Source organism: Budorcas taxicolor, chromosome 20 (genome assembly GCF_023091745.1).
Source record: "Budorcas taxicolor isolate Tak-1 chromosome 20, Takin1.1, whole genome shotgun sequence".
Lineage (NCBI taxonomy): Eukaryota > Metazoa > Chordata > Mammalia > Artiodactyla > Bovidae > Budorcas > Budorcas taxicolor.
Window position 1 is genome coordinate 46,577,034 of NC_068929.1, and position 144,179 is coordinate 46,721,212.

Sequence of the window (144,179 nt, forward strand, 5' to 3'; positions counted from 1 at the left end):
CCTTATGCCACTTTTTTATATAGCTCAGGGTTAGCAAATTATGGTACACAGGCCAAATTTGTAAATAAAGTTGTATTATAACACAGCCACAGCCATTCATTTATGTATTTTCTGTGACCTCTTTCTCCTACATGATTATTTCTTTAGAGATCCTATGGGCAACAAAGTTGAGAATATTTGCTATCTGGTGTCTACCAAAAAGTTTACTGATCTTTTGTCAAGTTGAGATTGCTTACAAGGCAATACTTAAATCTTTGTGATGTCTTAACAAACAATTTATAAACATGCTGTGTTAAGTCACTTTAGTCATGTCCACTATTTGTGACCCCATGAACTATAGCCTGCCAGGCTCCTCTGTCCATAGAATTCCCCAAGCAAGACTACTAGATTGGGTTGCCAGACCCAGGAGATCTTCCCGATCCAGGTATCAAACTTGCATCTCTTTGCTTTCTGCATTGGTAGGCAGGTTCTTTACTGCTGTGTCATCTGGGAAGCCCCTCCAATATAAGTGTTTCTCAACCTGAATCCTGGATTTTATCTTTGCCCTGATGTTATTCCCCATTTTTATTTTTTCTTTGGCTGGATGGAAAGACCTAGAATAAAAATTGTTATTATGTTCTAGCACAACAAACTCCTTTATATTTTGCCTAAAGTCAAACATTTCATACCTTACCTGTTTCTTTATATTCCTAATGATCATACACAGCTAAAATTCTTCTTGGAAATCACCTTTATTGTTGTTATTGTTCAGTCACTAAGGCATGTCCAACTCTTTGAGACCCCATGGACTGCAGCACACCAGACTCCTCTGCCCTTCACTATTTCCCAGATATTGCTCAAACTCATGTCCATTGAGTCAGTGATGCTATCTAACCGTCTCATCCTTTGCTGGCCCCTTTTCATTTTGCCTTCAATCTTTCCCAGCAACAGGGTCTTTTCCAATGAATTGGCTCTCCACTTCAGGTGTCCAAATTTAGAGCTTCAGCATCAGACCTTTCAAAGTATATTCAGGATTGATTTCCTTTAGGATTGACTTTCTTGCTCTCCTTGCAGTCCAAGGGACTCTCAAGAGTCTTCTCCAGCACTACAATTTAAAACAATTATTCAGTGAAGAACAACAATAACACTCAAACAATTCAATCAATTCTTTGGTGCTCAGCCTTCTTTGTGATCCAACTCTCACATCTATACATGACTACAGGAGAAACCATAGCTTTGACTATATTGATCTTTGTCAGCAAAATGATGTCTCTGCTTTTAAATGCACTATCTAGGTTTGTCATAGCTTTCCAAGGAACAACTGTCTTTTACCTTCATGAGCATCATCACTATTCACTGTGATTTTGGAAACAAGGAAAGAAAATCTGTCACTGCTTCCAATTTTTCCCCTTCTATTTGCCTTCAAGTGATGGGATTGGATGCCATGATCTTAGTTTTCCGAATGATGTGTTTTAAGCCAGCTTTTTCACTCTCCTCTTTCACTTTCATCAAGAGGCTCTTTAGTTCTTCTTCACTTTCTGCCATAAGGGTGGTGTCAGCTGCATATCTGAAGTTATTGATATTTTTCCTGGCAATCTTGATTCCAGCGTGTGATTCATCCAACCTGGCATTTCACGTGATGTACTCTGCATAGAAGTTAAATAAGCAGGATGACAATATGCGCCTTGATGCACCCCTTTCCCCATTTGGAACCAGTCCATTGTCCCATGTCTGGTTCTAACTGTTGCTTCTTGACCTGCATACAGGTTTCACATACAGGTTAATCTTCTCAGATACAAAATATCTGAAGTAAATTTTCTGTTTTCCATGTCACTGCAGGTCACAGTTCTGATAAACTTTCTGTTACAAGTATCATCTTTTTTTTTAATTTCATGTAAGGTTTTTCTCAGTGTTATTCCTGTTCCCAGTAACACTTTTCTTGAAAACTTTCTACCCTCTATTCTCAGCCCATTCACAAAGTTGATGTGCTACCTCATAAATTCATCTAGGTCTAGTACCTGTTTTTGGAGTAAATTTGAAAAATAAAGTCCTGCTTTTTCTTTTTTGCCAATATTAAAAAAAAAATCATTTCCTGAGACAAGTTAAAAATCCACACTTATCAAAAAATATTGATTTCACAGAGGCTTAAATATATATACACACATGTAGATGTATATATATATATATATATATATGATATTTTGAATCTTTTTCCTATTGTCCTTATTTATTATTGTGTGTTCTAAAATTATTTTTAGATACTCATTTCAGAATTATACCTATTTTTTAAAAATATAATCCTTTGAATTGATTTGTTAAATTTTGTGTATGGAGGAGCTAATTCAACTATTTCAGCTTTTACATTTATTAATTCTATTTTTCCCCTTCTATATATAGTGTTTTACCTTTATATTTTTTTCCTGGGAGTTCTAATTTAAATTAGCAATTAATTTATTTTTATTTTTTTGTTTTTACAAAAATGAACAGGTTTTATTTTTTTCACCTGCTTCATTCAGGATCATAATACTGGATTTTAAGTATTGCTGAATAATATTTTAAGTGAATCACTGCTTAGTATTTCCAGAAGAATAAGTAGTAATGTTTCACCAGTATGTCTGTCCATGATAATTAAATACATACTGCACTAAAAGACAGTTTTTAAATTTACACTTTATTATTTGATTGATGCTGCTTTAGACAGACTCACTGGTTATGGTTTGGATAGTGCTTTGATCTCACTGACATTTGATCACTGAGAGCCTCAGGGACAATGCCATTTCTGTCAAAATGAACATGATTTCAAGTTGTTATAGTTTTTCCTTGTTTAAATTTTTTATATAAGTAAAAAAAGAAAATACATATGTTAAAGCTTTAAAATTAAACGTTTTGGTTATTTGATATGGCAGAATGTATAGCTAAGATTAAGACTACATTTGTTAATTAAGGATAATTATAAAATTTTTTTAAAGACTTTTGTTAATTGTGCTAACCTTTTTACCCTATGGGAACGTATATTTCTATTTTGAAATGTATCAACTCTGCATGCATCATAAGTGTTACTATGATCTATATTTATTTTGCTCAACATGATTTCATGTCAATATCACAATCCTCGGTTGTGTAAATTTGTGTAAATCTTGCTTCTTCGAGCATAAACTTTGTTCTGGTTCACTTCAGCAGAGTCCTATTGAACTGCATATCTGTGTGATAAAGGGTCTTAAGGGCACAAAGCTTCAGTGTTTCCTAACATTGATGCCTTCCACTCTGACTCGCTACTTGATTCCACTATCATGGATGTGCACTGTGTGCTCTGTATGTGACCTTTACCATTCTAAAACCTATGGATATATCACTGAGTGGAGAAAAAGACACAACAAACAGAGAAAGTCCTCCTGTGTCATTGGAGGAGGGCTTCCCTGGTGGCTCAGCTGATAAAGAATCTGCCTGCAATGCAGGAAACCTTGGTTTGATTCCTGGGTTGGGATGTCCCCCTGGATAAAGGATAGGCTACCCACTCTAGTGTTCTTGGGCTTCCCTGGTGGCTCAGCTGGTAAAGAATCTGCCTGCAATGCAGGAAACCTTGGTTTGATTCCTGGGTTGGGATGTCCCCCTGGATAAAGGATAGGCTGCCCACTCCAGTATTCTTGGGCTTCCCCTGTGGCTCAGATAGTAAAAAGAATCTGCCTGCAATGCAGGAGACTTGAGTTCAATCCCTGGGTTGGGAAGATCGCCTGAAGGAAGGCATGGCAACCCATTCCAGTATTCTTGCCTGGAGAATCCCATGGACGGAGGAGCCTGGCAGGGTCATCATGAGAGGAACCAAGCCAGTGAATGTATCAGTCTCTAACATTTTGCCAGGGGCAAACCTGTGAAGAAAAATAAATCAGGGAGAAATTTCTGCTTCCAGAAATGATATAAAACATATTTCTAACTAGCTGTCCTGCTGAGATTAACTAGAAGAGCAGAAAATAGTTATTAAATAAATATATATGTATGAAATACTAAGGGAGTACGTATTGTGACACCAACATCCCAAGGAGAATGGAGGTGCAGCAAGTGATCCTAAACTGAGTATGGCTTTTTTCATCAAGGTGCTTGATAACTCAAAACCGGATTCTTGAAACAGAAAAGAATGAACTGAGTTTTCAGCAAAATCATGGAGATGGAAACTGAAAAACATTATTTATGTTTCATTAAAGATGATGGACCTTGATGTTCACACCATGTTTTCAACTAGAATCATAAAAGACCACAAAAAGAGGAATAGATTATTGAGGAATTGGCTAATCCTGAAAAACACTGGGGACAAGTTCAATTTATTACAATCTGTATATAGAATTACTCTCCATTGCCATCTGCTTTATAGAAGAAAACAATATGTTGTCTTTGAAGAGGAAATATATTGGGAATTTTTTCACCTATGTAATGTAAAATACAAACATACCACTGAAAAAAAGACAAGAACTGACCAAAAGGCAAATGTAGGAATAGACAAATACATAGTATATCCAGATATGGCAGGCCATTAAAATAAATATAATTAAATTACCAACTAATTAATGGATGGGAGTTTCAGGAAATAATTTAGCAGTATAAGAAAATCTGATGGAACATACAGAAATGAAAGCAATGATTATCAAAATTAAAAGCTATCTGAGTGATAAGGAATTAAGTAGAAGTGGAAGATACATATGCTGAAATGCAGAAAGACAATGTGAGGGAAACATGAAAAAGTATAAGAGACCTTTGAATCAAACTAGAAAGTTTCAACATGTTTGTAATCAGACTGCATAAGGAAAGGACAATGAAAATAGATTAAAAGTAACATAAAAACATAATAGCTGGGAGTTTTCTTAATTGTTTAGAACCCCAGCCAGGAAAAGAAAAGAAAAAAAAAAAAGGACACAGAGAAAGTGCAAGAGATCTAGGTGTATTACAACAAGTCTTCTATGAACCATAGGGCAAAGAAAACTATGGAAGAAGTCAAAGAAAACAAACATATTATTTTCAAAAGATTAAACCTAAAATAAGCAGCTAATTTATTAAGAGGAGTATATACAAGCCAGAAAATGCATTATATTGCAAAGTACTTCAAAGAAAAAGCTGCCAAATTAGAATTCTACACCTATAGGATATATTTATTTTGGGAGTAGTTACAAAATAACATAATATTTGATGTAAGAAGTGCAAGATGAAAGAATGATAAGCAGGTATGCAGATCTAAACATATTGCCATCTACATAAAATGAGGCAATAGCATGTTATGACATATTAAATATATGGAAGAAAAAGTAATTAGAATTATACTTTCTTAAGATCCTTCATTATCTAAGAAGTGATAAATATATACTAACAGAATGAACAGCTAAAAATCTAATGGAAAATGAAATTAAAACACTTAATGAATCCTAGATAAAATTTCTTTAAATGAGACGGAAAAGAAAAAAACAATAGGAGTGAAGTAAAATAAAGCAAATGCTAGGTTTACCCTAATTCCAATTATCAGTAAATAGTAGAATAAAGAATATAGTTTAAAATGCAAATTTTTAAAAATGGAATTTAAAAATTGAATCTATGGTATTTACAATATTCATATGAGATATAAGAATATGTAAAAGTTGATGATGAATGAGAAAAAGAAAGATGCCATGAAAACACTAGCAAAAGAAAATTTTAGTTATACTAAAATACCAGACAAAGTAAGTTAAGGTAATAATCATTACTTTTTTTTCTTTGAATCATTACTTTAAAGAAAGGTATTCTAAGATAATATAGAGGCTAATTTGCCAGAGATATACATGAATTTACATATGATAATATAGTTTTAAATATATGTAGCAGAAATCTCCAAAGCAAAATGAGAAATAAATCTCAGCAGGATATTTTAATTAGTTTTTCTGATAGGATAGCATAAAATTTGTAAATATATAAATAATTTGAAAAATGTAATAAAACAGTATTTACTTGTAACATAAATAAGAATTAAACTCAACAATTGCAGAGTACACATTCTTTTTAAATGCCCATGATATACTGACAAAATTTATCCATATGATGTGCTGTCAAGCAAGTGTCAATGAATTTCAAAGTACTGATAAAATACAGAATATAAAGTATATTTTCTGACCACAGTAAAATTAAGTTAGAGACTGATAAAGAAAAAAGAAGCACAGAAATCATATATATTTAGAAATTAAACAATAAATTTGTAACATTATTGGTCAAAGTAAAAGTCACAATGGAACTTTTTACATAAATAGAAAACAATATATTACAAATCAAAATGAAGGATATCATTGAAATAGGTGAAGGAGGAATGTAGAGCTGAAAATATATTTTATATATAAAGAAAGGTCAAAATCACAGTTATAAGCATCTGTTTTAGTGAGTTAGGAAATAAACTGAAAACTATAAGCAGGGAAATAATAAAGATAATCACTGGAATAGAAAACAAATTTATAATCAAAGAAAAAGAAATAAAAGCATTGATTCTTTTAAAAGAGTAATGCAATTCTAAATTTGTTCAGTTCAGTTCAGTTCAGTTCAGTCGCTCTCTTTGCGACCCCATAAATTGCAGCACGCCAGGCCTCCCTGTTCATCACCATCTCCCGGAGTTCACTCAGACTCACGTCCATAGAGTCCATGATGCCATCCAGCCATCTCATCCTCGGTCGTCCCCTTCTCCCCCTGCACCCAATCCCTCCCAGCATCAGAGTCTTTTCCAATGAGTCAACTCTTCACATGAGGTGGCTCAAGTACTGGAGTTTCAGCTTTAGCATCATTCCTTCCAAAGAAATCCCAGGGCTGATCTCCTTCAGAATGGACTGGTTGGATCTCCTTGCAGTCCAAAGGACTCTCAAGAGTCTTCTCCAACACCACAGTTCAAAAGCATCAATTCTTCGGCGCTCAGCCTTCTTCACAGTCCAACTCTAACATCCATACATGACCACTGGAAAAACCATAGCCTTGACTAGACGGACCTTAGTCGGCAAAGTAATGTCTCTGCTTTTGAATATGCTATCTAGATTCGTCATAACTTTTCTTCCAAGGAGTAAGTGTCTTTTAATTTCATGGCTGCAATCACCATCTGCAGTGATTTTGGAGCCCCCAAAAATAAGGTCTGACACTGTTTCTACTTTTTCCCCATCTATTTCCCATGAAGCAGTGGGACCAGATGCCATGATCTTCGTTTTCTAAATGTTGAGCTTGAAGCCAACTTTTTCACTCTCCACTTTCACTTTCATCAAGAGGCTTCTTAGTTCCTCTTCACTTTCTGCCATAAGGGTGGTGTCATCTGCATATCTGAGGTTATTGATATTTCTCCCGGCAATCTGGATTCTAGCTTGTGTTTCTTCCAGTCTAGTGTTTCTCATGATGTACTCTGCATAGAAGTTAAATAAGCAGGGTGACAATACACAGCCTTGATGTACTCCTTTTCCTAGTTGGAACCAGTCTGTTGTTGCATGTTCAGTTCTAACTGTTGCTTCCTGACCTGCATACAGATTTCTCAAGAGGCAGGTTAGGTGGTCTGGTATTCCCATCTCTTTCAGAATTTTCCACAGTTGATTGTGATCCACACAGTCAAAGGCTTTGGCATAGTCAATAAAGCAGGAATAGATGTTTTTCTGGAACTCTCTTGCTTTTTCCATGATCCAGTGGATGTTGGCAATTTGATCTCTGGTTCCTTTGCCTTTTCTAAAACCAGCTTGAACATCAGGGAGTTCACGGTTCACGTATTGCTGAAGTCTGGCTTGGAGAATTTTACATTACTATACTAGCTTGTGAGATGAGTGCAATTGTGTGGTAGTTTGAGCATTCTTTGGCATTGCCTTTCTTTGGGATTGGAATGAAAACTGACCTTTTCCAGTCCTGTGGCCACTGCTGAGTTTTCCAAATTTGCTGGCATATTGAGTGCAGCACTTTTGCAGCATCATCTTTCAGGATTTGAAATAGCTCCACTGGAATTCCATCACCGCCACTAGCTTTGTTCATAGTGATGCTTTCTAAGGCCCACTTGACTTCACTTTCCAAGATGTCTGGCTCTAGATTAGTGATCACACCATCTTGATTATCTGGGTCGTGAAGATCTTTTTTGTACAGTTCATCTGTGTATTCTTGCCATCTCTTCTTAATATCTTCTGCTTCTGTTAGGTCCATACCATTTCCGTCCTTTATCGAGCCCATCTTGCATGAAATGTTCCCTTGGTATCTCTAATTTTCTTGAAGAGATCTCTAGTCTTTCCCATTCTGTTGTTTTCCTCTGCTTCTTTGCATTGATCGCTGAAGAAGGCTTTCTTATCTCTCCATGCTATTCTTTGGAACTCTGCATTCAGATGCGTATATCTTTCCGTTTCTCCTTTGCTTCTTGCCTCTCTTCTTTTCACAGCTATTTGTAAGGCCTCCCCAGACAGCCATTTTGCTTTTTTGCATTGCTTTTCCATGGGGATGGTCTTGGCCCTTGTCTCCTGTACAATGTCACGAACCTCATTCCATCGTTCATCAGGCACTCTATCAGATTTAGGCCCTTAAATCTGTTTCTCAAAAAGAAAGCTTAAATAAACAAAAATCCTACCCCAAGAAGAAATAGAGGACATCATTACATCATAAAGTTCTTCCAGTATCACCAAATATACCCTGTTCTCATCATGTTAACTCCTTTAATTCAATTAATACTACATTTGACAATTGTGGAAGTTTTAAGACAGGGCTTCAACTTGTTTTACACTCATTCCATTAAGAGGTGTGAATTTTTGTCCTTTCACCATGAATTTCATGTATGGAGTAGGACAGAAGTGAAGCCACTTTACTTCCAAGAGCATGTCATAAACAACCCTACAGCTTCCTTCTTGTTTTCTTGGAACAGGCATACTTGGGGCCCTAAGTTATCATGTAAGAAGTCCAACTAACATAAATCTGCCATCCTATAAGGAAGGCAAACCCACATAGAAAGTCCATATATAGTTGTTCAGTTCAACATCTCAGCTGTGCCCAGCCCTAAAGAAACCCCATCCAAGGTGTTGATGAAGAAACCTCCCGATGATTTTAGCACCTGAACTCAGGAAGTCACCCTCAGCTATATCCCCTGTGCCTTGTTCCTGACCCACAGAGTTTGTGAGCTTAATGGAATGGTTGTAGTTTTACTCCTCTAAGTTTTGATGTAGTTTGATATGCAGTAGATATGTGGGACATCCAGCATCTCAGAATGGCCACTTTAATGTTCTCCTGCTTCCGTGCTGCCCTATCTTGGATTACTTCTCTGAATGGAAACCCAAGTCATATTTTAAAATGGAATATCTGATCACTTTTCTATGTCATTAAAAATCTTTTACTGGTTGTCCAATGATCTCAACAAAAGAGAATCAAATCTTCCTTATTCATAGAGCTTTCTCTGGTGTCAGCAATTGCATAACTTGAACACTAAGATCAGGTCAGCTTACCTTGCTACATGCTCTTATAAAACACATATTTTATCATTATACTTCCTATATTTATGGTTTTTCATGTATTTGTGAGATTATGTGATCAATGGTTATCCTTCATTAAGCCATAAATTGCTTGAGGGCAGGGATTATGACTAATTTCTACTATCATTTTAACATAGGCTCAGAAAAGGAAGATCTAAGATGCTAAGAGAGAGAAAGATGATAGGAAAAAAGGATGTAGACTCAAATTTAAAAAGGGGGACTTCTAAATAAATATTTGTTTGCTTAACTACAGGATCGCTTCTTTATTTGAGGTAAGAGGACTTAGAGTGGCATCTTGAGGGAATTTATGTGAGAAAATGGGGGGGGCAGATAATTAATGAAAAAGTAGAATATCCAAACCCATAAATGAAAAGCAAGGAAATACACACTTTGTTAAAAATTGTGCAGGATAAGGTTTAAGATGAAACTCATAATTTCTGAAAAAGGAGCTTTTGACAGTTGCTTCAAACTGACAAGTTTCAGAAGCGAGAATCATTTTGATACTGTCATTTATGTGGTAACACAATTAAAACTATGTGAAAAGAAGCACATATAGCAAAATATAATACTTAAACTTGGCAAATGGAAGGAGGCAGGCATAACAATTGAAACACTGCTTCCTGTGATTTTTTTTTTTTGTTTTCTGCAACTAACACTGCCTTGGTTTTAGAGGACAAAAACCAAGTCTATGGTACTGAAAAGACTTTTAATACTGAGCTTGTGAATTTATGAATTTAATGCTGATTCTCATCAGGATATTGGAGATTATGAGTTTGAACACGAGACAGTTTCAGATCAGTTCAGTTCGGTCGCTCAGTCGTGTCTGACTCTTTGTGACCCCATGAGACAGTTTAGTGTTGAGGAATAAATCTTGAAATTATAGAGAACTGATACTCAATATAAAAAAAAAAAGTTAGCATAAATGACAATGGAGTTAATAAGAAATTATATCACTAGCTCAAGACATATAAATAAAAATTGTATTTATTTATAAATTGGACATTTATCAAATAGAATCTTTTTGAAACAACTAAAATATAAAGATGCACATGATACAACTGGTAAGGACTAAATTTCCAAAATATACAAAAAGCTCACATTAGTTCAGTTCAGTTCAGTCACTCAGTCGTGTCCGACTCTTTGCGACCCCATGAATCGCAGCACGTCAGGCTTCCAGGTCCATCGCCAACTCCAGGAGTTCACTCAAACTCATGTCCATTGAGTCGGTGATGCCATCCAGCCATCTCATCCTCTGCGTTCCCTTCTCCTCCTGCCCCTAATCCCTCCCAGCATCAAAGTCTTTTCCAATGAGTCAACTCTGCATGAGGTGGCCAAAGTATTGGAGTTTCAGCTTTAGCATCATTCCCTCCAAAGAAATCCCAGGGTTGATCTCCTTTAGAATGGACTGGTTGGATCTCCTTGCAGTCCAAGAGACTTTCAAGAGTCTTCTCCAACACCACAGTTCAAAAGCATCAATTCTTCAGCGCTCAGCCTTGTTCACAGTCCAACTCTCACATTCATACATGACCACTGGAAAAACTGTAGCCTTGACTAGATGGACCTTTGTTGGCAAAGTAATGTCTCTGCTTTTTAATATGCTATCTAGGTTGGTCGTAACTTTCCTTCCAAGGAGTAAGTGTCTTTTAATTTCCTGGCTGCAAAATCTCATATAGCTCAATAAAAAAACAACAATCTAAACAAAAAAATGGACAGAAGACCTAAACAGACATTTCTCCCAGGAAGACATACAGATGGCCAATAGGCGCACGAAAAGATGCTCAACATCTCGAATTCTCAGAGAAATACAAGTCGAAATTGCAATGAGGTATCACCTGACACCTCTACGAACAGATGCTAAAGAGGGCATGGAGAAAGGGAACCCTTCTGCACTGTTGGGGGAATGTAGATTGGTACTGTCACTATGGAAAACAGTATGAGAATTCCTTAAAAAACTAAGAGGAGAATTGCCATATGATCCAGCAATCCCATTTCAGGGCATGTATCTAGACAAAACTATAATTCAAAAACATACATGCACCCTAGATTCATAGCAGCACTATATACTATAGCTAAGACATGGAAACAACCTTAAGCAATGAACAGAATCTTAATTGATTGGCTATAAAAAGAATGAAACAATGCCATTTGCGGCAACATGGATGGACCTAAAGATTATCATACTAAGTGAAGTAAGTTAGAGAAAGACAAATATACGATATCACTTATATGAGGAATCTAAAAAAATGATGCTAATTAACTTACGTACAAAACAGAAACAAATGCACAGACACAGGAAAAAATGGTTACCAAAGGGGAAATGGCGGGGTGGGTGGGGGGGGGGGCGGGTAAATTAAGAATTTGAGGTTAGCAAGTGCACACTATGATATAGAAAATAAACAACAAGGTCCTACAGTATAATACGGGGAAGTATATTCAATATCTTGTCATAAAAATAACAGAGAAGACTCTGAAAAATAATATATATATATATAACTATGTTTTATAGACATATATATATAAACTGAATCATTTTGCTCTACACCAGAGACTAACAGAACATTTTAAACCAACTCTACTTCAATGAAAAAAAGAATCTATGAAAATAATACAAAGTATTCATACTATTGAAGAATGGAATTTTTTAAAAATAAAGTGAATGTCCAGTGTGTAATAAAACGTCAGCCAGTTTCTCAAGAGATCAAACTTCTATAGCATTATTGCAGCTAATGTTACTTACTAACACTTAGTCATCTATGCGATTCTTGGCAAAAATAGGCAGGATCTGAGACAGTGACCACTTACACAGGTGCTGACTCTTCTCATGGTATCTATTTTGGAGGTGTTTGATCCCATTGTTCAGTTGTTCTTATTTTTACAATAATAAGGCAGGTCCTGATGAATCACACTGTGCTGTGCTGTGCTTAGTTGCTTACTCGTGTCCGACTCTTTGCAAGTTCATGGACTGCAGCCCTCCAGGTTCCTTGGTCCATGGGGAATCTCCAGGCAAGAACACTGCAGGGGGTTGCTATACCCTTCTCCAGGGGATCTTCCCCACCCAAGGATTGAACCCAGGTCTCCCACATTGCAGGCAGATTCTTTACCATCTGAGCCACCAGGGAAACCCAAGAATAAAGGAGTGGGTAGCCTATCCCTTCTCCAGGGGAACTTCCTGACCCAGGAATCGAACTGGAGTCTCCTGCATTGCAGGCAGATTCTTTACTAGCTGAATTCCCAGGGAAGCCTGAAATCACACGAAATTCATCAAAAGAATATGTGATGAGTGTGATGTCAATCACACTTGTCACACTCTGCTGCTATTGAGCATGCATCATGTCTTTGCTATTTTCTTTACTACAATGATTTCCTATCTACAGATGAATCACCTAACTTATCTGGCTGGTTTGCCAGGTAAATAAGAGTGTGAATCTAACGTGCCAGCTCTTTTCTTTTTTTCTCATTTAGACAAATAGTAAAAATTATTTCATGGAATGAGCTTTAACTATTGGGATAGAAATTTAGGTGATAGCTTACAAGTTTAGATGTTAACTTATAAGGAGATAGATGATAAAACTACTTACCATAGTCTTTGGTCTTTAGGAAAATAAAAGAAGAGAAGGATACCTAAGATTTGAAAAGTATGGCACTGAAATGATTTCATTCATAGAAGGAAATAAGTATTGTTTCTTCTTTCACTTTATCCTCATCATAGCACAGTGACATTAGTATTACTTCTAGTATTATTCTACTTCCAGTAATGGTAAGAGAAGCAGAAGTAATAGTAATTGTAGTAATGCTAGCAATTGCAATAGTAATCATATTAGGAGCTTTTATAGTATCAGTAGTAGTTTATGCTAGTGGTGGTAATGGTGTGATGGTGGAGGTAGTAATTTGTATTATTGTTGGATTTGACTTAGCTGGGAGCAGACTATACTGAAAAGGCTTGATTGAAGAAAGCATAATGAAGGATTATCTATAGATGCTGAAACAGCACAAATGGACCTTATAATACCAGAGAAAATAAAGAGAACAGTAGCAATGTAAGCAATATTGACCTTGGACCTAGAAAGGTGTCATGTGAGCTGAGTGAGGGTTGTAGCCGTAGATGATGAGCCATCTGTAGGAGCTGTGACTCAAGATATCTGTTATCATCTGCTTCCTGGAGGCAGCTGAGATATGCAGGTGATAAATATCTCAGACCTCTCCTCCTGCCCTCTGGTGTTGTGTGGTGATTTCCATGGGTAGCAGGAACAGGAAGCCAGAGAGCAAGATGCTCTGAGGAGACATTTCACAGAGAGCTCCCGGGGCATAAAACAGGGCAGAGAAGGGCAGCAAATGAATTTGGAGGAACAAATAGTTAATGGCCTGCTTAATGACAGGAACAACAATAACAAAAACAGTAATAGTTGTACTTACTTTGTACTTGTTATATACTAGATGCTGTCTGTTCAAAGTCATTTACATGCATTATCGGATAAGTAATAAGCACTATTATTCCTGATTTACATTCAGTAACAATTTAATAACCATGAGTTTATCATACCTCCATTTCATGTACAGAGTGGTGTGGATTGACTTGTATAAGAATTTAAACAAAAATAGAAGATTGGAAGTCTAAAAGTATGAACCTCTTGATTTTAAAAGAATTACTTGTCTTTGTATGAATTAAGGAAGATGTAAAAAGGAGACAGTGTTGACAAGCCTTTTACTTGGATAAAAGGCTGCAGAAGAAATCAAGGCAGGTGTGAAAATAAAATTAAATTGAATGGGAAAAGAAAGTAAAATACTTGTTAGAGACAACAAGTTCAGGCACAGCAGGTCTTTACTGGCTCAAGATTCTTTACTTTCCAATATAGAAGAAAAGAACACATACTCCAAACTGTTCCTCCAGCTGCCACTAAAGTGCTTAAAGATATTGGTAATCCAAAATTTTTTAAAGACTATAAGAAGACAGAGTCAATGCACACCGTTTTAGTAGAAAACCAGCAGAAAGTAGTAACAGTGCAGACTGCTTATTTTTTTAGAGCTGTGCACATTCATGATAGCCCTGGGAAAGACATGGCCTTCTGCACTTTCCTTTGAACCCAAGGATTTATTTTTTCTCTACTTTCTTTATCCTCTTTTCCCTTTGGTTTGAGCTGCTGCGGAAAGGAACTCTAGTGATCTGCAGTGGTAACCTTAAGTGGTACTTGTCAAATATGATTTGGTAGGTGAGAAGCCAGAAACAAAAACAGCGAAATTTACTAGAAAGAGCAGTGAACTACAGGGCAGGTGACCTAGACACCAAATAGAACCAATAACTAGCTCTGGGGTTTAAGAATAATCTTCTACTCTCACCATGCTATAAGAATCTTACCTTCAGGCAGTCCCCATCCTCGGAAGGATTTGTATTCCAAAAGTTCATTTTGTCAGTGTTCTTTCAAGAGCACAAACCACGTTTTCCCATGGCAACACTCTTCTCGAGGAACCACACAGTGTCTTATTTATGTGTATTTTTTCTTGTAGTTACCTGAGTGTATTGTGTGTGTTTTAGGAAATGCCTCTTATTTTGTGTTATGTTTGGTGATGGCAAACAAGTGTTAAACTAGCTAGACTGTAATCAACTTTAGCAGTATACACCCACTGACACGCACGTGTATGTGCACATATACAGATTAGGCTGTCTTTACCAACTTTGGATAAAGACAGACTCGAAATCATCATTAGCAAATCAATGGCACACTCTTGGAGACATTACCAAGTGCTTTTAATCATCATAAATATAACGTCCCTAAAGGCAAGGTGATGTGAAAACTTAAGGATTATGCTTACTGGGAATAGCAATAGAGATTTTTTTTTTATGAAAACATAAAATATAAAAGTTGCCTTTTTTTCCCAAGACCAAATGCAGTGAGAAATATCTAAAGTATTTTTTCACAGTGATGTCAATAACCAGGTGATTTACTAGATTTTTTTAGACACTCAGAAAGTCAGAAAATATAGAGCTAGCTTAGTATAAGCCACAATCCTTTCCACTTCCTTTCCCATGAGATTCCCCATCTGTGTACTAGCTTTGATCTGAAGTCACAAACAAAGACTATCTGTTTATTCAAGAGATCAAATGTTACTTTTGGTACAGACCCTGGGGAAACTCAGAAGAGGGACATAAGCTTTGGGAGTACATTGATTTTCAAAGTGTTGATCTGAATAATCCATGGCATATTTAGTTTCTTCGACTGTTAGAAGATATACACGAAGGTGATGAACTCACAGGGCTTTGTTCTCTGAGCATAAATCCCCTCCTTCCTGTTGCAGTCATCTTTATATTAACACAGAAAAGACTCTAAATGGAAAAGCCTGAGTTATACATCTTCTTGCCAATAATCTGGTAAATGTTTCTAGAGTTTTTCTGATTTTCTTGTTTTAGTTTTTTTTTTTTTCTTTTAACTAGATCCATAGACCTTATTTTGTATGTCATGCTTTGAGCTATTTTTTTCTCCAAAAATTCTTAATACAATGTACATCTTTTAAAATGAGCTTTATTTTTCAGGGAAGTTTCAGGTTTACAGAACAACTGAGCAGAAAGTTCCCATAAATCTCCCACTCTTTCCCAAATGAAGTTCCCCTGCTATTTAACATTTTGCTTTAGTGTGATACATTTATTACAATTGATGAAGCACTATTGATATATTAACATTATTATTAACTAAAGCCCAAAGTTTATGTGATGGTTCCCCAGGTGGTTAGTGGTAAAGAACCTACCTACCAATGCAGGAGATGTAAGAGATGCTGGTTCAATCCCTGGGTTGGTTAGATCCTCTGGAGGAGGGAATGGCTACTCATTCCAGTTTTCTTGCCTGGAGAATCCCATGGACAGAGGAGTCTGGTGGGCTATAGTCCATGGGTTCACAGAGTGTCGGACATGAATGAAGCGACTTAGTACTCATGCCTAGTTTATATGAAGGTTCACTCTTTTTATTTCTTTGACTTTTGACAAATTCATACTGCCATGTCTCCACCATTATAGTGTTATGGAATAGTTTTACTGCCCTATGAATCATCTGTGCTTCATCCCGTCCTCCTTTTCCTCAACCCCTGGCAACCACTTGTCTTTCTACTGTCTCTATAGTATTGTCTTTCTCAGAATGCCATATAGTTGAAATCAGACTGTAACATAATATTTCTAAACTTTCTTCTTTCACTTAGCAATACACCATTCATTTCTGTGTCTTTTTATATCTTCATAGCATTTTTCTTTTTATCTCTGCTGCTGCTAAGTCGCTTCAGTCATGTCCAATTCTGTGCGACCCCATAGACAGCAGCCCACCAGGCACCCCCATCCCTGGGATTCTCCAGGCAAGAACACTGGAGTGGGTTGCGATTTCCTTCTCCAATGCATGAAAGTGAAAAGTGAAAGTGAAGCCACTCAGTCCTGTCTGACTCTTAGCGACCCCATGGACTGCAGCCCACCAGGCTTCTCTGTCTATGGGTTTTTCCAGGCAAGAGTACAGGAGTGGGTTGCCATTGCCTTCTCTGTTCTATCTCTGAGTGATATTTTATTTACCTAGGATTACAGTTGCCAGCTTGTATTGTAAGTCTATGTTTAATTCTATAAGAAATGGCCAAACTGTCTTCTGAAGTGGCCATACCATTATGCATCCCCATCAGTACTGGGTGATATTTCCTGTTGCTGTACAACCTGGCTAGCATTTGATGTTATTATTGTTTTAGATTTTATCAGAAATGTATTATGAATTTTTTTTTCCTCCAGTCTGTGATTTGTCTTTCATTCTCTTGGTAGTATAACTTGCAGAATAAATTTTTTGTTTATTTTTTTTTTTAATTCTTATTCATTTATTTTTTGGCTGCTCTGGGTCTTTGCTGCTGCAGGTGGGCTTTCTCAAGTTACAGCAAGCGGGTCTACTCTCTGGTTACCGTGTGCGGGCTTCTTGTTGTGATGACTTCTCTTGTTGTCAAGTACAGGCTCTCTAGAGCACACAGGCTTTAGTAAATGTTGTGCATGAGGTCCATAATTGCAGACTCCAGATTGCAGGCTTAGTAATTGGAGTTTATGGGTTTATTTGCCCTATGGCATGTGGAATCTTCACAGACCAGGGATTAAACCCATGTCTCCTGCGCTGGCGGACAGACTTTTAACCACTACACCATCAGGGAAGTCCAAAAGTTTTTATTTTAATAAAGTTCAACTTAACCTTTTTCCTTCATGAGTCACCATTATGTATCCAAAAAATCATCACCTAACTCAAAGATACCTAGATTTCATAGCTTATCTTCTGAAAGTTTTATAGTTTTACTAACACATTCTGAGTTAAATTTTGGGAAAGATGTAAGGTCTGTGTCTAGGTTTGTTGTTGCTGTTATGTGGATGTCCAGTTGCTCTAGGACAGTTTGTTGAAAAGACTGTCATTTCCCCACTGAATTGCTTTTTCTCCTTTGACAAAGATCAGTTGAGTATATGTGTGTAGGTATATTTCTGGCCTCTCATCTCATTGATTTATTTGTCTACTCTTTTGCCAATTTCAAACAGTCTTGATTATTCTTTTCCCAATACTACACAGTAAGTTTTGAGACTGAGAAGTATGTCCTCAGATATTGTTCTTTTTCTTTAACATTGTTGAATCACTTGCATTTCTATATAAATCTTAGAATAAGTTTGCCAATATCCACAAAATAACTTTCTGGAATTTTGATTTGGAATTTTTTTGATTCTATAATTCAACATGAAAAGAATTGGCAACATAATAATGCTGAATCTTCTTATTCATGAACATGGACTATCTCTCAAATTATTTAGATTTTCTTGGCTTTTTTTAAATCAGAGCTTTCCTCCTATGGATTTGTACATGTTTTATTAGATTTATACCTAAATATTTTTAATTATTCAGTTATTTTATTTTTCTTTTGTGCCAATACAATGTACATTTCTATAGCCCTTGATCTTGATAAGATATTCATTAATTTAATCTTAATCAGTTCAGTTCAGTCCCTCAATCATGTCCCACTCTTTGAGACACCATTGGACTGTAGCATGCCAGGCCTCCCTGTCCATCATCAACCCTCAGAGTTTACACAAAATCATGTCAATTGAGTCAGTGATGCCATCCAACCATCTCATCCTCTGTTGTCCCCTTGCCCTCCCTCCGTCAGTCTTTCCCAGCTTCAAGGTGTTTTCAAAAGAGTCAGTTCTTTGCATCAGGTAGCCAAAGTATTGGAGTTTCAGCTTCAGCATCAGTCCTTCCAACGAATATTCAGGATTGATTTCCTTTAGGATGGACTGGTTGGATCTCTTTGCAGTCCAAGGGACTCTCAAGTGTCTTCTCCAATGCCACAGTACAAAAGCATCAATTCTTCAGCGCTCAGCTTTCTTTACAGTCCAACACTCACATCCATACATGACTACTGGAAAAATCATAACTTTGACCAGATGGACCTTTGTTGGAAAAGTAGTGTCTCTGCTATTTAATATGCTATCTAGATTGGTCATAACTTTTCTTTCAAGGAGCAAACATCTTTTAATTTCATGGCTACAGTCACCATCTGCAGTGATTTTGGAGCTCTCCCCACCAAAATAAAATCTGTCACTCTTTCTACTGCTTCCCCATCTATTTGCCATGAAATGATGGGACCAGATGCTATGATCTTAGTTTTCTGAATGTTGAGCTTTAAGTCAACTTTTCCACTCTCCACTTTCACTTTCATCAAGAGGCTCTGTAGTTTTTTGCTTTCTGCCATAAGGGTGGTGTCATCTGCATATCTGAGGTTATTGATATTTCTCTTGGCAATCTTGATTCCAGCTTGTGCTTCATCCAGCCCAGGGTTTCTCATGATGTACTCTGCATATAAGTTACATAAGCATGATGACAATATACAGCCTTGATGTACTCCTTTCCTGATTTGGAACCAGTCTGTTGTTTCATGTCCAGTTCTAACTGCTGCTTCCCGACCTGCATGCAGGTTTCTCAAGAGGCAGGTCAGGTGTTCTGGTATTCCCATCTCTTTAAGAATTTTTAACAGTTTTTTGCGATCCCCACAGTGAAAGGCTTTGGTATAGTCAATAAAGCAGAAGTCAATGTTTTTCTGGAACTCTCTCACTTTTTTGATGATCTAACGGATGTTGGCACTTTGATCTCTAGTTCCTCTGCCTTTGCTAAGTCTAGCTTGATCATCTGGAAATTCATGTTTCACATACTGTTGAAGCCTGGCTTGGAGAATTTTGAGCATTACTTTGCTAGTGAGTGAGATGAGTGCAATTGTGCGGTAGTTTGAACATTGTTTGGCATTGCATTTCTTTGGGATTGGAATGAAAACTGACCTTTTCCAGTCCTGTGGCCACTGCTGAGTTTTCCAAATTTGCTGGCATATTGAGTGCAGCCCTTTCACAGCATCATCTTTTAGGATTTGAAGGAGCTCAAGTGGAATTTCATCACTTCCACTAACTTTGTTCGTAGTGATACTTTCTAAGGCCGACTTGACTTAACATTCCAGGATGTCTGGCTCTAGATTAGTGAACACACCATCATGATTATCTGGATCAATAAGATCTTTTTTGTACAGTTCTTCTGTGTATTCTCACCATCTCTTCTTAATATCTTCTATTTCTGATAGGTCCATACCATTTCTGTCCTTTATTGTGTCCATCTTTGCATGAAATGTTCCCTTAGTATCTTGAATTTTCTTGAAGAGATCTCTAGTCTTTTCCATTTTATTTTTCCCCTCTATTTCTTTGCATTGATCACTGAGGAAGGCTTTCTTATCTCCCCTTGGTATTCTTGGGAACTCTGCATTCAAATGGGTATATCTTTCCTTTTCTCCTTTGCCTTCTGCCTCTCTTCTTTTCACAGCTATTTGTAAGGTCTCCTCAGAGAACCACTTTGCTTTTTTTGCATTTCTTTTCCTTGGGGATGGTCTTGAGCCCTGCCTCCTGTACAGTTTCATGAACCTCCATCCAAAGTTCTTCAAGCACTCTGTCTATCCCTTGAGTCTATTTCTCACTCCACTGTATAATTGTAATGGATTTGATTTAGGTCATACCTGAATGGTCAGTGGTTTTCCCTACTTTCTTTAATTTAAGTCTGAATTTGCCAATAAGGAGTTCATAATCTGAGCCACAGTCAGCTCCCAGTTTTGTTTTTGCTGACTGTATAGGGCTTTTCCGTCTTTGTCTGCCAAGATATTAATCTTAACAGCCTAAAAATTAAGAAGATTTTGCTTGTCTGCTTGTTTGTTACTATTGTAATTTATTTAAGGCCTGGACAGTTTCTTCTATTTCTTGAACCTACACTTTTATTAAATCTGTATCTGTTCAAATCTTGTGTTTATGATCATTCCTGCATGAAAAATTACATGTACTTTATGTTAATAGGTCAACATCAGCTTTGTTTTTTGACAGTTTAGGTTATTAAAGGTAGATTTTTTAATAAATTAGATTTTTAGGAAAGTATCAAACATTAGATACTTTTAAAGATTTTCATAAAATTTATCCTGAGTGTGGTGTTTGCTATAATTTGAACACCTCCCCCATATGTGATGCTTATTAAGATGTCTACAACCATAGATTTATATATTAAATTAAATTATCATAGAGATAGAAGAACCTAAAAACCAGTTGGTATTAAAGTGAATACAACTGAGAACTAGCAATGTGGAGTGATTTTTACACAGTCATAGAGAAAATTTGCTTCCCTGATAGCTCAGTTGGTAAAGAATCCACCTGCAATGCAGGAGACTCCAGTTCAGTTCCTGGATTGGGAAGATTCACTGTAGAAGGATTAGGCTAGCCACTCCAGTATTCTTGGGCTACCCTGGTGGCCCAGCTGGTAATGAATCTGCCTGTAATGTGGGAGACATGGGTTTGATCCCTGGGTTGGGAAGATCCCCTGGAGAAGGGAAAGACTCGTCACTCCAGTATTGTGGCCAGTCACAAAGAGTCAGACAAGACTGAGCAACTTTCAGTCAGTTAGTCATAGAGAAAATTATTCTACAGGATGCAAAAGAAATAAGTTTTCTTTACTGCTGAAACCTCTTTCTTTTTGCAACACAGTGGTATACTCAAAGTTTTCATGATTTCTTGTCCATATGATCAGAAAATAATTTTATGTGGTTCTAGAAATAATGGGAAATTTCTTTTTTTTTAATATGGGAAAAAAACCATGATGCTTTCCACATGACTTTTATAAAGACTTTTCATCCTCCAAGTGATTTGTCCCACAAAGGTCATGATTTTCACAAATCATTTAAAAATACAAGGACATAAATTTAGTATAGAGTAAATCATAAGCAGCCAGTATAATTATACACTCTTCATTTTAGTGTCTTTGGAAATCTCAAATGGTTTCTTTTCTTAACATATTTGACAATTCATGAGGACACTACCATATACTGAACTTAACTTGGAGGGCTTTCATTTATTCTGTACCATTTGCCTGAACTAAATTAATTCATGAGAGCAACTGATGAGATAAAAGGACTCAGAACATGTGCTTAAACCTAAATACTGTAGTCTTAGACTCACTTAGTGAATACAGAAGTACCTACTATTCTCATTTGAAAGAGGTCCTGGTTTAATTCTAGAGAGTTGACACACTAGAATATGCCGTGGATGCCTGTAACATTACTCCATTAGATCTGTTATCAGAAAATCGCTCTTTACATATCTGGCTGCACGCACGTTGCATACGTTGCCAGGTTTTTGGATGACTTCGTTAGCTGTTTTTGTTGTGTTTTGCAATGTTGTGCTAATGTAAATGCACTGCTTTGTCTGCCCAGCTCTGTATTTAAAGCTTTATTTGATCAGATTTTAAAGAAAAGGCTTGTGTAACATCACACGTGTTTCCTAAGTAAAGTGTTTGCGTTTGTCTCTGCATATTTTTTATCCCCTTCTTTTTTTGTATGGCATTGGCATGCTTTAGAGAAAGAACGGTCATAGTGTATTTGATTACGCAGTTAGACATAACAGTTTAGCACAATATGCTGCAATCAGAAGTATTCAGAAAAGCAATTTAGTTCGGATCTTGTCAAATTAAGTGTGTATTGAATATATAATTCACCCTCACCAAAAAAGTGCTATTCTGAGGCAGTAGTGAGCAAAAGACAACTATTATTTGTTATCATTTTCCTTTAAGGAATAGATTGGTAGAATCAGTTGAACTGCCATCAGGCTACTCTTTCAATAATCTATTTTGTGTGCATGAGCATATAGAAAGGTTTTATTTTGTGGGGAATACTATCAAAGTAAGATAAAATCACTTTGAAATAAAAACAAGTAGAAAAATAGAGATGAGGTATAAAAGACAAATGTGTGTGGAAGATGGAGGAATATTAAAGAAATAAAAAAAGAAAGACTGGACTGTCATTGAGAGGCAGATACCCTTATCATTTGCTTGTCAGGTGCTGTGATATAAACGGTAGCCATTCCAACATTTGACCTCACGATATCTGTGCTCTCAAAATTAGAGTTTATTTCCTTTGAGCTTCATACTGATGAAACCAACAAAACTTGCTCTGCAAACTTTATCTCTTGATGAAATCATCTGGCTATGGTCATAGGTGGCTTTTGATATTTGTGCAATATATTGTCTGCATGGTTGTCAACTGGATTCCTTTTTTCTTCTATTATTCTTCCTGTTATCATTTCTTAATAAAGATAAATGACACAGTATCTATTTGGTAACACATATCTGAAGTCATATCAAAGTTTCTTGGGAAAGAGGCAAATGACAATGTATTCAGAAATTTTCTTATTCAAATTAAGTCAGTTTTGGTGACTAATATTTCTACCAATGGTGTGGGGAACCAGGGACTCATACATAATGTAAAATGATCTGTAAAGTTTATTGAGGTCAATATTTACCAAAACTAAAAAATGTACCTACCATTTGATAAAATAATCATGTTAAATTTACTTAATGTATAATCAAATTAGTTTGTACTAGTTAACTTTTACTGATTTTTTGTGTAGATACTCATTATTAATGCTGCTGTAAGGCACTGCTGTATATAAAATAGATATAAAAACCTACTGTATAGCACAAAGAACTCTACTCAATATGTACATTCCGTGGATTGTTGTTGTTGTTCAGTCATCCAGTCATGTCCGACTGTTGCAACCCCATGGACTGCAGCACACCAGACCTCTCTGTCTCTCACCATCTCCCAAAGTTTGCCCAAGTTTCAGGCCCATTGTATTGGTGATGCCATCCAGCCATCTCATCCTCTGACAACCTCTTCTTCTGCCCTCAATCTTTATCAGCATCAGGGACTTTTCCTGAGTCAGCTGTTCACATCAGATGACCAAAATAATGGAGTTTCAGCTTCAGCATCAGTCCTTCCAAAGAGTATTCAAGGTTGATTTCCCTTAAGATTGGCTGGTTTGATCTCCTTGCAGTCCAAGGGACTCTCAGGAGTCTTCTCCAGCACCATAGTTTAAAGGCATCAGTTCTTTGGTGCTCTGCCTTCTTTAAGGTCCATCTCTCACAACTGTACATGACCACTGGACATTTGTCAGCAGAGTAATGTCTCTGCTTTTCAGCACATTGTCTAGTTTTCTCATCGCTTTCCTGCCAAGAAGCAAACGTCTATGATTTCATGGCTGTGGTCACCATCCGCAGTGATTTTAAAGCCCAAGAAGAGGAAATATGCCACTACTTCCACATTTTCCCTCTCTATTTGCCATGAAGTAGTGGGGCTAGATGCCATGATCTTGGTTTTTTCTAATATTTAGTTTTAAGCTGACTCTTTCAGTCTCTTCCTTCACCCTCATCAAGAGGCTCTTTAATTCCTCTTCACTTTCTGCCATTAGAGTGGTATCATCTGCATATCTGAGGTTGCTGATGTTTATCCCACCTATCTTGATTCCAGCTTGTAACTCATCCAGCCCAGGCATTTCTCATTTTGTCAGTGTGTAGATTAAGCAAACAGGGTGGCAGCAGACAGCCCTCTTGTACTCCTTCCTCAATCTTGAAGCAATCAGTTGTTCCATACAAGGCTCTACTGTTGCTTCTTGACCCACATACAGGTTTCTCAGGAGACAGGTAAGATGGTCTGCTATTCCCATCTCTTTTAGAGCTTTTCACAGTTTATTATGGTCCACACAGTCAAAGGTTTTGGCATAGCCAATGAAACAGATGTTTCTCTGGAATTCCCTAACTTTCTCTATGATCCAGTGAATGTTGGCATTTTGATCTCTGGTTCCTCTTCCTTTTCTAAATCTAGCTGGGACATCTGGAAGTTCTCGGATTGCATAGTGCTGAAGCTTAGCATGCAAGATTTTAAGCATGGTCTTACTAGCATGGGGGATGAGTGTAATTGTTCGATGGTTAGGACATTCTTTAGTATATATTCCATATATATATTTATTTATTTATGTGTGTGTGTATGTGTGTGTGTGTACAGACACACACCCTGAATTGCTGTACTATACACATGAAACTAACACCACATTGTAAATCAACTATGCATGCTATGACAAAGCTAGTGTGCTTGTTAGGTTGCCTCAGTCGTGTCTGACACTATGGACTATAGCCCTCCAGACTCCTCTGTCTATGGGATTCTCCAGGCAAGAATCCTGGAGTGGGTTGCCATGCCCTCCTCCAGGGGATCACCCTGACCCAGGGACTGAACCTGCATCTCTTACATCTCCTGTACTGGCAGGTGGGTTCTTTACCACTAGTGCCACTGGGGAAGATATACTTTAGCTGAATAATTGATTAAAATAATACTATATAAATGCAATTATATAGCCAAGAATACTACTTTAATGTAAAAAAATAATTGATACAGTAAAACCATCTAGTAAGTATGTGTTGGTTAAATAAATTATGGTTTATAATTATTTTACTTTCAGAATAAATGAAGATCAGTAAGAGCTATTAGAAAGAAAACTGTCTAAAATATATAATTCAATGAAAAACAAAGGTGACATTTTAGTATGAAGAGGTTGGTCATTTTTTTGTAGTTTTATGATATCTCTTTAGAGATTATGCTAATACTCAAATATGAATTTTAATTATATAATTCAGCTTTATTTTGTACCTTGACAGAAACTGTAATATATTAGGCTAATTTTAATCTCTATTTTCTTTCTATTATTGTGTAAGTTATAGATAGATAGAAAGACAGAAAATAAAGATACCAGTGTACCTGAGGAGGACTCTGAGCTATGCATGGAGTATGGCATAATTTCAATCTAACCTCAAGTTGTAGATACATAATTGTAGGAACTGGGAGTAATACTTATTCTTGAAGTTTGTCCAACCCTAGTGTAAGGTACATGTAAGTAAGGTTTTCCTTATTATTAGAAATCAAAATAGTCAGTGATTCAACATCAATATTATTTTGAAAGAGTAGACTAAAAGAATGGACCCATGTGGGTACACAGCAAATATTACACCACTAGAAATAAAAAAAATACCATTTATCATTTTATCCCAAGTTTTATTTAATGATATAAGAGATTCATCTTCCCTCCTAGACATGAAGATTCTCTAGGGCAGAACATATACCTAGTTATTTTGGAGCTGTTACATCAACTTGAACACTATTGACTTTCAATACATATTTGGAGAAAAAATGTTTTGATGATTGGAAACAATGCACTGTGCATTTGAAGGACAAATATCTCTCAGAATTAACAACTGTTTGTGTTTTAGAAACTCTTCCCTAATATAATTACATAACAAATCTACTTGTTCAACTACTTAAATTGTTTTGCTTTCATTGTTGAAGAGTCTCCATTTAATCCATTTACTATTTCCCCTCATCACAGGTGGTTCTTTGCATATTTGACCCTTTGATTTCAACTCAGCTCTACTGAATTTAAATATATGTCATTTTCATCATTTTCCCAAAGGCAAATGATGCTCTATATCTAACAGTATACAATTCATTACATAGCCTAAGGGAACCTCCACACGACTTCAGTCAGTTCTCTATATACACCTGCACACCCTGTTTTCTTGGAGGTAAATGGCATTCTGTGTTCTTCGATAGAACACGTATATTGACTGTTTATATGGATAATTTCATGCATCCCAGCACAAATTCTCTCAGCTCCCAACTGAATGACTGCAAGTAATAATGTGCCTTAAATTGTGCTGTTCTTTCTCACAGTAAGCCTCTCAGTGGTAACCAATTTTCTAAGACCAAGTTAGACTATTTTAGAAGCTGCATAAACTATTTTAGGTGACAAGGGGAACATTTGGTGCACTGAAGTAGTAATTTGCTAGTGGCCTAAAAGAGTTAATGAAGCTTTCAAAGGCATATGACAGACTTGAAAGGATTATTTACCAAAAAATTGTTTTACCATCAACTAAAAAAGACATATGGTCTGTTCAGAGGATGCAAATTTAAAAAAAATTCAGTGATTCAATGAGTAAGGTGAAACTTGGGAAGAAATGAAAACTTAGAAGACAAATTTATAAATACTTGAGGCATTTATACATATATTATATAATAGTTTATATAATATATGTATATCATACATAAGAAATCCACACAAATTCATTATTTATTTGAAAATGTAAGAGTTTATCAGAAATCATTTACAGTTAATGTAATTTTCAATTAAATTTACATTACAAATTTCAGGTATCATAGCCAACTGTCATTTTTAATATGGTATAGATATTACTTATCACTATATAATATAGAGCTAAATTATGACATATAGAAATATCTATGTAACACGTTGTTTTTTCTAAATAAATGGATTCATTTAGTTAGTAGCCAAGTTAATATTACAGTTGGTCCTGCTTTTCTGAGAGTCCCACATCTGTGGATTCAACCCACTTCAAAATATTACCAAAAAAAATCTAGCAAGTTCCAAAAAGCAAAACTTGAATTTCCATGCACTGGCAAGTTTTTATATAGCATTTACGTTGTATTAGGTTTCACACAAAATCTAGATTTTATTTAAAGTGTATAGGAGGACTGAGTAGGTCATATGCAAATACTATGCTATTTTAATAAAGGACTTGAGCATCCTTGGGCTCTGGTATACTTAGAGGGTCCTAGAACCAATCTCATTCAGATACTGAGAGAAGACTATATTTGCAAGTTGTCAAAAACAGTGATATACTATATGGAAATACTGTATCGAGTATGTCAAAAATATTATGCCTGTATAAGAGAAAGATAGAGTTCTTCCCACATACAGTGACTTCTCACAATATAGATCTGCTTCTTCATGCTTCCCTCAGATCTGTGCCTAGAGGTGGGATATGCATGGGTAAAATGCACAGACTTCACTTTTCATGGCCAGTGGGGTGGAATTTCCAGTAGGAAACTTGAGGAAAGGAGGAGAGTAAAGTCAAGGTATTTAATCTTGGTCCTCTCTTCCTGTATAATTGATTCTTTTCATGAAGTTGGCCCTTGCTATTCAGGGAACTCTCTTCCCCAAAGGTACCCTCTCCCTAAAGGGAACTCTGTCCACACAGCCCTGTCTCTATTTGGGTTTTAGTAAAAATGAGGTCCTTTCCTTACCTTTTCAGAGTAAATGCAGTAACTGCATTGACTTTAACCAGACCCTGGGAATAGCATTTCCATTTTAGCATATTGTTTGCTTGTACCTTTATTTATATTTATTTATTTTTTAGTTTTTATTTTGAAATGATTCAAAACCTTGAAATCTTTTTAAAAAATATTTGTAGTATATTTATTTATAAAAAGACTAGACAACTTATAAAACATTCAGATTTTGTTAAGGGTTTGACTATCAGCATGACTTTGAATATTGGAGGGCATTTCTTTTTATTTTATTTTTTTATAAATTTATTTATTTTAATTGGAGGTTAATTACTTTATAATATTGTGGTGGTTTTGCCATACATTGACTTGAATCCCGCACAGGTGTACATGTGTTCCCTATCCTGAACACCCCTCCCACCTCCCTCCCCATCCTGTCCCTCTGGGTCATCCCAGTGCACCAGCCCCCAGCACCCTGAACATGTATATTATCATAAGTGAAACAGAACGCCAGTCCAGGTTCCATGCGTGAGACAGGGTGCTCGGGGCTGGTGCGTCTACCTTTAAAATGTGCATGTGTGCTAAGTTGCTTCTAGTACTGTCCAACTCTTTGCGACCCCATGGACTGTAGCCCACCAGGCTCCTCTGCCCATGGCATTCTTCAGGCATGAACACTGGAGTGGGTTCCCATGTCCTTCTCCAGGGGATCTTCCCGACCCAGGGATCCATCCGTGTCTCTGCCTCCTGCACTGGCAGGTGGGTTCTTCACCTCTAGCGTCACCCTGGAAGTACTTTTAGAAAGTTTAAAAAATTGCTTTTTAATGGCTGAGTAATACTCCATTTGGAAAAGGCAATGGCACCCCACTCCAGTACTCTTGCCTGCAAAGTCCCATGGGCGGAGGAGCCTGATAGGCTGCAGTCCATGGGGTCGCGAAGAGTCAGACATGACTAAGCGACTTCCCCTTCTCTTTTCCCTTTCATGCACTGGCGAAGGAAAAGGCAACCCACTCCAGTGTTCTTGCCTGGAGAATCCCAGGGATAGGGGAGCCTGGTGGGCTACCGTCTATGGGGTTGCACAGAGTCGTACACGACTGAAGTGACTTAGCAGCAATACTCCATTGTGTATATGTACCACAGCTTTCTTATCCATTCATTTGCTGATGGACATCTAGGTTGCTTTATTTCTCCTTAAATAAGACACATTTGAATGTGCCATTTATTTCCTGCTAGGACTCTGACTGTTTGAATAATATGTATCTTAACCCTAGTGATGGGAGTAGTTACAGTGAAAATAATACAGCTCTCATAGAGAAAATAGAAAAACCAAGACTACCCAATGGAAACTTTAATAAGCTTAAAGTGGATTCACTAAGTAAAAAAAAAAAAAAAGGCAGCACACTAATAAGAAAGTTAATAAACTCTAACTAAACCGGTTTCAGTGATAAATAATAGACCTTGTGTTATTTTACATTTATAATCCTAAAGTAGTCCTTTCTTATTTTGTAATTTCTCCTATCCTCTTTTAACCAGATATTTACAATTTTGTTTCAGTTCCTAGAGAAAAATTAGGCAAACTTTTATTCAGCTGAAAACTTGGATTTTATCTCTTTTTCTTTTATCTGAAAATACCGAATCTTGCCTTTCACTCTTCTATACCCTGTAATTCAATCCATGCCCCAAGGAACGGTCAAGTTCTCTTACATTAGTTCCTAACAGGATATCAATGGAGAACTGTTCTAAGATCTAGTTTTTATTTACTGTTTCTCACCTCCTTTTTTTACCTGATCATCATTTGTACCACTATTATTCCCTGAAGTGTCTGTAAAATGAATTTATTGATATTCAGCCAACTTCACAGTATTTAGACTTCTTATGAGGACAACTTGAATTTTGGATGTGATAGGCAGAGTAACAACTCTGAAGGACAGAGTTAAAAATGCATAAATGCTATCTAAGAAGTATCATGGATATTCCCATTGAAACTAGGAGATAGTAGACTGATTCCTATTTTAAATTGTTTTAAGTTCAGTTAGATATGAGTCAGAAATAACATATATGAATATTTGAATGTAAGAAATATACAGGTGATATCTACCATTGAACCTGTATTTGGTTTGTCTTATATATTTTTTTCATCTTTCCTTTTATGCCTTCCTTTGTGTTAAACACGTATTTTTAAAGATATATTTTAGTGAACAGTTTCCAATATAATCCTTTATATTATGTCTTTAGAGATTTCTCTAAAGATTGAAAAATACATATTTAACATTTGAAGTTTGTATAAGCTAATATTGAAACTACAAAAAAAATGAGAATCGTGCATATAAACTTTTAATTTACTCACCTCTCCCCTTATTTTATGTTATGATTCTCATAGGCATAGCATTTGTAAACATTCCAAACTGCACAAAGCTATGGTGTTCCTTTGGCATTGAGCAGTTATATAACTCAAAAGAAATACTGAAAAATAGTTTGTTTTTATATTTATTCATGTATTATCATTTCTAGTGCACATTTGAACTTTCATCTGATACCATTTTCTTTTAGCCCAAAGAATTTCTTTTATTATTTCTTATAGTACTTCTCTGATAGAAACAAGTTCTCTTATTTTGCATGAAATATCTTTAATTTACCTTTATTATTGAAGGCCATTTTCACTGGATATATTAATAGGATTCCCTTTTAAAGAAGTAGGTGTCCAATATGCTACTGGAGATCAGTGGAGAAATAACTCCAGAAAGAATGAACGGATGGAGCCAAAGCAAAAACAATACCCAGTTATGGATGTGACTGGTGATAGAAGCAAGGTCTGATGCTGTAAAGAGCAATATTGAATAAGACGTGGAATGTTAGGTTCATGAATCAAGGCAAATTGGTAGTGGTCAAACAGGAGATGGGAAGAGTGAATGTCAACATTCTAAAAGTCAGTGAACTAAAATGGGCTGGAATGGGTGAATTTAACTCAATGACCATTATATCTACTACTGCGGGCAGGAATCCCTTAGAAGAAATGGAGTAGCCATCATGGTCAACAAAAGAGTCCGAAATGCAGTACTTGGATGCAATCTCAAAAACGACAGAATGATCTCTGTTCGTTTCCAAGGCAAACCATTCAATATCACAGTAATCCAAGTCTATGCCCCAACCAGTAATGCTGAAGAAGCTGAACGGTTCCATGAAGATCTACAAGACCTTTTAAAACTAACACCCAAAAAAGATGTTCTTTTCATTATAGGAGCCTGGAATGCAAAAGTAGGAAGTCAAGAAACACCTGGAGTAACAGGCAAATTTGGCCTTGAAATGCAGAATGAAGCAGGGCAAAGACTAATGGAGTTTTGCCAAGAGAATGCACTTGTCATAGCAAACACACTTTTCTAACAACACAAGAGAAGACTCTACACATGGACATCACCATATGGTCAACACCAAAATCAGATTGATTATATTCTTTGCAGCAAAAGATGGAGAGCTCTATACAGTCAGCAAAAACAAGACCGGGAGCAGACTGTGGCTCAGATCATAAACTACTTATTGCCAAATTCAGACTTAAATTGAAGAAAGTAGGGAAAACCACTAGACCGTTCAGGTACGACCTAAATCAAATCCCTTAAGATTATACAGTGGAAGTGAGAAATAGATTTTAGGGATTACACTTGATAGATAGAGTGCCTAATGAACTATGGACAGAGGTTTGTGACATTGTACAGGGGACAGGGGCCAAGACCATCCCCATGGAAAAGAAAGGCAAAAAAGCAAAATGGCTGTCTGGGGAGACCTTACAAATAGCTGTGAAAAGAAGAGAAGCAAAAAGCAAAGGAGAAAAGGAAAGATTTAAGCATCTGAATGCAGAGTTCCAAAGAATAGCAAGGAGAGATAAGAAAGCCTTCCTCAACGATCAATGCAAAGAAATAGAGGAAAACCACAGAATGGGAAAGACTAGAGATCACTTCAAGAAAATTAGAGATACCAAGGGAATATTTCATGAAAAGATGGGCTCGATAAAGGACAGAAATGGTATGGACCTTACAGAAGCAGAAGATATTAAGAAGAGGTGGCAAGAATACACAGAAGAACTGTACAAAATAGATCTTCATGATCAAGATAATCACGATGGCATGATCACTCACCTAGAGCCAGACATCCTGGAATATGAAGTCAAGTGAGCCTTAGAAAGCATCACTACAAACAAAGCTAGTGGAGGTGATGGAATTCCAGTTAAGCTATTTCAAATCCTGGAAGATTATGCTGTGAAAGTGCTGCACTCAATATGCCAGCAAACTTGGAAAACTCAGCAGTGGCCACAGAACTGGAAAAGGTCAGTTTTCATTCCAATCTCAAAGAAAGGCAATGCCAAAGAATGCTCAAACTACCACACAACCGCATTCATCTCACACACTAGTAAAGTAATGCTCAAAATTCTCCAAGCCAGGTTTCAGCAATACATGAACTGTAAACTTCCTGATGTTCAAGCTTGTTTTAGAAAAGGCAGAGGAACCAGAGATCAAATTGCCAACATCCGCTGGATCATGGAAAAAGCAAGAGAGTTCCAGAAAAAACATCTATTTCTGCCTTATTGACTATGCCAAAGCCTTTGACTGTGTGGATCACAATAAACTGTGGAAAATTCTGAAAGAGATGGGAATACCAGAAAACCTGACCTCCCTCTTAAGAAATCTATATGCAGGTCAGGAAGCAAGAGTTAAAACTGGACATGGAACAACACACTGGTTCCAAATCGGAAAAGGAGTACATGAAGGCTGTATACTGTCACCCTATTAATTTAACTTATATGCAGAGTACATCATGAGAAATGCTGGGCTGGATGAAACACAAGCTTGGAATAAAGATTGCCGGGAGAAATATCAATAACTTCAGATATTTAGATGACACCACCCTTATGTCAGAAAGTGAAGAGAAACTAAAAAGCCTCTTGATGAAAGTGAAAGAGGAGAGTGAAAAAGTTGGCTTAAAGCTCAACATTCAGAAAACGAAGATCATGGCACTTGGTCCCATCACTTCATGGGAAATAGATGGGGAAACAGTGGAAACAGTGTCAGACTTTATTTTTGGGGGCTCCAAAATCACTGCAGATGGTGATTGCAGCCATGAAATTAAAAGACACTTACTCCTTGGAAGAAAAGTTATGACCAACCTAGATAGTATATTCAAAAGCAGAGACATTACTTTGCCAACAAAGGTCCATCTAGTCAAGGCTATGGTTTTGCTTGTGGTCATGTATGGATGTGAGAGTTGGACTGTGAAGAAAGCTGAGCGCCAAAGAATTGATGCTTTTGAACTGTCTTGTTGGAGAAGACTCTTGAGAGTCCCCTGGACTGCAAGGAATTCCAATCAGTTCATTCTAAAGGAGATCAGTCCTAGGTGTTCTTTGGAAGGACTGATGCTGAAGCTGAAACTCCAATTCTTTGGTCACCTCATGCGAAGAGTTGACTCATTGGAAAAGTCTCTGTTGCTGGGAGGGATTGGAGGCAGGAGGAGAAGGGGACGACAGAGGATGAGATGGCTGGATGGCATCACCGACTCGATGGACATGAGTCTGAGTGAACTCCGGGAGTTGGTGCTGGACAGGGAGGCCTGGTGTGCTGCAATTCATGGGGTCACAAAGAGTCAGACATGACTGACTGACTGAACTGAACTGAAACATTTAGTTTATTGAAGTATATTTGATTCACAATGCTGTATTAATTTCTAATGCACAACCAAGTGATTGAGTTATACATATATATATATATATATATATGTACATGTACATGCATGATAATTTGCTTCAATTTTGTCTGACTCTTTGTGCCTCTATGGACCATAGCCTGCCAGGCTTCTCTGTCCATGGATTCTCTAGGCAAGGATACTGGAGTGGGTTGCCAGGCCCTCCTCCAGGGGATTTTCCAGAACCATGGATCAAACCCATGTCTCTTATGTCTCCTGCAATGTCAGGCATGTTCTTTACCACTTGTGCCACCTGTGAAGCCTATGTGTGTGTGTGTGTGTGTGTGTGTGTGTGTACATATAATTTTTCATATTCTTTTCTAATATGGTTTATCACAGGATAATGAATATAGTACCTGTGGTATACAGTAAGAACTTTTTTTTAATCTTTCAATTTCCTTTATTTTTTTATCATTATGTATTATTATTATTTTACTTTACAATATTGTATTGGTTCTGCCACATATCAACATGATCCACCATGGGGATACAAGTGTTCCCCATCCTGAAACCCCCTCCCACCTCCCTCCCCTTACTATCCCTCCGGGTCATCCCAGTACACCAGCCCCAAGCATCTTGTATTGAACCTGGACTGGCAATTCGTTTCTTATATGATATTATACATGTTTCAGTGCCATTCCCCCAAATCGTCCCACCCTCTCCCTCTCCCACAGAGTCCAAAAGACTGTTCTTATTTAACCATTCATATATAAGAGTTTGCATTTACTATCCCAAATTCCCAATTCATCCTTCTTTCTACTCCATCTTCCCCTTGGCAACCACAAGTCTGTTCTCTATATCTGTGAGTCTGTTTCTGTTTCGTAGATAAGTTGTGTCATATTTTAGATTCTGCATATAAGTGATATCATATGGTATTTGTCTATCTCTTTCTGATTTACTTCAGTTAGTATGGTATTATCTAGATCCATCTATGTTGCTCTAAATGTCATTATTTTAATTTTTTATGGCTGAGTTATGTTCTATCATATATATGCACAACATCTTCTGTTTTTATCAATCGATGTATATATGCTTTTTAAAAAAACTATTTTGTATTGGAGGATAGCTGATTTACAGTGTTGTGTTCTTTTCAGGTGTACAGCAAAACAATTTAGTTATACAAATACATATATCTATTTTTTTCAGATTGTTTTCCCATATATGTTATTACAGAGCATTGAATATGGTTCCTGTTCTATACAGCATGTCTTTGTTGACTATCTGTTTTATATACGGTAGTGTCTATCTGTTAATCCCAACCTTCTAATTTATCCCTCCCCCAACTTTCACCTTTGGTAACAATAAATTTGTTTTCCAAGTCTGTGAGTCTATTTTTATTTTATAAATAAGTTCATTTGTATCACTGTTTTAAATTCCACATATTAATAACATCATATGATATTTGTCTATTTCAACCTGACTTACTTCACGTGGTATGATAATCTAGATCCATCCGTTTTGCTGAAAATGGCATTATTTCATTATTTTTAGGGCTGAATAGCATTTCATTGTATATATGTGAATCACATCTTCTTTATCCATTCATCTGTAATGGATATTTAGGTTTCTTCCATGTCTTGGCTATTGTATATTGTGTTGCAATGAATATTGGGGTACATGTATCTTTTGAAATTATGTGTTTCTCCAAATAAAAACCCAAAGTGGAATTTCTGGGTCATATGGCAGTTCATAGTCATATGGCAGGCCATAGTGGCCATGCCAATTTACATTCCTACCTAGAGTGTAGGAGTGTTACCTTTTCTCAACACTCTTTCCAGCATCTGAGGCTTCTGCTTTATTGACTATGACAAAGACTTTGACTGTGTGGATCACAAAAAACTGTTGAAAATTCTTAAAAAGATGGGAATACCATACCATCTGACCTGCCTCCTGAGAAATCTGTATGCAAGTCAGGAAGCAACAGTTAGAACTGGACATGGAACAACAGACTGGTTCCAAATAGGAAAAGGAGTACATCAAGGCTGTATATTGTCACCTTGCTTATTTAACATGTTGAGAATACATCATGAGAAATGCTGGGCTGGATGAAGCACAAGCCGGAATCAAGAATGTCGGGGGAGATATCAATGACCTCAGATATGCAGGTGATACCACCCTCATGGAAGAAAGCAAAGAAGAACTGAAGAGCCTCTTGATGAAAGTGAAAGAGTGGAAAAGTTGGCTTAAAACTCAGCATTCAGAAAACTAAGATAATGGTATCTGGTCCCATCACTTCATGGCAAATAGATGGGGAAACAGTGGAAACAGTGACAGACTTCATTATTATTATTATTTTTGCCTCCATAATCAATGCAGATAATGACTGCAGCCATGAAATTAAAAGACTCTTGCTCCTTGGAAGAAAATTTATGACCAACCTAGACAGCATATTAAAAAGCATAGACATTATTTTGCCAACAAAGGCCCATCTAGTAAAAGCTATGGTTTTTCCAGTAGTCAAGTATGGAAGTGAGAGTTGGACTATAAAGAAAGTTGAGCACCAAAGAATTGATGTTTTTGAACTGTGTTGATGGAGAAGACTTTTGAGAGTCTCTTGGACTGCAAGGAGATCCAACCAGTCCATGCTAAAGGAGATCAGTCCTGAAAACTCATTGGAAGGACTGATGCTAAAGCTGAAAATCCAATACGTTGATGCAAAGAACTGACTCATTTGAAAAGACCCTGATGCTGGGAAAGCTTGAAGGCGGGATGAGAATGGGATGACAGAAGGAGACTGTTAGATGGCGTCACTGACTCAATGAACATGAGTTTGAGTAGGCTGAGGGAGTTCATGATGTACAAGGAAGCCCTGCATGCTGCAGTCTATGGGGTCACAAGAGTTGGACATGACTGAGTGACTAAACTGAACTCAACTGAAATGGTAGTTCTCCAAGAGTCTGTTTCCCCAGTATGTGGAACTTCTGTAATAAACGCACTGGCCTCCAAAGTCAAACTCCCTGGGGGTTCTCAGGCCTTTTGCTGTGTCCCCAGGTTGGGAAATCTGTTGTAGGTCCTAGAATTTCTTAACAGTGTGAGAATTTCCTTGCTTTAATTGTTCTGCAGTTTGTGGGTCATCTGCTGGGCAGCTCTATGGTAGGTAACACTGCCTGACCCAGGTCTGCTGCAACCAGAGGCCCTGTCCCAGCAGCAGGCCTCTGCTGACCCATGCCTCCACAGGAGACACTCAAATATTCAAAGGTAGGTCTGGCTTAGTCTCTATGGGGTTTCTGGGTCCTAGTGCACACAGGTTTTGGTTGAGCATCTCTGGCTGGTATGGGGTTTGATTCTAAATGCTATTTTGCCCCTCCTACCATCTTATTGGGGTTTCTCCTTTGCCCTTGGACATGGGGATCATTTTGGTGGGATCCAACATTCCCCTGGTTGTTCAGCAGTGAGTTATAATTTTGAAATTCTTGAAGGAGAAAATGAGTGCAGGTCCATCTACACTGCCATCTTGTTGTGAGGCCACAGGACTGGAAATGGTCAGTTTTCATTTCAATCCCAAAGAAGGCAATGCCAAAGAATGCTCAAACTACCACACAATTGCACTCATCTCACACATTTGCTCAGAATTCTCCAAATCAGGCCTCAATAGTACGTGAACCAAGCATTTCCAGATGTTCAAACTGGACATAGAAAAGGGAGAGGAACCAGAGATAAAATTGCCAACATCCACTGGATCACAGAAAAAGCAAGAGTTCCAGAAAAAAAAGTCTACTGCTGCTTTATTGACTATGCCAAAGACTTTGACTGTGTGGATCACAAAAACTGTGGAAAATTCTCCAAGAGATGGGAATACCAGACCACCTGACTCACCTCCTGAGAAAACTGTATGCAGATCAAAAAGCAACAGTTAAAAGTGGACATGGAACAACACACTGGTTCCAGATTAGGAAAGGAGTCTGTCAAGGCTGTATATCGTCGCCGTTTATTTAACTTATATGCAGAGCACTTCATGTGAAATGCCGGGCTGGAAGAAGCACAAGCTGAAATCCTGTATGTGAGACAGCAAAAGTGACACAGATGTATAGAACAGACTTTTGGACTCTGTGGGAGAGGGAGAGGGTGAGATGATTTGGGAGAATGGCATTGAAACATGTATACTATCATGTAAGGAACGAATCACTAGTCTAGGTTTGATACAGGATACAGGATGCTTGGGGCTGGTGCACTGGGATGACCCAGAGAGATGATATGGGGAGGGAGGTGGGAGGGGGGTTCATGATTGGGAACTCATGTACACCCATGGCAGATTCATGTCAATGTATGTCAAAACCAATACAGTATTGTTAAGTAAAATAAAAAATAACAACAACAAAAGAAAAAGGTTGCCAGGAAAAATATCAATAACTTCAGATACACAGATGTCACCATCCTTATGGCAGAAGGCAAAGAGGAATTGAAGAGCCTTTTGATTAAAGTGAAAGAGGAGAGTGAAAAAGTTGACTTAAAACTCAGCGTTCAAAAAACAAAGATCATGGTATCTAGTCCCATCACTTCATGGCAAATAGATGGGGAAACAATGGAAACAGTGACACCACACTTTATTTTCTTGGGCTCCAAACTCAATGAAGTTGGTGACTGCAGCCAAGAAATTAAAAGATGCTTGCATCTTCAAAAAAAAATCTATGATCAACCTAGACAGCATATTAAAAAGAAGAAACATTACTTTGCTGACAAAGGTCCATCCAGTCAAAGCTATGGTTTTTCCAGTAGTCATGTATGGATGTGAGAGTTGGACCATAACGGAAGTTGAGCACTGATCAATTGATGCTTTTGAGCTGTTTTGTTGGAGAAGACTGTTGAGAGACGTTTGGACTGGAAGGAGATCCAACCAGTCCATTGTGAAGGAAATCAGTCCTGAATAGTCATTAGAAGGACTGATGGTGAAGCTGAAGCTCCATTACTTTGGCCAACTAATGTGAAGAACTGACTCACTGGAAAGACCCTGATGCTGGGAAAGATTGAAGGCAGGAGGAGAAGGGGATGACAGAGGATGAGATGGTTGGATGATTAATTGACTCAATGGATATGAGTTTGAGCATGGTACAGGAAATGGTGATGGATAGGGAAGTCTATTATGCTGCAGTTCATGGGTTCACAAAGAGTTGGACACAACTGAGCACCTGAACTGAGCTGAACTGAATGGTAGCTCAGTTGGTAAAGAATCAGCCTGCAATGCTAGAAGACCTGGGTTTGATCTCTGGGTTGGGAAGATCCCCTGGAAAAGGGAAAGGCTATCCACTCCAGTATTCTGGCTTGGAAAATTCCATTGACTGTATAGTCCATGGGGTTGCGAAGAGTCAGACATGACTGAGTGACTTTCACTTTCCAGCATTTATTGTTTTTAGAATTTTTGATGATGGCCATTCTGACTAGAGTGTGGTGATACAACATTGTAGTTTTAATTTGCATTTCTCTAATATACAGTGCCTTTACATACTGTTCAGGGGGTTCTGAAGGCATGCCAAAGAAATGCAAATGGGCAAAATGGTTGTCTGAGGAGGCCTTACAAATAGCTGTGAAAAGAAAAGACACATGTCAATGTATGGCAAAACCAATACAGTATTGTAAAGTAAAATAAAGTAAAAATTAAAAAAAAAAGGCAAAGGAGTAATGGAAAGATGTACCCATTTGAATGCAGAGTTCCAAAGAATAGCAAGGAAAGATAAGAAAACCTTCCTTAGGGTCAATGCAAAGAAATAGAGGGAAACAATAGAATGTGAAAGACTAGAGATCTCTTCAGAAAATTAGAGATACCAAGCAAACATTTCATGCAAAGATGGGCAAAATAAAGGACAGGAATGGTATGAACCTAAAGGAAGCAGAAGATATTAAGACAAGGTGTCAGGAATACACAGAAGAATTATACAACACAGATCTTCATAACCCAGGTAACCATGATGGTGTGATCACTCACCTAGAGCCAGACATCCTGGAATACGAAGTCAAATGTGTCTTAGGAAGCATCACTATGAACAAAGCTAGTGGAGGTAATGAAATTCCAGTTGAGCTATTTCAAAACCTAAAAGATGATGCTATGAAAGTGCTATACTCAGTGTACCAGTAAGTTTGTAAAACTCAGTAGGACTGGAACAGGTCAGTTTTTATTCCAATCCCAAAGAAAGGCAATGCCAATGAATGCTAAAACTACCACACAATGCACTCATCTCACATGCTAGGAAAGTAATGCTCAAAATCTCGAAGCCAGGCTTCAACAGTACGTGAACTTCCACATGTTCAAGCTGGATTTAGAAAAGGCAGAGGAACCTGAGATCAAATTTCCAACATCCATTGGATCATCAAAAAAACAAGTTCAGTTCAATCGCTCAGTCGTGTCCAACTCTTTGCGACCCCATGAATCGCAGCACACCAGGCCTCCCTGTCCATCACCATCTCCCAGAGTCTACCCAAACCCATGCCCATCATGTTGGTAATGCCATCCAACCATCTCATGCTCTGTCATCCCCTTCTCCTCCTGCCCTCAATCTTTCCCAGCATCAGGGTCTTTTCAAATGAGTCAGATCTCCACATCAGGTGGCTAAAGTATTGGAGTTTCAGTCCTTCCAATGAACACCCAGGACTGATTTCCTTTAGGATTGACTGGCTGAAGCTCCTTGAAGTCCAAGGGACTCTCAAGAGTCTTCTCCAACACCACAGTCCAAAAGCATTTATTCTTCGGCACTCAGCTTTCTTTATAGTCCAACTCTCACATCCATACATGGCCACTGGAAAAACCATAGCCTTGACTAGACGGACCTTTGTTTGCAAAGTAATGTCTCTGCTGTTTAATACGCTGTCTAGGTTTGTCATAACTTTCCTTCCAATAACTAAGTGTCTTTTAATTTCATGGCTGCAATCACCATCTGATTTTGGAGCCCCCCAAAATAAAGTTAGCCATTGTTTCCACTGTTTCCCCATCTATTTCCCGTGAAGTGATGGGACCAGATGCCATAATCTTAGTTTTCTGAATGTTGAGCTTTAAGCCAACTTTTTCACTCTCCTCTTTCACTTTCAAGAGAGTTCCAGACAAACATCTACTTTTGTTTTATGATCACACCAAAGCCTTTGATTGTGTGGATCACCACAAACTCTGGAAAATTCTTAAAGAGATGGGAATACCAGAACACCTGACCTGCCTCCTGAGAAATCTGTATGCAAGTCAAGAAGCAACAGTTAGAACTGGACATGGAAAAACAAACTGGTTCCAAATCAGGAAAGGAGTGTATCAAAGCTGTTTTTTTTTTTTTTTTTTTTCCCACCTTGCTTATTTATGTTATATGCTGAGTACTTCTTGTTAAATGCTGAACTGGATGAAGCACAAGCTGGAATCAAGATTGCTGGGAGAAATATCAATCACCTCAGATATGCAGATGACACCACCCTTATGGCAGAAAGTGAAAAAGAACTAAAAAGCCTCTTGATGAAAGTGAAAGAGGAGAGTGAAAAAGTTGGCTTAAAGCTCAACATTCAGAAAACTAAGATCATGGCCTCTGGTCCCATCACTTCATGGAAAATAGATGGGTAAACAATGGAAGCAGTGACAGACTTTATTTTGGGGGGACTGTAAAATCACTGCCCATTATGACTTGCAGCCATGAAATTAAAAGACGCTCCTTGCAAGAAGCGTTATGACCAACCAGACAGCATATTAAAAAGCAGAGACATTATTTTGCCAACAATGGTCCATCTAGTCAAAGTTATGGTTTTTCTAGTAGTAATATATGGATGTGAGAGTTGGACTATAAAGAAAGCCGAGTGCTGAACAATTGATGCTTTTGAACTGTAGTGTTGGAGAACACTCTTAAGAGTCTCTTAGACTGCTTGGAGATCCAACCAGTCAATTCTGTAAGAAATCAGTCCTGAATATTCACTGGAAGGACTGATGTTTAAGCTGACATTTCAGTACTTTGGCCATCTGATGGGAAGAACTGACTCATTGGAAAAGTCCGTAATGCTGGGAAAGATTGAAGGTGGGAGGAGAAGGGGACAACAGAGGATGAGATGGTTAGATGGCATAACTGGCTAAATGGACATGAGTTTGAGTAAGCTCTGGGAGTTAGTGATGGACAGGGAAGCCTAGTGTGCTGCAGGCCATGGGGTCTCAGAGTCAGATACGAATGAGCAACTGAACTGTATATGCAGTGGTTTTGAGCATCCTTTCATGTACTTTTTGGCCATATGTACATCTTTGTAGAAATGTCTGTATAGATATTCTTCCCATTTTTTCTTTGGATTGCTTTTGATGTTGAGCTTCATGAGCTGTTTGTATATTCTGAAGGTTAATCCCTTGTTGGTTGCATTTTTTGCAAATATTTTCTCCCATTTTGTAGTATGTGTTTTCGTTTTGTGTATGATTCCCTTTGCTGTAAAAAAGCTTATAAGTTTGTTTAAGTTTCATGTGTTTATTTTTGCTCTTATTTGTATTGCCTTAGTAGACTGACCTAAGAAAACATTGGTATGATTAATGGACATACAATTCTTAATAGTATCCTTTTTCATTGATTCTGTGGATAGGACAAAGGTTATTTGTATTTTAGATCCACTAAATTTAATGTGTTGCTTTTCATTGCCTACTTTCAAGATTTTCTCTCATTTTAATTTTTGGTCAGTTTGGCTGTGATTTGCCTATATGTCATTTTCTCTTTATTTATCTACTTAGAGTTTGCTGGTTTTCTTGAATCTTTTACTTGAAATATTTCCCCAAGTGTAGGAGATTTTGGCCATATGTCTTTAAAAACTTTTCCAGGTCCATTTTGTTCTTTTCTTCTGGTCATTTATTCCTATCACACTATTATTAAGCCTTTGGTATTCATTGTCTCAAAGTAATTGACACTCAATTTTTTTCAGTTTTAAAAACCTTTCTTCTATTCCACCTACCTGACTATTTTTATTGATCAAATTTAATAACTCTCTATTATGTTAGGCACAATCTCTACTTAAGTCCATATATTTACTTTTTCACACAAGATATTGTGTTCTGTAAATTCCAATTAATTATTTTTATGGTTTTTATTAATACCTCTCTACTGTGATTCCCTTTGTAGTCATTAATTATGACAAGATTTAACATTTTTTTTTTCAGCTTTTATATGGTAGACACTTTAAAATACTTGCTAGTTCCACATATGGACTGGCTCCTGGTCAGTCTTCATTAATAATGTTCTCCCTGAATATGGGCCATGTTTTTATTCACAGGTATGAAATGTAAGATCATGGCATCTGGTCCCATTACTTCATGGGAAATAGATGGGGAAACAGTCGAAACAGTGTCAGACTTTATTTTGGGGGGCTCCAAAATCACTGCAGATGGTGATTGCAGTCATGAAATTAAAAGACACTTACTCCTTGGAAGGAAAGTTATGACTAACCTAGATAGCATATTCAAAAGCAGAGACATTACTTTGTTAACAAAGGTCCATCTAGTCAAGACAATGGTTTTTCCAGTGGTCATGTATGGGTGTGAGAGTTGGACTGTGAAGAAAGCTGAGCACCGAAGAATTGATGCTTTTGAACTGTGGTGTTAGAGAAGATTCTTGAGAGTCCCTTGGACTGCAAGGAGATCCAACTAGTCCATCTTAAAGGAGATCAGTCCTGGGTGTTCATTGGAAGGACTGATGCTGAGGCTGAAACTCCAATACTTGGCCACCTCATGCGAAGAGTTGACTCATTGGAAAAGACCCTGATGCTGAGAGGGATTGGGGGCAGGAGGAGAATGGGACGACAGAGGATAAGATGGCTGAATGGCATCACTGACTCGATGGACATGAGTTTGGGTGAACTCCAGGAGTTGGTGATGGACAGGGAGGCCTGGTGTACTGCGATTCATGGGGTTGCAAAGAGTCAGACACAACTGAGTGACTGAACTGAACTGAACTGATGAAATGTAAACTGCATTTTGAATTTGTAAACATATTATAGATTTTCTTTGGTTTCTCTTAAAAATCAGTATTTTCTTTTGTATAAATTTACCTTGTCTGGACTCAAACTACAAATCTGTGCCCTTCAGATGCATTAAGTTCAGTTCAGTCACTCAGTCATGTCCCAATCTTGGTGACCCCATGGACTGCAGCATGCCAGGCCTCCCTGTCCCTCATCAACTCCTGGAGTTTACTCAAACTCATGTCCATTGAGTTGGTGATACCATCCAACCATCTCATCCTCTGTCGTTCCCTTCTGCCTTCAACCTTTCCCAGCCTCAGGGTCTTTTCAAATGAGTCAGCTCTTTACATCAGGTGGGCAAAGTACTGGAGTTTCAGCTTCAATATCAGTCCTTCCAATGAACACTCAGGACTGATTTCCTTTAGGACGGATTGGCTGGATCTTCTTGCAGAAGGGTAGAAGCATTCAGTTATTTTAGCTACTGTGCTTATTGCATGCTCAGTGCATGCCTAGTTTAGGGGTCAGCTGGAATTTAGAAAGGATTTATATGCAGAGTGTCCTCTGTAACAAAATGATCTTTATGAAATATTCTGTTCTATTTGTATGCTACTGCTATAAAAATTACCACTAATTTTTGGCTTAAAACAATACAAATTTATTATCTTACAATTCTGTAGGTCAGAAGCAAATAGGGTAACCTACCATTGGGTAAAATCAAGATGTTTGCAGGGCTGAGTTCCTTTCCAGAATCTCTAGAGGAAACATCCAGTTTCTTGCTTTTTCCAATTTTTATAGGCAGCTCACATTCTTTCACCTCTGGTTCCCTTCCTTAATCTATAAAGTTATTACTATGCATCTTTCTGATCCTGATTTTATACTCATTTTTCTTTCTGACCATTGTCAGGAAAGGCTCTCCACTTTGAATGACTCATAGGTTTGAGCTCATTTTTACAATCCAAGATGTTCTTCCATCTCAAGGTTCTTAATCTTAGTCACATCTACAAAATCTTTTTGCTATGTAAGGTCGCATATACACAAATTTCAGGGAGTTGGATGAGGACCCTTTATTAAGGGATAATTGTTCTGACTACTATACTACATGATCCCACATGGATTCATGATATATAGAAACTCACTTATCAAGAGGTAGGGATCCTAATTGTTGTTGTTCAGTTGCCCTGTCGTGTCCAACTCTTTTCAACCCCATGGACTCTGGCATGCCAGGCTTCTCCTTAAATTCCCTCCCTTTAAAGCTGGGTACTCCTGTGACTCACATGGAAGTTGAAATAGTTTCATATGTTAACTTGACTAGGTTAAAGGATGCCCAGAGGTAGCTAATAAACATTATGTCTGGATCTATAAAGATGATTCTGAGAAGAGATTAGCATTTGAATCAGTAGACTGAGTAGAAAATTTTCCTCAGAAAAAAAAGAACAAGAAGACTCTTCTCACCAGTTCCAGTATCTGGATATCACTTGTCAATTCCCGATTCCTTGTTTTAATCTGATCATCATTTTTACTACTATTCTTCCCTAATATATATGTAAAGAAAATTAATTTATCTTTAACCAAATTTATCGGGATTCCAAAAAGTTATGTAGAATTAATTTATAAATCTTCATAAAGATAACTGGAATTTTTGGTATGATGTACCTAGTAACAACTCTAAACTATAAATGCAGTTTAAATTGAATAAGTAGTATCTGTAAAATATTATAGATATTCTCAAAGCTAAGAAACAGTAAATATCTGTCTAGTAGACTCAATAATAACTCTACACTTCCCCTAGCCCCCAGCCTCCAACAGTGATTGTTGTATTATCTGCTTCTATGAGTTTGTCTATTTTATATAACTCAAGAAAGTGGAATCATGCAATATTTGCCCTTCTGCAACTGACATTTCACTTACCCTCCAAGTTCACCTATGTTGTCGTAAGTGGCAGGATTCCCATATTTTTTAAAGGCTGCATGATATCTCCATTTTATGCATCAGTTCAGTTCAGTTCAGTCGCTCAGTCGTATCCGACTCTTTGCAACCCCATGAATCACAGCACGCCAGGCCTCTCTGTCCATCACTAACACCCAGAGTTCACTCAGATTCTCATCCATCGAGTCAGTGATGCCATCCAGCCATCTCATCCTCTCTCGTCCCCTTCTCCTCCTGCCCTCAATCCCTCCCAGCATCAAAGTCTTTTCCAATGAGTCAACTTTTCACATGAGGTGGCCAAAGTACTGGAGTTTCAGCTTTAGCATCATTCCTTCCAAAGAAATCCCAGGACTGATCTCCTTTAGAATGGACTGGTTGGATCTCCTTGCAGTCCAAGGGACTCTCAAGAGTCTTCTCCCAGAATACTGGAAATAAAAGCAAAAATAAACAAATGGGATCTAATTAAAGTTAAAAGCTTCTGCACAACAAAGGAAAATATAAGCAAGGTGAAAAGACAGCCTTCTGAATGGGAGAAAATAATAGCAAATGAAGCAACTGACAAACAACTAATCTCAAAAATATACAAGCAACTCATGCAGCTTAATTCCAGAAAAATAAATGACCCAATCAAAAAACGGGCCAAAGAACTAAATAGACATTTCTCCAAAGAAGACATACAGACGGCCAACAAACACATGAAAAGATGCTCAACATCACTCATTATTAGGGAAATGCAAATCAAAACCACAATGAGGTACCACTTCACACCAATCAGAATGGCTGCGATCCAAAAAGCTGCAAGCAATAAATGCTGGAGAGGGTGTGGAGAAAAAGGAACCCTCCTACACTGTTGGTGGGAATGCAAACTAGTACAGCCAGTTTGGAGAACAGTGTGGAGATGCCTTAAAAAATTGCAAATAGAACTACCTTATGACCCAGCAATCCCACTGCTGGGCATACACACCGAGGAAACCAGAATTGAAAGAGACACATGTACCCCAATGTTCATCGCAACACTGTTTATAATAGCCAGGACATGGAAACAACCTAGATGTCCATCAGCAGATGAATGGATAAGAAAGCTGTGGTACATATACACAATGGAGTATTACTCAGCCATTGAAAAGAATACATTTGAATCAGTTCTGATGAGATGGACGAAACTGGAGCCGATTATACAGAGTGAAGTAAGCCAGAAAGAAAAACACCAATACAGTATACTAACACATATATATGGAATTTAGAAAGATGGCAATGATGACCCTGTATGCAAGACAGCAAAAAAGACACAGATGTGTATAATGGACTTTTGGACTCAGAGGGAGAGGGAGAGGGTGGAATGGTTTGGGAGAATGGCATTGTAACATGTATACTATCATGTAAGAATTGAATCGCCAGTCTATGTCCGACGCAGGATACAGCATGCTTGGGGCTGGTGCACGGTGATGACCCAGAGAGATATTATGGGGAGGGAGGTGGGAGGGGGGTTCATGTTTGGGAACGCATGTACACCCATGGTGGAGTCATGTCAATGTATGGCAAAACCAATACAGTATTGTAAAGTAAAATAAAGTAAAAATAAAAATTAAAAATAAATAAATAAATAAATAAATAAATAAATAAACTCAACATTCAGAAAACTAATATCATGGCATTCGGTCCCATCAGTTCAGTTCAGTTCATCATGGCAAGTAGATGGGGAAACACTGGAAACAGGGAGAGACTTTGTGTTTTGGGGCTCCAAAATCACTGCAGATGGTGACTGCAGCCATGAAATTGAAAGACCTTCCTCCTTGGAAGAAAAGCTATGACCAACCTAGACAGCATATTAAAAAGCAGAGACATTACATTGCCAACAAAGGTCCATAGAGTCAAAGCTATGGTTTTTCTAGTGGTCATGTATGGATGTGAGAGTTGGACTATAAAGAAAGCTGAGCATGGAAAAATTGATGCTTTTGAACTGTAGTGTTAGAGAAGACTCTTGAAAGTCCCTTGGACTGCAAGGAGATCCAACCAATCCATCCTAAAGGAAATCAGTCCTGAATATTCATTGGAAGGACTGATGCTGAAGCTGAATCTCCAATACTTTGGCCACCTAATGGGAAGAACTGACTCATTTGAAAAGACCCTGATGCTGGGAAAGATTGAAGGCGAGAAGAGGAAACAACAGAGTGTGAGATGGCTGGATAGTATCATCGACTCAATGGACATGAGTCTGAGTAAACTTTGAGAGTTGGTGATGGACAGGGAGGCCCGGCATCCTGCAGTCCATGGGGTGGCAAAGAGTCAGATACAACTGAGCCACTGAACTGAACTGAACTGATACAGTACATAAAAGGAAAAAACAGGCAAAACTAACCTATACTATTAGAAGTCAAGATAAAGTTTACCCTTAAAGTATGCAAAAAAACTGAAAGGAAATGTGGACAGAATTTTGAGGCTTGAGTAATGTTCTTTTCCTTGAGCTGGATGCTATTTACACCAGTGTGTTAAGACTGTGAAACATTTTTGAAAAACACACTTCTAGGATATTTGCACTTATATGTATATTACACAGCAAAATAAACTTTTTTACAAATAGAAAAAAAAAAAAGAGCGAGAGAGAGTCTTCTCCAACACCACAGTTCAAAAGCATCAATACTTCGGCACTCAGCTTTCTTCACAGTCCAACTCTCACATCCATACATGACCACTGGAAAAACCACAGCCTTGACTAGAAGGACCTTTGTTGGCAAAGTAAGGTCTCTGCTTTTCAATATGCTATCTAGGTTGGTTATAATTTTTCTTCCAAGGAGTAAGCGCCTGTTAATTTTATGGCTGTAGTCACCATCTGCAGTGATTTTGGTGACCCCAAAAATAAAGTCTGACACTGTTTCCACTGTTTCCCCATCTATTTCCCATGAAGTGATATATCACATTTTATTTATATATTCATCTGTTAATGGATACTTGGATTGTTAAACTATAATAATTTTAAAAAATACGATGCTGGCATTAAGACAGATATATAGACCTTTGGAGGAGAAGGCGATGGCACCCCACTCCAATACTCTTGCTTGGAAAATCCCACAGATGGAGGAGCCTGGTAGGCTGCAGTCTATGGGATCACAAAGAGTCAGACATGACTGAGCGACTTGATTTTCACTTTTCACTTTCATGCATTGGAGAAGGAAATGGCAACCCATTCCAGTGTTGTTGCCTGCAGAATCCCAGGGACAGGGGAGCCTCTGTGGGCTCTGTGGACAGTGGGCTACCGTCTATGTGGTCGCACAGAGTTGGACACAAGTGAAGCGACTTAGCAGCAGCAGCAGCATAGACCTTTGGAAAGGATTTGTTGTTGTTCAGTCACTAATTCTAAGTGTTTGACTATTTTGTGACCCCGTGAACTGTAGCCCACCAGGTTCCTCTGTCCATGGGATTTCCCAGGCAAGAATACTGGAGTGGGTTGCCATTTCTTTGCCAAAGGATCTTTCTGACCCAGGGATCAAACCCATGTCTCCTGCACTGGCAGGCAGGTTCTTGACCACTGGGCCACCAGGGAAGCCCTTCAAGAGGATAGAGTCCAGAAATGAACTCATGCATATATAATCAACTAATCTTTGTGCCACGGACTCAGAATGGGGAAAAGATAGTCTCAAATGGAATTAGGAAATCTATACACACAAAACAGTTAGACTTATACCTCACATAAAAATAAAGGCAAAATGAATTAAAAACTTAAACAGAAGACCTGAAACTAAAACTCTTGGAAAAAAATATAGGGGAAAGTCTTGATTTGGTATAGGCAATGTTTTTTCATTAGGACCAAAAATGAAAGCATTGAAAGAAAGTATACCAAGTGGGACTATATCAAATGAAAAAGACACTTTGATTTTAAATAGTGAATTTGAATCTTTTTATATATATATGTATCTTCCATTTTCCTCTTTATTACCTTTATGTATTTCTTTACAATCTTTATTTTATGTTTAATACCTGCTTTAATATATTTGCCATCTTTTTCACCGTCTCTATCATTTGAGGTTTCTTTCTACTCTACTGGTTTTCACACTTTCCTATGTCTTAACATGTCTAGTAACTTACTGTTGTTGAATGTCTCTGAATCTTTTAGACTTCCTGTGATAAATGTTTGGCTCTTTATTTTGGTGGGCTGTTGAGTTTCTCCCAGTTCTATGTGATCATTATGAGATTTATTTTAAGATTTTGTTAAGATTTTTAAAATAGCACTTATTTTCTGAGTAATGTATTTCCCTTACTTAGATATGATCCTTCTGGAATTTCTAGTAAATGTTGCATTTGATTACTGAAGACTCTCTGATCTGGAGTCAGCAGAAATTATTCCCAGCCTTTTGTGATCTCTGGGAACATTTCAGCTCCTATCTAGTTGCTCTACTGAATCACCTTATAGAGTTTGACCCTCTATATGAATAACTTGGTATTCAATAAAGATTCAAGAGAATACAAGCTTTTGAAGCTCTTTTTTGACTGCTTTCTTCTCTTCAGAAACCTATCTCACCACCTCCAGCTATATCCATGAACTCTGATCTGGGTCTCCTCATCTTAGTAAGACTGGAACACTTTATTGATCTCCTTTACCACCCTATGGCTCAGGATTCACCTCCCTGCATGAAGCCTGGACAGTTCAAGTGTTTACCTAATTTTTCCTTTTCACAGCATCACAGCCTTGTGCTCTCTATTTCAAGTGCTGAAAAAACTTTAGTATATTTTCTTCAGTTTTCTAGATGTTTAAGATAAGAAGCCAAGTTCAGTCCCTCCTACTCCATCATTGCCAAAATGGGAAGGAGTAAAGGTAAACGAACCTATTGAGTCTACTCTCATAATTTAGTAATTTTAGTCTTTTTAATTTCAAAATATAAAACCCAGAAATATAATAAATGGTTATGACCCATATCCTAAAATAAATTAATGCTATATGTTAAGATCAATTAACCCAATTTAAAATTAAAATATCTATGAATCTGAATATTTCATCTACTAGATAAATACAAACATACCAGTGTAAACAAATATTTGTGCCAATTATAGTTTATTCATTTACTCTAGGTATATAAGTTAACTTTAGGGTATTTAGAAAAAATATTCAGTCAGATGCAGCCAAAGTTTTAATTTTTTCCATCAGATAGTTTTAGAGAATTACATTCATCAACTGGTAATTTTCTTATGGTGTAGGCACTATCCAATCATAAGAAAACCACAGCAAAATTAAAATGTGTTTCCTTAAAAGATTCACTTGAGAATTTAGCAATTTAAAATTTTATCTGTCAAATAAGATAAAGAATGTCATACCCTTTAGAAAATTCTTCTGCTTGTAAAATAATTAACTATGAGGTTTAAAATAATATTGACCACTTAAAATTAATTTGCCCATTAACACACATGTAATTACTTTTATCTTGTTCTAAGAGAGCACATTTTCAAACATCTAAACTGTATTCTAGCCAGTGAATAATGGACAGGTTTATTTACATAGGTTAATTTTTCTTCATTAATACATAATTGTGATAATTAAAGACCTGTTACTGAAGCTGCTGTATCAGATATCTATCAATTTGGGGAGAAAATAGTAAAACATCACATGTGAGTGATATTTGGATTATATAAAATGAAACTACAGGTATGACCTAAATTAAATCCCTTATGATTATATAGTGAAAGTGACAAATAGATTCAAGGGATTAGATCTGATAGACAGAGTGCCTGAAAATCTTTGGACAGAGGTATGTGACATTGTATAGGAGCCAGTGATTAGGATGATCCTCAAGAAAAAGAAATGCAAAATGGCAAAATGGTTGTCTGAGGAGGCCTTACAAATAGCTGAGAAAATAAGAGAACCTGAAGGCAAAGGAGAAAAGGAAAGATATACCCATGTGAATGCAGAGTTCCAAAGAACAGCAAGAAGAGATAAGAAAGCCTACCTCAGTGATCAATGCAAAGAAATAGAGGAAAACAATTGAATGGGAAAGACTAGAGATCTCTTCAAGAAAATTAGAGACACATCCGGTCCCATCACTTCATGGCAAATAGATGGGGAAACAGTGGAAACAGTGTCAGACTTTATTTTGTGGGGCTCCAAAATCACTGCAGATGGTAACTACAGCCATGAAATTAAAAGACGCTTACTCCTTGGAAGAAAAGTTGTGACCAACCTAGATAGCATATTGAAGAGCAGAGACATTACTTGGCCAACAAAGGTCTGTCTAGTCAAGGATATGGTTTTTCCAGTAGTCATGTATGGATGTGAGAGTTGGACTGTGAAGAAGGCTGAGCGCTGAAGAATTGATGCTTTTGAACTGTGGTGTTGGAGAAGACTCTTGAGAGTCCCTTGGCCTGCAAGGAGATCCAACCAGTCCATTCTGAAAGAGATCAGTCCTGGGATTTCTTTGAGGGAATGATGCTAAAGCTGAAACTCCAGTACTTTGGCCACCTCATGCGAAGAGTTAACTCATTGGAAAAGACTCTGATGCTGGGAGGGATTGGGGGCAGGAGGAGAAGGGGACGAGAGAGGATGAGATGGCTGGATGGCATCACTGACTCAATGGACGTGAGTCTGAGTGAACTCTGGGAGTTGATGAGGCCTGGCATGTTGCGATTCATGGGGTTGCAAAGAGTTGGACACGACTGAGCAACTGAACTGAATTGAACTGAAGGCAACATTTCATGCAAAAAGTATCCTTGAAAGTGAAAGTCACTCAGTCGTGTCCAACTCTTTGCAGCCACATGTACTGTACAGTCCATGGAATTCTCCAGGCCAGAAAGGAGTGGGTAGCCATTCCTTTCTCCAGTGGATCTTCCCAACCCAGGGATCGAACCCAGGTCTCCCACATTGCAGGCAGATTCTTTTACCAGTTGAGCCACCAGGAAAGCCCATTTCATGAAAAGATGGGTACAATCAAGGACAGAAATTGTATGGATCTAACAGAAGCAGAAGATATTAAGAAAGGTGGAAAGAAGACACAAAAGTACTATACAAAAAAGATCTTCATGATCCAGATAACCATGATGGTATGATCACTCCCTAGAGCCATACATTCTGGAATGCAAAGTCAAGTCAACCTTAGGAAGCATCACTACAAACAGAGCTAGTGGAGATGATAGAATTCCAGTTGAGCTATTTCAAATCCTAAAAGATGCTGTGAAAATACTGCACTCAGTATGCCAGCAAATTAGGAGAACAGTCCTGACACAAGACTGGAAAAGATCAGTTTTCATTCCAAAATCAGAGAAAGGCAATGCCAAGGAACGTTCAAACTACAACACAATTGCACTCGTCTCACACGCTAGTGAAGTAATGCTCAAAATTCTCCAAGTGATGCTTCAATAGTACGTGAACCAAGAACTTCCAGATGTTCAACCTGGATTTAGAAAAGGCAGAGGAACCAGAGATAATAATAATAATAATAAAATTTTTTTTAAAAAAGAACATAGAAAAAGCAAGAGAGTTCCAGGAAACAAACAAATATACTTATGCTTTATTTATTTATTTTTAAAATTTTATTGACTATGCCAAAGCCTTTTACTGTGTAGATCACAACAAATTGTGCAAAATTCTTAAAGAGATGGGAATGCCAGAACACCTGACCTACCTCCTGAGAAATCTGTATGAAGGTCAAGAACCAACAGTTAGAACTGGACATGGAACAACATTGGAGTTCCAGATTAGGAAAGGAGTACATCAAGGCTGTATATTGTCACCCTGCTTATTTAACTTAAATGTAGAGTACCTAATGTGAAATGCCAGGCTGGATGAAGCACAAGCTGAAATAAAGAATGCCTGGAGAAACATCAATAACCTCAGAAATGAAGATGATACCACCCTTATGGCAGAATGTGAAGAAGAAATAAAGAGACTCTTGATGAAAGTGAAAGAGGAGAGTAAAAAGGCTGGCTTAAAACTCAACATTCAAAAAACAAAGGTCATGGCATATAGTCCCATCACTTCTTGGAAAATAGATGGGGAAACAATGGAAACAGTGAGAGACTTTATTTTCTTGGGCTCCAAAATCACTGCAGATGGTGACTGCAGCTATGACATTAAAAGACACTTGCTCCTTGGAACAAAAGCTATGACCAACCTAGACAGCATATTACAAAAAAGGGATATTACTTTACCGACGCAGGTTTGTCTAGTCAAAACTACTGGTGTTTCCAGTAGTTATGTATGGATGTGAGATTTGGACCATAAAGAGAGCTGAGTGCTAAACAATTGATGTTTTTGAATTGTGGTGTTGGAGAAGACTCTTGAGAGTCCATTGGACTGCAAGAATATCAAACCAGTCCATCCTAAACGGAGTCAGTCCTGGATATACTTTGGAAGGACTGAGGCTGAAGCTGAAGCTTCAATACTTTGGCCACCTGATGTGAAGAACTGACACACTGGAAAAGACTCTGATGCTGGGAAAGATTGAAGGCGGGAGGAAAAGGGGACAACAGAGGATGAGATGATTAGAAGGCATCACCGACTCGATGGACATGGGTTTGGGTAGACTCCGGGAGTTGGTGATGAACAGGGAGGCCTGGCGTGCTGCAGTTCATGGGGCCACAAAGAGTTGGGATTATGCACAGTTATAGTGCATGACTATGCACAGCATAGTGCATAACATTTTACAGCTTTTCCCTCCTACTGAAGACTTTCATGGAGGAATTTATCATTCCTCCTCATTCTTTGTCTTTTATTGAACTGCATGTCTTTCATGAGATGTTACCCATTTCACAATCTCCTAGTCTTCTAAAAAGTAGATCCTAATACTCAAGAATGTTTGAGCCTTATTGTAAAGGTCTGTTATTTCAATTAACTATTGTTTTTAATTTTTATTGTAGGACAGTTGATTTATAATATGGCATTATTTACAGGTGTACAGCAAAATGAATCAGTTATACATATCCATATATGCACTCTTTTTCAAATTATTTTCTCATATAAGCCGTTAAACAGTATCGAGTGGAGTTCCCTGTGCTATATAGCAGTCCCTTGTTAGTTGCCTATTTTTTATACAGTAGTGCTTATATGTCAATCCCAATCTTACAATTTATGTCCCCCTTTTTATCACCAGGTAACCATACGTTTATTTTCTATATCTGTAACTCTATCTCTATTTTGCAGATAAGTTCATTCATATCCTTTTTATATAGATTTTACATATAAGCAACAGCATATAATATTTGACTTTGTTGAAATATTCTGTTCCAAACAGCAACCTTCAACTCTTCTAGTATGAATAATTGTTTTTTGAAAAAAACTAACATACTCTTTGGCCCTTTGGCAGATAGATATGAGGGTTGCTTGAGTCAACACTTCTGCCTACTATCACTCTTTTCTCTCCATATTGCTAAGAGATCCTACAACATTTTCAAATAAGTACAGACATGTGATGCCTTTCTCTTTCTTGGATCTCTTCTGAGAATATGGGAAGTTTTCCCCCACAAAAGGCAGAAACTCTTGCTCTCTGTATCAGGACTGTTTACAAGTCCATCGCTATTTTTTTTTTTCCATCCTTGTTGGACCCAATCAGTCACTGGAAATGAATCCGATACTATGAAATGTTCTGTGGCTGTCACTCTGCCCATAACTAAGTGAAGGGGCATGGAAGTGAAAATATAGAGAGGCCCAAAGGTTAGGAGGATTAAAATCATGCATAGAATATGCTCCAGGAGTGGCATGGGTGGTAGAGTTGCAGGGGAGAGAGGAAGAGAGAAAATGTGTGTGTGTGTGTGTGTGTGAGATAGAGACAGACAGGATACAGGAAAACAGGGAGAGAGAAACACAGTTGGAGTTGTTTGGCTGATTTGATTGTTGATTGAATTATTTTTGAATTTTGAAGTAGGGAAAAAATAGTATTGGGTAGCTATGGTATAGAAGAGCAGGGAAAATGGTAAAGAAAGAATATTGGAAGAAGTATGACTGTAGGTTTTATTTGGTTCTTGTTTACATAACAGCCAACTATTTCTTTGGTTCTCTAGAGAAACATAAAAATAGCATTAAAATTTTATTGAGATGTTATTTCCTAAAGGATATGTGATATCCTGATACTGGTTATATCACTAATGTCTTTGACTTAAAGTAAGAAAATAAAATTATCTTAAATGCCTAGAAGTGAAATTTCTGAGTCAGAGACTAGGCATGTGTTTGATTTTATTGCAAATGTCAAACAGTTTTTCCAAATGATTAAATGAATTTACATCTTTGTCAGCAATGTGAAAGTTCCAGTTGCTGGAAGCTCTCACCAACATTTGGTATCACCATCTTTTAGATTTTAGCCATCTTGTTGCTTTATAATATTATCTCACGTTTTTCATTGCATTTCTTGCATTTAACAGTATGAAAAACCATTGAATGTACTCATAGACCATTGGGGTATCTTCTTTTATGAACAATATACTTATTCAAATATTTCCCATTTTAATGACATTATTTGTCTTCTTTTTACTGATTTTGCCTATGTAAAAATTGCAAAGATATTGTCCTAAGATAGCTTCAAGAAGCTTTACAGTTTGACACTTATATTTCAGTCTCAGATCTGTTACACATTTTTATACCTTGTCTGAAATAGGTGTAAAGATTTATGCTTTTCTACACATTTGTTCAGGGTTTCTTCCAGCACTATTTGCGTAAAACAGTCCATACTCAATGTTGAATATAATATTAAAAGTTACTAAACTTTTTTTAAAAAAATACAGGTTAATGTAATGCATGATTTAGAATAATAGGAGCTGAGATGAGCCAAATTTTGTGATTAGCAAAACTTTAAAGCAGCTATGTTAAACATATTCAAATAGTTCAAGGAAAATATAATTGTGATAAATTCTATGAAAAATAATAGGTGAAAGGATAAATTTAAGAACTTAAAATTATAATATGGGAAATGAAATCTTCCTGTTGCTGCTGCTGCTGCTAAGTTGCTTCAGTCATGTCCAACTCTATGTGACCCCATAGATGGCAGCTCACCAGGCTCCGCCATCCCTGGGATTCTCCAGGCAAGAACGCTGGAGTGGGTTGCCATTTCCTAGAGGGTCCTTAAGAGCAGATTGATGACAGCAAAAAAAAAAATCCAGTCAATAGAAAGGCAGATCAATAGATGTTTTTCAGTCTTCAGAATACAAAGCCACAGTCATCAAGACAGTATGGTACTGGCACAAAGATAGAAATATAGATCAATGGAACAAAATAGAAAGCCCAGAGATAAATCCATGCACCTATCTTGGACAAAAGAGGCAAGAATATACAATGGAGAAAAGACAATCTCTTTAACATGTGGTGCTGGGAAAACCAGTCAACCACTTGTAAAAGAATGAAACTAGAACACTTTCTAACACTATACACAAAAAATAAACTCAAAATGGATTAAAGATCTAAACGTAAGACCAGAAACTGTAAAACTCCTAGAGGAGAACATAGGCAAAACACTCTCTGACATAAATCACAGCAGGATCCTCCATGACCCACCTCCCAGAATATTGGAAATAAAAGCAAAAATAAACTAACAGGACCTAATTAAAATTAAAAACTTCTATAAACAAGGTGAAAAGACAGCCTTCAGAATGGGAGAAAATAGCCACAATTGAGCAACTGACAAAGAATCTCAAAAATATACAAACAACTTATGCAGCTCAATTCCAGAAAAATAAATGATCCAATCAAAGAATGAGCCAAAGAATTAAATAGACATTTCTCTAAAGAAGACATACAGATGGCTAACAAACACATGAAAAGATGCTCAACATCACTCATTATCAGAGAAATGCAAATCAAAACCACAATGAGGTGTACCATTTTACGCCAGTTAGAATGGCTGTGATCCAAAAGTCTACAAGCAGTAAATATGGGAAGAGGGTGCTGAGAAAAGGGAACCCTCTTACACTGTTGGTGGGAATGCAAACTAGTACAGCCACTATGGAGAACAGTGTGGAGATTCCTTTAAAAACTGGAAATAGAACTGCCTTATGACCCAGCAATACCACTGCTGGGCATACACACCGAGGAAACCAGAATTGAAAGAGACACGTGTACCCCAATGTTCATCGCAACACTGTTTATAGTATCCAGGACATGGAAGCAACCTAGATGTCCATCAGCAGATGAATGGATAAGAAAGCTGTGGTACATATACACAACGGAGTATTACTCAGTCATTAAAAAGAATACATTTGAATCAGTTCTAATGAGGTGGATGAAACTGGAGCCTATTATACAGAATGAAGTAAGCCAAAAAGAAAAACACCAATACAGTATACTAACACATATATATGGAATTTAGAAAGATGGCAACAATAACCCTGTATGTGAGACAGCAAAAGAGACACAGATGTATAGAACAGTCTTTTGGACTCTGTGGGAGAGGGAGAGGGTGGGATGATTTGGGAGAATGTCATGGAAACATGTATAATATCATATGTGAAACGAATCACCAGTCCAGGTTCAATGCATGATACAGGATGCTCGGGGCTGGTGCACTGGGATGACCCAGAGGGATGGTATGGTGGAAGGGGGGGTCAGGATGGGGAACATGTGTACACCCATGGCAGATTCATGTTGATGTATGGCAAAACCAGTACAGTATTGTAAAGTAATTAGCCTTCAATTAAAATAAATTTATATTAAAAAAGAATACTAAGTAAAAGTATTTTAAAAAAATAAGTGGCAGAGAGTCAGTGAGGTATATCAGAAAAAAGGACAATAGGGTAGAAATATTCTGAAAGAAATAATGACCTCTATTCACTAAGTTTAATAAAATACAAAACATACAGAGTCATCAATCTTAGCCAACTCAAACTAGCATAAATACAAAGAAAAGAAAGGGGCATCAAGCCATATGCTAAAAGCTGAGAAAAACAGAGAATACTGAATGCAGACAGAGGAAAGAAAAATTCTAGTCATAGAAACATTGCTACACATGATATCCAAAGTCTTATCATAAATAACAGAGGCCAGAAGAGAGTGGATTAATATTTTTAAGCAATGAGCACCAATTTCACAAACTCAATCAATCCAGAATTCCATGTCAAATATAATTATACCAGTACAGTAGGAGTTCAGTCTCTTTATTGTTTACATTATAGATACAGGATTGTATCCCTTTTTCTAGTTAATTAAAGTATCTTTTTTTAATATAGTGTATTCTTACCACTGGTGTGTCCAAGCCTCCATTCTTATTTTATTTATTTACTTATGTATTCTTTTTAAAAAAATATTTATTTTAATTGGAGGCTAATTACTTTACAATATTGTATGGTTTTTGTCATACATCAACATGAATCTGCCATGGGTGTACACGTGTTCCGAATCCTGAACCCCCTTCTCACCTCCCTCCCCATACCATCCCTCTGGGTCATCCCAGTGCACCAGCCCCAAGCATCCTGTATCCTGCATAATTAAAGTATCTTTTATTTTTTATTTATATTTAGTCTTCAGCAGTTTTATAATGATGTTCTTTGGTTTGATTTTTTTTTTGTATTTCAGAAACTTTGGACTAGTAAAGCTTAATGAGGGCAAATATTGATGTTTTCATCACTTTTGGAAAATTGCCATCTATTACCTTGAGATGTTGCACAGCCTCATTTTCTCTTTCCCCTTTCTTTGAAATTTCAATCATATATGATTCATGGAAATATTCTTGTTTTCCACATTGTTTGTATATGACAATCACTATGTTTTCTACCATTTTTTTTTGTCTTCATGCTTAATTTGAATCTTTTCATCTCATCTATATCCAAGATTACAAAATGCCTTATTTTTTTTTTACTGTGTTGACTCCAACCATTAAATCTTTAATCTAGGTTTTTCAATTTATGAATTTAATTGTTTATTGTTTTATATTATCCAGATTTTTACCTTTTAATTTTGTAAGCATGATCCTTTACAGTCAACATGTGATATCCCTAGCTGGAAATCCAGAGAATTCTTTTTTTATAGTTTTTTATTTCTACTTTCTTGGCTTTTAATCATTTTCCTTGTTTGCTCTTATTTCTGTGCCTTTCTCACTTTACCTGAGAAAGTGTTCTGATAATTTGTCCCTTTGATAACATTTCACTAGAGCAAGGATTCGCCTGTTCTAATAGGTAGCCATACTAGTGGTAGAATCACTTTCAGATTACCATATACAAATCAAGGATTTGGACAATTGAAAGTGCAAATTCAGTTCCTAACAACAAATTTTACTCAAAATCTGGATATTTGCCATGGATCATTCCTCTTGCTGGGTCCTGAACTTCAGTCTTTCTCCTTTGGTGAGTGTACCGGAAACTTTGCTCACGTTCTCAGCTTCACAGGCACACCACTGGAATAAGATGTCCAGCAGCTCCATTCTGTACTCACCTCCATGCATTAGTCCCCTATAGATTGGGGAAGCTTTCTCATATATTTGATTAAATCTGCTTTCTACACTTAGATTCAACTCTGTTGGCTTTCCGGAGAAGGCAATGGCAACCCACTCCAGTACTCTTGCCTGGAAAATCCCATGGATGGAGGAGCCTGGTAGGCTGCAGTCCACAGGGTCGCGAAGAGTCGGACACGACTGAGCGACTTCCCTTTCACTTTTCACTTTCATGCATTGGAGAAGGAAATGGCAACCCACTCCAGTGTTCTTGCCTGAAGAATCCCAGGGATAGGGGAGCCTGGTGGGCTGCCATCTATGGGGTCACACAGAGTCGGACACAACTGAAGTGACTTAGCAGTAGCAGCAGCTGTTCGCTTTCAGCAAAACATTTGACACCAGTCACCTAACTATTCCATCATTTCTGGAAGGAAAAATTGACTTTTACATATGGTTATATTTGTAAAACTTTAAGATGGGCAAATTGTTGCTCCTAAAAAATTGAAACACGCACATACCATACCACACACACATAGAGATACACACTCCTAAATGCTTCTATTAACTCTGGGGACAGTGTATCACATGGTTAGGAAGAACATAGAAGTAAAATTATTCTTGCAATTAATAATTTGATTTAGAATATTATAAAAATAATGTGACTTAAATGTGTAAATAGGGTTTGATCATTAATTTTCACATAATAAACTCACTGACTTTACCAATATTTTTGTGATTCTTTATGTGGATATATGAGTAAGATGGCATGTAGAATTAAATCATTGTACAATAAATTTTATTTTTTGCAACCAATAACCATTGAAAACCATCTTATTCTTTAACTTTTTATTTAGTAAGATTATGCCATTACATGTAAACAAATTTACTATCAATATGTCCATTACATAAAAAATAACCTGAAACATTGTCACACTTGTTATCTCAAAAGTCTAATTTCCCATTATTGTAATCTCATATCCTATGCCTATGACTTGAGAATTCATAGTGCTAGTTTCATAGCACAGGGAAATATTCCATTTCCAGGATAATACCATTACCTGAGAATTCCTATGGGACAAGTCCAGAGCAAGGAAGCCATCATCAAGATTATATGTGCTTTATACAATGGACTACAGAATTCAGACAATTTACTTATATATATAATGTCCTCTTGAGTGACAATAAAAAGACCAGAATAGAAGGAAGGGAAATTATAAATTTTTACTATGAAAATTTATAGTGGATTGTAGTTTATACAGAACAAACATTGTTAGTACGAATTTTACAGTATTAATTCATAATGGGTTACCAAGGAAGGGGTAAAAATAAATAAATAAATAGATCTTGTCTTTGTAATAGGAAATGGCAGCTAGCTTCAGTATTCTTGTCTAGAAAACTCAATGGACAAGAGGCACTGGTGGGCTACTGTCCATGGGGTTGCAAAAAGCTGGACACTGCTGAGCACATATGCACACGTGTGTATAATGCTGTTTTGTTTCAGAACCTAGTCTCCAATTTTCATGTCATCAGATGAATCGTTTTTTCACTTATAGCTTTATCTTTTTGCAGCCATGAAATTAAAAGCCGTGTACTGCTTGGAAAGAAAGTTATGACCAAACTAAATAGCATATGCAAAAGCAGAGACATTACTTTGCCAACAAAGGTTCGTCTAGTCAAGGCTATGGTTTTTCCAGTAGTCATATATGGATTTGAGAGTTGGGCTGTGAAGAAAGCTGAGCGCCAAAGAATTGATGCTTTTGAGCTGTGGTTTTGGAGAAGACTCTTGAGAGTCCCTTGGACTACAAAGAGATCCAACTAGTCTATTCTGAAGGAGATCAGCCCTGGGATTTTTTTGGAAGGAATGATGCTAAAGCTGAAACTCCAGTACTTTGGCTACCTCATGCGAAGAGTTGACTCATTGGAAAAGACTCTGATGCTGGGAGGGATTGGGGGCAGGAGGAGAAGGGGATGAGAGAGGATGAGATGGCTGGATGGCATCACTGACTCGATGGTGAACTCCGGGAGTTGGTGATGGACAGGGAGGCCTGGCTGCAGTTCATGGGGTCACAAAGAGTTGAACATGACTGAGCAACTGAACTGAACTGAACTGATTATAAAAAAATACTTCTATTTTTTAAAGCCAAATAGTTATTTCTATAGTAGGCTTTATTATTTATGTACTATTATATAATTGTTTAAACCACTGTAAATGTGAAGTGAAATGTTTGTAACTAAATGAATTCCATGATTCTGTAACTCAAGAGTAATACATGCGGAAAAGCCAAAAGACCTGTTTCCAACAGTATTAGAAATGTATTTACATTCTGACAATGAAAGTCCTAATGAAGTATAAACATTTCCTTCCTTTTAAAGGCATTCTTATTGGTTAACTGCACAACACTCTTGTATCTTTTGTATAAAGACTGCTTTTCCTAACAGAGTTTGGGATTAATTCAATAAGAATGGGCCAGTTCTTATGTAAGGGAGATGTAGCTAATTGCATTAACATGTGCCATATGGTTTTGAGACCACTATAGTCATGAAGATGTAAATGATGCAAAGCAGAATAATTTGTGATCACATAAAAGAACAGAAAATTCCCAGGAATTTTTAATTCATAGAACTGAAAAAATAATCTTATAAAAATGGCAGTTGTAAGCTAGAGCAATATTGTTTGTGTACAGCTAACATCTACAATTAAAAATGTCTCTTGATGCCAGCATCATCGAGTGATTATTTTGTATGTCAGTGCCCATGTGGTGTGTATTTACTGTGGCCTGTGTTAGGAACCTGTGTTTGCAGACATCTGACTGTGAGCACAATGATAGCAAATCATCTCTACACATTCAATGCAAACAAGATGCCAAGAAAAGAACTCTTGCATATGCAGTTCCGCTCAGATTCAAAGGGTTTAAATCTATTTACTTTTTCAGCTGTGATCTAAATGATAAATTCTAAGCAAATCTCTCAACTGTGATTTAACTGAATGATGAAAACTCTTCTTGGGAGGAATCCATGATTTATAGAGCTTTAGTACCAGATAGAATTTCTTGAAAGCATGAGGATTAATCATTTTTTGTAGATTTGCTTTTTTTTTTTTTTTTTTTTGGTTTAAAAGCATGTAATTCTTTTCTCCCACCCCAGGCAAACATCCTTGCTACTCATTACTCACTCCTGTGTGCAGGTGCCCCCTGGTTTAAGCATCTCTCATAGCACTGGCCATAGATAGGGTAGACATTCAATGGTATTGACTAAATGTGATTGTGAAAAAGCTAGCTGACTGGAGTTAATATAGTGGGGGGAGCACAAAATATGTTCTCTCTTTCTGATCATTGGAGTATATCATTCTGCTACTTGCTATTCTAGGGGACAATTTTTTCTATAGTGGAATAAGCCTTCATTATTTTGGAAGCCTAAAGGGAAGAATACATGTCTTAGAATCTAAGACTTCTTTAATTTCCAGCTTAGAAGTGGTAGATTTAAGTGTTGTTTTCTATTTACATGGTTTTGTATTTACATGGTTTTGTATTTACAGCAGATGTAATTTTTAACATGGAATAAATAACAAATCACATATGAAATTTAGGTAACCATAGTAGGTGGCTTATTAAACAAGATGAATTGTGAGGATGTCAGGAGAACTCAATGATCAAAACATCTCTTCTCTCAGGCTAATGCTTTTTATTAGGCTTGTGCTTTTAAACATAAATAGTATATCTATAGCCTATTTGGGCATCCCTAGTGGTTCAGCAGTAAAGAATCTGTATGCAGGGCATGAGACACAGGAGATATGTGTTTGGAAAGATACACTGGAAGAGGGCATGACAACCCACTCCAGTATTCTTGCTGGGAAAACCCCATGGACAGAGGGATCTGGCTGTCTAAGGTTCATGGGTTGGCAAAGAGTCTGATATGACTGAGGTGACTGAGCATGCATGCATGCAAAGCTTGTTTAGAAATCATTTACTGTAATGCTGGCACTACAGATTAAGCAATTGTACAGATTATAGAAGCCAATAGACTTGGATCTTGCCAGAGTCATCCAGGTTTTGTTTAGGCCAGTTGATCAATTTATTTATATGCTTTTCCATTAGTTTAAAATTTTTTACCATTTCAATTTACAACCAAATATTATTGAAGAGTTTAAGACATTGCAATAGTGTTAAAACCGATGCCTTATTGCTGTTGTTCAGTCACTAAGTCGTGTCCAGCTCTATGTGACCCCATGAACTGCCAGCTCACCAGGCTTCCCATCTTTCTCCATCTCCTGGAGTTTGTTCAAACTCATGTTTATTGAGTTGGTAATGCCATCCAACCATCTCATCCTCTGTTGTCTCTTTCTCCTCCTGTCTTCTATCTTCCCCAACATCAGGGTCTTTTCCAATGAGTCAGATCTTTGCATGAGGAGGCCAAAGAAGACTCAGCCCTTCCAATGAATATTAAGGGTTGTTATACTTTAGGATTGACTGGTTGGGTCTCCTTGCAGTCAGTTCTTCCCATCAGGTGGCCAAAGTAATGGAGCTTCAGCTTCAGAATCAGTCCTTCCAATGAATCTTAAGGACTGATATCGTTTAGGATGGACTGGTTGGATCTCCTTGCAGTCCAAGGGACTCTCAAGAGTCTTCTCCAATACCACAGTTCAAAAGCATCAATCCTTCAGTGCTCAGCTTTCTTTACAGTCCAGCTGTCACATCCATACATGACTACTGGAAAAACCATGGCTTTAACTCAACGGACCTTTGTTGGCAAAGTAATATCTCTACTTTTTAATGTGCTGTCTAGTTTAGTCATAGTTTTCCTTCCAAGGAGCAAGCATCTTTTAATTTCATGGCTGCATGCAATCACCATCTCCAGTGATTTTGAGCCTAAGAAAAGAAAATCTGCCACTGTTTCCCCATCTATCTGCCATGAAGTAATGGGACCAGATGCCATGATCTTCATTTGTTGTATATTGAATTTTAAGCCAGCTTTTCCACTCTCCTCTTTCATCCTTATCAAGAGCCTTTTTAAATCCTCTTTGCTTTCTGCCATTAGAATAATATAATCTGAGGTTTGTTAATATTTCTCCTGGCAAACTTGATTCCAGCTTGTGATGCTTTATTATATAATTTAGCAGATAACTTTGCAGAATATGACTTCCTTAGAGCAAGCCCTTTAACAGATGAGCTTGGTGTTGACAAGAATGGCTAATATTGAGTATTATCTCCAGTTCATGGAGAGGTCTTGCCTTGAAAATTCAGGCCAGATAGTAGGATGTATTCCAAGAGAAAGTGGGCGTCTCAGCCAGTGTTAAGGAAAGATACAAATTCTGAAATAAAAACAAAGGCTCCCAGGGCTAGCCCTTCAAAAAGAATCAACATGGACAGTGTTTTCAGAGACTATGAGCAGTGCTATTTTTATGAAAACTCTTAAAATAGAAAAAGTTCATGACAAAGTCATTCAAGAAATACTCTGCTTTGTTATAAAGTAAAAGTAAGTTAGAGAAAAATATAATATATTTACAAAGCAGAGAAGAAAATGGCATAGTTAAATTTTGAAAGCAAGAGATGTGACAATTTAATGAACAAGTCCTTTGTACCTTACATAAGAAGTATGGGCAAGATTATTGCATGGACATGAAGACAGAGATTTGTAGGAGCAAGCTCACAAGGGAACTTATGAACTGATTTAAGGTGTTTGTATTTTTTCCCCTGAGGACACCGAGGAGGCATTGTTGTGTTTTAAATAGGAGTTCATATTTATGTCATAGAAAGGCCACTCTAGTTGCAGCATAAGACAGGGGCCAAGAAAGGTCAGGAACACCAGGTAGGAGTCTCTGTAGCAGTCATGGTGAGCCTATGTTTGTCTGAAGAAAATATGACAGTGGAAAAGAAAGCTGTGGTTAGTTTCAAGAAGTATTAAAGTAGAAAAATGGATAGGAATCTGTTTAATTGGGTACAGAAAATGAGAGAGAGTGTGGAATCATAAATATTTTCTATGTTCTTATATTTCTGAATTGAATGCTAGAAAGTGAAACTATTCACTGGATAGAACAAGATACTCACTGGATAGAACAAGGTTCATGGTTTATTTGAGGTGAGATAATGAACTTCTGAATTATCTTTAGACCATCCAAGTGGAGATGATAGGATAATACTGAATTTTGTTGTGAAGTTCTGTGGCCTCTTATGCCTGGGATTCATTAGGTTTGAGGCTTGCAATTAAAATTCTACATACTGGTTTTCTATGTTAAAAATAAATTACCAAAAACTTAGCAACTTTAAGAATATCCACTTGTTTTCTCACAGTTCCATAGATCAGATGATTGTGCAGGGCTCAAATAGTTCTCTATCAGGATCTCTATAAAATCTTTATCCAAGCCAACATCAAGATATTGGCCAGGGGTACAATTACATCTGAATCTCAGGGATCTCCTTCAATAGCACAGTTTATGACATAATCTAGTTTCTAAGGTCTTTGGACTGATAGTTGTACCCACTATCTTCCCAACTGTGAACTGAGGTACTCACTATCTTCCCAACTGTGAATCTTCCAAGATGCCATCTGCCATTTCCTTCTATATGGCCCTCTCTAATCAGGACAATTTCTTTCCTTCAGGCCAACAGGAGAATCTTTTCATTTTTATGAACTCAAAGTCAGCTGATAAGGGACCTTAAATATATCTTCCAAATCCCTTTGACTACATAACATAATCAGGAGACTGATAGCTCATTGTTTCACAGGTCTGGCCCAGCAAAAGGGGAAAGGCTATACAGCAGGAGGCAGAAATTCTGGGGGCCAATTTTGATTCTACATAAAACATTATGGGTGGGGCAAGTTCCCTAAGAGGCAGAGCAGAGTCAGAAAGGTGGGGATTAGGGAAGAAGCCTGAGAACACAGCACATAAGGATGATTGATAGGAAAAAATTCTGCGAAAGAGATTGTGGTCTGAGTACAATGAGACAAAAGCAGATAGATGTATGATTAGAACCTCTAGCCATACATCCTTAAAGCTGTTAATTAACTTTGTACCTCACTTAACTGAACATTTCTTTGAATATCTATCATCCTGTCACTAAATCATGACCAATGTATGATGCTGTTATGAAATATTAATTTGACTGATTATAATTTAGAATTCAAAACAGTATTGTTACCAACTAATAACTGCAGTCTCTTCAGACCATGAAAAGCCTGTATTTGACTGCCTCTGAAGCTGTACATAGCAATACAGAGAAACTGAAAATGTATAGAAACGGCATTGATATTTTCACTTAAGGATTGGTTCCCACAAGTGATATATATTATATTTCTGTTAAATGGCCTTCTATATTGTATGCTTATGAATATATTCAATCTCTATTATTAGGCAAAGACCCCAGAGAGCACACTTCACTTCTTACTCACCTTTTGGGCCTATGCCTCATACAATGCCATGAAAGTACTAAGTATTTATATACTTGTTGGGACTTCCCTGGTTGCTCAGACAATAAAGCATCTGTCTACAATGCAGAAGACCTGGGTTCGATCCCTGGGTTGGGAAGATCCCCTGGAGAAGGAAATGGCAATCCACTCCAGCACTATTACCTGGAAAATCCCATGGACAGAGGAGCCTGGTAGGCTACAGTCCATGGGATCGCAAAGAGTCAGACACGACTGAGTGACAGGGCTATAGAGAACACTTTTTGAAAAAACAAATGAAAAGAAAGTTGTTTTGCCTGATAATAAGACTTCTAATATATCCTTGTATTAAATATTTTCTCTTGCAAATTTATATCATATTTATTTTGTTTTATTTTTATTTTATTTTAGATGAAATAACATGGATGTAAAACACAGATGCAAAAGTGAACTCAGAGAGGGCAATGGCACCCCACTCCAGTACTCTTGCCTGGAAAATCCCATGGGCAGCGGAGCCTGGTAGGCTGCAGTCCATGGGGTAGCGAAGAGTCAGACACAACTGAGCTACTTCACTTTCACTTTTCACTTTCATGCATTGGAGAAGGAAATGGCAGGCCACTCCAATACTCTTGCCTGGAGAATCCCAGGGACGGGGAGCCTGGAGGGCTGCCCTCTATGGGATCACACAGAGTCGGACACGACTGAAGCCACTTAGTAGCAGCAGCAACAACAGCAGAAGTGAACTATTTTCATAGAATGTTGCTAATGACAATAGATAGACTCTTTAAAGCATTAAATAAATTCAGTTCAGTTCAGTCCAGTCGCTCAGTCGTGTCCGAATCTTTGCGACCCCATGAATCAGAGCACGTCAGGCCTCCCTGTCTATCACCAACTCCCGGAGTTCACTCACACGTCCATCGAGTCAGTGATGCCATCCAGCGATCTCATCCTCTGTCATCCCCTTCTCCTCCTGCCCCCAATCCCTCCCAGCATCAGAGTCTTTTCCAATGAGTCAACTCTTCCCATGAAGTGGCCAAAGTACTGGAGTTTCGGCTTCAGCATCATTCCCTCCAAAGAAATCCCAGGGCTGATCTCCTTCAGAATGGAATGGTTGAATCTCCTTGCAGTCCAAGGGACTCTCGAGAGTCTTCTCCAACACACATTGTTCAAAAGCATCAATTTTTGGCACTCAGCCTACTTCACAGTCCATCTCTCACATCCATACAGACCACAGGAAAAACCATAGCCTTGACTAGACGGACCTTAGTTGGCAAAGTAATGTCTCTGCTTTTGAATATATTATCTAGGTTGGTCATAACTTTTCTTCCAAGGAGTAAGCGTCCTATAATTTCATGGCTGCAGTCACCATCTGCAGTGATTTTGGAGCCCCCCAAAATAAAGGCTGACACTGTTTCCACTGTTTCCCCATCTATTTCCCATGAAGTGATGGGACTGGATGCGATGATCTTTGTTTTATGAGTGTTGAGATTTAAGCCAACTTTTTCACTCTCCTCTTTCACTTTCATCAAGAGGCTTTTTAGTTCCTCTTCACTTTCTGCCATAAGGGTGGTGTCATCTGCATATCTGAGGTGATTGATATTTCTCCCCACAATCTTGATTCCAGCTTGTATTTCTTCCAGTCCAGCATTTCTCATGATATACTCTGCATGGAAGTTAAATAAGCAGGGTGACAATATACAGCCTTGACATACTCCTTTTCCTATTTGGAACCAGTCTGTTGTTCCATGTCCAGTTCTAACTGTTACTTCCTGACCTGCATACAGATTTCTCAAGAGGCAGGTCAGGTGGTCTGCTGTTCCCATCTCTTTCAGAATTTTCCACAGTTTATTGTGATCCACACAATCAAACGCTTTGGCATAGTCAATAAAGCAGAAAGAGATGTTTTTCTGGAACTCTCTTGCTTTTTCCATGATCCAGCAGATGTTGATAATTTGATGTCTGGTTCCTCTGCCTTTTCTAAAACCAGCTTGAACATCAGGAAGTTCACGGCTCATGTATTGCTGAAGCTTGGCTTGGAGAATGTTGAGCATTACTTTACTAGCATGTGAGATGAGTGCAATTGTGCGGTAGTTTGAGCATTCTTTGGCATTGCCTTTCTTTGGAATTGGAATGAAAACTGACCTTTTCCAGTCCTGTGGCCACTGCTGAGTTTTCCAAATTTGCTGGCATATTGAGTGCAGCACTTTCACAGCATCATCTTTCAGGATTTGAAACAGCTCAACTGGAATTCCATCACCTCCACTAGCTTTGTTTGTAGTGATGCTTTTCAAGTCCCACTTGACTTCACATTCCAGGATGTCTGGCTCTAGATTAGTGATCACACCATCATGATTATCTGGGTCATGAAGATCTTTATTGTACAGTTCTTCTGTGTATTCTTGCCACCTCTTCTTAATATCTTCTGCTTCTGTTAGGTCCATTGCATACCATTTCTGTCCTTTATTGAGCCCATCTTTGCATAAACTGTTCCCTTGGTATCTCTAATTTTCTTGAACAGATCTCTAGTCTTTCCCATTCTGTTGTTTTCCTCTATTTCTTTGTATTGATTGCTGAAGAAGGCTTTCTTATCTCTTCTTGCTATTCTCTGGAACTCTGCATTCAGATGCTTATATCTTTCCTTTTCTCCTTTGCTTTTTGCCTCTCTTCTTTTCACAGCTATTTGTAAGGCCTCCCTAGACAGCCATTTTGCTTTTTTGCATTTCTTTTCCATGGGGATGGTCTTGATCCCTGTCTCCTGTACAATGTCATGAACCTCATTCCATAGTTCATCAGGCACTCTATCTATCGGATCTAGGCCTTTAAATCTATTTCTCACTTCCACTATATAATCATAAGGGATTCTATTTAGGTCCTACCTAAATTGTCTAGCCGTTTTCCCCATTGTCTTCAATTTGAGTCTGAGCCACCGTCAGCTCCCGGTCTTGTTTTTGTTAACTGTATACAGCTTCTCCATCTTTGGCTGCAAAGAATATAATCAATCTGATTTCGGTGTTGACCATCTGGTGATGTCCATGTGTAGAGTCTTCTCTTGTGTTGTTGGAAGAGGGTGTTTGCTATGACCAGTGCATATTCTTGGCAAAACTCTATTAGTCTTTGCCCTGCTTCATTCCTCATCCCAAAGCCAAATTTGCCTGTTACTTTACTTTTGCATTCCAGTCCGCTATAATGAAAAAGATGTCTTTTTTGGGTGTTAGTTCTAAAAGGTCTTGTAGGTCTTCATAAAACCATTCAAATTCAGCTTCTTCAGCGTTACTGGTTGGGGCATAGACTTGGATTAGTGTGATATTGAATGGTTTGCCTTGGAGCCGAACAGAGATCATTCTGTAGTTTTTGAGATTGCATCCAAGTACTGCATTTCGGACTCTTTTGTTGACCATGATGGCTACTCCATTTCTTCTGAGCGATTCCTGCTCACAGTAGTAGATATAATGGTCATCTGAGTTAAATTCACCCATTCCAGTCCATTTTAGTTCGCTGATTCCTAGAATGTTGATGTTCACTCTTGCCATCTCTTGTTTGACCACTTCCAATTTGCCTTGATTCATGGACCTGACATTCCAGGTTCCTATGCAATATTGCTCTTTATAGCATCGGACGTTGCTTCTGTCACCAGTCACATCCACAGCTGGGTATTGTTTTTGCTTTGGCTCCATCCCTTCATTCTTTCTGGAGTTATTTCTCCACTGATCTCCAGTAGCGTATTGGGCACCTACCGACCTGCAGAGTTCCTCTTTCAGTATCCTATCATTTTGCCTTTTCATACTGTTCATGGGGTTCTCAAGGCAAGAATACTGAAGTGGTTATTTAACAAAATTAATCTTTAAGAAAAGATTGACCTGAAAAAGTGTTCAGTGTCTGCTCAGTGTCACTTCACCTGGGAAAGAAAAGGCCCATTTAAACTGACAGAAATTGATGCAATGACCCAAATTAGTAAAATAAGGCCAATTTCAAATCAGGTTAAAAGAAGATTTTTTTAAAAAAATATAAAAAGGGCATTTGAAAAGGGAACAAAAAAAATTTTAACAATAGGATAGGAACCCAAATACAGTTAAATGTACATCGAAAGTTTCACAAGAAGCTAGAAAAAAAATTCCTCTATATGTCTCCAGAAAATACAGAGTATCAGACACAGTGAAAAGTAACTGTACTGATAAATGTTTTCTGGAAGATCTATGTTTCAAAATCACAGAACCTAAATATCATATTATTTTAACTAAATAATAATTATTTTAAAAGATTGGAAAAACCTATGCAAAATAAAATAAGGTCTACATGCTGCTTAAAGAGTCTTAAAAAGTTAACCATGTTCAGTCAAGTGTAATGTTAGAAAAATATATTATTAATGATTATGATGAGCTATTATTAATTTTCAAATTACATGATTTTCTAATTAAAATAATAATATAACCAGTAAAAATGGTGTGTTACTCATTCTGCTTCATATATATTTGCCTTACATATATTCAAATATATGAAGAATACAAATGTATTAAATATAGCTAGGTATGGCTCAAAGAGCACATTGAACTTCTGAAATTAGTAGTTTCATTCTCGGTAAGTTCTCTGATTCTTTTGAGGCTGATCTGAATGTTCTGCATCATTCTATATCAGTATCAAAGAACATATAAAATTATTAATTACCTCATCTGGCTATTGCTTTTGATTTATTTATATTTTTGGCACCAGAGATATTTATTTTTATTTTTTATCATTATTACTACAGTAGTATTACAAAAGTACTATTTTGACATGCCTACTTTAGTTTTCATTGGTTCTCTTATCTCTGAATACATACTGGTTAAAAGACCAATTATTTTCTACTCTGTTTCCAAAATTCAGAATAACATGTGGAAAAAATCATGATTTGTAAATTCTGCTTAAAGTATAATTTCTTATTTCTGAATAGGAGTATTTAAAATTAAAGTTAAAAATTCTGACCCAGATACCTATTTGAATCCTGGGAATGAGCATTTCATCTTTCTTCCCTGAAAAGGGAAAACTTGGATGTTCATTAATTTTTAATAATTTTTAGTTATTAATTTGTCAGTGATTGCACATATATACTGGAGGATGTTGTTGAATTCTATTCACTAAATATAGCTATATTATCCTCTTTAATGATGGTAGCATAAACATTTCATGAATTTAGAAGTGCTATCAATTTCTTGAAGAACTGTTAAAAAACAGAAACAAAAAACCACTGTGCTTGTGATTCTAAAGGTTTGTGTCTTCCCCAATAGTTGAGAAGTTCTTTAACTTCAGAAGTTAGCCCTAAGGCCAGGTCTTGACCTACTTCAATTGTTGTGATGCTTTAATGGATTTTACACTGCAACATAACATATAACCAGTGTCTTTCATAATAGAAAAAGTTGTGTGTACTCTCTGATATGTGTGTGCTATGCATTTATAAGATGTGCCTATGAACAGTAATTGATTTTTCTTATTCAATACCTCAGATTCAGTCAAATTATTTAAAAAACTTTGAATATGTTTAGAGAATCAATGATGAAATTTTCATTTTAATTTTATGAATTATATTATTTTTACATATTACTCTATTATATTGCTATATTTTGCAGTATAATACAACTATTTATCTAGAAAGGGATTAAAACTTTCACTGAATTTTAAATAATTTTAATGAAGTTATAAAATCTCATGTGTTCTTTGAAGTGTATTTTAAAAATAATCCGTTCATCATTCATTTCAGAAATTCCAGTGATTACAAATATATGTATGGTAATTAAAATGGTGATGACACTTTATCTTTGATGTTTGCTTTTATGTTATTAATATATACATACATATATACATATATATATCATAAATTTTTCTAAGAACACATTGCCATTTAGTTTTTCATCTCATGCTTTCTGCACAATTTATTATAAAATGTAGCACTTATTAATTAACACTACAGATGCATGACTTTTACTGGTAATATCTTACAAAATGTGTTCTCAGATACATATGTCTAAGTTTAAAGGCTGCAATATGATGAAAATTTCCTCTCAGGCACTTTTGGACTGCTTATTCTCTCCACATTGTCATAGCTAATGGCTGTATGTTAATAAAATTTTATGAAAAGTAGAAAACTAAACTACTATAAACTCGGTGTAAGAAATAATCATAATATTCATGTGGGATATAATATAGTAAGATTTTAGTCACAGAAATGCACCTGTGAAATTATGATTTTAAAAACAAATAATTTGGATTCATGTGAACACTGAAGTCAAGAGCTCTTGTATTCATCTTTCAATTAAGAAAATGAAATTTGTGGGTTTATAATTTTTATATATCAATCTATACTTGGTATAGATTATATAATATTTTGGGCTTCCCTGATGGTTCAGTGGCAAAGAAGCCTCCTGCTAATGAAGGAGACGTGGGTTTGATCCCTGGGTTGGGAATATCCCTGGAGAAGGAAGTGACAACCAGCTCCAGTATTCTTGCCTGAGAAATTCCATAGACAGAGGAGCCTGGCGGTCTAGTCCTTAGGGTTGCAAAATAGTCAGACATGACTTAGCAACTAAATAACAACAACAACAACAACAACAACAAAGTATCTTAACCTGTCTTTACAAAAGCCTTAAAAGTGAATCACACATGTAGTATAGGTTCCTTATGAAAGAATACTCATAGTTCCTTCCTTGCATGACATTGTTTAGCTTTTATATATACTATAAACAATGAGTTTTTTTACTATTCTTACTTTATAAAATTATCTTTTACATTAGTTAAAAAGAAAAAATGAGTATGTTTTACTTTATTTTTTTCCCCAATACTCATCATTTCTTTATGTAGTATGATGTAATTATTTAACATTCTGCTTGGTAACTACATCTAAAGTATCATTAGTTCCAGAATACAGCCATATTTAAAATAAAGAAGTTGCTTAGAGTAAATAAGAGTGGCAAATCATCTACTCTCTTCATTTCATTAGACAGTTATCTGACTCTCAAAGAGTTTTTTGGATCTCTTAGGTCCGGGGGATATTTGATGGCAAGATACTGAAAGATTTGTATACAGATAATGTTCATTTATTGACTATGCCAAGGCCTTTGACTGTGTGGATCACAATAAACTGTGGAAAATTCTGAAAGAGATGGGAATACCAGACCACCTGACCTGCCTCTTGAGAAACCTATATGCAGGTCAGGAAGCAACAGTTAGAACTGAACATGGAACAACAGACTGGTTCCAAATAGGAAAAGGAGTATGTCAAGGCTGCATATTGTCACCCTGCTTATTTAATTTATATGCTGAGTACATCATGAGAAACATTGGGCTGGAAGAAACACAAGCTGGAATCAAGATTGCTGGGAGAAATATCAGTAACCTCAGATATGCAGATGACACCACCCTTATGGCAGAAAGTGAAGAGGAACTAAACAGCCTCTTGATGAAAGTGAAAGTGGAGAGTGAAAAAGTTGGCTTAAATCTCAACATTCAGAAAATGAAGATCATGGCATCTGGTCCCATCACGTCATGGGAAATAGATGGGGAAACAGTGGAAACAGTGTCAGACTTTTTTGGGGGGGCTCCAAAATCACTGCAGATGGTGACTGCAGCCATGAAATTAAAAGACACTTACTCCTTGGAAGAAAAGTTATGACCAACCTAGATACCATATTCAAAAGCAGAGACATTACTTTGCCGACTAAGGTCTGTCTAGTCAAGGCTATGGTTTTTCCTGTGGTCATGTATGGATGTGAGAGTTGGACTGTGAAGAAAGCTGAGCACAGAAGAATTGATGCTTTTCATAATGTGATGTTGGAGAAGACTCTTGAGAGTCCCTTGGACTGCAAGGAGACCCAATCAGTCCATTCTAAGGAGATCAGCCCTGGGATTTCTTTGGAGGGAATGATGCTGAAGCTGAAACTCCAATACTTTGGCCACCTCATGCGAAGTGTTGACTCATTGGAATGGACTCTGATGCTGGAAGGGATTGGGGGCAGGAGGAGAACGGGACAACAGAGGATGAGACAGCTGGATGGCATCACTGACTGGATGGATGAGAGTCTGAGAGAACTCCATGAGTTGGTGATGGACAGGGAGGCCTGGCATGCTGCGATTCATGGGGTTGCAGAGTCGAACACGACTGAGTGACTGAACTGAACTGAATGTTCATTTGTATACAGATTCCCAGGTAGTGCTGGTGGTAAAGAATCCACCTATCAATGCAGGAGATATAAGAGATATGGGTTCAGTCCCTGGGTTGGGAAGATCCCCTGGAGGAGGGCATGGCAACCCACTCTAGTATTCTTGCCTGGAGAATACCATGGACAAAGGAGCCTGGCGGGCTACAGTGCACAGGGTTGCAAAGAGTCGGAAAGAAATAAATTAAAAAAAAAAAAAAAAAAAAAAAACTGAAGAGACAGCAGCAGCAGCATTTAAAAGTTTAAAATATAAGGTACTGTGTTCAATTGGCTATCAACAACTGTAGTCTGGTTTCTGAAAGTAGCCTTTTCTTAAAAATTACTTATTTATCTTGCTCAAGAATTCTTTTTCTCTGTTTTTTAAGCTTCTTGTTATATTATTCTGTAGCTTTTCACATAAACTTTCCTTCAAAGTATTATAAATAAGCCATGACTTCCAATAGAAACACTATATGCTTAAAGAATCATTCATTGTCTTTTACTACAATAGGAAAAGAATCATAAGAACCATGTTTTCTAATTGTTCGACCTTTTAATTTCTATCATATTGTTTATATAATCCACGTAGTATACATCTTATTTTTTCTACTCCACCATTTCTTAGGAAGCAGTGACAAATTCAATACTCTTGATTGATTCTTCAAAATTATCATTAATCCTCTCAATATTTCAGCACCTTTTCCTTTGAAATTCATTCCAAGAACTTTCATGGTAACATTTGAAGCTTTATTGATATTAGCTATTTACCTTTTCCCATTGTATTCAGTTATTAGTGCTCCTGATTGTAATTTTTCATTTCATTCTGCCAATATTTCAGAGACTTCAATTAAGCTGTTGACGATTCTCTCAATTCTTTGACCTTGCAGGTCTTTGTACACCTCAAGTAGCTTTGATGTCTACATTTATAGTTAAATCTAACCTTAGATCTCACCATTGTTTAAAATCACTCTATCTCTAAGCTCTTTTACCTAGAAATTATAACAACCACCTAATGTAATTTCTTTTTTCTTTCTTTCATTATTTATTCTACTCAATTTTCAAAATATTCTTAGTATCTGTCTTATTTAATTGCCTTTCAAACACTTTTTACTTCTGACACAGGTCAACCACTTTTTTGGGGGTTAAACTCACTGTTTTATTTCATTCTTATCTTGTGTGTGTTTGTCACTGTCGTGTCTGACTCTGCGACCCCATGGACTGTTGCCAGGCTCCTCTATCCATGGGATTCTCCAGATGGGAATACCTGCTTGGGTTGCTGTTTCCTCCTCCAGGGGATCTTCTCAACCCAGGGATTGAACTTGGGTCTCCTGAATTACAGGCAGATTCTTTGCCATCTGAGCTACTAGGAAAGCCCATTCTTATCTTAGGTTACTGGATTGTGAAGGGAGAAAAAAAAAAAGTCTTTAATAGATTGAATGACAGATGTATCCTCTCACAATATTTTGGCTCTTTTGCCTCTCATAAATTCCTTTATTAAATTCAAAATTATGGTTTACATTCTGAAAATATTAATTCATAACTTTTGTTCCGTCTTCAATCCCATAAATCCATCTGACTTGTCAACACTGCAAAAAATAGTGAATATTGCTTTATGAAGAATATTAAGTCAACTGTTAAAGTTCTTTCAAACTACACTTTTAGTGCCTTATTAATACCTAGAACTTTCTCCGTTTGTCTCTCCCATTAGATTTTTCCTTGAAGAAGTGATGGTTTAATTGTCTCCCACATAAATCATAGTAATAATTCTCTATTACTATTCCCAGTCAAATTGTTGCTTCCCAATTATGATTTATGCCTTCCTTCTTTATTAGATTATCAAGGTTGTTCCTTTCTGAAGGAATGCTCTTTTTCCCCTTCTAATTATACAAATAACGCCATCTTAAATTTCCTGACTAATGCCAGTTCTATGAAGTCTTTTGTAATCTTTCTTATTGCAAAATGCCTCTCTTTTTCTCTGAACACGTTGAATAGTTTTGTTTTCTATTTATGAAATTTTACATGTGATGTTATATGTGCTGTGCTGCGCTTAGTCCCTCAGTCATGTCTGACTCTTTGTGACCCCATGGACTGCAGCCCGCCAGGCTCCTCTGTTCATGGGGATTCTCCAGGCAAGAACACTGGAGAGGGTTGCCATGCCCTCCTCCAGGGGATCTTCCTTACCCAGGGATCAAACCCAGATCCCCCACATTGCAGGAGGATTCTTTACCAGCTGAGCTACCAGGGAAACCCATGATGTTATAAACATGTACAAATTTTTTAGATTTAAAAACCAGACTCTGTGCCTGACTACCATGTATCCTTCTTTAGTTGATGGGTAATTTCCCTTTGGGCTTCCCTCATGGTCCAGCGGTAGAGAATCAACCTGCTAATGCAGGAGACATGGATTTGATCCTTGAGTCAGGAAGATCCCCTGGAGGAGGAAATGGCAACCCACTCTAGTACTCTTATCTGAACAATCCCATGAATGGAGGAGACGGGCAAGCTACAGCCCATGGGGGTCACAAAAGAGTTGGACATGACTTAGTGACTAAACAACAATTATTTTCATTGAGCATGCTAAATATTAATAAAGTGTAAGTAAATATTATTGGGGAATATTGTGTGTGAATTATGTTTCACACATAGAAAGATCTTAAGTATTTAAAATTATTTAGGCAAAGTAATAGTATGCAAATACCACATTTAGTAACTGTAGCTTTAAATTCCAAATGTGCAATAAAATTAGCTGAAGTATAAAATATGGATGATAATTGGGCTGATGATTAATCTTTCATTCTGAAATACTTAATAACTACTTTCATGAATGATAGGAATCACCTGGTGTTATTTTTCAAGTAGTAAAAGAGAGATGTAACTATAATTTCTTATCTTTATTGAAATTCTTTTTAAGTTTGGTTCCAGGGATTTATCTAAGAGCCAAAGGTTATTATTTTGTTTCAAAATTTGGATTGACCATAGTCTTTAAGTACATAGAGGAGCAGACTTGAATGCCGTCGCACTTGCTCTGTTTTGCTCTTAATGGGAAGAGGAGCCAATTAATGTGTCTACTATATTTCTTAGATTTTGACATATGTGGTTTCGGTACTGTAGTAGGCAGAATTCTAAGATGCTCCCTGGTGACTCACGTTGTTATATAATATTCTTCCTTTGACTCTGTTGTTTGGCACCTGTGAAAGTGATGAGAGTTTATTCCTGTGATTGCATTACCTTGTACGGTAAAGCTGTGGGGGTTTTGCAAATGCAATTAGGGTAAACAGTCTTATGCTTGGAACTGGGTGTGCTTTCTGCTAGGCTTTTGACAGTGTGGGGTGAGGTGTTAATCAAATTAAGAGTTGGATTGGGTTTCAGTTTGTGGTTGATAAGGTTACTCAATTCATCATTGTCTTCAGGTTCTTTAGTGATTTAAGGTGTATTTAAAGTGGGGCTGGCTTGCAAAGAGTCTCTCTTTCTTACCCTTTAACTCCTACTCTACCATTCCAGCTTTCAGCTCTTGTTTATACTTTGCTTTTGTCTTAGACCTGCAACATGGCCCTGATCTGTGGTGTTTCTCTTAGATGTTCCTGATGTAGCTCAGTCCTACTCATATGCTTTTTTCCACCCCAGAGGTAGAATTACTCTTTTGGTAAAATGATATCAGTTGGTGTTTATTAGTGCCCTAAGGATGATGATGTTGCTAGTATTTCCCTAAGAGTTTAACACATTCAATTTTCCTGTGTTTTTAATAAATTGTTAATGTAAACTCTGTGAGGAATCGACAAGAATAACAATGATCCTGCCAGTCAGAAGGTGATAAAATGACTTTTAGTGATACGGATAATAGGAATTGTTCTGCCTAGTGTGATTTATTTGTGATTTCAGCTTTTATGCTGAAGGGAATACTTCCCATGTGCTTCACCTGACATCCTGTTCTTCCACTTAAGTATAATTCTAAGAAATATCATCTTTTAAAAATGCTTTTCTCCCTTATAGGGCTTATCTTTACTATAAACCCAGATATGCCATGGAAATCAGCAATGAGTTGGCCACAGTTACCTGATTCTGAAAATTTTCTTTAATCACCAGCTTTCATCCAAACAACCCCCAGTATTTTAAGGAAATAACTGAGAACTTTTACTTTCAAATTTTTTTCTGTTTTTTACGTCAGTCTTGAATGCTTAAAGGAGGCATCACATTCTCCTAATATTTTTCTTCTTTGAATTTTAGGAAAATAGAAATGCTCTCAGGGGTACTGCAGCCCACAGCAATGAGTCAGATCATGCATTACTGCCTTAGGATTTATACTGGAGGTGCTGTCTCTGACACATCATAGAGCATATTGAAAAAGGGCATAAAATAAGAATATTGGAAGATTGGCAATAAAGTCACACTATTAATTGAGTTTCCATTAGCCACCAGGAAACTAAAGGAGGAGCCCCCATTCTTATTCTGTATTAACTCAAGTTAAAGATGCTATTTGAAACCATCTGTGTGGCTGAGAAACAGATTGTCTCCATACTTTGCTAACAGTTGAAATTAAGAGATATACTTGAATTCATTTAAGATATGTCAGTTTTCTTGATGCAGGCTTCCAGCTCTGGCATTGTCTTCCTTAATACTGAGTGGGTTCCTTGCCCTTGTTCAGAGGTAGCTGAGGCAGGTAACTATACTTTTGACAATCGGTCATCTGGATGTTATGCCCAGGGAGAGGAGAAAATGAGACATTGCACAAACCTAGCCACTACCTCACGTCCCTCGTTGCTCATTGGTGAAGCATTCACCTGCCAATAGGAGACACAGGTTCCATCCCTGGGTCAGGAATATCCCATGGAGAAGACAATGGCAACTCACTTCAGTGCTCTTGCCTGGGAAATCCCATGGACAGAGGAGCCTGGTGGGCTACAGTCATGGGGTCACAAAAAAATAGGACATGACTGAACAACAACATCCACTTTATCAAGTAGCTCATATTATAGCTTCTTTTGTCATCCTCAACAAATGAGTTACTTTTAAATACATTGTTAGGTTTATATTTTCCCTAACTACTATCTAAATAATGTTATAATTCCTCTTGTAACTTTCTAATAATTTCTTAGATTTGGAGGGGGTGGGGGGCAATGAGAAATTGAGAGCCAGGGCTACATAATAATGTTTACACTTCCTTCTCATTACCTTTTCTTTAGAATTGATTTCTATATAAGAAAAATGGACCATCCATGTGATCCTCTTTGTAGTTATTGCTAAACAATATTGTCCTCTTCATTCATATTATCTTTTATGTATTTATGAGTTCAAGAAGACTATTTTGAAAGAACATGGTGGTCTCACATTTCTATAAATAAAGTCCAAATGTTTCCTGATTCTCATTTATCCCGGAAATAAATTGGTTCAACAAAGTTATGCAGATTTCCCCATTTATATTACCATGTCTCCTAGTATCTTATATCTTATTTTTTTATATCCAAGGTTATTGCCACCTTTATGGTTCAGTAAGTGAAGGCAGCCTTATTCAGAATTTCAATAAGGACATCGAGGGAACATCTAGACTCTCTTGAAACCATAGTTGCATTCATCTCCCAGTAATAGCCAATCCATCATAAAGGCTTGTCCTATCTGACCTCATATATGTCTTGTCTTGGGAATTCCAGATTGGCCTGGTAGTTTGTCTGAGTCTCTTGCCATTCTTAGGTAAAACTATTAGAGTTATTGTCAAATCAGGATTTAAAAGACATAAACTTAGTCTTTACCTAATTTTATAAGCTTTCCTGTTTTAATTTCAGAGGGGAAAACTGTGACAGAGAATATAAACATTCATCATGAAAAAAGAAAAGCAAAATAGGGTTTAAATGACTTTGTTGGTTCCAACCTATATTTTAGCTACAGGTTAATTACCATATTAATGAATTTAATTGAATCATTATTTCCTTCAAGTGGGTTTATGTGTGTAGCCAGCTTTAGTAAAAACAAAACAAAAAAAGAAAGAAAATGAGTAATTATCAAGGTTAAATAAATAGACAAATACTGTGAGGTAAAACAGAGCTTGAGTGTCTAAATTATTTGGTGTGATCACACCCACTGACAACAAAGCTCTCTTCTTTGCATGAATGATTAGGCAGGATGCCATTTAAACTACATGGTGCTAAATGAAATGGACTTTTATTTTTATTTCTGGCAAATGTAATTTAAGTCAGATGATTTAGTTAATGAACAAGCAAAATAAAATGACAAAAATAGTGACAATAATGTTTCAGTGCCTTGATTAATACTTGTGGTGGTTCTATTCATCATATTGAAGTTAAAACTATCAGAATATCACTTAATTTTCTGCCGTGAGAATTGAGGCTAAAGTCTTTTAGACAGAACAACAATTAGAAGATCACACCTGCAGGATACAGGATGCTTGGGGCTGGTGCACTGGGATGACCCAGAGAGATGGTATGGGGAGGGAGGTGGGAGGGGGGTTCAGGATTGGGAACTCAGGTACACCCGTGGCGGATTCATGTTGATGTACGGCAAAACCAATACAATATTGTAAAGTAAAATAAAGTAAAATTTAAAAAAATTTAAAAAAGAAGGTCATGCCATGTAATCTCTGCTTGAGGATAACTGGAAGAGACTTAGAAGCAACAGAAAGGAACTCTACTAGATAAGATGGTTATTTGTTAAGGGGAAAGCAGTTCCCTTGATTTATTACAGGTGGTGAAAAATTTCAGTTCAGTAGGAACATGCGGGGATGATGTTTCTTCTAACACAAGAGTAGTCTAGGATAGACTCAAGGTCATGGACAGGAAAGGCCATCTTTTCCTCGCACAGAATGACAAAAGGAACACTTTCAAATGTATCTGAGTTTGGAGATCGATGAGGAGAAGCTCAGATGCTGCTTATTTAGATAAATTTTTTAAAGTTTAATGATAAATGTTAAAACTGAAAATGAAAAATGTAAAAACGTTGTCTAAACAGATAGAAAATCTAATCATATGGCCCGTGCTAAAGAGACTACCCTGACAAATGAGAAAATGTTTTCATCAAAGACATGTAGAACACATTTTATGTATTCACAAACATTGGCAAAATTCTTAGAGTTTTAAAAAAAAGTTTTATTATAAAGGTATTTTATTATTTGAAGTGGTTCTTCTCAGTGGTCTAAAGGTTTGTGATATTTCAGAACACTATAAATTACTAAAATTCATCAGCTCCAACACTGGAGTCAAGAAGGTATTGCAGTTGAATGAATCTTTAGTAAGTGCATTGAAATAAATGTTAGCCAAAACTCCAAACTTGTGCATTGAAAGCTTTAATTGCATTACCTTCAGAGTATGATTTCTGAGGAAGTGTCCATGTCGATACAGACTTTACAATAGCATATATTCTTAGGATTTCATTTAGATAGATTACCAGCTTTCAAACTGTATGAAATAGAGTTTATATCTTTTGAGGTCTTTTTTTTTTTTTTAAGTTTTGACTTCCTACATTAAAAGAGGTTGAAAATAACTACGTAAATAGGATCCAGCTGAATAGTATATGTACTTTTTTTTTATTCCTAAGGGTCACATTCATGACATAGCACTGAATTTATGTTAAAATATTGTTCTGAGAGGAGTGTTGACATAAGATAATGTGATTTATGCTTCCCATCCATCATATTGGCATATTTTAGACAGATGTCGCTGTTTGTCAAACATGGTACAAAACAAGGCAAAACCTCATAACATCATTAAAACAGTTTGCCTTTATCACCATCTCATCCATCTTTCATTCCTATGAAAATTTTAGCTTTAGAAATGATGATTGATTCAATAGGAAATTTTAAAATATGTTTTTGTTAAACAATTTTCCCCTGAAGACACTTAACACTTGTCACTCAGTTGTCATTCAAATATAGTGTGATATTTTAATATCAGTCAAGTAAATATATAAAATGTATTACTTATGAACAGAATGAACATGGCTTGAGAGATTTTGTTTAAATAAATGAAACAAAATAAATACCAGGGAAACAAATGTCCATCAAGTGATTTTTTTTTTTTTTCTTAGCAAACCTTAAATGCTGGTGATAAAATAGTAACCCTTCCAACTTTCTGAAATTCTCTTTTAAACATTCAGACAGTGGTTTATATACATGAGCTGAATCTCTTTTTTTGTGATGTGTACAAATGTGCATTAATAAATCACTAAATGTACAGTATCAGGCCCATGAGGCAGGTGGTAGAACGTTTGAAGCCATCTTTTATGAATAGCAAATACCTATGTCATTTGTTATATAACACAACATCAGAAAGGTCATTAATAAGACACTAGAAACAATTTTCTTGGCTTCAATTTGTATAACTTTTGCCTTATAATCATTTTAGCTCCACATACATAGGGTACATGTACAAACTTTTGTATATCTCTTGCTTCAGATTTTAGATTGGGTTTTCACATGGAGAAGTTTCATTATACTAACTGGGTGTTCACAAATTTATCCAATACAACTCAAGGAAGCAGAATATTTTCCTACTCTCTAGGAGGGCTATCAATCTTGGAAACCTTTATCAATTACTGCTTTCATGTAATGCTTAGTATAAACAGCACTTTATTGGTCTCTGAAGATCATATAAAAAAGGCTTGTGAGTTGGACTAAGCTTTCCAGTTGATTACATTTTAACTGAAAAAACATGTGCAAGTGTAATCTGAAAGTTTTAATAACAATTTGAGTTAGCATAGTATCAGATGAATACATAAACTAATTACACTAAAGCTTTACTTACAAGTGTGATACATAGAAAGTAGCAGTGGTTTTACCTAGAATAACTATTAAAATGTAGATTCCTTAGAAACTGAATCAAATAAACCCAAATAGCTGTTTGAAAATCACAGTCATAAGGAAAGAAAATATTAAACTCTTATATGACTAGAATTTAGTTCTCTGTGAGTAAGCATTTAGGGCCATCAAATTCTGAGGTTCAGTATCAGAGGTTTTCCCTTCTATACAGACCTCAGGAATCTTCATCTCAAACTAGCATCCCAGGCACCTTGCTACCAGAAGTACCTGGAAGAAGACTTTTCAAATATTAAAATTAAAAAATACAGAAATGCCTAATAGGAAGTAGTATCTATATTACTATCAGAACAGACAGGCAGTTATGTTTGAAGGCAGACTAATTGCCTTAATGGGGGCTTATTGTTAGAGTACATGGAATATACTGAAAAAGTAGAAATGTATCAATAAATGCACCACTGATTATCATGGATATAGAGTGTACATAAGAACATATTAGAATTCAGACAGAATGATTAAGGCTGTCTTTTATTTTTCCCAAAGATAAACTGCTCCTGACTGTAAGTCACTATTATGAAGCCCACCCATATCCTGTCCCTTCCAGTGTTTCTACTTGCAGAGATAACTTCCTCGAACCCAAGTCTTGATTTACTCATGGCTTCTGCTGTCTCAAAATATTGCTCCTCAGTGTGTGCTTCTTTTTTCAGCATTATTGTATTTATTAAGAAAATGTATAGCATATGTTGAATGGTTACTTCATACCAAACACATCTATCTACATGGTCTCATTTACTATAATTAGTGTTTTGAGTCAGAAACATGAAACTTAATAAGGTTAACTAATATGCCACATATCACAAATGTAATATTGCTGAACATATGTCACTGATTCCAGATTTAGTGCTTAACCTCAACCAGCTCTCTCTTGTCACAGTATGTTCTTTCTTTCTTTATCTGTCATAGAAAGGATAGAATATGTTTGGACACTACTCAGAAGAGAATTGATATTAAAGAGATTTTGTTAACTGAACTATGTTCATTGGCCAGAAAGGACCTACAGATGGCTTTCACCAGTCCAATCTGTTGTCACCTGGAAAGTAGGTTCACAGATTTCAAGACATGATATCCCGTTTGTAAAGCCCACCTTCATTCAGCTGATGTAACACAGATTCAGAAGAAAATACAATGTGAGATGTTGATTTGAACTGAAATACTTTAGACTCAAGAAAAACCTATTAGTCATTACAGAGTGCATTTAAACTAATTTCTTCTGTTTTCAAATTTGTGTCATGAATTTTATAGTGCATATTTGGAGTTTTACTGTGCATACAGTATTATAACACAATTTTAGTAAAGATCCACGAGTGATCTTATATATAATTTCCTCAACATTTCTCTAAAAATATAGGAATAATGTATAAAGTAATTTAAACTTTCATTAAAATATTATACGCATACTGATAACAAGAACACAAGATTTTTTGCTCCAGAACAAAGGACAAATATATTTGTATATTCTAGAGTTTTCCTTGTTGAGGGGGTTTCACATTGATTCGACTCTCATAAAACGTGAAATTTCACTCTTTCACCTTCAGAATCTTTAACTTCTGGCATTGTTAAGCCTAGTAATTCTTTCTAGTATGATTTGTATCAGTTGAGTCTATTTTAAAAATATTTCCCTATATCCAATCTAAATGTATCCTCATGTATTTTCTTCTAATATGTTTAGGATTTTCTTTTCACATTTGGGTTTTTATCTCCTTCAGAATATATTCAGTATGTGGAACTAAGTCTTTTTATTTCAATGTAACTTTATTTCTTTTATTTCAAGACAAATTTCTACATACTGAAGCATGTTTTCTTTCACTTATTGTTTTTTATATATCATTTTGTCTATATTTGTCTTCATATCTATCTTTTGTTCTTATACTTTCTTTCCATTCTGTTTATGAGTATTTGTTCATCAGGTCTAGCTAGCGCTTAATGCATACTTTCCCAGATTATTCATTTTATTTTTACTGTTTATAATATTGAATTATTTCTCTATTTGTTACATTACTTTTTTTCTTTTGAATGACTCTCAGCTTCAGCATCTCATTTTTTATCATTCTTTTGTGTTATAACCTTTCCTCTTCTGTTTCGATCCTTCTGACCTCTTCTTTCAGATTTTGCTTGTAAGTGTTTATCTTGTCTGTAACAAATTTTAGGATACAAAATACTGTGTGCAACTCATGTGTTTTTTAATCTACATTTTTTATTATTCTTTGATTTTTTTGCTGTTTAAGCACTTTTAGAAAAGTTTACTGTTTTTCTGAATAGTACTGTGGTTGAATTCTTTGGGTCACTCCTTTGAAAGTGGCTTTTCATATTATCTTCCAAATAATTGCGGGATGTGTGTGTGTGTGTGTGTGTGCGTGTGTGTGTGTGTATACGTGCGTATGCGCATTCCTGTGAGAGGGGAGAGGGAAACAGTATCTGCTCTGTCAACCTGCCACATCCATTTGGGATTTTCCCTTGGCTTTCACATTCATGTGCTGGCTCACAGCAAAAACTTCCAGCACACACACTTTTTTTTTTTTTTTTTGGTCTCCAGCTTCTTTTGTAGAGTTCTTTCTATGCAAGTAAGTTAGGTTGTAACGATATGCATTTCTGTAGTTGTGATGTCTAAGTCAGCCATATCTTTATCACCTAGAAACTTGTTAGAAATTCACACTTGCAGGCCCTATACTATGCCTGCTGAATCAGAAACAATGTGTTTGGGGCTCCGAAACTTGTATTTAAAAAAGTCAAGTGATTTCAGTGCATAGTAAAATATGAAAACTCCTGATAACAACAGAATTAAACTGCAAGGTTTTATTTCTCTCCTGTCTGACAACTTATCTGTTCTAGAGTGTTTAATGTATGTCCTGCTCTTGAACTCTTTCATGTACCCACTCAATACTCTTCAGCTCCGTGCAGCCTCTCAGTTGTGTCCAACTCTTTGTGACCCTATGGATTGCAGCGCTCCAGGCTTCATCATCAACTCCTGGAGCTTGCTCAAACTCATGGAATCCATCACCAACTCCCAATGCCTCCTCAAACTCATGTCCATCAAGTCGTGATGCCATCCATCCATCTTATCCTCTGTCATCCCCTTCTCCTCCTGCCTTCAATCTTTTCCAGCAACAGGGTCTTTTCCAATGAGTCAGTTATTTGCATCAGGTGGCCAAAATATTGGAGTTTCAGCTTCACCATCAGTCCTTACATGTTATCACTCATTTATTCAAAGATTGAAGGCCATATTTCAAGACAGTGAAACTTACTTTGGAGAATATATATAGCCTGCTCAAGATTTAAAGAGACTGTGTCAGCCTTAGGATGGCAATCTCATCAAGGTCTAGATTCTCCCACAGAGTTTGTGTTTGGGGTCATAGCATGTATATTGTCCTATATAATATGAAAGGTTTTTTTGTTTGTTTGCTCTCTAGTTTTTTTCTTATTTCCCTACAACTTCCTTGTAGTTTAAATTAACAGTCCTTGGAGAGAAAATACAATGAAAATAAAAGAATATAAAAGATAAACTTCAAATGCTTGCTATTCAAATCCAAAAAGAAAAACACCAAGGCACATTTACTTTTTTTGGATCAAAAACTGAAATAAATAGGACTATACTTTAAGCTTAAAGTAGCACAGTATTACAAACTTTTGCCATAAATCAACTTAATATTTACATTTAATTGAGTCAAGAATAATAATTTTGAAGTATATTTTAAGGTGAAATTTGTCCATAATATTCATGCATATATCTTGTAAGGTAGTCTCTCACTATAGTTAAAATAATACTAATAGTCTTAAGTGAAACCATAAGTAAAATCATGGAATAACCTTTGTTAGCTGAAATGAAATTTTAATAGGCAACTCTTTACAAACAATGAATAATCATCAGATGGTGCTATTCAAGGAATAACATTTTCTTAGCTAGGATAAGAATGAGGTTAATATCTACTAGTCTATTGATTCAATGAATATTGGAGACTTGGCAGTCTGTGGATTATATTTGTGGAATTAGTAAATAGTATATACTTACTAATAATATTAGTAAATAATATATACTTATAATGACCAGAATGTCAGTAGGCTTTAAAAATTGATCAGAGACCTGCTATTTCTTGTTAAGAAGTAACTTTGATGTTAAGATGCTTTGCTTTGTCTTTGAGTCAAAGTTTAAAAAAAAAAATCACAATGCTATAAATACTCTTTAATAAATAATAATCATCATAAACTTCTTAGCAGTTTATCCTTTTAAAGCTAATGTTTTCTTGTAACAGAAGTCTTCATAGTCCTTTAGCCATTGATTCATTTCAATAATTAGTAGTGACTTTGATAGTTAATCCTCAAAGCATGCATTTCATATTAATATTCTGACTCTTTTAAGCAGAAAATTAACAAATTTTGTAATCCAAGGGGAGAATGAATTCACAATTATTTGGCATGCAAAATGTCTTCCCAGTAACAAATCCATGAATAATCTCTCAGTCAAGATTTTTTGTTGGCCATTTATCATTCCTAGCTTACTGAGTTTTATTTTGATCCTCCTGTTCACTTTCTCATTCTTTTTTTTTTTTTTTCTCTTTCTCCTGTATTTGCTTTCACTACTATTGTTTATCAAGTTAGTTTTCACATGGGACACTTTCAAATCATTAGAAAATATGCAACTACAGTTATATAGAATATAGTAATTTCTTCCTTAGTACCCTTCCCCCCAAAATCTCTCTCTAGACCTTTCAAATAATAATTGACTACCTTGACTGTGGGCTTCCCTGGTAGCTCAGTTGGTAAAGAATCCACCTGCAATGCAGGAGACTCCAGTTTGATTTCTGGGTGGGGAAGATCCATTGAAGAAGGGATAGGCTACCCATTGCAATATTTTTGGGCTTCCCTTGTGGCTCAACTGGGTAAAGAATCTGCCTGCAATGCGGGAGACCTGGGTTTGATCCCTGGGTTAGGAAGATCCCCTGAAGAAGGGAAAGGCTACCCACTCCAGTATTCTGGCCTGGAAAATTCCATGGACTTTATAGTCCATGAGGTTGCAAAGAGTCAGGCATGACTAAGCAACTTTCATTTCACTTCACTTCCTTGACTGCAGTATGTGCTAGAACCTGTGCCAAGGACTTAACTATCTCATTTAATCCTTCAATTTGCTTTTTAAGAAATGTGTTATCTTATCCATTTAATGATAAAGTAATTAATAGTGATTAAGTCACATAACTCAGTGTATAATGCTCTATTAGGATTTTAAGTGTGATTCTATTTTAAAAAGGCTTCACAAAACAAAGAAATAATTTTTACAAAGAAAATTGTGTACATTTTTCTAAAAACATGAAGAGGCATGTCCAAGTCAACTTCTTTTTGCATTTGTGCAAATTTTTTTTGAGATACAGTTTTCCTTTGAAGCTGTTTTTTGAAGTATTCTCTGCTCTCTGAAAGAAGACAAATTATTGCTTAAAGCTCTTTGACTTTCATGATATATCCCATTGGGGCTCTAAACTATGAGACTGTTTTTGATAAGAATATATTACACCGTACTAGAAAGGCTGCATCAAATTAAGAATGTCTTACACTATTCTAAGGATTTTACATTTTTTCTAAGTTTTTACAACTTTTTACATAAAAGAGGATACTCCTAATTTAAAACATTAAAACTTTTATTCATTTAAAAATCTGTAGGGCTGTCTTTGATAGAAATGAGAGGCTTAATTGAATTTCAGCTAAAATAAGTCTTCTATCTCTTTTATACTTTACTAGTTAAAACTTAAATTCAGCAATAAAAAGGCCAAAGTAACAATAGTTCCATTTAAGCTGAACAAATAATTATCTCTGCACTATGAATATCATCAAATCTGAATATTTCATGACATCATTATTGCTATTTTCCATTCCACTTAGTTCCATTCACTGCATTAAAGTGTATTTTTAGCTCCTCTTATGACTATATGAGTTCACAGTGGTTCACTATTTAAATTGCTATGGAAACATTAACCAAGTGAGTGGAAGTCAGAGGGCAAGAATATGGAATAGAAGAGGAAGAAATGTCGATGCAATGTAATGCAGGTGCAAGAGTGTCAGTGCTTACACTATGAGGAAAAGACATTGAATATGTTGAAGACATGCCATGTTCTCTCAACATTGGCTATTAGTATTGTGGAAAGTCTTGACTGGTTTAGATCTAAACTGGGGGCAAAGATCTTTCTCATCTTCAACAGATGAACCAGGGAGTATAACAAGATAGTCTTTCTAGTGTTCTCTATATTAACTTCTTCTCTGCTCCACTTGTCAGCTGGATGCAGCATATTCATCACTGTATCAACTTCTGATTAGACAGGGCCAATGCTATTAACCTTACATGTTCTGATGGATAGATCAGATAGACATACAGATACATAGATAGATGGAAAAAATAATTTCTAATTGCTAATTATATTTCTTGATATTAAAAAATTAAGAAATCAAACACATCTAAATCAAGACACCTATATGTTAGATAGATAAGTAGTTTATTGTAAATATAAAATAATTATTTTTGTTGATGTAATTATTTTTTGATACACATCATTGCCTCAGGAGTCCCTCAAAATAAAGTTTCTTCTACTTGCTTAACCATATAAATACACATATTTTCATTTTAGAAGATAATTGAAGTTGCTCATCAGAGTGACTTTGGATATAGCGTGCATGCATGCCAAGTCACTTCAGTCATGTCTGACTCTTTGTGATCCTATGGACCATAGTCCACCAGGCACCTCTGCCCATGGGATTCTCGAGGCAAGAATACTGGAGTGGGTTGCCATGTGCTCCTCTAGAGGATCATACTGATCCAATCCAGGGATCAAACCCAAGTCAGTTGGAAATTTCAGAGATTATTTCTAAATGAAAACAGAGATCTACAAATATTTGGTTAAGCTTTGGAAACTGTTAACCTTCATAGCATCATCACATTGCAAAAATGATGTGAACAAAAACTCCCAGAAATCCAGCAGAACAACTCTTGTTTTCAATGAGTATTGACATAGGAAAAAATGTAATAGAGAAATGTTCGATTGAGCATGGGGCTTTCCAGGTGGCACTAGTGGTAAAGAACCGGCCTGCCAATGCAGGACACGTAAGAGACAAAAGATGCAGATTTGATCCCTGGGTTGGGAAGAGCCCCTGGAGTGAGGGAATGTCAACCCACTCCAGTATTCTTGCCTAGAGAATCCCATGAACAGGGGATCTGGTGGGCTACAGTCCATAGGGTCACACAAAGTCAGACATGACTGAAGCATCTTAGCAGGCACACAGACTGCTTATGCTTTAGAATTTGTTTACTTCACAATGTAGTACATACTTGGTGCATGGTGTAAAAAGAATATTAATTACAAATAAATTCATCTGCTAAGAAAAGTTTTTAATATTAAATAAATCTGGAATCTCCTTGTAAGAATGACTCATAGCTAAATCTGAGTAAGGTAGACAATAATCTTGCTATGGAAGGCATTACTGAAGCTAGGTGTCTTAGTTTGTTTGGGATGCTATAGCAGTAGTACTATATAGACTGGTTGGATAAACACAAATATTTATTTTTCACAGTTCTGGAGACTGGGAAGTACAAGATCAAAGTGCTGGCAGTTTCTGTGTCTGGTAAGGATCTGATTCCATAAAAGACCCTCCTCCTGCTCTCTTTACATGATAGAAAGGTAAGGGAGTTCTATGTCTCTTATCAAAACACTAATTTTATTCATGAGGGCTTCACCCTCATGACATAATTAACTTTCAAAGACCCTGTCTCCAAGTACCATCACATTGCAGGGTCAATGCTGGGGTCCAGCCCTGGAGGATCCAGGGTAATTCAAAGGGGAGATGGAATCGGCATCCTAGGAAAAAACTATTTAATTACAGATATAAAGAGAGATTAGAAACGAATAGTGTAGTAGGAAAATTAGTAGAGAAAAAGAGGCTGAATAACTTGGTTTATGTGGAATACCAATAAAACTCCAAGACAAGGAATTTGCACCATCTATATAGGCCACCAGCGCCCACTTGAATAGCAGAGGGTGCCACACCCTGGGCACCCTCTTGCGTGGATCTTAGAAGCCAGGGCAAGTAAGTAGACATGGGGAGCATCCACGCTTCAGATGGGAATTCAGCCAGAAGGGGAAAGAAAGAACGACACGGGGGAATCAGTCTTTCCAGAAACTGATCCATTTTCTTTATTTTCAGGTTTGCTTATATACTTTTTGTTTTACATAAGGATGAATACAGAGTCACGTGGGGTCAGCAGACCTGACCCTTGTCAAAATCAGGTTCTTCATATAAAATTATACAAAGGTCTTAGGGATTTTACATCATCTTCTGGCCATGAGGCCTGCTGACATTTTGTGGCCCTTTCTGATAATGGTCAGTCAACCAGAAAATTTATTTTTTCCAGGGGTGATTTTTTCTTAAACCAGGCGCCACCCTCCAAATAAAGTTGCATTCCTATAGGGTGAGGGTGTAGTGGGTTACAATCAAGAAAGGAATTTACTTAGCCTAAGGTTTAACATGATTAATCTTAAAGGTTAATACTTATTTCTCCTATATGCTAGTTATATTCATTATAAGGACAGGGAATATGGAGATTTAGCAGCAAATATTGGCTCAACAAATGAAAAACCCTTCACCAATATAATTTCTAATCAACCCACTAATACTATACTAATAATTTTGTAACTTCTCAAAAGAATCTGTATGTAAAAATTTAAAGCATCTCTTGCCTCTCATGGTTGGGAGGCTGTAAACAATCACATGTGGCTGGACGAACCTGCCCAGGCATGCTGGAGAAGCTTCAGAGGAGTTTGTAAGTTGAAACACTCTTGTCATGCCCAGGAATTTTTATTAACTGGAGCGGCAAGTTAACTCCTTCTCCGAGAGAGGTGCTTGGGGGTCAGCCCCCTGTAAAGTCAGAGGTATAGGTGAGAGCATAAAACAGTAAAGCAGGCACTCTGGTTTTGGGGGTAGATGCTTGGGAACAGGGGGTCTCCTGAGGCTCGATCTCGCCTTTGCATAATGTCAAGCCTCCTTCTTCATGACTTTGACATGGGTGGAGTTCCTCATGCTGGCTCCCAGCAGGTCAAGATTTCAACATATGAAATTTAGGAGCATGAACGTGGCTATGTTTAGTTTATAAATACTGTACCTACTTGAAGGATGGCTGGAACATCATTAGTGATCAGGGTGATATGAAAAACAATATCTCTCAAGCAACATTAAAAAGAAAAAACACTAAAGAAGATTGTTAACTTGCACTAAAATGTCTCTCATGTCTCAAGCAGTTTGCCGTTGCTGTTTATTTTAATACTATCTGTAATCCTATGAGGGCTTCCCTGGTGGCTCAGCAGAAAAGAATCCACCTGCAATGCAAGAGACAGATTTGATACCTGGGTCAGGAAGATTCCCTAGAGGAGGAAATGGCAATCCACTCCAGTATTCTTGCATAGGAAATCCCATTGACAGAGGAACCTGGCGGGCTACAGTCCACAGTGTCACAGAGTTGGACACAACTGAGCACAGACTCATGTAATCCTATGTAATAAGTATTAGTTTCTTCACTTTTCAAGTGAAAAGTGGAAGTTTAAGAGCTCCAGTAACTTGTTCAATTTAGTGAGTGCATTGCTAGGAAGTGGCTGCAGCATCGTTCTATCTGCTGTGGGTCCTGTCCTCCTTCTCACTAGGAGGACTCCTTTAAATAGTTTGGCCACCTGAAGTGAAGAGCCAACTCACTGGAAAAAATTCTAATGCTGGGAAATATTGAAGATGGAAAAAGAATATGACAGAGAATGAGATGGTTGGATGGTATCATCAACTCAATGGACACGAATTTGAGTGAACTCGGGAGATAGTGAGGGACAGGGAAGCCTGGCAGGCTGCAGTCCATGCAGTCGCAAAGACTCAGACACAACTTCATGGCTGAACAACAACAAAAACTTTATCCTTCAAAAAACAGGGAACTGGGAGGAAGAATGCACTTTGATTGAATATCAAAGTGAAAAACTGTAATTTATCAATTTATCATGTGCTTGTTGAGCATATAATGGCCAAGAACATGGTCCCTCCTTGTAAGGATCTTGCTCTGTTATCAGAAGAAACATACATATAAACTCAGTATGAGAACATATCAGGTATTCTGATTATGAGTACATGTTTTTATTTGTTTTAAAAAATAATCATTCTAATGACCACTTAGTGCATTTAGTTTTACTGGAAATACAGTCTATGATATCAAACATATTAGTGTTATTGACAATAAAATGATTGTTCTATATAATGTGATTTAATAGAGTGACCTGTGGTTTTTCATGAATGTTATTAATAAGACCCCCTGGATTCCCACAGGAAATAACCAAAGAATTAAAATAGAAGGATGGAAATTTTGTGACAAGATTGTGTTAGCTCTTTGCCTCCAATCTACTTGGAGGGAAAGAGAAAAGACATTAGTTCCTATCACTGATACAATAAGTATTATCAGAAATTTCCTTGGTATCTCAATGCCTATTTGACTTTAAGGCAAATTTTACATTCTCTTCCCCTCTGTTTGGAAAATGAAACATTTCTGTTATTATATTATTTAATTATGGAGTGTTACTTGCCTGACTGAAGAAGAAAAGAATATTCTTGTTCATCTGAAAACCAATGTATCCAACATATAATTCTTCTAATTTGAAATAATTATACTATACAAAGTGTGAAGCCATTTATTATGTTTGATTCATCGCATCAATTTTCCTTTAAATTGTTTAGATTATAATATGCCTTGCAAGAATCATTTCTGCAATATGTGACAAAATTTTAAGCAAAGAAGCAAAAATTCATGCACTTTATTTACTTCTGAGCAAGCATTTGAACAAGGGGAATTCCCATGTGTTTTTACAAGGAAAAATAAGCAGTAAAGGGAACATTGGAGAAGGAAGCTATATGAATCCTTTAGGAATATAGAAATTGAAAATTTGTTAAATCTCCTAATTACTTGCTTTCCAGTTACTTCTATACATTCCAAATGCTAGTAGCAAGAAGTCACACTTAGAATGACTAATTTGGCTTAACCACTCTATTCTTAGACTGGACATGGTTGCAGCTCAGAAGTAAATTACTGAGGTGGAGAATTGCTTATCTTAGGAAATACACATTGTCTAATTCTGAAGGGAACATGTGAACTGAGCAACTAAAATGTTTCTCTGGTAAGCACGTATATTTAAAAGGCATTTAGGTAGATTCCCTGATAGCTCAGTTGGTAAAGAATCCACTGCAATGCAGGAGACCCCAGTTTGATTTCTTAATCAGGAAAATCTGTTGGAGAAGGGATAGGCTACCCACTCTAGTATTCTTGGGCTTCCCTTGTGGCTCAGTTGGTAAAGAATCTGCCAGCAATGTGGGAGACCTGAATTTGATCCCTGGGGTGGGAAGATCCCCTTGAGAAGGGAAAAGCTACCCTCTGACCTAGAGAATTCCATGGACTGTATAGTCCATGAGGTTGCAAAGAGTCAGACATGACTGAGTGACTTTCACTTTCACTTTAGCTAGATTTATTAAACATTTTAATAAATATCTGATTTTGTGACATGAACTAAGTAACAGGAGTAACACCACTGTATTAACAAATACTAGTTATTCTTGCATTTTTTAAACCATTTAAGATAGAGAAAAAATATGAAAGCCCAATGTTTCTGGACCTCCCATAAATTATTTCACTGTTCCTCCTGGAAAATCAGCACTGTAACACACTATTTAAGAGCATGACGTCTGTGCCCATGTGCTTAGTCACTCAGTCGTGTCCAACTCTTTGAGACCCCAGGGACTGTAGCCCACCAGGCTCCTCTGTCCATGGGGATTCTCCAGGCAAGAATACTGGAGTGGGTTGTCATGCCCTCCTCCAGGGGATCTTCCCAACCCAGGGATTGAACCCAGGTCTCCCACATTGCTGGAAGGTTCTTTGCCAGCGCCACCAGAGAATGCAACCCTAGTGCCTTTGTTCCCATACCTAACTAGCAGTGATTTCCTGGAGCACTAAATTTCTATTATGTAAACTGGGTCTAGTAATGGTTTCTATCTCCTACAGTTTGGGGGAGGACAGCTGAGTTTTGAACAGCATCATTTGCATAGCCAGCAACAAGAAGTATCATCAGCCTTTTTGCCTATATTTTACTAAAAAGGAAATCTCAGACATCTAAATCTATAGTAACAGTAAAATAAATTGTTTTCATATCTTCTGTAACACAGCCCAGTCTGATCAGTGAAATCTTTCCTAACATTACCTAAGTTAGCTAAACTGTATGGATTTAACTATTGGCCAGAAACTCAGGATACTTGTTCTCAGGTCCAGCCTCTGGAAGTGTAGAGTTTAGACCATGACAGTGACATTCCTCTCTTTTCAAATTGAGAAGTCTCCAGGAAACCTTGATATCTATAAAATCAGGTGACTCTATGGTTCTATGCAGAGGTACCATTACATTGAAATATATAACAGCTTTTGCAGTGAGGCAGGTGAGATGCTACTGTCCAAGTCTAGTGAAGATATACCGTGGTAACCAAGACTTCTCTTATGCTTTCTAGAGTACAAAAACCAACCAACCAAACAAACAAAAACCATGAACTTAAAATAATAATTAACCTCAGGAAACAATATGCAAGGGAATGTGAAATATTAAATATTCTCTTGATTACTTTTTAATATTTTCTAGGGTAATTTTATTTGATTTATATTGAAAATGATTCAATGGAACAATTACCATTTTTTATTATAAAAAAGAGTGATTCAATAATTGGACTGGCCACAGTGTATAATTAGAAAAATTATTTTAGAAAAATTATTTTAGAAAAATTAAGTAGCAAATGTATTGAGATCCTTGTTAGGCTAGGAAATGACAGACTATAATCCAGAGACCCATTCATATGAGTCAGTCTTCACATTTATTCAAATAATAAAAATGTCTTTAAGTTAAAAAAATGTTGTGAAAGAACAATGAAAGACTTCCTTCAACTATGTAATTGATTGAAATGCAAAATAAGTTTTGAATAGTCTTCAGTAGAGAGGTATATAGAATTATATTATTTTCAGCTTTAGTCTGATAGTTTTTGGTTATATAAAATAATCAGTATGATCCTCTGTACCTGACACATAATTCAACACTCATTAATTTTGCATTGAAATTCACTCAGAGACACCCATGCAAATGAATAAATACTATGAAGCATCTTTTTCTTATACAGAGGTAGAAAGTCAGAGACTTTTTTATATACTCCTACATTCTTTTCTTGTCTTCACTAGATGAAATAAAAATGAACTGTTATATATTGCAGCTACAGAATTCCGAAGAGTGACTAGTTGTACTACCTTTATTCAAACATTTGTTCTCTCCAATATAAAATGTAAAACTGTAGAAAACAGTAAAATGAAAGAGTCCTATAATTTTTGCTCTATTGTTTTGTTTCCTGTTGAGACAAATAGTAAATGTCTAATTAACGTACACATAGTACAAGAAACTTTTTTTCCCTAAACATTTACAATTGAATTCATATCATTTGTTGAATAGTGTATCCTTTTCTCACTAATTTGAAAGGCCATGCTTTTTATATAAAACTCATTGTTTATGCAAGAATCTGTGTCTGGGTGTTTTTCTAAAAGTCCATTCTTGAACTTGCATTTCACTCTGGAGTACTTGAGTTTTCCACTGCAGATAACCTATGAGTTCAGCTCTACTCTTTATTCTTCCTTATTGTGGTTATGTTTGTTTGTTTGTTTGTCTGTTTGTTTTGGCTCTTCTCATCATTTTTTTCCCATGTGTTTAGAACCAACATATAAATTTCATTAAACAGATTTTTAAATGTATTATATTTAATTAATATAATTGCCACTTATAAATGTTTTTTCATTCAAAAACAGCATTACTGTTGATCAATTGAAGTATTTCTTGTGAACTAGAGCAAAATTTCCATTTTTGTCCGTGTATAAATCTTGCATTTCAGTTAAATTGATTCTTATATATTCATATTTTTCATTTACAAATGAGGTATTTCTATTAAATTTTCAGTTTATTTCTGATTAATGTAAACATTCTCATTATTTAAAGTTAATTTTGTTCCTATGTGCCTTATTGAGCTTACACAATATAGTGGTTAGAGTATATACTGAGCAACTAGGCTACTTTTGTTCAAGCCCCTGATCTGTCACTTTCTCCTGTGTAACTTTAGATAAAATGTGCCTCAGTCTATTCATCAGTAAAATAGGAGCAATAAAAGATAATTGCTTCATAGTATTGCTTTTATAACCAGCAGGTAATTTATAGAGACCATCTGGCATATCTATATATTGCTTTTTATATTTGGATGAATGTCAAGCCTTTGGATTTCTAGGCATAATATTAATACAGCTTTGGCAGGGCATGTGTGCTCAGTCATGTTCAACTCTTTGCAAACCCATGGATTGTAGCCTGCCAGCCTCCTCTGTCCACGGAATTTTCCAGGCCGATTACAAGAAAGTGAAAGTCACTCAGTCATGTCCCACTCTTTGGGACCCCATGGACTGCACAGTCCATGGAATTCTCCAGGCCGGAATACTGGAGTCGGTAGCCATTTCCTTCTTCAGGGGATCTTCCCAACCCAAGGATCGAACCCAGGTCTCCCACATTGCAGGGGGATTCTTTACCAGCTGAGCTTCCACGGGAGCAAGAATACTGGAGCAGGTTGCCATTTCCTTCTTCAGAGGATTTTCCTGACTAAGGGATCAAACACTTGCCTCTTGCCTCTCCTGCAGGTAGGTTCTTAAGTTGAGCCACCAGGGAAGCTGGGTAAAAGCATAAATGAATAAAAGCAGAATCATCCCTTTCTTTTAAATAATAAGTATTGTTCATTATTTATCTTATTGCATCAGTTTCTTGCTAGGACCCAGGAAGTGACTTTATGCTTGTTACATATGGTGGTTTAGTTGCTAATTCGTGTCCGACTCTTGCGAACCCATGGACTGTAGCCCTCCAGGCTCCTCTGTCCATAAGATGTTCCAGGCAAGAATACTGGAGTGGGTTGGCATTTCCTTCTCCAGGTCATCTTCCTGACCCAGTGATCGAACCTGGGTCTCCTGCACTGCAGGCAGATTCTTTACTGACTGAGCTACCAGGAATTGCATTAAAAAACCAACAAACAAACAAACAAAAAAATACTGTTTGTTGCATTTTCTTTGCATATAAAATACTCACTTTGGTTAACATATGGAATTTACATTGATAACATTTCTAAACATTAATTGCCTGAATTGCCTGGGGAAATATAGTCATTTTATTCAAAGGTTACCCAAATCGGACTACAGTAACAGATTTCTTAAGAAAAGCTGGGCCTATTCAGTAAGTCCATTATTATTTTTTTTTTCCAAAATATTCAGGACTCCTTTTTGTGTTTAACAAGGAACAGACACCAGTCAAGCATGTCTCTTAGCATCACTCTTTATTCTTTGGATGTGCAGAAGGAACATACTAAACATAAGATTTAATTGAGTATTATAACCAACCACAAATTTCCAGCAAGCGACAGTCATTTTGGCTTCCATAGTTTATTGCCTTTAAAATACACATTGATTTTGCCATTGGTATCTTGGAAATCTCACCATGCTTTATAATCAGTTGCATCCTGGAGTCAAAAAGTTTACTATATATCTTGAGATTTTTCTCTTTTGTTTTTATTTTAATACAACTTCCAATAATGTAAATTTATTCACTTATTCCCCCCCCCCAAGAGGATCACAAATTACATAAATGGGTTTTAAGTTCAGTAGGACAGGCCTGGCATTAACATTCTTTTCTGTTTAATTCTCAGACACTTCATTCCTTTTCCCCTTAGAGTTAAATTGAAATAGATTATCTGGTCATTCCAGAGATCATGGAACATTGTTATAATTCCTCCATTCTGGCAACTTTGGTATAAAGATTTCATTCTCTGCTACAGGGTAGCTTGATGATTCCAGGGCAAGTATATGACAAACTGTGGTTAATTGTACTGAGAGAATTTTCTGCTATGGCAAGGAGGTTTAGGTCTTATAATTTACTGCTTACATAGGTTTAGAATTTTAGTGTGTCATAATGCACATTTCATTTGTCTTTCAGATGCATACTTGAATGTCTAATTTTAGAAGCACATTTATTTGATGATGCTTTACAGTGTACATGATAAGCACACTAAAGTAAATCAAGTTCTAGATACTTAAACATATGAAAGTTCATCCATGTAGGGAGTGTTCTTCCACGTGGGAAGAATCATCAGACAAGATATTTTCTCTCCCTTCATGTCCATGATTTTATCAGGGTTATGGACTTTTATCACATTTCTTTCTTATCTTGCATTGTGTTAAAAATGAATAGCAATCAATTGTTATGTGTTATGAGTGATTAAAGGATTTTATCTTCTTCAACAGGTATGAGGGGCCTCAGGTTCCATGAATTCATAATATTGTCTGGGGAGATGAGAATAATGCAATTCTACCATAATCCTACATGTTATTGATCTGTATTCACCTGATGGCCTTAGTTCAGCTGACCTTTTACAATTTTCTGTATGCAGAGCAGGGTTCTTATGTATATATAGAAGAAAGATGAATACAGAGAAGTTGATCTTTGTGTATCTTAGTGGTGGACTAGAGGAACCCTGTAGGTTATGCGCCCAATACTGTCTTTGCTTTAGTAGGTCTCATCATAGATCTTGGTTAAGCAAGAGTTTACTCCAAGTTTACTCCAATCTTGGTGACAGACAGGGAAGCCTGGCATGCTGCAGTCCATGGGGTCGTAAAGAGTTGGACAGGACTGAGCGACTGCACTAAACTGAGTCATGATTAGAGCTCCAAACACAAGATTATTATAATTATACCAGCTGTGGAGCTACCTTTGTTTGGTAGAACTGTTATTGACCAGTTAAAAGCTCCTTGTCTCTCCCTTGGGAAATGACCTATGTGATATATGTGCATGATTGGTAGTTGTGAAGTGTCTAGGTCTCCATCCAACTGGCATGCAAGACTCAGATTTCCTCTGTACTATTAGGACATATCCAGACCAAACTGAGACTGTACCATATCACAGATCACACATATAAGGACATATCTGGCCCAGTGAACCTTGGCCCAGATTTCAACCAGGTGTCCATGTGTCCAAGGCAGTTCTTGGTCTGAAAATTTTTGATACAATTTATGGTAATTATTTTATGGTCATATTTCAGCTTTACCTAGCAGTGTATCTGCCCACAGTAGATGTTCAAAAATATTGCCTGTAGTGGATTAATTGCAGGATTGCTAACAAAAGAATTCCTATAATTCAATAAGAATTACATTGTTAGGTATCTTTTAAAAAATGTTCTGTTTTGTTTTTATATTTTCTAATTTATTCATTTTTGTTAGAGAGTCATCTCTTTATTAAACTTTGAATTTACAGTCCTAGCAAAATGACTATTTTTTTCTCTGTGAAGTTAACATTTCACTCAAGCTTTTCTTCATAGAAATGCTCCTAAATGCTTCAGCATTCAAGAAATCTATTGGCTACACTTGAATTTACTTCTTATAGATATCTACATTTGTTCCTGACTCTAAACATGGGTTGATTCTAGAGGAGATACTGAAGTTAGGAAAGGAATTTTGGCTCCCCTAGTAAAGTGTCTACTTTTACGAATGACTTGAATAATTTTTGCAAATAATCATTTCCAATGTCCGTTATACCAATCCATTAGGTTTAGCCAAATATAATGCATTTTCCATTACATATCACACAGCCTCCTGTGTTAAGTGAATGCATGAGTGGGTGCTCAGTTGCTTCAGTTGTGTTTGACTCTTTGCTACCCCATGGACTGTAGCTCACCAGGCTCCTCCATGGAATTTTCCAGGCAAGAATACTGGAAAGGGTTGTCAATACCTCTTTCAGGGGATCTTCCTAACTCAGGGATAGAACCTGCATCTCTTATGTCCCCTGCAATGCAGGAGGATTCTTTCCCACTGAGCCACCAGGGAAGCACATGTTAAGTGGATAACTTGCTCAAATATTACAAATCATGGAATGTTTATAAACAAATTATGTTAAAAGATTATTGAAGAATTTTATAATCTACAGTTTTCTGAATAGGCAGAACTCTCAGCACCATATGACATAGAGTGATAAATTTGGGGGCATTTTCCATTTTGGCAAAAAAAGGTCTGTCAATATTATTGACACATTGAGGTCCAGAGGTACTGATTATTTGTCCTTCCTGAAAATGTTACCAACATTAGGGAAGACAGATAACCAAATCCCCTGGGATCTCACTATAATATTCCTAGACTTCTAAAAGTATAAAGGAGGCATAGCAATACATTCTGGTTCCTGTGGACAGCCTATTTAAATATAGTGATAGAGAATTTTTCTTTAAATGTTATTTACTATTCATAATCATCTTCAAATTTATTCCTTCTCCAACTCAAGGAGTGACATATTTTCAAATGTAGTCTAACACATACTTCTATAAATGATCTCAGTCACTTATGTAATTAACTGGTTACACTACAGATAAGAGAGCCCCTGTTAACTGCTTATTCATATTTGATGACAGTATAGGTCATAAGTGGATCAAAAACACAGTTGAGCAGTTTGTTGAAAGTATAAGACACTACTGTGTAGGAGTTCACAGGTCAAAGAGAAGTGGCCAGATGAGATGCCCCAAGGCATGGAATGCATTCTGTTGTCCTTGCTGACACTGGAATCTAACTCAGTCAAGAAAATAATTTACCAGATGTAGGACCTCAGGATAGAACACAGATCTAATTATCACCACAATCAAAGATAATGCTAATGTCACTCAAGTGGAAACAGTTCCGGCACTCTTTTCTACTAAAAGGTGAATTGTGTTTGCTGACCCATTTTGAAAAAAAAAAAAAAAAATTCTTAGGTTTTTCTACAGTGCTTTTAGTGTTTAAAGCAGCTTTTTGGTTACTTCAGCCTCCATTTCAGTTCTGCGAAAGTAGCAAATAATGCATTCTAAAAGAGTGCACAAACAGTGTTGCTGATATGATACAATGCTAGAATAGGGATATGTGAGACAAACACAACAATATCAAGGAGAATAATGTTTGATATTAAAAAATATTGGTGGCCTACAGTTTTGTTTTCCGCTGTTTGTGTAGCAAATACAGTGTTTAAATTGGTCTATTTTTTGTTTGTTTCTTTAAATATGATTTTGGTGGGTAAACTAAGGCAAATCAACAGCCATTATTTTATTATTGAATAGATGCCAATGAATATTATGTTATTGTTTTAGAAACATAAACAATAGGGCTTTGTAATGGGACTGTAAAAATAAAGATTGCTGAAGGATATATTATTTTATAGTGAATTCACTTTTAGTTAATATTGTGTTAGTAAGACCTGCATTATGGAAGAATTGCAAAGCACTGCAATGAAAAAGTTTTTCTTTTCTTTCTCTTACATTTTTAAAATACAAACTTGCCAGGATTTTCTTTTAGAAGAAGATGATAGATGGTCTATGCTCTAGATTTTAGGATACTAATTCTAGCTTACTGACAATATAAAAAAAATGCTTTAATTTCTTATGAAACATACTTATTGCCAGCTTCCAGGAAAGTAATTCTTAATTGTCTCTACGATCCTGTTGGTCACCTAGATGTCATCATCTTTTCAATTTTTTTTCTGAAAAGGTTGTTTCTATCTATATTTTAACTGTAGTATATCATTCAATATGAAATATAAATTTTAATATAACTCCAATTTGAATATGGACACAGAGGTTCTGAGTAAAGGAGAATGTTTCATTTTTGAGAGGGAATATTTGATCCTACATTGTTATACTCTAGCCATTAGTGAAGCATCTTATTATAATTTAAAAATATTATTCATCTGAATTATATACTTCATTGTATTATGCAAGGCATAGCTAACACAGATACTTAAGACACAATAAGGCAAACATAGGGAAAATGAGTTCATTTAAATTTAAATTTGTTAATAAAACTCTAAAATCAAGTCCCATTGAGTTAGAGAAGAGTGACAAACCTTATTATAAGTATTTACCAAGTCTTGGTCCATGAAACAATCTTAATAAATTTAAAAGGATTTAAATTAAAGAAGTCATATGGGATACATTTTCTGTCTGCAATGAAGTTAAAATTGAACTTAGTAAGTCACCTCAAAATAATCAAACACTTGGAAATAAAGAAAAGTATTTCTAAATAAACTGTGTGTGTAAGGAGAAAGCACAAAGGAAAATGTTTTTAATTATACAAAAATAAATAGAAAACATATACAAAGTTGTAGAACATAGCAAAAACAGTTCTTACAGAGTATGTCTTTAAATATTAATTTTAGAAAAGAAGTGTCTAAAAATTAATGTTCTGATATTGTACCTAAAGAAGTTAGAAAAGAAGATGAATTAAACTCAACAAAAATGAAAGAAAAACTTTAAAAAGGAAGGAAATCAATTAAATTGAAAAATAAAAGCTAGAGTAAGCAAAGTGGATTTTTGAAATTAAGAAAATTAACAAATCTTTATTTATGTTAAACAACAAAATAGATAATACAATTGTTAAATATCAAGAATATTATAGGAAGAACATCATTATGGCATATTCAGATATTGTCATTATAATAAGGGAATATTATGTACAGCTAATGACATAAATTTAAGAATTTAGATAAAATTTACTGATTTCTTAAGGGCACAACTTGCCAAAGCTTGGATGAGATAATTAGAATATGTATATGGCCATATAGTTTTTAAGGAAATTTAATGTATTATCAAAAATCTTCTCACAAAAATATCTCAGAAAAATTCTACTTCACTAGTTGTTTCTATCCAACACTTGAAGAAGAAATAATGCCTATAAAATGTAAAGTCTTTCATAAAATATAAAGGAGAAAACAGCTAACAAAGTATTTTATAAGGCTAGCATATGTTTGATACCAAAACCTGACAATGCATATTATGAGAGAGCAACAGACTAATTTAAAGACTAATATTTTTCATTAACCTTATGCAAAAACTTACTATAAAATATCAGCAGTTTGAATTCAGAAGTGTGTTTGTGTGTATACATGTATATATAATCTAGAAATATAAACATCAAGACATATAAAATATATATGTCACATGACTAAATAGGTTTATCTCAGAAAGGCAGGGTTTACTTTTAATATTCAAAAATAAAACAATATAATTGAAGATGTTAACAGAAGAAAATGATACTATAATATCAATATAAGTAAAAAAATTGATTTACAAAAGCCAACACTAGTTCATGATAAGAACCATCAGCATACTGGTATTTAAAGGATCTCAATTTATCATCTAGAGGCCATCTATGACAAACATACAACTAACATTATACCTAATAGTGAAATATTGTACATTATTTTCCTAAGATCCAGAAGCAGATAGAAATATCCATTGTCCAGACTATTGTCAAAATTGTGCTAGAGATCCTGCTACTGCTGCTAAGTCGCTTCAGTCGTGTCTGACTCTTTGAGATCCCATAGACGGAGGCCCACCAGGCTCCCCTGTCCCTGGGATTCTCCAGGCAAGAAAACTGGAGTGGGTTGCCATTTCCTTCTCCAAGGCATAAAAGTGAAAAGTGAAAGGGAAGTCGTTTAGTCGTGTCCAACTCTTAGCGACCCCATGGACTACAGCCTACCAGGCTTCTGCATCCATGGAATTTTCCAGGCAAGAGTACTGGAGTGGGGTGCCATTGCCTTCTCCGGCTAGAGATCCTAGCTAATGACTAAGTCATGAAAAGGAAATTAATAACATTAAGATTAAAATGAGCAAGTAAAACAATCTTTATTTTAAAAAGACATGATTGTGTATATTAAATGTTACCAAAGATCCTACCAAAAAATAACTAAAATAGGTGGATATAGGGCCGAAACATCCATGGACTGTGGCCCACAAGCTCCTCCATCGATGGAATTTTCCAGGCAAGAGTACTGGAATGGGTTGCCATTCCCTTCTCCAGGGTATCTTCCCGACCCTGTGATTGAACCTGGGTCTCCCACATTGCAGGCAGACGCTTTACCATCTGAGCCACTAGGGAAGCTTAAAACAATCTTAAAAAAATAATAATAAGGGAACTTATACTAATTTTATTTTGAAACTTACCACAAAGCTATTGTAATCAAGAGAATGTAGATATAATATATATATATAAACATATGTATGGTAAACATATCAAGGAATAAATTTCATGGAGGAATTAATTAACTCAAAAATTAAATGATCATTTTTATAGCATATGATGCCTGAAAAGCTTTTAAATTCATATGAAAATAGAAAATGTTAACCCTGTCTCACACACAGAGAAAAATATTAATTTGAGATAGAAAATAGATCATAATATAAGTTAAAACTAACAATTTTAAGAAAATGAAGGAGTAAAACTTTAAGAATCTGAGGTAGGCAAAGAAAAAATTAAACTATAAATTAGACCTTAGCTTTTAAATATATATCTTTAAAAGACAGGCAACATTACAAATATGGAAAAGTAAATCACAGATTTCAGTCTTGACCATCTGGTGATGTCCATGTGTAGAGTTTTCCTTTGTGTTGTTGGAAGAGGATATTTGTTATGACCAGTGCGTTCTCTTGGCGGAACTCTATTAACCTTTGCCCTGCTTCATTCTGTACTCCAAGGCCAAATTTGCCTGTTACTCCAGGTGTTTCTTGACTTTCTACTTTCACATTCCAGTCCCCTATAATGAAAAGGACATCTTTTTTGGCTGTTATACTAGAAGGTCTTGTAGGTCTTCAAAGACCTGTTCAGCTTCTTCAGCATTACTGGTTGGGGCATAGACTTGAATTACCATGATATTGAAAGATCAGGAAGCAACAGTTTGAACTCGACATGGAACAACAGACTGGTTCCAAGTAGGAAAAGGAGTACGTCAAGGCTGTATATTGTCACCCTGCTTATTTAACTTACATGCAAAGTACATCATGAGAAACTCTGGGCTGGAGGAAGCACAAGCTGGAATCAAGATTGCCGGGGGAAATATCAATAACCTCAGACATGTAGATGACACCACCTTTATGGCAGAAAGTGAAGAAGAACTAAAGAGCCTCTTGATGAAAGTGAAAGAGGAGAGTGAAAAAGTTGGCTTAAAGCTCAACATTCAGAAAACAAAGATCATGGCATCCGGTCCCATCACTTCATGGCAGATAGGTGGGGAAACAGTGGAAACAATGGCTGACTTAATTTTTCTGGGCTCCACAATCACTGCAGATGGTGATTGCAGCCATGAAATTAAAAGACGCTTACTCCTTGGAAAGAAAGTTATGACCAAACTAGATAGCATATTGAAAAGCAGAGACATCACTTTGCCAACAAAGGCCCATCTAGTCAAAGTTATCCAGTGGTCATGTACGGATGTGAGAGTTGGACTATCAAGAAAACTGAGCACTGAAGAATTGATGCTTTTGAACTGTGGTGTTGGAGAAGACTCTTGAGAGTCCCTTGGACGGCAAGGAGATCCAACCAGTCCATCCTAAAGGAGATCAGTGCTGGTTGTTCATTGGACAGACTGATGTTGAAGCTGAAACTCCAATACTTTGGCCACCTGATGCTAAGAGCTGACTCTTTGGAAAAGACCCTGATGCTGGGAAAGATTGAGGGCAGGAGGAGAAGGGGACAATAGAGGTGAGATGTTTGGATGGCATCACCAACTCGATGGACATGGGTTTGGGTGGACTCCAGGAGTTGGTGATGCACAGGGAGGCCTGGCGTGCTGTGGTTCATGTGGTTGCAAAGAGTCGGACACGACTGAACAACTGAACTGAACTGAAACCACAGACTGGCAGAACATATCATTATATATATATACATATATATATACATATATATATATATATATATATATATATATATAAACTGACCAAAGAATTCAAACCAGAATCAATATTGAATTTATACTATTTTATAGTAAAAATGTAAAAAAATAAACCTACCTAAATAATTAAAATACAGGAAAATATTTGAATAGATAACTTACAAGAAATTCCAAATGGGATGCAAGCTCATGTAATGATGCTTAATATTATTAAGCTGATGGAAATATAAGTGAAACAGTCATTTTTTAAGCAGTTTGATAGATTTATATAAAGTTATATACACTTACTTTTTGATTCTGAAATCTTCCTATATATTTACCCAAGAGAAAGGAAAATATATCTGTACAAACTCTTCTGGTGCTGCTAAGTCACTTCAGTCGTGTCTGACTCTGTACCACCCCATAGAGGGCAGCCCACCAGGCTCCCCCATCCCTGGAATTCTCCAGGCAAGAACACTGGAGTGGGTTGCCATTTCCTTCTCCAATGCAGGAAAGTGAAAAGTGAAAGTGAAGTCACTCAGTCATGCCCAACCCTCAGCGACCCCATGGACTGCAGCCTTCCAGGCTCCTCCATCCATGGGATTTTCCAGGCAAGAGTACTGGAGTGGGGTGCCATTGCCTTCTCCACGAACTCTTCTATATGAATTTTATGGGGATTATATCTAAAACAGCCAAAACTAGGGGAAAACAGAACTTTTGGGGATGTAGGAAATATATTTCTTAATTGGGGTACTGGTTGCATTTATTTATATATTTGGCAAAGCTTATCAAATTGTATTAAAATGTACATTTTAGTTTATGTTAATTTATACATAAACTTTTAAAAAGTGAAGTTCATTAAGTATGTGTTACCAAAAGGGACAAGCAAGGAGAAATCTAGATGATCACCAAGTTTCAAATCTATATGTGTACTATAAAGAAGGAAGAACTATTTATAAACTGTAATATTAATATAAAGACATGTGGCATTAATTATACTTCCTTATGAAAACATTTCAGAGAAATGAAGGCCAATGTGTATAGTGATTAAAAAGAAGAAACATCCTTGTATCCACTGTTTTCTCCCCAAACAAAGAAGCACTATTTTTATTAGTGGATATTCTATATTTCATCTGTGTTTTGAAATTTCCTAATTGTAACTCAGTTAGAGTGTAAATGTACTAATGTGATAGGAACTTGATATTCTTTGAGAAAAATTATTTAGGTGGTTATCACATATTTAAAAGTTTGCCTAAATTTTTTAATGTGGTGTTTTCATGCACACAAAAAGGAAACATTAGATTTTGTCCAGTAGCTTAGCTTCATTGTCAAAAGAAAAGTAATCAATAAAATTTAACTCTTCTTCCAAACAGAATCACTCTCCACAAATGCCAATCCATGAGTTTCTGTGAGGTCTCAGTGGAAGTGTTCTGAAAGCTACCCAACAGTATCCCTATATAAATATACAACAAGGTATATTTGATTGAGAAAATGACTATTTGAATTTAATGTACAGTCAATAAATCTAGGTGGTTTTTTTTTTTTTTTCAGAGTTTTACGGGCAATACAGTGTCCTTGGATGGTTGAAAATGCTGTGAGAAATTAAGGCAAAAAAAATAGTTTTTGAGATTGAATCCTGTCATATATCTTATCCATTGCTTACTCTCACAGAGCTGAACACAAGAAGCAGAAGTACTTATTCCCATTCACCAAGGTGGAAATCACAAACAATCACAGCCCTTACTCTATCAAGTATTCTCAACTGCAAAAATGAATGCTCCATCAGTAACTACCAAATCAGTGAGGTGTGTGCCAGGACCTTCAAGAGGCAAAAATTTTTACCCAAGGAGAAACGTATATTGAAAATAAGCTTGATGAGTTTGTTCACAGATTTAAAGCTCTGTGTTATGTCAGCAAAAGAAAAGAATTGGTGGTTAAGAGAAGAATTTAGGGCCTTCTCTGGTGATACAGTGGTTAAGAATCTATACTTCCACTGCAGGGAACATAGGCAGGGAACTAAAATTCTGTATGCTTTTCAGAGCAACCAAAAAATAAAATAAAATCTTTCTTTCTTTCTTTCTTTTTTTAAAGAGAGAGAAGAATTTATTGATCTTGAAAATGAAAATTTTAATTACTAAAATTTTTAAATATCAGTAGTGTTAAGTAGCAGAATGTATAAAGCTGAACAAAAAATATTCATGTTAAAAATTAGAGGGAAAAATTTTCCCAGAACACAATCCACTGGGATAAAATGTAAAGTAAATAGACAAAGGAGAGAGAGATAGAGAATATTAATAGATACAGAGGTGCTAACTTCTCTCTGGCAGTTTCAGAAAATAAAGGTAAAGAGAGTGTTGTAATTATTGAAGACATGAAAGCTGAGAGTTTCACACAATACAAGGAAAATTGGATCATCAGATTACAAGACCTTATTGAGCACCAGTTAGGTTAAAGCTAAAACCATACATTTCAAAACATTCTGAAAGTGTTTTTCTCAAGACAGGGAGAAAATCCTAAAAGCTGATAGAATAAAGACAAAAATTACCTAAAGAGAAATTAAGAATAAAACTGACTTCAGAGTCAGTATCATCAGTATTTGAGTTTACAAATTAGAGATATATTAGAAGAAAATACTAAAGAAAAAATTTGACTTTATAAATTCATTGGACAAATTGTTTTTCAGTGCATGATTTGATGACTAATAAAATTCTAAGTAGACTACTTAGCAAAAGTATCTACCCCAGAGTCTCCCTGAAAAACTCTGGCAAATGTATTCCATTGAAGAAAAGTAGATGAATACAGAAGGAAGGAAACAAATACAATATCGGTGTTAAGCAAATAAATAAATGAACTCATTTTTGTACAAATAAGCATTTAAGGCAAACCATTCAATATCACAGTAATCCAAGCCTATGCCCCAACCAGTAATACTGAAGAAGCCTAATTTGAACCGTTCTATGAAGACCTACAGGACGTTTTAGAACTAACACCTCCAAAACATGTCCTTTTCATTATAGAGGACTGGAATGCAAAAGTAGGAAGTCAAGAAACACCTGGGGTAACAGGCAAATTTGGCCTTGGAATACTTAATGAAACAGGGCGAAGGTTAATAGAGTTTTGCCAAGAGAAAGCACAGGTCATAGCAAACACCCTCTTCCAACAACACAAGAGAAAGCTCTACACACGGACATCACCAGATGGTCAACACTGAAATCAGATTGATTATATGCTTTGCAGCCAAAGATAGAGAAACTCTATACAGTCAGCAAAAACAAGACCAGGAGCTGACTGTGGCTCAGATCATGAACTCCTTATTGCCAAATTCAGACTTAAATTAAAGAAAGTAGGGAAAACCACTAGACCATTCAGGTATGACCTAAATCAAATCCCTTATGATTATACAGTGGAAGTGAGAAATAGATTTAAGGGCCTAGATCTGATAGATAGAGTGCCTGATGAACTATGGAATGAGGTTCGTGACATTGTACAGAGATACCAAGGGAAAATTTCAAGCAAGGATAGGATCAATAAAGGACAGAAATGTTATGGACCTAACAGAAGTAGAAGATATTAAGAAGAGGTGGCAAGAATACATGGAAAAACTGTACAAAAAAGATCTTCATGACCCAGATAATCACGATGGTGTGATCACTCACCTAGAGCCAGACATCCTGGAATGTGAAGCCAAGTGGACCTTAAGCATGACTACGAACAAAGCTAGTGGAGGTGATGGAATTCCAGTTGAGCTGTTTCAAATCCTGAAAGATGATGCTGTGAAAGTGCTGCACTCAATATGCCAGCAAATTTGGAAAACTCAGCCATGGCCGCAGGACTGGAAAAGGTCAGTTTTCATTCCAATCTCAAAGAAAGGCAATGCCAAAGAATGCTCAAACTACCATACAATTGCACTCATCTCACATGCTAGTAAAGTTATGCTCAAAATTCTCCAAGCCAGGCTTCAGCAATACGTGAACCATGAACTTCCAGATATTCCAGGTGGTTTTAGAGAAGGGAGAGGAACCAGAGATCAAACTGCCAACATCTGCTGGATCATGGAAAAAGCAAGAGAGTTCCAGAAACACATCTATTTCTGCGTTATTGACTATGCCAAAGCCTTTGACTGTGTGGATCACAATAAACAGTGGAAAATTCTGAAAGTGATGGGAATACCAGACCACCTGACCTGCCTCTTGGAAAACCTATATGCAGGTAATGGAGCAACAGTCAGAACTGGACATGAAACAACAGACTGGTTCCAAATAGGAGAAGGAGTACATCAAGGCTGTATATTGTCACCCTGCTTCTTTAACTTCTATGCAGAGTACATCAGGAGAAACGCTGGGCTGGATGAAGCACAAGTTGGAATCAAGATTGCCAGGAGAAATATCAATAACCTCAGATATGCAGATGACACCACCCTTATGGCAGAAAGTGAAGAGACACTAAAAAGCCTCTTGATGAAAGTGAAAGAGGAGAGCGAAAAAGTTGGCTTAAAGCTCAACATTCAGAAAATGAAGATCATGACATCTGGTCCCATCACTTCATGGGAAATAGATATGCAAACAGTGGAAACAAGCGTCAGGCTTAATTTTTTTGGCCTCCGAAATCACTGCAGATGGTGATTGCAGCCATGAAATTAAAAGATGCTTACTCCTTGGAAGGAAAGTTATGAACAACCTAGATAGCATATTAAAAAGCAGAGACATTACTTTGCCAACAAAGGTCCATCTAGTCAAAGTTATCCAGTGGTCATGTATGGATGTGAGAGTTGGACTGTGAAGAAAGCTGAGCACTGAAAAATTGATGCTTTTGAACTGTGGTGTTGGAGAAGACTGTTGAGAGTCCCTTGGACTGCAAGGAGATCCAACCAGTCCATCCTAATGGAGATCAGTGCTGGTTGTTCGTTGGAAGGACTGATGTTGAAGCTGAAACTCCAATACCTTGGCCACCTGATGCTAAGAGCTGACTCATTGGAAAAGACCCTGATGCTGGGAAAGATTGAGGGCAGGAAGAGAAGGGGACAACAGAGGATGAGATGGCTGGATAGCATCACCGACTCGATGGACATGAGTCTGAGTGATCTCCGGGAGTTGGTGCAGTACAGGGAGGCCTGGCGTGCTTCGATTCATGGGGTTGCATAGCGTCGGACATGACTGAGCTCTGAATTGTACTGAAGCATTTAAAAGAACACAGTTTTCTGCTAACCTAGAGGCAAAATTTAGACAGGATGGAGGGCTAAAGGAAATAAATCCTTGATGAGGTACTTTCCCAAGAAGGTAATGTTCTTTTCAAGTGTATTAGCATGGTTAGGTTTGGCTGAGAGTAATAAAAGAAATGCAAGACTGCAATGGTTTAAACAAGGACAACATTTATTTTTGTCAGATGAAAGTCTATAGTTAGACAATTCAGGGTGTTCAGGATGGCTCTACTGTACTTTCACTGGGACCTAATCTCCTCCCTTTGCCCCAACCTGCTATCCAACATTCCCAATTCACCTCATGGCTTAAGTTGTTAGTTCTGTTCTCAAATATCCACCTATATTCCATCTGAAAAGGGGAAACATTGATAAGGGCATATTATACTGGCCAGATGTCTTTTAATGAAGCTGAAACAAGATGTTTTGCCTTTTTCTGGCAAGACTTTAGTCAAACAGCCATGACCCAGACGTGCTTATGATCTGTGGGTGCTTATTTACCAACCTAAAGATCAGGGGGTGCATTACTAAGGAAAAGAACAGTTATCACAGAACTAACAGTTCTATCTACCACAGTGCAAGTGCCAAGCAAGATAAAGAAAAAATTAGAAGAAATCGAATTAATCCAGTGGGAGATTTGAAGACAGAGACAGGGAACAACAACAGCATAAAGCATGATAAATAAAAAACACAGAGTATGAAAATTTCCCCGTGTACATGTCTAAGTTTTTAATATTACTTGGTTTTCCTTCAGCATTTATCGCTGCTTATCCCTCACCTTTTGTATCTTCACGTAAATCCTGGAACTATATTTTCAATTCTCTCTATTAAACTGTTATCAGTGTGGGATCAGCATCAATTTTTTCTTATCATTCCTTTAATAGAGTAGGCACCAATTAAGTGTCAGAGACATTGGGCTTGAGAAGGACAGCTCTCTGATTACTAAGAAAACAACAGAGAGTGGGCCATGCTATTTTAACTGCTGTAGCATAAAAGAGGGTGTGTGTGTGTGTGTGTGTGTGTGTGTGTGTGTGTGTGTGTGTGTGTGTTAGTTGCTCAGTCGTCTCCAACTCTTTGCAACCCCATGGACTGTAGTTTGCCAGGCTTCTCTGTCCATGGGATTTTTCTAAGCAACAGTACTGGAGTGGGTTGTCATTCCCTTCACCAGGGGATCTTCCTGACCCAGGGATGGAACCCAGGTTTCCTGCATTCCAGGCAGATTCTTTAATGTCTGAGCCATCAGGAAAAAGTATCATCAAAGGTCACTTTTCCTCAAAGTACAAATTTTAAAAATTTCTAATCCAATGGGTAAACAAGTTACATGGTCTAGATTATTAAGTAGATGCTGGGCATAAATAGGAGCAAAAGCTGTTGCATTCTTTGTCTTCATGAATGTAGATAAACCATTGGCTTTTCCTAACATACCCTAGCCTTAAGAGATCATTATTTTTCTCATTAGACACTGCAAATAAAATTTAATTTTTCTTGGAGGGGAAGTTATAATTATAGAGGTTAAAAAATGAACAGAGTTTTGAATAAATAAAATTTCTAGTGAATTAAATAAAAGTAATGAATGATGGCTGACTCAATGGACATGAGTTTGAGTGAACTCCGGGAGTTGGTGAATGACAGGTAAGCCTGGCATGCTGAGATTCATGGGGGTCGCAAGAGTCGGACATGACTGTGTGACTGAACTGAACTGAACTGAATGAATGATGGAATTGTTGTTTTGTCCTGTCACACTCTTTGTGATCCCATGAACTGCAGCATACCAGGCTTACCAGTCCTTCACCATCTCCCAGAGTTTGCTCAAACTCATGTCCATTGAAATAAGTGATCCCATCCAACCATCTCATCCTCTGTCACCCTGTTCTCCTCTTGCCCTCAGTCTTTTCCAGCATCAGGGTCTTTTTCAAGGAGTCAGCTCTTCTCATCAGGTGACCAAAGTATTAGAGTTTCAGGTTCAGTATCAGTCCTTCCAATAACTATTCATGGTTGATTTCCTTTCAGACTGACTGGTTTGATCTCCTTGCTGCCCAAGGGACTCTCAAGTGTCTTCTTTAGCACCACAGCCTGGAAGCATCAATTCTTTGGTACATAGCCTTTTTTATGGTCCAAATCTCACATCTGTATATGACTACTGGAAAAACCATAGCTGCAACTACATGGACTTGTTGGCATGCTAGTATGATTATGCTCAAAATCCTTCAAGCTAGGCTTCAGTAGTACATGAATAGAGAACTTCCAGAAGTGCAAGCTGGACTTAAAATGGTGGGATAGGTCTGCACATTTTTACAGCACATCCCTATAATGTGTATGTGTTTATGTGAGAGCATGTGCATGTGTGTGGAGGTGGGTGGATGTGCATTTTCCTATGCATATATAATCTCTACTCTAGAGAAAAAATATAACCTAGATTTTTATGAATAAAAAGGCTTATGCATTCCTGCTTTTGGCAGTGTAGTAATAACACACTTCTGTTAGACACAGAGTATATTCTTTACTAATACTGTTGAAGGTACTGCAGTTGCTGATTTCAATTAGGAAAGATACTGAGGCAAGGCTTCCAAGGAAACCTCTTGCTATCAGGGACTTACAGAAACCATCAAAGTTCAAAAGACAGGCAGCCAAGATATAGTTGTGTTAACAGATAGTGCATGTAGTTATAGCACACATGAAATAGAAGAAAAGGAAAGACATAGGCTATGTGATGGGGGTTCTGAGTTTGTCCTGATTTTGGCAGTTATTTCAAGAGTGAATATATTTATCAAACTCAGTGAATTGTACAATTTAAATGGATATAGTTTATTGGCATTTAATTATTCCTCAATAAAGTTTAGAAAAGTAAAATAAAAATTTTACTTTCCCACCAAAAAAGCTTTCCTTGGATAACACAATAAGATCATAGAAAAATTAGAGATTTTCCACTTATTATTAGCCCTAAAGTGGCAATAAGGTGATGATAATGGGATGGGAAGTCCACCAGTGTGGACTTTGCTGATCTTGGCAGCAGGAGGAAGCCAGCACTTTGGATAGGCATTTAAATTGAGCATTACGTAGGTCACTTTGCTTAAGCTGCAAATCAAGAATAGAAATACTCATGTACTTGTCATCTCCATGAGGCTTATTTCTTTTTAAAGTAATAAAAATTAAAATACACAAGCAGTTGTTCCTTCAGCTGTATTTTTTTCTTCGGTCCGTGTACTATTTATACCATCATCTTTCCCATAAGTCTTGCTTTTCCTTACCATTCTATACAATTCACTTTAACATACATTAAACAAATAGATTCAGAAATAATTATGCTTACATTTCATGCAAAAATGGGTTCAATAAAGGACAGAAATGGTATGGGCCTAACAGAAGCAGAAGATATTATGAAGAGGTGGCAAGAATACACAAAAGAACTGTACAAAAAGATCTTCATGACCCAGATAATCACAATGGTATGATCACTCACTTAGAGCCAGACATTCTGGAATGTGAATTCAAGCGGGCCTTAGGAAGCATCACTACAAACAAAGCTAACAGAGGTGATGGAATTCCAGTTGAGCTACTTCAAATCCTGAAAGATGATGCTGTGAAATGCTGCACTCAATATGCCAGCACATTTAGAAAACTCAGCAGTGGCCACAGGACTGGAAAGGCCAGTTTTCATTTCAATCCCAAAGAAAGGCAATGACAAAGAATGATCAAACTACTGAACAATTACACTCATGTCACACACTAGTAAAGTAATGCTGAAAATTCTCCAAGCCAGGCTTCAGGAATACATGAACCATGAACTTCCAGATGTTCAAGCTGGTTTTAGGAAAGGCAGAGGAACCAGAAATCAAATTGCTAACATCTGCTGGATCATTGAAAAAGCAAAACAGTTCCAGAAAAACATCTATAACTGCTTTATTGGCTATGCCAAGCCTTTGACTGTGTGGATCACAATAAACTGTGGAAAATTCTGAAAGATGTGGGAATACCAGACCACCTGACCTGCCTCTTGAGAAATTTGTATGCAGGTCAGGAAGCAATAGTTAGAACTAGACATAGCAAACTACCGCACAATTGTACTCATCTCACATGCGAGTAAAGTTATGCTCAAAATTCTCCAAGTCAGACTTCAGCAATACGTGAACCATGAACTCCCTGATGTTCAAGCTGGTTTTAGAAAAGGCAGAGGAACCAGAGATCAAATTGCCAACATCTGCTGGATCATGGAAAAAGCAAGAGAGTTCCAGAAACACATCTATTTCTGCTTTATTGACTATGCCAAAGCCTTTGACTGTGTGGATCACAATAAACTGTGGAGAATTCTGAAAGAGATGGGAATACCAGACCACCTAACCTGCCTCTTGAGACATCTGTATGCAGGTCAAGAAGCAAGAGTTAGAAATGGATATGGAACAACAGACTGGTTCCAAATAGGAAAAGGAGTACGTCAAGGCTGTATATTGTCACCCTGCTTATTTAACTTCTATGCAGAGTACATCATGAGAAACGCTGGACTGGAAGAAACACAAGCTGGAATCAAGATTGCTGGGAGATATATCAATAACCTCAAATATGCAGATGACAGCACCCTTGTGGCAGAAAGAACTAAAAAGTCTCTTGATGAAAGTGAAAGAGGAGAGTGAAAAAGTTGGGTTAAAGCTCAACATTTAGAAAACGAAGATCATGGCATCTGGTCCCATCACTTCCTGGCAAATAGATGGGGAAACAGTAGAAACAGTGTCAGACTTTATTTTTGGGGGCTCCAAAATCACTGCAGATGGTGACTTCAGCCATGAAATTAAAAGACGCTTACTCCTTGGAAGAAAAGTTATGACCAAACTAGATAGTATATTCAAAAGCAGAGACATTACTTTGCTGACTAAGGTCCATCTAGTCAAGGCTATGGTTTTTCCTGTGGTCATGTATGGATGTGAGACTTGGACTGTGAAGAAGGCTGAGTGCTGAAGAATTGATGCTTTTGAACTGTTGTGTTGGAGAAGCCTCTTGAGGGTCCCTTGGACTGCAAGGAGACCCAACCAGTCCATTCTGAAGGAGATCAACCCTGGGATTTCTTTGGAAGGAATGATGCTAAAGCTGAAGCTCCAGTACTTTGGACACCTCATGCGAAGAGTTGACTCATTGGAAAAGACTGTGATGCTGGGAGAGATTGGTGGCAGGAGGAGAAGGGGATGACCCAGGATGAGATGGCGGGATGGCATCACAGACTCGATGGATGTGAGTCTGAGTGAACTCCGGGAGATGGTGATGGACAGGGAGGCCTGGAGTGCTGTGATTCATGGGGTCTCAAAGATTCGGACATGACTGAGAGACTGAACTGAACTGAACTGAACTGAGACATAGAACAACAGACTGGTTCCAAACGGGAAAAGGAGTAGATCAAGGCTGTACATTGTCACCCTGATTATTTAACTTAGATGCAGAGTACATCATGAGACATGCCGGGCTGGATGAAGCACAAGCTGGAATCAAGATGCCTGGGAGATATATCAATAACCTCAGATATGCAGATGACACCACCCTTATGGCAGAAAGTGAAGAAGAACTAAAGAGCCTCTTGATGAAAGTGAAAGAGGAGAGTGAAAAAGTTGGCTTAAAGATCAACATTCAGAAAACGAAGGTCATGACATCTGGTCCCGTAACTTCATGGCAAATAGATTAGGAAACAGTTTCAGACTTTATTTTTTGGGGCTCCAAAATCACTGTAGATAGTGATTGCAGCCATGAAATTAAAAGACACTTGCTCTTAGGAAGGAAAGTTATGACCAACCTAGACAGCATATTAAAAAGCAGAGAGATTACTTTGTCAACAAAGGTCCGTCTAGTCAAGGCTATGTTTTTGCCAGTGGTCATATATGGATGTGAGAGTTGGACTATTAAGAAAGCTGAGGACCAAACAATTGATGCTTTTGAACTGTGGTGTTGGAGAAGACTGTTGAGAGTCCCTTGGACTGCAAGGAGATCCAACCAGTCCATCCTAATGGAGATCAGTGCTGGGTGTTCATTGGAAGGACTGATGTTGAAGCTGAAACTCCAATACTTTGGCCACCTGATGCAAAGAACTGAATCCTTTGAAAAGACCCTGATGCTGACCCTGAGGCCAGGAGGAGAAGGGTATATCAGAGGGTGGGATGGTTGGATGGCATCACTGACTCAGTGGACATGAGTTTGGGTAATCTCTGGGAGTTGGTGATGGACAGGGAGGCCTGGCTTGCTGCGGTTTGCAGGGTCACAAAGAATTAGACAAGACTGAGTGACTGAACTGAACTGAACTGATGATTACAATTATGACTATGTTATATATGTAATGTACTTATTATATTCTCCGGCTGTTCCTACCAAGAATTCCTAGAATCCATGATTATACTGAACATTCAGATCTAAATTTCTACTTAGGATCCTTTACTAAAATCAACCATTATTCCTCACAGAAATGCCTAGTTTTGGGACTGTAGTAGAAATGAATCTAGAATATCTTGCTGGGTCATAAAGAAAAAATATGTTCAGAGAACAATTGAGACACATCAAAGTGAAAAGAAAGCTCCTTTAAATGGGAACCTCCCTGGATAAATTGGCTTCCCTGGTATCTTAGATGGTAAAGTACCTGCCTGCAATGTGGGAGACCCGAGTTCAATCCCCTGGAGAAGTGAATGGCAACCCACTCCAGTATTCTTGCCTGGAGAATCCCATGGACTGAGGAGCCTAGTGGGGTACAGTCCATGGGGTTACAAATAGTCTGACCTGACTGAGCAACTAACACTTCCACTTTCATGCATCAAAGTAATTAATGATGGTGCTGCTGTTAAGTCACTTCAGTCATGTCCACTTCTTGGTGACCCTATGGACTGTAGCCTGCCAGGCTCCTCTGTCCATGGGATTCTCTAGGCAAGATTACTGGAGTGGGTTTCCTTGTCCTCCTCCAGGGGATCTTCTGCATCAGGTATTGAACCCACATCTCTTATGTCTCTTGTAGTTAATATTAGTGTTGGGTTAAATCTTTGGAATAAAATAGGAGTTGAAGACTCCATACATATGTAAATAAATATTTATGGTAGGACTGTCATAACACAATGCTAGATACTCAGTGGCTTACTTAGAAGAAATATATTTCCTCAAAATTCTGGTGGCTAAAAGTTCAAGACTAGTATATTGGGTTGGTTTCTTCTGAGGCCCACTCCTTGACCTGTATAATAGTCTTCTTCTGCCTCACATGGTCTTCCCTCTGTGCAATGTCTGTGTACTAATCTTCTCTTAAAGACACCAGTGATATTGGATTAGTATCCACCTGTAACACCACATTTTAACTTAACTACCTCTTTAAAAAGCCTATCCACATATACAGTCACATTATAAGTAAGAGGTTAGGACTTCAACATATGAACTTTGGAGAACACAATTCAACCTATAACAAATAAGAATGAAGGCTCATTAGCAGAAAGAGCCTTAACATGATCTTCCTGTAAGAACGCCAGTCATTACCTAATCCAATGTGAGTCCATATTAAGTAGTTGTATCTGCAAAGACCGTGTTTCCAAATAAAGTCACATTTGATACTTCAGTTCAGTTCAGTGCAGTTCAGTCACTCAGTCTTGTCCGACTCTTTGTGACCCCATGAATTGCAGCACGCCAGGCCTCCCTGTCCATTACCATCTCCGGGAGATCACCCAGACCCACGTCCATCGAGTCCATGATGCCATCCAGCCATCTCATCCTGGGTCGTCCCCTTCTCCTCCTGCCACCAATCTCTCCCAGCATCACAGTCTTTTCCAATGAGTCAACTCTTCGCATGAGGTGTCCAAAGTACTGGAGCTTCAGCTTTAGCATCATTCCTTCCAAAGAAATCCCAGGGTTGATCTCCTTCAGAATGGACTGGTTGGGTCTCCTTGCAGTCCAAGAGACCCTCAAGAGGCTTCTCCAACACCACAGTTCAAAAGCATCAATTCTTTGGTGCTCAGCCTTCTTCACAGTCCAAGTCTCACATCCATACATGACAACAGGAAAAACCATAGCCTTGACTAGATGGACCTTAGTTGGCAAAGTAATGTCTCTGCTTTTGAGTATACTATCTAGATACGTCATAACTTTTCTTCCAAGGAGTAAGCGTCTTTTAATTTCATGGTTGCAGTCACCATCTGCAGTGATTTCGGAGCCCCAAAAAATAAAGTCTGACACTGTTTCTACTGTTTCCCCATCTATTTGCCAGGAAGTGATGGGACCAGATGCCATGATCTTCGTTTTCTAAATGTTGAGCTTTAACCCAACTTTTTCACTCTCCTCTTTCACTTTCATCAAGAGGCATTTAGCTCCTTTTCACTTTCTGCCACAAGGGTGGTGTCATCTGCATATCTGAGGTTATTGATATTTCTCCTGGCAATCTTGATTCCAGCTTGTGTTTCTTCCAGTCCAGCGTTTCTCATGATGTACTCTGCATAGAAGTTAAATAAGCAGGGTGACAATATACAGCCTTGACGTACTCCTTTTCCTATTTGGAACCAGTCTGTTGTTCCATGTCCAGTTCTAACTGTTACTTCCTGACCTGCATACAGATGTCTCAAGAGGCAGGTTAGGTGGTCTGGTATTCCCATCTCTTTCAGAATTCTCCACAGTTTATTGTGATCCACACAGTCAAAGGCTTTGGCATAGTCAATAAAGCAGAAATAGATGTGTTTCTGGAACTCTCTTGCTTTTTCCATGATCCAGCAGATGTTGGCAATTTGATCTCTGGTTCCTCTGCCTTTTCTAAAACCAGCTTGAACATCAGGGAGTTCATGGTTCACGTATTGCTGAAGTCTGACTTGGAGAATTTTGAGCATAACTTTACTAACATGTGAGATGAGTGCAATTGTGTGGTAGTTTGAGCATTCTTTTGCATTGCCTTTCTTTGGGATTGGAATGAAAGCTGACATTTTCCAGTCCTGTGGCCACTGCTGAGTTTTCCAAATTTGCTGGCATATTGAGTGCAGCACTTTCACAGTATCATCTTTCAGGATTTGAAACAGCTCAACTGGAATTCCATGACCTCCACTAGCTTTGTTCGTAGTGATGCTTTCTAAGGCCCGCTTGACTTCACATTCCAAGATGTCTGGCTCTAGATTAGCGATCACATCATCATGATTATCTGGGTCGTGAAGGTCTTTTTTGTACAGTTCTTCTGTGTATTCTTGCCACTTCTTAATATCTTCTGCTTCTGTTAGGTCCAGACCATTTCTGTCCTTTATCGAGCCCATCTTTGCATGAAATGTTCCCTTGGCATCTCTAATTTTCTTGAACAGATCTCTAGTCTTTCCCATTCTGTTGTTTTCCTCTATTTCTTTGCATTGATCCCTGAGGAAGGCTTTCTTATCTCTTTTTGCTATTCTTTGGAACTCTGCATTCAGATGCTTATATCTTTCCTTTTCCCCTTTGCTTTTTGCTTCTCTTCTTTTCACAGCTATTTGTAAGTCCTCCCCAGACAGGCATTTTGCTTTTTTGCATTTCTTTTCCATGGGGATGGTCTTGATCCCTGTCTCCTGTACAATGTCACAAACCTCATTCCATAGTTCATCAGGCACTCTATCTATCTATCAGATCTAGGCCCTTAAATCTATTTCTCACTTCCACTGTATAATCATAAGGGATTTGATTTAGGTCATACCTGAATGGTCTAGTGGTTCTCCCTACTTTCTTCAATTTAAGTCTGAATTTGGCAATAAGGAGTTCATGATCTGGCCACAGTCAGCTCCCGGTCTTGTTTTTGTTGACTGTATAGAGCTTCTCCATCTTTGGCTGCAAAGAATATAATCAATCTGATTTCAGTGTTGACCATCTGGTGATGTCCATGTGTAGAGTCTTCTCTTGTGTTGTTGATAATTCAGGTGGACATGAATTTACAGAGAACCCTGTTTAACCCTTTAAAAAGATTTTCCATTGAAATTAAGGCTATGTTTTTCCATTGGCTTTGCAAATGTTAATAAATATATACAGTATTTTTTATGTTAAATCAAGATAATAGTGAACTGTTTTATAAAAGAGAACTTCAACATTATATCATATTCCACTCACAAATACTCATTGTAAATATTAGTAAATATTACTAGAAGCTTATATATTCCAATAATTTATATAGAATTAATTGCTTCTAAAATATATGTTATAAACATTTTTTGTTTTATCATATATTTAGAAAGTTTTTCTTTTCAAATTTCTATGTATTCCTATGGTTCTTAACACTAATGTCCTCTATACAATAATAGATTAATATTACTAGATTGCTATATTTTATAATAACTTTTAGTAGAATTCTTGGGCCAAAGTGATAACACACTATATGAAATGGCATATAGAATGTTATATTTCATCAAATTTCGTTAAACTTCTTTGAATGTAAAAATATGCAATATCTAAATTTAAAGTTTGTCATTAAATAAGATTAATTCTTTTACTATGATTCATTATTTAGAAATTTATTTCATTTTTTGCAACAAAATTTTTTGATATGCTCATGTTGAAATAAGTCCTAGATATATCTTGTTTTTAAAGGATAATTAAATAATCCATATTACATATAAATAATATTTCTATATTTTAGGATTATTCATGACATCGGATTATTTGTCAAAGCAAAATAAAGTTAAGAAACAATGAAAAATAAAAATGTTCTCTTTCAAGCAAAATGATGTGTTTAGTTCAGCTTGAGTAGAATTAATTATGTAGCTAACAGGACATGTTCTACCCAATAGATATCATCAAAGTTCAGAGCTAATCAGTGGAAAGATAGACAAACTGTCTAGATATTTGTTTTCCTTTTTTATCGATATTCTTAAAATTATAGTGCATAAAACAATAGCAGATTTGTTTATTTTTCACTAAATGTCAAATGAGTGAGGATTATTTATTTCAATTGACTGGTGAATAATGAAAGAAAAAAGCTTATTAGTGAATGCATTATTTTGCAGAAAACCATTCTGACATAACAGAAACACAGTAATTTACACCATACTAATTATGAAATATTTGGCAATTAACATAATACACAAAGTAATTGCAGGCATTTTGCCATTTAATATTGAGAGACACATATTTGATTTATCAATATATCATTGAATTGTGTGTGCATTCACACTCTTCCATTGAAAAATATTTTTCTAGTTTAATTTTCTTTTTTATTGAATTAGCACCCAGGGAATATTTAGTAACTCTGAATGATATGCTCTATATTTTATTTTTATAATAAACAATTTTATCAAGCACATAATTAGTTGGGAATATACCTTAAATAATATGTTTAGAATGATCATTTAACTTTGAATTCCTAAGACTCTATGCAAATTTGTTACTCAGCACAGCTTGCTGTTAAATACCTTTTTCCTTTAAATTAAGAAGATATTGGTCATGTATATAACATTATAAAGCACCTTAATATAATTTCTCCTTGTCAAAAATTTTTCTGCTATATACCTCTGTTAATTAAGTTATCCACTAAACTTCAGAAACATGTGATAAATGCAAAGTTTAGAAAATATTAAGGTCAAGGTTTTGAGAAACTTTTCTATTGTTTTTAAGTTGAAATGTTATAAATGAAACTTACTGCAAAATCTGGAAAGTATTCATATTCCAGAAAGATGTCTCTTAAAACAATACTGCATATAAACTATAGACTTTATAATTTTAATTGTTCAATAAAGGAACACATAGATGAAATTTCTAAATGTAAGCTTAATCCTGTGCCAAACTAAGTAGGAAAACCAATTTTTAAATGTGATAAAATTAAAATTTTGTTATGTTTCAAAAGGAACTTGTATACAGAAAACAAAAAGAAAAAAAAGAAAAAGACCTGTTCCATGCACAACATCAAAACTCAATTCCAGGTAGATGGAATAGATGGACTTTTCCTTATCCTTCTGCTGAGTACAAGTAAAAACCCTGCACATTACATACACGTCAAACATAAGATGACTTTGGAAAGTATTCTTTGGAAATAGTCTCATAAATATTTGTTTCAGAAAGGTGGTGATTTTTCTTCAATTTGTATAGTTTATTGATTGATGTTTTTAAAAGAATTAAGGCTTTCCAAATCTTCAGATGATTTATGAAATGATTAGAACATCGATATCTAACTAACATTAGATAATATTCAAACACTTAAATTTTCAAACGGATTTTAGTTAGAGGTGAAATGAGGATTTATAATCACACACTGAATAATTTTCTCATCATTGATTGTTTGAGAGAGTAGGAAACCCAGGTCATCTGTACCTTCATTCCCCAAATATTTATCGTGTACCATGTGCCTTTCATATGCTACTTGTTATGATGAGTTCAAGTACAATGGCAAAGAAGAGCTGCAAAATCTTGAGGTCAAGCTGTATATAGGATCATAAGAGACTGAATCTGAGTTAAATGAGGCACAGGTGGTAGACGTGAGTGAAATATTAAAAAATGGGCCTAAATTCCTGCAGGTTGTGTCCTCGAATTCTTGGGTTGGGGTTTCCTGAGAGAACAACTCTTACAAAAGGAAACAGAGTAGTTAGGTCCCCCATGGGATGAATTAGAGGACTAGGTACCCCAGTTGACAGCAGTAAGAACAGAGCCTCTTGATACTCAAGGGTTTTAAAATACATATGAAAGCTTTAGGATTTGCTGCAAAATAATGCCTGCTGCAAAGCTGAGTGAAATTCTGGCCCTTTATATGAAATCTCTACCTTTACACCTCCAGCCTCCATTCACTGGCACTCTGTTTTTCAGCTACTCTATGAAACTGAGTTTTAATGTTTTATAGAAGAGAGTACCTCACACTGCCCTTTCCTGACTTAATCACTGAAGGAATAATTTCATTCTCAGATCTTGAAAAACATATTTATTCTTGCTCCTAGAACAATCAGTTTTATCAAGGAACTTTGAAGAATACACTGCTTTGAAAGATGATTATAGAAGGTACCACATATTTTAAATATTCAGCTGATAGTATAGCTGATAATAACCTTCAAGTTTTTGTCATTAATTTTAAATTGTCTATTAGAAAAGAAATGCATAGTCGGCATAGGTAGGGCATCACTGCTTTATTTACACATATTTCAAGGTAATATGAAAAAGTCCACTCAAGCTCTAATGGCCAGTTGAGAGAAAGGGCATTTTAGATAAGATCATATGGAAAGAGAATACAAATTAAAAGCTGTAATATCCTCCACACTAATCACAAAAAAACGCCCCTCTTATTAAACATGTTTTTCTACATTTAATTCTTGGAATATTTAAGCCAGTCTTGGACAAAATGGTAACATAAAGGAGTCAAAAAAGCTTCTATTCAGACAAGTAATTTTAGTGGATTTTGTTCCCCCACACAGCAGTTAGTTGGTCTTAATTGTGGAGTAATATAAATTATTTTTCACATGACACAAACTAGATGTTTTTTTTAATTTGAAAAAAATTGAGACGTGAAATTGGTAAATATGTTAGTAATTGGTTGAGCAAGAGACTATTTATAATGACAAGTGAAATGGCTCAGTTGAGTCCTAGTCTTTGTGACCCCATGGACTACACAGTCCATGGAATTCACCAGGCCAGAATACTGAAGTGGGTAGTCTTTCCCTTCTCTAGGGGATCTTCCCAACACAGGAATCAAACCCAGTTCTCCCACATTGCAGGCAAATTCTTTACCAGCTGAGGCACAAGGGAAGCTAAAGAATACTGGAGTGGGTAACCTATCCCTTCTTCAGTAGATCTTCTCAACTGAGGCATCAAATCGGGGTCACCTGCACTGCAGGTGGATTCTTTACAAACTGAGCTATTAGGGAAGCCCCTTATAATGAAAAGAAAGCATTAATTGATTGCTTTTTCCATAATCTTCTTTTGTATCTTATTTATTAATACCAAAACTTGAGAAAAATATAACAAATGCCTCTGAGATCTTACCTCAAATAATAAAACTTAACAAGATATTTGTTCTTGATGATTATTAAAACTGCATGCACTTTGTTGCCCTTCTCCAGTTCATTCTTGTACTACCCAGCCCCCAATCAAAGTTGATTACATTATATTGTAGTAAATACTTTTATATATTTTACTAACTGCATCTATAACTAGATGTAAGATATTCAGGACTTTTTGTCTTCAGTGTTATACTCCATTTATTGTGGAAGAGTCTATGGGTATTCCTAATGATCTACGGTGTTTCCTTTCGGGGAACTATACATCTACTTCAGTCTCCAAGTGTGCAGTGCTGCCAAGCCCTTTTCCAGCCCATTGAAGTCAGCTTGGCTATGTGACCGACTATCTCCAAACTGAAAGCTTAAATGACATTGCATGATTCTGTTCTTGCTGAGTCACAAATCAAGATAAGGGCTGCTGCTTCAATCAGGGACTCAGGATAGAGGATGTGTCCCACAGAATGACAAGTGGCCGGCAACTGATGTGTGACATGAATGAGATATAAACTTTGTTGTTACAGTGACACTGAGATTTAAGCTTGCTTGTTATCACCGCATAACGTGGGGAAAGATGATTAATACACTGGTGTTTCTCAACTTGATGTTTTTCACTCAAGATAATGGGTTTTGAGCATATTTTGATATATGTGTATAGTTTTTGTTCAGGCTGGCCAGCTAAGAATGTTGTTGTTGTTCAGTCACCCAGTCAAGTCTGACTATGACCCCATGGGCTGCAGCACACCAGGCCTCTCTGTGCCTCACTATCTCCTGAAGTTTACCCAAGTTCATGTCCGTTGCATCAATGATGCCATCCAGCCATCTCATCCTCTGATGCCCTCTTCTTCTGCACTCAGTCTTTCTCAACATCAGAGACTTCTCCAATGAGTCATCTGCTTGCATCTGTTGACCAAAATACTGAAGCTTCAGCTTTGGCATCAGACCTTCCAATGAATATTCAGGGTTGATTTCTCTTAAGGTTTGATCTCCTTGCTGTCCAGTGGACTTCCAGGAGTCTTATCTAGCATCACAGTTCAAAGGCATCAATTCTTTGATTTTCTGCCTTCTTTATAGTCCAGCTTTCACAAACCATACGTGACCACTGGGAAGACCATAGCCATGACTATAGGACCTTTGTCAACAGAGTAATGTCTCTGCTTTTCAACACATTGTCTAGGTTTGCCATAGCTTTCCTGCCAAGAAGCAATCATCTTCTGATTTCAGAGGCTGCAGTCACCATCCACAGTGATTTTTAGAGCCCAAGAAAAGTAAATCTATCACCACTTACACTTTTCCCCTTCTATTTGTCATAAAGCAATGGGGCCGGATGCTCTGATCTTAGTTTTTTTAACATTTAGTTTTAAGCCAGCTCTTTCACTCTCCTCCTTCACTCTCATCAAGAGGCTCTTTGGTTCCTCTTCACTTTCTGCCATTAGAGTGATATCATCCATATATTTAAGGTTGTTGATGTTTCCCAGGCTATCTTGATTCCAGCTTGTAACTCATTCAGCCCAGCATTTCTCACGATGTGCTCAGCATATAGGTTAAACAAATAGGGTGACAGTAGACAATCTGTCGTACTCCTTTCTTAACCTTGAACCAATTAGTTGTTCCATTCTGCTGCTGCTGCTGCTGAGTTGCTCCAGTCATGTCTGACTCTTTGTGACCCCACAGACTGTAGCCTAACGGGTTCCTTCACCCATGGGGATTTTCCAGGCAAGAGTACTGGAGTGGGTTGCCATACCCTCCTCCAAGGAATCTTCCTGACCCAGGGATGAAACCTACGTCTCTTATGTCTCCACCATTGGTAGGCAGGTTCTTTACCCTTAGTGCCACCAGGAAAGCCCTGGTTGTTCCTACAGGGTACTAACTTGCTTCTTGACCTGCATACAGGTTTCTCAGGAGACAGGTAAGATGCTCTGGTATTCCTATCTCTTTAAGAGCTTTCCACAGTTTGTTATGATCCACACAGTCAAAGGCTTTAGAATAGTTGATGAGACAGGGGTAGATATTTTTCTGGAATTCCCTTGCCTTCTCTATGATCTAATAAACATTGTCAATTTTATTTCTGGTTCCTCTTCCTTTTCTAAACACAGCTTGGACATGTGGAAGTTCTTGGTTCACATAATGCTGAAGTCTAGCATGCAAGATTTTAAGCATGGCTTAGTAACATAGGAGATGAGTGCAGTTGATGATCAGTACATTCTTTGTACTACCTTTCTTGGGAATTAGGATAAGGATTGGTCTGTTCTAGTCCTGTGGCCACTGCTGGTTTTCCAGATTTGCTGACATATTGAATGCAACACCTTGGTGGCATCATCCTTTAGTGTTTTGAATAGTTCTACTGGAATTCCATTGCATCCACTAGCTTTACTAACAGCAGTGCTTTCTAAGGCCCACTTGACTTCTCACTCCAGAATGTCTGGCTCTGAGTGACTGACCACACCATCATAATAATCCAGTTCAAAAAGATCTTTTTTTGTATGGTTCTTCCATGTATTCTTTCCATCTCTTATTGATATTTTCAGTGTCTATTAGGTCTCTACTGTTTCTGTCCTTTATTGTGCCCATCTTTGGGCAAAATATTCCCTTGATATTTCCAATTTTCCAGAAGAGATATCTAGTCTTTTCCCTTCTATTTTTTTCTTCTAGTTTTATGCACTGTTCATTGAAGAATACTTCTTGTCTCTCCATGCTGTTCTTTGCAACTCTGCATTTAATTGGGTGTACCTTTTCCTTTTTCCCTTGTCTTTTGCTTCTCTTTTTTCTTCAGCTATTTGTAAAGCCTACTCAGGTAACCACTTTGCTTTCTTGCATTTTTGTTTCTTTGGGATGGTTTAGTTCACTGACTCCTGAACAGTATTATGGACCTCTGTCCATAGTTTTTGAAGCACACTGTTAACTAGATCTAATCTATTGACTCTATCCATTACCTCCACTGCATATTCATAGGGGATTTGATGTAAGTCATATCTGGCTGGCCGAGTGGTTTCCCTGCTTTCTTTAGTTTAAGTGTGAGGTTTGCTATGAAAAGTTGAGGATCTGAGCTACAGTCAGCTCCAGGGCTTGTTTTTGCTGACCATATACAGCTTCTCCATCTTTGACAACAAAGAATGTAACAAATTTGATTTTGGTATTGACCATTTGGTGATGTCCTTGGGTAAAGTCGTCTCTTTTTGAAAAAGGGTATTTGTTATGACCTGCGCCTTCTCTTGACAGAATTCAATTAGTCTTTCTGCCCTGCTTCATTTCGTTCTCCAAGGTCAAAGTTGCCTGTTATTCCAAGTATCTCTACACTTTGTACTTTTTCATTCCAATCTCCAATGATGATATAGTTCAGTTGCTCATGTCCAACTCTTTGCAACTCCATGGCATGTAGCACACCAGGCTTCCCTCTCCATCACCAAATCCCAGAGCTTACTCAAACTCATGTCCATTGAGTCAGTAATGCTAACCAACTCTCCTCCTCTGTTGTCCTCTTTTCCTCTCACCTCCAATCTTTCCCAGCATCAGGGTCTTTTCTAATGGTTCAGTTTTTCACTTCAGGTGGCCAAAGTATCGGAAATTTAGCTTCAGCCTCAGTCCTTCCAATGAACATTCAATCCACTAGGATTGACTGGTTTGATCTTCTTGCAGTCCAAGACACTCTCAAGAGTCTTCTCCAACACCACAGTTCAAAAGCATCTGTTCTTGGCACTTTCCTTTTTTTATTGTCCAACTATCACATTCATACATGACTACTGAAAAAAATCTTAGCTAAGACTATATAGACCTTTCTCGGAAAAGTAATGTCTCTATTTTTAATATGCTATATAGTTTGATCATAGCTTTTCTTTCAAGGAGCAAGCATTTTTTAATTTCAAGGCTTCAGTCACCATTTGCAGTGATTTTGGAGCCGAAGAAAAGAAAGTCTCTCACTGTTTTCATTGTTTCCCCATCTATTTGCCATGAAGTGATTGACGGGGCAAGATGTCATGATCATTGTTTCTTGAATGTTGAGTATTAAGCCAGCTTGTTCAATCTTCTCTTTCAGTTTCATCAAGAGGTTCTTTGATTCCTCTTCACTTTCTGCCATAAGGATGATTCATCTGCATATCTGAGGTTATTGATATATCTCCTAGCAGTCTTGATTCCAGCCTGGGCTTCATCCAGCCTGGCATTTCGCTTGATGTACTCTGCATATAAGTTAAATAAGCAGGGTGACAATATTCCACTCTGATATACTCCATTCTCAATTTGGAACCAGTCTGTTGTTTCATGTCCAGTGCTAACTGTTGCTTCTTCACCTGCGTACAGACTTCTCATGAGGTAGGTAAAGAGTTCTTATATTCCAATCTCTTGAAGAATTTTCCACAGTTGTGATCCACACAGTCAAAGGCTTTAGCATATCAATGAAGAAGTTGGATGTTTTTACAGAATTCCCTTGCTTTTTCTATGATCCAATAGATGCTGGCAATTTGATCTCTGGTTCTTCTGCCTTTTCTAAATCCAGCAGAATATCTGGAAGTTCTTGGATCATACAATGTTGAAGCCTCAGTTGGAGAATTTTGAGCATTACTTTGCTAGCATGTGAGATGAGTGCAATTGTGCAGTGGTTTGAACATTCATTGTCATTGCCCTTCTTTGGGATTGTAATGAAAACTGACATTTTCCAGTCCTGTGTCTACTGCTGAGTTTTCCAAATTTGCTGGCATATTGAGTGTAGCACTTTCACAGCATCATCTTTTAATATTTTCAAATAGCTCAGCTAGAATTCCATCACCTCCACTAGCTTTGTTTGTAGTGATGCTTCCTAAGATCCACTTTACTTGCTGTCCAGGATGTCTGGTTCTAGGTGAGTGATCACACCATTGTGGTTATCTGAGTTATGAAGATCTTTTTGTATAGTTCCTTTGTGTATTCTTGCCACCTCTTCTTAATATATTCTGCTTCTATCTTAATATCTTCTGCTCCGTACAATTTCTGTCCTTTATTGTGCCCATCTTTGCATGAAAATTTCCCTTGGTATCTCTACTTTTCTTGAAGGGACCTCTAGCCTTTCCCATTCTATTGTTTCCCTCTATTTCTTTGCACTGATCACTGAGGAAGGTTTTCTTATCTCTCCTTGTTATTCTTTGGAACTCTGCATTCAGATGAATGTAACATTCCTTTTTTCTTTTGCCTTTCACTTCTCTTCTTTTCTCAGCTCTTTGTAAGGCCTCCTCAGATGACCATTTTGCTTTTTTGCATTACTTCTTCTTGGGGATGGTTTTGATCACTGCCTCTTACACAATGTTATGAACCTCCACCCATAGTTCTTCAGACACCATCTATCAGATCTAATGCCTTGAATCTATTTGTCATTTACACTGTATAATCATAAGGGATTTGATTTAAGTTATACCTGAAAGGTTTAGTGGTCTTCCCTACTTTCTTCAATTTAGGTCTGAATTTGGCAATAAGGAGCTCATGATCTGAGCCACAGTTAGCTGCTGGTCTTCTTTTTGATGACTGTATAGAACTTCTCCATCTTTGGCTGAAAAGAATATAATCAATCTGATTTCAGTATTGACCATCTGGTGATGTCCATGTGTAGAGTCTTCTCTTGTGTTGTTGAAAGAGGGTGTTTACTATGACCAGTGTGTTCTCTTGGCAAAACTCTATTAGCCTTTTCCTTGCTTCATTCCATACTCCAAGGCCAAACTCGCCTGTTACTCCAGATATCTCTTTACTTCCTACTTTTTTATTCCAGTCCCCTATGATGAAAAAGACATCTGTTTTTGGTGTTCTTTCTAGAAGGTCTTGTAGGTCATTGTAGAACATTCAAATTAAGCTTTTTCAGCATCAGAGGTTGGGGCATAGACTTGAATTACTGTGATATTGAATGCTTTGCCTTGGAAACAAAGATCATTCTGTTGTTTTTGAATTGAATCCACATACTGCATTATGGAGTCTTTGGTTGACTATGAGGGGTATTCTACTTATTCTATGGGATTCTTGCCACAGTGGTAGACATAATGATCAACTGAATTAAATTCACCTGTTCCAGTCCATTTTAGTTCCCTGATTCTTAAAACTTCTATGTTCACTCTTGCCATCTCCTCTTTGAGCACTTCTAATTTACCTTGATTCATGGACCTAACATTTCAGGTTCCTATGCGATATCATTCCTACAGCATTGAATTCTACTTCCATCACCAGTCACATTCACAAGTAGGCATTGTTTTCACTTTGACTCTGTCCCTTCATTCTTTCTGGAGTTATTTCTCCACTCTTTTCTAGTAGAATATTGGGCACCTACCGACCTGGAGAGTTCATCTTTCAGTGTCATGTCTTTTTGTTTTTTCATACTATTCATAGGGTTCTTAAGGCAAAAATACTGAAGTGGTTTGCTATGCCCTTCTCCAGTGGACCATGTTTTGCGATAACTCTCCACCATGACCCATCCATCTTGCCTAGCCATGGCATGGCTCATGGGTTCATTGAGTTAAACAAGGCTGTGATCCATGTGATCAGTTTGGTTAGTTTTCTGTTGCTGTGGTTTTCATTCTGTATACCCTTTGATGGATAAGGACAAGAGGCTTGTGAAAGCTTCCTGATGGGAGGGATAGACTGAGGGGGAATTAAAATGGCCGAGTAGAAGGGTGTGCATGCATCTTCTCTTGAGAGAGCTCCAAAATTGCAACTCGCTGCTACAAAAACATCGAGAGAAGAATATTGGATCCCAGTATAAAGATACCACACACCCAAGGGCAAAGGAGAAGCCCCAACAAGATGGCATGGGGGTGAAATCGCAGTTAGAGTCAAAGCCTGTGCCAGCCAGAGATGCTTGATGGGTTCAAACAAAACTTTGTGCACACCAGGATCCAGAGACCCCCCAGACTGAGCCAGACCTGTCTTTAAATGTTTGAGTGTCTCCTGCAGAGGCATGGGTCAGCAGTGGCCTGCCGCAGAGACAGGGGCTCTGGCTGCTGCAGACCTGGTTGGCACAGTGTGTCTTGTCAGTCCTCTTGGAGGAGGTTGCCATTAGCCCCTCTCTACATCCATGTAGCAGATGAACCACAAACTGGAGAACAATTATACCAAATAAGTTCTCACAGTGTTAGAAAAGTTCTAGGACCCACAGCAGATTTCCCAACCTGGGGATCCAGCAAAGGGATTGAGAACCCCTGGGGAATTTGACTTTGGAGGCCAGTGGGATTTGATTATAGAACTCCTACAGGACTGGGGAAACAAAACAAACCTTGGACGGCACAAACAAAATCTTGTACACGTGAGGACCCAGGAGAAAGTAGTAGTGACCCCACAAGAGACTAAGATAAACTTGCCTGTGAGTATCCAGAAGTCTCTGGTGGAGGTATGGGTCGGCAGAGGCCTACAGTGGGATCAGGGGTACTGAATACAACAGTGCTGGCATAAGTCCCTTTGAAGTCTTCAGACCAAACAATAGGAAGGGAACACAGCGTTGCCCATCAACAGAAAACTGGATTAAAGATTTACTGAGTGTGGCCCCGCCTATCAGAACAAGAACCAAATTCCCACAGCCAGTCCCTCCCTATGATGCATAGTATATGTTTTTGGTGTTACTCTAGGAGATCTTCTAGGTCTTCATAGAACTGATCGACTTCAGCATTGGTAGTAGGGGCATAGACTTGAATTACTGTAATGTTGAATGGCTTGCCTTAGAAACAAACCAAGATCATTCTGCCATTTTTGAGGTTACACCCAAGGTACTGCATTTTGAACTCTTTTATTGATTATGAGGGTTACTCCATTTCTTCTATGGGATTCTTGCACACAGTAGTAGATATAGTGGTCATCTGAATTAAATTCTCCTGTTCCCATCTATTTTAGTTCACTGATTCCTAAGATGTCAATGTTTATTCTCACAATCTCCTGCTTGACCACATCCAATTTTCTCTGATTCATGGACCTAGCATTCCATGTCCCTATGCAACATTGTTCTTACAGTATTGGATTTTACATTCATCAGCAGACACATCCACAACTGAGCGTCATGTCCACTTTGGTCCATTGCTTCATTCTTTCAGGGGCTATTAGTAATTCTCCTCTTGTCTTCCCCAGTAGAATATTGGACATCTTCACACCTGGGGGACTCACCTTTTGGTGTCATATCTGTTTGATCTTTTATACAATTCATGAGATTCTCATCGCAAGTATACTGGGGTGGTTTGCCATTCCTTTCTCCAGTGGATCATGTTTTGTCAGAACTCTTCACTATGACCCGTTGGTCTTGGCTGGTCCTACATGGCATGGCCCATAGCTTCATTAAGTTATGTAAGCCACTTCACCACAAGGCAGTGATCCATGAAGAGCAGCTAAGAATAGATTTTAATTGTTATTATTAATAAATTATGCAACTTTAATGATACCTTACACTTAATTTGTCTTACAAATTTTACCATGAAACAATTTTGAAACTGTTTTATTTCCTCTTTCATCTTAGAATTTTATAAAGTTATTAAATTTTGAAAAAAGCTTACACATACACACTCACATACTCACAGGGATTCACAATCTTAATTGAGATAATTTTGAATTCCTGAGATTAATATTCCTAGTCATTGGCATTCCAAATATGGAAATGAATACTTGACATAAGTGCTCAAGCAGAATTTTATAGTTTGTTTTTGAATTCTGAATAGTAGGTATGACAGCATTTCCAAAAATTGGGGCAAGTTAGCCATCATTTTTTCTAAAGAAAGAGTCTGAGTTTTTCTTTTTTCTTTTTTGAATTTTTCTAAAAGTCAAGACATATAACCTTACCATCCATAAGATGTGATATTCAAAAGAGAAGGTGGTTCTATTTTATTGATATAAATTGTAATGCAAGGAATCTTAAACTTTACTTTCTGCACAGAATAATCTAATATTTCAAAAACTAGGACAGACCTCAGCAAACTTTTTCACCAAATATTTCAGGTTTTGCAAGCCAAGAGACAAAATTGATGTATACATATATATATATATATATATATATATATATATATATATATATATATATATATCTGTCTCAACTATTCAGCTTTTCCACTGAAGTATGAGAGCAGTCACAGAAAATACAGAAAAGAATGAGCTTATCTGTGTTGTAATAAATCATTATGAACATGAAATTTTGATTTTTCTCCTTTTGATTCCTTTTAACCAATTTAAAATGTAAAAACATTCTTTGCTCATGCACTGTTAAGTACAAAAACAGGTAGGAGACTGGATTTTACCTATGCGCTGCATTTTGCCAATCCTGAATGAGAAACTCAAGCAAGGAGTGATCCTGCAATAAGGATAAAAGAACTGTAAGAGTAAGCAATGATTACTCAAAATCTAGCATACATGACACAATCTATACAGAGCTTTGAGGCTGTTGCTTTCTCACATGTGTATCCAAGGCACATGGCTCTGTTTTGCCAAACTGGACATTTACTATCGAATTTCTGACAACAGTTTGGAAACCATCTTAGTCTAGCTCTCATGCACATCCATCTCCACCAAAACAAAATTTCTACTCAAAGAAACAATCTATTAGGATTTTCAAAAAAGAACAGTCATCTCTCACGTTATTTATTTTTTATTTATTTCTTTTAATTGGAGGCTACTTACTTTACAATGTTGTAGTGGTTTTGCCATACATTGACATGAATCAGCCATGGGTGAACATGTGTTCCACATCCTGAACCCCCCTCCCATCTCCCTCCCCATCCCATCCCTCTGTGTCATCCCAGTGCATCAGCCCTGAGCGCCCTGTCTCATGCATCAAACCTGGACTGGTGACCTGTTTCACATATGATAATATACATGTTTCAGTGCTATTCTCTCAAATCATCCCACCCTCGCCTTCTCCCACAGAGTTCAAAAGACTGTTCTATACATCAGTGTCTCTTTTTTTCTCTCACATACAGGTTATCCTTACCATCTTTCTAAATTCCATATGTATGTGTTAGTATACTGTATTAGTGTTTTTCTTTCTGACTTACTTCACTCTGTATAATAGGCTCCAGTTTCATCCACCTCATTAGAGCTGATTCAAATGCATTCTTTTTAATGGCTGAGTAATATTCCATTGTGTATATGTACCACAGCTTTCTTATCCATTCATCTGCTAATGGACATCTAGGTTGCTTCCATGTCCTGGATAGTATATACAGTGCTGCAAAGAACATTGGGGTACACGTGTCTCTTTCAATTTTGGTTTCCTAGGTGTGTATGCCCAGCAGTGGGATTGCTGGGTCATATAGCAGTTCTATTACCAATTTTTTAAGGAATCTCCACACCGTTCTCCATAGTGGCTGTACTAGTTTGCATTCCCACCAACTGTGTAAGAGGGTTCCCTTTTCTCCACACCCTGTCCAGCATTTATTGCATGTAGACTTTTGGATAGCAGCCATTCTGATGGGCCTGAAATGGTACTTCATTGTGGTTTTGATTTGCATTTCTCTGATAATGAGTGATGTTGAGCATCTTTTCATGCGGTTGTTAGCCATCTGTATGACTTCTTTAGAGAAATGTCTTTTTAGATCTTTGGCCCATTTTTTGATTGGATCATTTATTTTTCTGGAATTGAGCTGCATGAGCTGTTTGTATATTTTTGAGATTAATTCTTTGTCAGTTGCTTCATTTGCTATTATTTTCTCCCATTCTGAAGGCTGTCTTCACCTTGCTTAGAGTTTTCCTCATTGTCCAGAAGCTTTAAAGTTTAATTAGGTCCTATTTGTTTACTTTTGCTTTTATTTCCATTACTCTGGGAGGTGTGTCATAGAGGATCCTGCTGTGATCTATGTCAGAGAGTGTTTTGCCTATATTTTCCTCTAGGAGTTTTATAGTTTCTGGTCTTACATTTAGATCTTTAATCCATTTTGAGTTTATTTTTGTGTATGGTGTAGACAGTATTCTAGTTTCATTCTTTTACAAGTGGTTGACCAGTTTTCCCAGCACCACTTGTTAAAGAGATTGTCTTTTCTCCATTGTATATTCTTGCCTCCTTTGTCAAAGATAAGGTGTCCGTAGGTGCGTGGATTTATCTCTGGGCTTTCTATTTTGTTCCACCGATCTATATTTCTGTCTTTGTGCTAGTACTGTACTGTCTTGGTGACTGTAGCTTTGTAGTATAGCCTGGAGTCAGGCAGGTTGATTCTTCCAGTTTCATTCTTCTTTCTCAAGATTGCTTTGGCTATTCTAGGTTTTTGTATTTCCATACAAATTGTGAAATTATTTGTTCTAATTCTGTGAAAAATACTGTTGATAGCTTGATAGGGGTTGCATTGCATCTATAGATTGCTTTGGGTAGTATACTCATTTTCACTATATTGATTCTTCCAATCCATAAACACGATATGTTTCTCCATCTATTTGTGTCCTCTTTGATTTCTTTCATCCAGTGTTTTATAGTTTTCTATATATAAGTCTTTTGTTTCTTTAGGTAGATATATATCTAAGTATTTTATTCTTTTCATTGCAATGGTGAATGGAATTGTTTCTTTAATTTCTCTTTCTGTTTTTTCATTGTTAGTGTATAGGAATGCAAGGGATTTCTCTGTGTTGATTTTATATCCTGCAACTTTACTATATTCATTGATTAGCTCTAGTAATTTTGTGGTGGAATCTTTAGAGTTTTCTATGTAGAGAATCATGTCATCTGCAAACAGCTTCTTGTTGTTTAAGTTGTGGCTCTATCTTCATCAACGATGCTCTAAGTAACAAGACTAGTTTTCTATCCTATAAGTAAATACTGACCACCTCTTTGCCATTGAGAAAATCCATTTATCTTAAAAAGTTATTGGAATTATGCATATACACTTCATTCTTTATTATTGAAATCCACTCATATTTTATCTAGGGGCAGAGGGGAGAAAGTAGTGTTTAGAAACTATAAAGCTTAGTAGAATCTCTTCTTGTGAACTTCTATTCATAAGTCTTAGTGTATAAAAATTTTCTTTCTATTTTGTAGACATTGCTTTCTATTTGGAGTGTCTAAAGTATATACCATTTCTCCTTAACTCAGAATCAGCTGTTATAGTAGTCAGTTCTGGGATTTTGCTTAGTTCTTTTTATGTGTTGTGCAGTTTCTCAATATTGGTTTCTCCAAACCAATATTACCAATATCTAACTTCTAATTTTTAAACAAGATCCTTCCCATTTCAAATTATAATAACTGTTGATGAAAAGACACCTTAAATCTTGCTGTTCTAATTTCTGTTTGTATCCCATAGAAGATTCACAATCTACTGTCCAGTGAGGTATGGCCCTATGGAACCTTTGGTTCCATTTTATAATTTTTACAGAACCCGAAAACTGCCAGTCCAACTACCTGCCATTTATTTGCCAGTCAATACAATTGTGTATTGGACTTCCCATGTGTCTCAGTGGTAAAGAATCTGCCTGCCAATGCATTAGATGCAGAAGATGTGGGTTCAATCCCTAGGTTGGGAAGATCCTTGGGGGGAGAAATGGCAACCCACTCCAGTATTCTTGCCAGGGAAATCCCATGGACAGAGGACCTGGCAGGCTACACTCTATGGGATTGTGACGAGTTGAAAACTTCTCAGCAACTGAGCATACATGCACAATTGTGTAATACAGTTGTTCTAAAGTTCTTAGTAAATAATGATGGGGAGATGAGTCTGATATTGATTGGCTCATGTCATAAATTCTCATGGAAGAAAAAAGTGCTAAAATTGTACGTATGGTGCAAATATGAAGGGGCATGTCTTTAATTTTCATGTTTCCCACCCCCCCACCCCCACCCCGAGTTATTTCCAAGTAACGTTCTGAAAAGCAGTTCATATCTTGGCTAAAAAGACCAACTTATTAAGGCAAATGCAGGATGGAGACGTGTTTGTGTGATTAAGTATTTTAATAAAACCTTGTAAACTGCAAGTAATTACAAGAGAGTTATATATACTGTGTAAGTAAAGAAATAAGTGAGACATATACAAAAATATTTTTTTAATCCGTGTAACTAATGATTAAAAGAGATAGGCTGGAATTAAAAAAAATGTATCATACTTATTTTCATCAAGCTACAAGAAAGATGAGGAAAAAATTTCTTTAAACTGAGGAAATACTGACATTAATTTGATATCTAGGGGTTGTTTCACCAACTTGAAAAGATGTTTGTTATCCATCTGCAAGGGGATACTGCAGGTAGGACCTGATAGATTTCTGGTCTATTTTGTTTACCTTGCATAGCTCCAGAAAGCCTCAAATCTTACTTATCTGGAAATGCTACACCCTCTTTGTTCCCCTAAGAAAGTCTAGGTCAGTCACAATACTGTATGTCTAGTTCCCCAGGGTTACCTCATTACTGATCCCTCTCACCTGAGTGGGCCCACTGTGGATTTGTAAAAAGATTATGCCACATTTGGTGATTAAAAACAGAAAGAAAAAAAAATTGGCTCTGACTAATGTTTTGCACTCATTAGTAAGTTTTGCTTTTCCATGAGGAGATTGTTAATTTTGTTTTTTCCTCAAAGATAATGATTCACTTTTACCAACATCACTTCTGACTCTCAACTAAAGGTAAAATTTCCCTGTAGCTCAATCAAGACACTGGATCTTAAAGTCCCTGGAAGACAAGCTTTTTGGATTTGATCTCTGCAGCAGTAATGTGCAGAGTGAAAAATATCATATTTCTCACACACAAATGGTGATTTCACTAATTATTTAAATCCAGCCTCCAGTTGGCATACCCCAGTATGCTCTGGAGATTCTCCTCCAACTTATTATTTGCAAAATCTGCTCTCTTCTGCCAGATAAAACTTGAAATGTCTCCATCAATTTGAATTCAAATAAAGGATATCACTTTCTTTCCCTGATAAATGTATTTTATCACTTTAGTATTTAAATATGATTTGGTCTCTTAGCAAGATGGGATGTGTGATAAAATAGAGGGAAAAAAGTAAAGTGCTGGGAAGGATTTTTCATTCCCTGAAGGAAACAATCTAGAGTTCATAGTTGGAGGCAGAGGAAAGAAGTGCAAATGTACCATGGAAACTCTCAAACTACTAAACTATTTAAAGTGAAATATTAAAACAGTGTATAATAGGTGTAGTTAAAAATACACACACATTTTTAAAATTCTCACTTGACAATATGAGACAGGTTTTATCTTACTATAATCTAGTAAGACTGACTTTAACAAACTTAGTTTACTTAAATTTGCATTTATTGCATACAGTGATTAACATTGTTCCTTTCTTTTGAGTCTTAAGATGCAACTGTAGATACTGGGGACCCAAAGACAACTTGCTTCAATAGAGAACACAGGATTTTTGAAAAATAGTATTATTCCCAATAAATGTATATATGCGGGTGTTCAATATGAAAGCACAGATAAGCTCTGTGAGATGGACTCAACATTAGCATACACAACTAGGCACAACTTACTACCAGATACTATTAGAATTGCTTCAGCACTGTAGTTCTTGTTACAAATGAACTTAATCCATGCATTAGCACATATACAACAATGGCATTGCATATAATTTTCTACCTATCTGCTTAATTTTATGTTTTTAACTAATATACTTTCTACCAATAATTTTATGGGCTAACATTAGAGGAAATAGTGCATGCATACGTGTTTGTTTTTTAGTGGATGCAACTTATTTTCTGGTTAACGCACACCTCACCAGTTTACCCCTCATGTTTTCCATATTCTGACAACTGCTTTCTTCCAGGCTCTAACCATATGGGTCCTGAACAACCTTCTTGCTTTCATATGATCCTGATACTGGGTATGATTGATTACAACAGCTTTTCCTTGATTTTTTTGCCAAATAGGAGGCAAAATTTTTAAAATAACAACTTCTGAACCTATTGGAAATCCTATCAATCCTTGAGAAGAAAGCTTCTCTGTTAGTCAAGAGAATGATGTTTGAGTGCTGAAGTCACGACAAAATTCAAGTCCCCATTTGTAGTTAATATCGAATCTTAGTGGTAACACCACCATCCTTGGGGTTAGGTTTTTCATCTCCTCCATCAGCTCTGTAATGTAACATTATTTTCTGTGGTCCAAATTGATGTGAATAGAATTTCAATAACTTATAAACTAAACTGCTTTTTTTAGGGACAAATGTTGTATGAAATATGTGCTAACCCTGTGGGGACTATGCTTTCTTTCTGTAACAAAGAATGAGAAGATTTTTGTTTAGGGTACTTATAAGAAAAGTAAGAAAATGCTGAAGAGAAAATTGAAGTGCTATAGGGAATTAGTGAAATACTTTTAGTTAATATAAACAAAAAATATTCAAGCATGGATAAAACATCTCAGAAATAGATTATTAACATATTTTATTAGATTATTTGTTCCTCTGTGAAATACATATTGAGAACTTGTTGCTTGTTGTTTAGTCACTAAGTTGTGTCGGACTCTTTTGTGACCCCAAGGACTGTAGAGCACCAGGCTCCTCTGTCCATGGGATTTCCCAATCAAGAATACTGGAATGGATGGCCATTTCCTCCTCCAGGGGATCTTCCTGACCCAGAGATCAAATCTGCCTGAGACCTACTAAAGGTATATTGATATAAAATGGTTTTATTATGTCCCAAGGAACCTCCCACAGGTCAGTGGAAATGTAGTAGGCTAAGGAGAGGTGTCAACAACTAGGATAAAAGACAAAACTAAACTTTATGCCATATTAAGTGAATGTTGTGGGCTGTGAGAGGTTTTGAAAGGGCAAAGAACTAAATACTTCATCTTCAATAACTTATTTGATATTCTGTGTTCATACTAGAGTCAATAACTGTGTCAAATATTTTACTTACTTTTTATCAATTATTCTTCCCAACAACCCAAGAAGGAATATTATTTTTCCCTCATTAGAAACAATAAAACTGTGATTATGTAACAAGCTGAGGGTCATACAGTTAGGAATTGGAAAACTTGGATTTGAAATCCAGGAACTTTTTTTCCTACCCCCCCAAAATTCTTGGTTTATTAACATTGTTGCCTAAAAATAAATATAGTTTTATTTAGCTTCTCCCTTCAATATTTTCCTCACTTTTCCCTACACACACTTCAAAAAGTAAACACATATCTTTACTGCTTATTTTCTGTCCAATCTAATGCACATTAACAATTTTACTCATTGATAGAATAACACTTATTTTGCTAGCACACATATCTATCACTGTTTGCCCCTAAATTCATTCTTATAGAAAGTAAGCACTTTGTGCTACAAAAAATGATAAATGAACTGATAACTAGATATATTTCACTTCATTTCCCATTATTTGTATTTATGTTTATCAATTCTCTACTTAACTGTTTGCTTCTGAAAGTAGGAACCATATAATCAGAGATTACATTTAGGTTGATTACTGAACTTAAAAGTTCAGGAAAAAAGAATAATTTTAGGAAAAGCATATTATGAAAAATCAAGAGTGTTAGTATAACAAAGATGTTGTATGGGTTCTATTAGTAGCCTGTAAATCCCTATAAATCCCTCTGCTTGAGCCAGCAGTCTTTATAGTCCTCCTTATCATGGATCTCCCTGGTGGCTCAGTCGGTAAAGAATCTGCCCGCAATGCAAAAGACCTGGATTTGATCCTTGGGTTGGAAAGATCCTTTGGAGAAGGGAATGACAGTCTACTCCAGTATGCTAGCCTGGATAATCCCATGGACAGAGGAGCCTGGTGGGTTACGGTCCATGGGGTCGCAAAGTCATACTGGACTGAACGACTAACACTTTCACTTTCACTTTATCATGGATAAGGAGTAGACACCTCCATTAAAATGAGACAATGGCCTGTAGAAGAATGGGAAATAGACCAAATAAGAAGCTAAAGTTCAGAACTAGTGTGAAGAAATGAAGTCGTAGAGATGGACTCACCTATGGTCTCAAGATATGAAACCAGATGAACATAAGTGCTAACATAAAATACCTAGTAATGTAACCCTAAAGAAACTGTCAGATGCATAATTCTGTAAGGTAGAAGTTAGTGAAGAAGATCAGATAAGAGTCATTATTTGCATCTTTACCCAAATAGACAAATTAAAAAAAAAATACTACAATCTTATCTATATACCAACAAAGCAATAACAAAAATGAAAACAGCTGAATGAAACACAAAACAGCAGAAGAGTATCTCAAATACTTGTGTAGAAAGGACAATCGAAGAAATTTTTTTAAAAAGTAATTTTTGTGGGGGTAAAATGTCATCCACATTCTTAT